This window comes from Lepidochelys olivacea (genome assembly GCF_965140295.1).
Source record: "Lepidochelys olivacea isolate rLepOli2 genome assembly, chromosome: 10".
Lineage (NCBI taxonomy): Eukaryota > Metazoa > Chordata > Testudines > Cheloniidae > Lepidochelys > Lepidochelys olivacea.
The window spans coordinates 83,030,090-83,174,268 of NC_140420.1; the positions used below are offsets into that span (position 1 = coordinate 83,030,090).

The 144,179-nt window shown below is 44.3% G+C and overlaps 1 protein-coding gene across 3 annotated transcripts; it reads right to left on the reverse strand.

Annotated features, from left to right (window-relative positions):
* Window positions 1-33,887: 33,887 nt before the first annotated feature.
* Window positions 33,888-105,773, reverse strand: UACA (uveal autoantigen with coiled-coil domains and ankyrin repeats). 3 transcript variants are annotated; one of them, XM_084640952.1, is made up of 19 exons: window positions 105,645-105,773; window positions 65,008-65,141; window positions 62,321-62,409; window positions 61,428-61,492; window positions 59,707-59,764; window positions 57,682-57,752; window positions 57,460-57,566; window positions 56,133-56,314; window positions 55,165-55,202; window positions 53,653-53,721; window positions 51,094-51,201; window positions 48,814-48,846; window positions 48,026-48,124; window positions 47,759-47,789; window positions 46,762-46,814; window positions 40,765-43,476; window positions 39,543-39,695; window positions 36,736-36,801; window positions 33,888-35,908 (listed from the first exon to the last, which is right to left on the reverse strand). In XM_084640952.1, the coding sequence occupies exons 1-19, from the start codon at window positions 105,702-105,704 to the stop codon at window positions 35,837-35,839; spliced, it is 4,200 nt and encodes a 1,399-aa protein (XP_084497078.1). In that variant the 5' UTR covers window positions 105,705-105,773; the 3' UTR covers window positions 33,888-35,836. The 3 variants fall into 3 exon arrangements, with proteins under 3 accessions (XP_084497078.1, XP_084497077.1, XP_084497079.1); XM_084640951.1 differs by having other exon boundaries at window positions 53,653-53,739; XM_084640953.1 differs by lacking the exon at window positions 48,814-48,846 and having other exon boundaries at window positions 53,653-53,739.
* Between the last annotated feature and the right edge of the window lie 38,406 nt (window positions 105,774-144,179).

Consider the following 144,179-nt stretch of genomic DNA (forward strand, 5'->3'; position numbering starts at 1 on the left):
GGTGGGGGGAAAAGCCAAACATAATTTCAAAGTGAAAAAGACAAATCTGGGCCCAACCATTCGCAAGGGTTCCCAAACAACTCTGCTGAAATGGGAGAGCATTTTTGCTACCTGAGCAACAGCTGTCATGATGGAGGGCATGGCTTCACGCTCTTAGTGGCCACTTTGGGTAAAGGAGAACTTCCTGCAGGAGTATAGAGGGAATTTGTGATTTGCTGTGGACCATGCTGCTTATATAGCATTATGAAGGTACCAGCTGCTGACAACAGCAGGGACAGTGCTGTCTCTTATCATGACAGAGCCAGTGTCACCATTAAAGGCCTCATGTGCTGAATGCAGAGGCCTCCCTACCCCATGCTAGACAGGGTTAGTTTAGTGCAAAATGGAAAACATTTCACTTTGGTGGTTCTCAACATTCAGAGCTTAAATACTGCACTGATACTCTCCAAAGGTTGCTTGATTGTTAACGCTCAATGAGATCTTCAGGTTTCTCCAAGTTTGAACACAAAATTATGACCCTATAAATTTGGCAAACCAGTTTTGAAAAATGCATCTATTACAAGAGAATGCCTCATGCAGCTAAATCCCATGGATTCAAGTGTGGGAGGACGGCTACCAATGAAGGTCAGTGTTTGCAGCATTGGGCCCTGAACTACCTCTGCACACGTGCATGGTGCATCTCCCTACGGGCCCAACACCTTAAGGTGCTGAGTACCTTTAGCTACCAGCAATATAAATGGGAGTTAAGGGCACTCAGCACCTTGCAGGATTGAACCCTAAGGCACTAATCCTGCAGTGAGACATGTGTAACCCACTGGTAAGGGTGTGGTATAGGGCCCTCTCCGTGCCCAAGCTGCATCTGTTATAGGCCTGATTAGCAAGCCTTGGCTTTAGCTCAAGATGTAGTAACATAAGGCTATAGCCTTAGAAGCCTCCAGTTCAGTCCCGGGTGTATTGGCCAAGATGGTGACCGTCACACGCAGACACACCCATGCAGCTGTCCACTGGCACAAGTCTTCTTGCATCTGAAGTCCAAAAGGTGCAGCTGTTACACTCTTAACAAAAGGAAGCCCTGCTGTGCACAGAGTTTCCAAATGCTCATACCCTTGGTGAGAGCGCATTAACTTGAAGGAAACACCATTACGAACTTGCATGTGCACTTAAAATGGCTCTTCGGATTTCAGATGGGAAACCCAGCTGTGTTTGCTGTCCAAAGAGAGCAGCCTGATTTCAGTTAGGAATTGGATTTTTTTGGTAATGCTTTTATTAAGAGTGTTTCAGATGCCACTGGCCCCAGAAGGCAAAACTTATCTGCCTCTGGGTTTTGCTTCTAACCCCATCCCTGTGTGTTATTTCATTTAAGTGGTATCTGCAGTAATCAGCCTCTCTCATTATCAAAGCCACAGACCATCTGGTTCCACTTTTGCAAGGAGAGGGAGTGAGTGGAAATCTGGTTTGACCTGGGTTTTCCTTCCCTGGGTTACAGCTTGCTCTGTGTTTAATGTTGTCACTGCAATATGATATTTGGTCAGTGGGTGGCCCATTTCTCTCATTCGAATCTAATTCACAGCCTCGTCTGGCAATAGTGTTGCTTCACATCAATTAACACGGACAGAAATTAAACTGCACCGTGGACTTGATGGGTCAGGAAGCGATTCCTGTTTGTTGACAGAAAGCCTCATTTGTGGGGGACAGGATGGAAGTGGCACCCCGTCTCCCCAGTTTTGCTTCTTATTTAAAGAGCCAGCAAGTTGTTTTTTTCCTTAGCGATTTCCAGGGGAGAGCTTTAGCTCTATTCTCAATTCAACTTTCAGTTTATGGTAAAATCTGCACCTTATCACAGGGGTGGATGAATATGTTCAAAGATGATAAACACAGCCTGAATCCATCAACATTTCCGCCACTGCCCCTCACTCCCCTGCAAACACCCACTTTGGGGGTTCCCCCAGAATTTCCCCGTCAGCTCCGTTCTCCCCCGACACTGCAATGCATGGACTCCCGCCAGCTCACCTGCACTAACGTTCCTGATTCCTGATCCAGAACGTGGGCATTTACTCCTCTGGGGTAATAGGCTCCCGGCGCTGCTCTGCAGTCTTTGGGGACCTCATCTGAGCATGGTAGTAACCTGCTTGTGGCACTTCTTTGAGGTATTTATCAGTCCCCTTTCCTTGTGCCTCAGACGCAAACTGAGCCAGCTGAGCTGTTGGGTGAAGAGAGCCCTGACAAGCCAGGAACAGTCACCTAATGCAATGACCTCCTCCAAGGGAAGCAGAGCAAGGCCTCTTTGCACCAGTGGCCTAGGTAGGAGAGGAAATTTGGGTGGGCCCCAACTTTCAGGGGGCCGGGCAATGACAGATGGTGCTAGCTCAGCTTCTCCCCCCTCTTCCTCGCCTTGGTGCCCCCAGACACAGAGCGTCACCTGCCGAGCTGGGCACGCGCATGGGGCGGCTCAGACTTGGCAAGGCAGAGCCGCCGGAGCGTGGCTGTCTGAAGGGCGGGTGCAGAGCTCCGTCCTGGATGTCAGGTGCCCAAGTGATGCTCCAGGCCACTGTGGCAGCACTAAACCCCTGCTCAGAGTTGGGGGGGCCTGGCTGCTAAGTGTGTGGTCCATGGCCCACCCGTGGCTACGCCCCTGCTTTGTACACTCTTCTCAACACAGACTCTTCTGGTCTCATTGCGCATTTCATAGAATCACAGAATATCAGGGCTGGAAGGGACCTCAGGAGGTCATCTAGTCCAACCCCCTGCTCCAAGCAGGACCAACACCAACTAAATCATCCCAGCCAGGGCTTTGTCAAGTCGGGTCTCTAAGGAAGGAGATTCCACCACCTCCCTAGGTAACCCATTCCAGTGCTTCACCACCCTCCTAGTGAAATAGTGTTTCCTAATATCCAACCTAGACCTCCCCCACTGCAACTTGAGACCATTGCTCCTTGTTCTGTCATCTGCCACCACTGAGAACAGCCGAGCTCCATCCAATTGGGAACCCCCCTTCAGGTAGTTGAAGGCTGCTATCAAATCCCCCCTCACTCTTCTCTTCTGCAGACTAAATAACCCCAGTTCCCCCAGCCTCTCCTCATAAGTCATGTGTCCCAGCCCCCTAGTCATTTTCATTGCCCTCCACTAGACTCTTTCCAGTTTGTCCACATCCCTTCTGTAGTGGAGGGTCCAAAACTGGATGCAATAATCCAGATGAGGCCTCACCAGTGCCAAATAGAGGGGAATAATCATTTCCCTTGATCTGCTGGCAACACTCCTACTAATGCAGCCCAATATGCTGTTAGCCTTCTTGACAACAAGGGCACACTGTTGACTCCTATCCAGCTTCTCGTCCACTGTAATCCCCAGGTCCTTTGCTGCAGAACTGCTGCTTAGCCAGTCAAGCCCCAGCCTGTAGCAGTGCTTAGGATTCTTCCATCCTAAGTGCAGGACTCTGCACTCGTCCTTGTTGAACCTCATCAGATTTCTTTTAGCCCAATCCTCTAATTTGTCTAGATCACTCTGGACCCTATCCCTACCCTCCAGTGTATCTACCTGTCCCCCCAGTTTAGTGTCATCTGCAAACTTGCTGAGGGTGAAAACCATCCCATCATCCAGATCATTTATGAAGATATTGAACAAAACCGGCCCCAGGACCGACCCCTGGGGCACTCCACTTGATACTGGCTGCCAACTAGACATTGAGCCATTGATCACTACCCATTGATCCCAACAATCTAGCCAGTTTTCTATCCACCTTCTAGTCCATTCATCAAATCCATACTTTTTTAACTTGCTGGCAAGAATACTGTGGGAGACCGTATCAAAAGCTTTGCTTAAGTCAAGATATATCACGTCCACTGCTTTCCCCATATCCACAGAGCCAGTTATCTCATCAAGGGATCAGAAGGAGACCCCATTGACCAGAAGGCATAGGATGCATTGTCCTCGGGATTGGGGTTCCACAACCACCACTCCCAAGAGGAGAAGATGGGTGGTGGTGGTCGGGGACTCCCTCCTAAGGGGGACGGAGTCATCCATTTGCTGTCCAGACCAGGAAACTCAAGAAGCATGCTGCTTGCCTGGAGCTAGAATTCAGGATGTGATGGAATGTCTGATGAGACTGATCAAGCCCTCGGACCGCTACCCCTTCCTACTTCTCCACTTAGGCACCAATGATACTGCCAAGAATGACCTTGACCACTGCAGACTACATGGCTCTGGGAAGAAGGATAAAGGAGTTTGAGGCACAAGTCGTGTTCTTGTCCATCCTCCCTGTTGAAGGAAAAGGCCCAGGTAGGGACCTTCGAATTGTGGAGGTGAATGCATGGTTACGCAGGTGGTGTCAGAGAGAGGGTTTTGGATTCTTTGACCATGGGATGTTGTTCCAGGAAGAAGGATTGCTAGGAAGAGTAGGGATCCATCCAACAAAGAGAGGGAAGAGCATCTTTGCAGGTAGGCTTGCTAACCTAGTGAGGAGGGCTTTAAACTAGGTTCGCCATGGGATGGTGACCTAAGCCTGGAGTTAAGTGGGGAAGTGGGATACTGGGAGGAAACACACGGAGGAGGGTGCAACAGGGGAGGCCTCCGGATTCATACTGAGAAAGCAGGGCAATTGGCTAGTTATCTTAGGTGCCTGTACATGAACGCAAAAAGCCTGGAAAACAAGCAGGAAGAAATGGAAGTCCTGGCACAATCAAGGAACTATGATGTGATTGGAATAACAGAGACTTGGTGGGGTAACTCACATGATTGGAGCACTGCCATGGATGGGTATAAGCTGTTCTGGAAAGACAGGCGGGGGAGAAAAGGAGGAGGAGTTGTGCTGTATGTAAGGGAGCGGTATGATTGCTCAGAGCTCCAGTATGAAACTGGAGAAAAGCCTGTTGAGAGTCTTTTGGTTAAGATTAGAGGCAAGAGCAACAAACCACTGAGCGATCCCTCCCCCGCAGGGGCAGTGCTATAGACCACCAGACCAGGAGGAGGAGACAGACAAGGCTTTCTTTGGACAAATAACAGAAGCTTCCAGATCACAGGCCCTGGTTCTCATGGGGGACTTCAATCACCCTGACATCTGCTGGGAGAGCTATACAGCAGTGCACAGACAATCCAGGAAGTTTTTGAAGAGTGTTGCAGACAACTTCCTTGTGTAAGCGCTGAAGGAACTGACTAGGGCCATGCTCTTCTTGACCTGCTGCTCATAAACAGGGAAGAATTGGTAGGGGACGTAGAAGCGGGTGGCAACCTGGGCAGCAGTGACCATGAAATGGTCGATTTCAGGATCTGACAAAAGGAAGAAAGGAGAGCAGCAGAATATGGACCCTGGACTTCAGAAAAGCAAACTTTGACTCCCACAGGTAACTGATGGGCAGGATCCCCTGGGAGGCGAATATGAGGGGGAAAGGAGTCCAGGAGAGCTGGCTATATTTTAAAGAAGCCTTATTGAGGGCGCAGGAACAAACCATCCTGATGTGCAGAAAGAATAACCAATATGGCAGGCGACCAGCTTAGCTTAACAGAGAAATCTTTGGAGAGCTTAAACACAAAAAGGAAGCTTACAAGAAGTGGAAACTTGGACAGCTGACTAGGGAGGAGTATAAAAATACTGCTCGAGCAGGGGTGTAATCAGGAAGGCCAAAGCCCAATTGGAATGGCAGCTAGCAAGGGATGTGAAGGATAACAAGAAGAGTTTCATGTTAACAAGAAGGTCAGGGAAAGCGTGGGACCCTTACTGAATGGGGGAGGCAACCTAGTGACAGATGATGTGGAACAAGCTGAAGTACTCAGTGCTTTTTTGCCTCTGTCTTCACAGACAAGGTCAGCTCCCAGACTGCTGCACTGGGCAGCACAATATGGGGAGAATGTGAGTAGACCTCAGTGGTAAAAGAACAGGTTAAGGACTATTGAGAAAAGCTGGACATGCTCAAGTCCATGGGTCCAGATCTAATGCATCCAAGGGTGCTGAGGGAGTTGGCTGAAGTGACTGCAGAGCCATTAGCCATTATCTTTGAAAACTTGTGGCAACTGGGGAAGGTCCTGCATGATTGGAAAAATTTCTAATGGTATGACCTGATAGTAATGTATTATCCACAGTAATGTATCCTGGTTACAGCAGGGTCTGCCAATGACCTCCCCAGAACATTGCATACTGTGGGGCTCTCTCCATAGAATCATAGAATACCAGGGTTGGAAGGGACCTCAGGAGGTCCCAATTTTTGCCTCAGATCCCTAAATGGCCCCCTCAAGGATTGAATTCATGAACCTGGGTTTAGCAGGCCAAATGCTCAAACCACTGAGCCATCCCCCCCGCCACAGGGGCAGTGTTATTGATTTTATCTGGAAGGTGCTCAGATACTGCTGTGATGGGTGGCTGTATAAAATCCTAAGGGCTTGTCTACATGTAGAATTCATGGGGAAGTTAATGAGGAATAGCTAGCATGCGATGGCAAAGTACAAGTAACTATTCTCTACTAACTCCCCGTGTGAGCAGCCCTACTCTGCAGCAAGGGTGCCTTTGTGTGGCTAGTCAGTGGTTTAAGCTAAAGCACACAAAGCACTCTTAGTGCCAGGTCAGAGTGTTCACACTGGGAGCTGTCACTGCTCATTGTAGCCTTTGAGGAGAGAGACAATCTGCCACTCAGCCAGAGTACGCAGGGCCGGGTCAGTGACTGCTAAGGTACGAACAGCGGGATAGCTTTAGGAGCAGAGGAGATGCAGCCACCAATTCAGATGGAGAGAATTGCTGTCAGTTTTTGGAATGATCCATTTTAAAACAAGGGCGCTAGATGACAGCACAGAAATAAGTTCCAACTTTCAACCAGCCCTGAGCAAAACCAACTTCCCGGAGGCACAACCCTGAGCCCCGTTCCAGACTCCCCAGCGGAGGAAAGGATTGCCCTCTAGCTCACAAAGAAGAAAATCAGGCGGATAAGTGCCAAGAACTCCAGCCACCTCGTTGGCCCAAGTGCTGTGTTGCTTTGCAGAATGTTATTGGATTGATCCGGAGGGCTGGGTTGAAGCTGGTAAACTGGCCCCCAGCTGAATGTGTGTATTTCTGACAAAAGGCAATGTTAAGAAGACCTAGTTTGCTCTAACAAGGCAAAAACTGAAATGCACTGTTCTAGCCCTGGACGCTGGGGATGATGTGAACTACCCTTAAAGTCTCAGCTCCTGCAAAAAGCTTAGCTTGTGGGAAATCATGCCTCACCAATCTATTAGAATTTTTTGAGGGAGTCAACAAATATGTGGACCAGGGTGATCAAGTGGATCTAGTGTACTTGGATTTTCAGAAAGCCTTTGACAAGGTTCCTTAACAAAGGCTCTTAAGCAAAATAAGCAGTCATGGGATAAGTGGGAAGGTCCTTTCCTAGATCAGTAACTAGTTAAAAGATGGGAAACAAAAGGTAGGAATAAATTATTGGTTTTCACAGTTGAGGGAAGTAAACAGAAGGATCTCCCAAGCATCTGTACTGAGACCAGTGCTGTTCTACATATTCATATTTGATCTGGAAAAAGGAGTAAACAGTGAGCTGGCAAAGTTTTCAGATGATACAAAGTTACTCAAGAGAATTAAGTCCAAAGTTGACAATGCCCTGGTCTACACTAGGACTTTAGGTCGAATTTAGCAGCATTAAATCGATGTAAACCTGCACCCGTCCACATGATGAAGCCTTTTATTTCAACTTAAAGGGCTCTTAAAATCGATTTCCTTACTCCACCCCTGACAAGTGGATTAGCGCTTAAAATCGGCTCGAATTTGGGGTACTGTGGACACAATTCGACGGTATTGGCCTCCGGGAGCTATCCCAGAGTGCTCCATTGTGACCGCTCTGGACAGCACTCTCAACTCAGATGCACGATTGTTTGCCGTTGCTCTGACGCAGGGAGGGGCAACTGAGGACACGGCATATAGGGTTGGCTTCAGGGAGCTAAAATCAACAAAGGGGGTGGCTTTACATCAAGGAGTATTTCAGGCAGGACTTCACGGAGGGTTCCAATAAGAAATGGTGCACCTAAGTTATTGTTCTTATTGGAACAAGGAGGTTAGCCTGGCCTCTGATTGATACATGGCTAGATTTACCTCGCTGCACCTTCTCTGTGAGTGACTGCAGTGTGACCTAGAGGAATGAGTCCCCTAGACAGGGGAGGAGGGGAAGCAAATGAGTACAAAACAAGTCTGGTCTATTTCTTGTTTTGATCCACTCCATCTATCTTTTACATCTTTGGCTGGCAGCAGACGGTGCAGAAGGACTGCATGCCATCCACATCTCACAGCTGCTCGGCAGAAGATGGTACAGTACGACTGCTAGCCATCCTTATCTCTTGCCTGCCCGGCAGAAGATGGTACAGTACGACTGCTAGCAATCCGTATCGCCTGCCTGCTCACCATAAGACGGTTCAATAGGACTGACTGCAGGACTAAAGAGAATGACCTGGTCAAGTCACTCCAAATTTAGTCCCTGCGCCCATGTCTGCCCAGGCGCTCCCAGCCGACGTGGCCAGGAGCACCTCGGACACGACGAGGACGGCTACCAGTCTTATTGCACCGTCTGCTGCCAGAAGGCAATGGGTTGCTGCTACTGCGTAGCAATGCCGTACCGCGTCTGCCAGCACCCAGGAGACATACGGTGACGGTTACCTGAGCAGGCTCCATGCTTGCCGTGATATGGCGTCTGCACAAGTAACTCAGGAAAAAAGGCGCAAAACGATTGTCTGCCCTTCCTTTCACGGAGGGAGGGAGGGAGGGAAGGGGGGCCTGACGATATATACCCAGAACCACCCGCGACAATGTTTTAGCCCCATCAGGCATTGGGATCTCAACCCAGAATTCCAATGGGCAGCGGAGACTGCGGGAACTGTGGGATAGGTACCCACAGTGCAACGCTCCGGAAGTCGACTCTAGCCTCGGTACTGTGGAAGCACTCCGCCGAGTTAATGCACTTAGAGCATTTTCTGTGGGGACACACACACTCGAATATATAAAACCGATTTCTAAAAAAACAACTTCTATAAATTCGACCTTATTCCGTAGTGTAGACATACCCTATGGAGAGTTACAAAGGGTCAAAGGTGCCAACCCCGTGGATGCTCCAGGACTGGAGCACCCATGGGGGGGAATGGTGGGTGCTGAGCACCCACCGGGAGCCCCCCTACCGGAATCTCCCCCTCCCCACAGCACCTCCTGCCTGCCGGCGGGCCCCACCAATCAGCGCCTCCCCCACCCTCCCAGCGCCTACCGCCAGCTGCAGACCAGCTCTTTCACGGCATCAGGAGGCACTCGGGGGAGGGCCGTAACTGGGCAGGGAAGGGGCGGGAAGAGGTGGGGAAGAGGTGGGGCTGGGGCAGAGCGGGAGTGGGAAGAAGCAAGTCGGGGTGGGGCCTTGGGGGAAGGGGTGGAGGGGGGGTGGGGTCTGGGCAGAGCCAGGGGAGCAGATTAGAAACTCAGCACCTATGAAAAGGCTTCTCATAAAACAGGGTGATTGGGCAAGAAAATGGCAGATGAAATTCAATGTTGATAAATGCAAAGTAATGCACATGGGAAAACATCATCCCAGCTATACATACAATATGATGGGGGTCTAAATTAGCTGTTACCACTCAAGAAAGAGATCTTGGAGTCAGTGTGGATAGTTCTCTGAAAACATCCACTCAATGTGCAGCAGCCGTCAAAAAAGCAAACAGAATGTTGGGAATCATTAAGAAAGGGATGGATAATAGGACAGAAAATATCCTATTGCCTCTCTATAAATCCATGGTATGCCCATGTGCAGTGCCCAGAACAATGGGGCCCACTAGACAGGACTGTAATATTCATGATTAGAGAGAAGGGGAGTTTGGACCCTGATCCGGATATTGGGTCAAGCCCCTCTCTAATCAAGGCTGAAGCCACCCAGAGTAAAGGAGAGAGGTGATCATCTGGCTTCCTTAGTCTCCCTTGTCTATTGCAGCACAGACAAAGCACATGCAGAGACTGATTGCCAGCTAAGACAAGCTCAGCACATCTCCTGCGGATCTGGCCAGGAGCTACAGGCTCCTGCCATATGGCTTCTCTGAGAGAGCTGTCACCTACGGACAGAACAGCTCGAGTAGGAGTCTCAGACTAAAGAGAGGCACTAGCTAATTGGTCCAGTCCTGACTGCTGTTGGGGAACGCGACTTCTGCTCCATTAAATGTGAACATGAAATCATCCAGTCATACGACACAAAGGATTCACCACCTCCAAGGAAACAGAAAGGCGCAAGACCATGGGAGGGTCACACCACGAAGGTGGTTGGCCAGCATCTCAGACAGTTTGCCCCTCTGTCACTGAAAGGCCACGGAGCGGGGCACTGTAATGGTCACTCACTTCTAGTAGTGCTAAAAAAACTGATGCTGCAGTTCATAATAAAGACGCTGGCTCAGCAGATTTGCCCTGGTCCCCGATGCATGCTAGCGTGTGCTTAACTGTTTAACCTAAGTGTGGCCAAACAAATTAATTCTTGAACGCAGCATCTTACTCTTCTGCACCTTCAGCCTTCCACTCATGCAGACCCAGCTTTGCAGACTCACCGCACACCCTTGCTTTGAGACTATGCCACCCCCAAAGCCATCCCTAAAAGCAGGCAAGCTCTGATGACTCCTGGTAAGAGCTCATCAGTATCTTTCTTGGGGGCCAAGACTTTCAGAAGCCGGTTGTCGGCAAACCCCGTTGCCGAGAACTAGAATTGCCAGAGTTTGACCAAGCACTTTGCCCTTTGGTGTTGCCGCTAGAGGGGAGCTTGATGGAATCTTTGCTAACGGGAGCCAAGAATGTCAAACTATTAGTGTACATCTGGGGAGAGGTGCAGAGCCTGGAGGACAGCTCCCAGTCAGCAAAGCCCACTCAAGGCGAGAACATCAGAATCTATTGAACAAGGTGGAAAACTACTGACTTGAGCACCAGGGCAAGACAACAGGCACCTGCGACTGAGAAGGGCGTGGAGGGCTCTTAACTCAAGGTGCCTTGGTCAGTGCTGTGAAATTTCCATGGCTTTGAAAACTGTGGGTCTTTGGTGGTGTGTTGCTCTCGAACGCAGACTCCTGAGTAAATCTCCCTTTGGCAGCACATCGTACAAAAGCTCATTCAAACCTCCAGGCTGCTGGACTGGTTTTAATCTAAGTTTTATTTCTGTAAGCTGCAAAGTTATGAAGAGAATGCGCCGAAAGCTCGTTGTGGGGATAGACGGCATGAGGCTGAGTCAGATTCTCTAATGTCTGCAGTGGAAACATTTTAGCTTCTTCAAGGGTGGGGACCAAATGTGAAAAGCTTTTGATCTTAAAAATACCAGCCCTGTCAGCAAGAGAAGAGGGAGAGCCTGCCTCCACTTTCCCCAGTACAGCTCTGCCTCCAGACACTATACAGATAGGATGTCAGGTCCATCTGGATTTACCACAGTGTGGTGATTAGCCACCTCTGTAAAATTGTTGCCTAAGAAGAAACTGGAGTCTCCACATAAGCCAAACTTCCGAAGATGATGTCCCCAGTCAGTAAGCAGCTGGTTATTCGACAGCAAATAAATCCTGTCTGTAGGCCATTGCAAAACCAGATAAAAGTCACTCACCAGCACCTTAGCCCATCATCTGATTTGATCACTGTATGCAGTGGAATTAACATTGTATGTACGACAAAGCCAAGACACACTGGAGAATTGTCAACCAATATGGTTGGACTAAGGCAGCCAAGTCTGCACTGGTTGCCTAACTCTGCAGGTCTGGATCAGCCCAATGAGTGGCTCTTCCAAAAGATTGTATGTGCCCTGCTCCTTCAAAGGAGGCTTTGCCCATGATTTCAGGAAAAGCAGGAAACAGCAGAGGATGGGTATTTGGAAAACTGGAGAACATTTTACCTCATCTGAAAGACAAGGAGATCTGGACCAGAGCTGGTCAGATCATTTGCAATGAAATGTCACCAAAATACACTGTTTTGTCAAAGCCCAAATGTGTGGAGATGTATCAGTTTTGACCAACTTTTCAGCAGGAAAGGGGTCAAACAAGCTAGAGATACAGTCTATAGCTGCTTAGGGGCACTGGCTTGGGCTCTGAGAGCCACAGGTTCAAGACCCTGCTCTACTGAGTCAGTAGTCTGGAATGGAAAACCCTGAATCAGGTAGAGTGGGGCCTTGAACTCGGGTCATCCACCTGTGACTCTTGCTGAATTGAAATGTTCAGGTTTTAATCTGAAAATGAGCATTTTGATGCAATTTTTTTTTTTTCGTGAAAACACTTGAAAGGTTTTGATTTTATGCCATTGTGGAATGAAAACTTTAAACCCTCAAAAGTTGCTGTGAAAGGGAACTGTCGCCCTGTGGTCAGCTCTGGTTTGGACATCACCCCTTGTCCTGGGCAGCTAATAAACTACGGGCTAGACCGCGCTGATCACACACTTCAGCGTTGCCTCCACGCAGCAGAGTGATCCCAGTGGCATCAGTACAGCCAAGCCGTACCCAGCCCAGCCCATAGTAGAAGGACAGTGTCACATCAGGCATTTTTGTTTGCATGTAGTTTTTTCTATAGATACCGTAACTGACCTCAGGTCTTTCTCAACTAAAAATATTTTGAACAGGAAAAAGAACGGTTAATACACTCAGAGATTCTTTTGCCATGACAAGGTTAAATTCATTTCTGCCTTGCAGCTAATGCTGAAGCCTGGTAATTGCACTGGATGTCTCTATCCAGCCTTGCTTTTTAGTGAAAACAATTAATTTGAAGAAAGTCTGTCTACTTGTTTTTTATTTTTGAAACTAAACTTTGAGGCAGCTGATGTCCTGAAATGTGTTAAGTGCTCCCAAACTGAGCAATTAATCAACTGACTTCAAGGATATTCAGAGCTAGGAGACATATGTTCTGGAACATGTAAAATATCAGAGAGCAGAGAGCTGGCAAGCGGCTTGGTGCATGACAAAGCTCTGGAATGGATGAAAAGAACGAAGGGAACAGCATGTGTCTCATGTTATCACATGCCCTCTTGTAAGGTGCTATTGGGTCCTCCTAGAGCATCACACTAAACCCCGCCCAAACTGTTGTGTATGGCTCATGCTTCCAACGCTGGGTTAGCAGCCCCGGCAAACAAAGCAGGTATTGACCTTACATGCAAGAGGACACAGCTTACACTGAGAGACAATATGGATTGGTGAGTGGGTAACGGACAAGGTCTCAGAGGCCTGCCTTCCAGCCCTGGATCTGCCACTGATCTGCTGTGTGACTTTCAGCAAGTCACTCACTGCTCTTTGCCCCCTTCCCCTGCCCTTCTTTGCTCTGACCTGGCTACAAACCAGTAAGCTCCTCAGAGCAGGGGCTGTGTATGTGCACAAGGGAGCCCTGGTCTTCACCTGGGCCTCGAGGAGACACTGCGAGAGAAGTAACCCCACCAATCCTACCGAAGAGCAGTGACTCTCTAAAGGGCTTTATTAAAATGAATGTTTCTTCCACATCTGATTGTTATTTCTACTCCCCGCCCCCTGTTAAATTATAACGTTCTCATCCAGGCAAAGCATTGAACATAGGCAGGGGTTTTTCGGGAATCATACCCTTTGAAATTTGGAAACTTTCATTACAGCTTTTTTTTTTTTTTTTGCTTCCAAGTACTGCCCGATGTTACTCTTTTATTTTTATGATTATGATTATTTCTTATTTCCAGCTAAGCACATTGTTCTCCCAGTTCACCATCTAGATTCGATCTGTGTTGTACAATTGTGTAAGAGGTGGCTTTTGCTCATGTCCATAGTGCCACCTGCAGGCTGTACTCACCCCCACTTTCAATGGCCCTGTTTTTCACTACAATATTTGCACTGAAAAAATTAAAGGTTTGAGCTCGCAGGGGGGACAGGACAGTTGGTTCTTTTGCTGTTTTAGTGAAGCCTGGTGGAATTATTATTATGTATGTTTTATTCCAAATAGAACCGCGATCATTATGGAAGAAAATCAACATACTGATTTCAAATAGACACATTAGATAGGCAAATCTACAAAACCCCAAATCACTAAGTTTGTTCGATCAGGTGAGGCAGAACAAATAACATTCTGAGCACATATTTTAAAGCCAGCAACCCAATCAAGCCGACGATAGTAGCAAACCATATACTGTACTTCCATGACCCCCATCTCCCTAGTACCTCAGCACCTTGCAAGCTTTAATATATTTCTCCTCCCAACATCCCTGTGAGGCAGGGTAATGCTACTGTCCCCATTGCACAGATAGGGAGCTGAAGCACAGAGATAGACTAAATGACTTGGCCAAGGTCATACAGGAAAGAACATGGTGGACCTGGGATTTTAACCTAGGTTTTCCCAGTACCCTAACCACTGGACTTACCTTCCTCTCCACCCTTCAAGGTGTATGAAGTTAAAGACAACATTAGGTCCGCTGAAGAGTGAATATGTTACAACCTAAGGGCCTGATCCTAAAAGAACTTACACACATGCTTAACTTTACCCACATGAGAATCATTTGCTTTCATTGCTTGACTGACGTCAGTGGAACTGCTCAAGTGGTTTCAATTAAGCACAAATGTAAAGACTTGCAAGATCAGGGCTTAGAGATCCCCATCCAAGTGATGAGGCATGAGCAATGCCAGTAGAGGAGAACTTGCCAATTTATGGAAGTCCTCAGAGACCATCACCAGGTCTCCTGTATAGTGCATTCACTGGGGTAATTCAGAGAACCTGTCTCAGAAGAACCCTGGCTAGGTATTGAAACACGGTACACATGTATTCTATGGCTGGATCACCCTGACAATCGCAATGAGCATTGGCCTGAACATTCACTGAACCAGCAGACTAAGCTGACCACAGCAGTCTGGGAAGAGCTGGTTGGGAATTTTCCATTGTAATGATTTCCAACGAAAGGGTAGTTTCCATAAAATTGGAATTTTCCACAGGGGGAAAACAATCTCAATTTTGCTGAAAATTTTCAATTTTCTCTGGAAATTATTTCATACCAGATTTTTTTCAAAACCAATTGGAATATTTCATTTTGTTGAACTGACCCAAAACACTTAGATTTGAATCAATGCAATAAAACATTAAACTGCATGTTCCTCTCAGCACTTTGGCTTATGGGCGTTGTACTTTGGGCCCGTTCTCTCCCGTTGGTCAAGCTCTCTGGAGGACTACATCTCCCATAATGCATTGGGGATTGCTCACTGACCAAGCTCTGCGCGGTGCATCATGGGTGTAGCATGACTGGGTGCATCCTAGGAGATGTCGTGTGGTCAGGGTTTCTGGCCCATAGGAGAAAGTGGGGGCATCAGGCTCCGGAACTGCAGCTTCCATGAGGCACCGCTATGGGACAATGCAGTTTGGTATTGAACTGAGTCTAAACAAAGGATTTCGAATGAGTTCAGTAAACGGAAATGAAACATTTTGACATTTCTGGAGTCTTGAAATTTTCAAAGTTTCAACTTTTTGTTCCAGGGAGTTTTGTCTGAGGAAGCCTGGTTCTGATTGTATCCGGGAGTGGAGAGCTGTATCTGGGAGTGGAGGGCCTAGGGGCAAGAGCTGATGGTCCCAGCTTGGCTCACGTCACAGCTGGCCCTTTGGACACTCTACAGCCCGAAGCACCCGCACAATAAAGGCCTCGCCCCCAAAATGTTAATGGTGTTTTGGGAATTATTGTCTCACCACTGGTACTTTCATCCTTACCTTTACGTGCCCGCTTTTCCTGGCATCCAGGTTCAGCAGTTTGAAGAGGGAGTCGGGAGCACCACAATCCCTAGGCCAGTTAAACTGTAGACGAGAGCCCTCACCACTGGCACAGCCCCTCACGGCTGGGCCTGGCATAGCAAGTGTCCATGGCTAGCACCCCTGCCAAGAGCTGCTATGGCCCTGCTGTGGTCTCTCTCTCGTCTCGTGACTTGGCCCTCCAGCCGGGACACATTTAGCCCCATCCCTTCTATGGTAACAGAAATTCCAACAGAAATAAATGTCCAGTCCCTCTGTCTGGTCTGCCTCCCTCTCTTCTCAGCGCTCAAGAGTCCTTATCTCAGGAGCGTCACACCACCTTCCTCTGGGGCTGTTACAGGAACCCAGGCCCACCGTATACACTAGGTTCCAGTCCAAGCAGTCAAGGGTCACTCCACTAGTCTCCTTGTTGCTACCTCCCTGGACTTCCTCCTACCAGCCTTTCCCTGGACTCTCTCCTCACCCTGCAAAAGCCTTCATGGTTCCTACAGGTCTCTCTGTTCCCTGCCACCAGGAGAGTAACTGCAAAGTTCCTCCCTGCAGCCCCTTCTGCGCTAACATTCCTCTGTTTATAGCACTGTCCAGCCCCTCCCAGCTAGGTTTCATCACTAATTAGGCTTGGCCCACCCTCCAGGTGCAACCAGGTGGGACAATTGGCCTCTCTGGCACACATTAATCCTATCAGCACCTGTGCACAGTAGGCACCCCATCACAAAGGCAGAGAGATTTTAAGATCGACAGAACTCAGGCATGGTATCCCCCCTTTCCCTGACACTAACTGGTTCCCCAGCCAGGCAGCCGTTCCACTTGTACCATAATCATAGAATCATAGAATATCAGGGTTGGACAGGACCTCAGGAGGTCATCTAGTCCAACCCCCTGCTCAAAAGCAGGACCCATCCCCAATTAAATCATCCCAGCCAGGGCTTTGTCAAGCCTGACAAAGTCACCACTGAAGTCATAGTCACCACTGAAGTCATCTTTTATCAACCGTTACCAGCCTGCAGTAGCTGCAATACTGGGCAGTTTCCCTGTCGTTGGAGTAGGAAGTTGCTGCAGTTTTCGTAAGACAAGCTCTAGTGAGGAGCAAGGGTTGGCATGGTGATGAGGATGTAGAAGAAAATGGTGGCCCCAGAATTATGGAAAAACTGGAGGCCCTGTTGAGGCAGGAGCACGAGGCGCTGTGAGACTGGTCAGACGCTTGGATAGCTGGGTTGCTGCGCACCTCCCATGCACAGAGACAGGAAGATGATTTTCAACTAAGATGGGAAGAGATCTCTTCTTGCCAACCCAGGATCCCATGGGGCTGAGCAAAAGCCAAATGAAGTCAGCGGGTCTGTTTCTAGGGTCTTCACTGGGCTTCAGTTCAAGCCCCTCTGGCCTGGTGGTTTCTGTGTGACCAGTGTGTGCTCGACAGCAGCGCCATCAGGATGAGGGGGAAAGGTAACACTGAAAACTATTCAAAAGCATGAAAATGATTTTAAAGTTTTTAGCACATTCTGTGCTAGAGACTGTATTCCCCGTGCCTCGGCTTTTCTGAGCACCAGTAAAATCTCCCCCCAGGAATAAGCTGCAGGCATCCAATGATGATCAGGGTCTTATGAACATTTGGAAATCAAGGGCGCTGAGTTTGGAATTCATTTGTGTGCCATCTCATGTTCAACCTGGGCCAGCAGTGGGCATGTTAGTTTTTTCTGTGTTTTAAATGATCATTATGTGCATGATGCTTTACAAGAGGTGGAAGGGACATAAAGTCAACAAACAGGACCAAACCCTACTTCATGGAGCCTGTCGTCCAATGGGTTTGGATTTTAGCATGCTCAAGACAATGGACGGAGCTCAGCGACTGATCCATTTCTGTTCCAGAAAGAAGTTTTTTCATCTCCAGAACATACTTCGCTCCCGGCTATTTGTCAATCAAGCAAAGCCAGCCCAGTTACTCAATTATTAAAGGCCATCCAGAAACTTGAAGTACCATCATTCAGTAGGTCCCCTCTCCTATAGCTCACAGAGCAGGAACACGGCCTCCAGCTGAATATTGTGGATTTGCATCGACGCTGTGCCTGAGGCTGGAGAGCAGAAACATTTAAGCCATGGACCAATGTCCACTTCATTTAGGAAATTCTTCGGAATTCATTTAAATTCTTCCTTCCAGTTATTGGCAGAAACCAAACGTTTTCTCAACATGAATAAAAAATAAATGCCAGACATTTGCTGCAAAATGAATCTGCAGTTAATTTAAAATAAGCCAAAAAAACCCATAGAAATGCACTCGCTTGGCATTTTTATTGGAAATTATTTCCACTAGACATGAGGACCAGAAAATGAACAACAAATCGGATAGAAGAAAACCTCTTAGCCATGCTGAGCTGTAATTTGGTTTCTCTCAAAGCTACATGAAAAAGCTGGCTGTCTGGAAGATTAGCAGCTAACCAATAACAAGGAGAGAAAAGCAAAATCTCCACACTGGAAACTCAGACATGTTTCCATGCACACATCGGCCCCTTTGCAGCTTTCTGCATCTCCCACTACAGCTTAATCACATCAGCCTGGTAATTACAAGGTGGCTCAATGCACCTTTTACCCATTGATCTGGAGCGAACAAGTAAACCATAAAGCCAGAGATGTTGTTATTTAGTTTTTGGCCCAGCTTCTGTTCAGCCATGCCATGTGTGCCACATTATAGGAGATCGTTTCCTGCTTTTGCCAGAACATAAACTTGATACAGAGGTCACAAAAAAGGTTCTAAAGACGTTCTCTAAAAACCAGCTCCACTGATGGTTTTCAGCTCACCCTTTTGTCTGATCTGGGGCCAAGCCTTGGTTCCAGGCATAACAGAAGACAGAGAAGATGAAAGCTCAAGATCTGTTTCTTTCCAGCTTGAACCAGGTGTAGAGCTGGCATGAATGGCCTCCAACATTAACTTACTCCAATGAAGACATGCTAAAGCAATAACACGAAAATGACTAACATGTGGCCCAAAACGTCTATTCATTTCACTGATTTTCTATAAATGAATTTTCCTGGGGTGCATTTTTTAAATGTTCTATTTTATAAGCATTAAAGGGTTTCAAAGACAGGGCGATCCCTTGGAGAATTTTGAAATGCTGACAAGCATGCCTCTTATAAACTAATAGCCTATTATTTACAATTGTGAGAGGCTCAAATAGCTGATTTAAAACCTTCAAATGACAAAAATTCCTCTGAGGCAAGATGCCAAAGTTGAGCAAACAATTTGTCCGGTATGTTAAGTGCAAGAGGAAGCCACGGAGCTTGTCTTGTGTTTCCAGTTGGAGCCAGGCAGGAGTGGCAGGCTACCGAACAACGTAACAAACTACAGGGGAGGAATGAACAAGGGAAAGCAAGGCAGGATTAATAATCTTTTTGGGGATTTGTTGGTCACCAGGACGCAGGTTGACGCGGAAATGATGAATGCTGCAGAGAGCACAGAGACCATCTGCTGCTTGTCAGACTCAACTTCAAATCATACAAATAATTTACATTTTAATTTCTGGTTCCCAGCATGTTCAGTGAACCCCACAAATGGCAGAGGGGGGCTGAGGTAACAGCCTCCTTCTCACTTCTCTGTTGGCCGAATGGCAGTTAAGAGTTACAGTCAGTGATAGTCACATCAGGAATGAAATTCTGTATTGGACTGTATTTTTTACAGAGGTTCTTACACCACCCTTATCACCGCAGTGTCCGAGCACCTGCTAGCAGCGGACAAAGCAACACGACTAACACCGTTCACGTGTTCGTTCTCTCTAGTCTCCCCCGCGGAAGGTGTGTTTTGGTTGGGAGTTTTGGGATAATATCTACACACGTTGCTCTGCGTTTATGTTAAAGGCGGCAGGTCAAAGAAATGCGTCTGGCACTTGCAATGGAAGCAGGGAAGGTCTCTGGTAGTCCTTCATTCCTCCGGGGGTTTCATTCCACAGCTTGGGGACAGTCCCCAAGGCAGCTCTGTCTCCTGTGCAGATGAGCTTTACCCTCACTTTAGAGAATCCCTCAGGTCAGAGGAGCAAAGGTGTTGACTTTAGGCTCTTTTAGGTACTCTGGGCCCAGAGCCCTGAGAGCCTGGAACTTGATTCGATTCACAATTCTATGGGATGTCAGAGTAGGTGTGATGTGTTCATGGTCACCTGTGTCACGAGGGGAGACTCTAAACACAAGGGGAGAGATTTGGACCCCCACGCTGGTGCCACATAGGAGTCACTAATGCACCACAAGTGTCTGGGGGAGATGTCCCCCAGTGCAGCCAGAAGGCAGGGGCTGGCAGGGAGAGGACTGGCCTGCTCTAAGATACACTAGGGACTATTTTGAGCTGGCCAGAATCTGGGAGGCACAAAGGTGGCCTCAAGGCCCTGGGCTGGGCTTTCTGCACTGCACCTCTGGAAAGTGAAAACCAGCATGGGCCCCACATACAATTCCTGGCACAAGCTGAATACAGACCCTGATTTTCAAAGGCACCGAGCACCCGGAACTCCAGCTGAAGTCAACGGGAGCTGTGGGTGCTCAACACCTCTGCCCAGGCCCACAGTCCTCCTCCTCAGAGCTCTGCCATTTGTTAGCTGGCTGTTCTCCGTGGACTGACTGGCACCAGCAGGCTGGGCACCACTCTTTAACCATCCACAACTCCAGGCAGTCTGTCAATAAATGACTGCCACCGTACAAGTGCATTTGCTGTTTGTCCACCTTGCGTCCACACCCACACATGTACCAGGTAGAGCAACAGGAGATAGGGCAATGAGTGTCACTGTGAAAGGTGGCCCACTCTGGGTAGGGTGACCAGGTGTCTGGTTTTCGACCAGAACGCCCGGTCAAAAAGGGACCCTGGCGGCTCCAGTCAGCACCGCCAACTAGGCTGTTAAAAGTCTAGTTGGCGGTGCTGCAGGGCTAAGGCAGGCTAGTCCCTACCTGACACCACGCTATGCCCCAGAAGCTGCCAGGAGGTCCGACTCCTAGGCGGGGGGATCATGGGGCTCTGTGCACTGCCCCTGCCTCAAGCATCGGTTCCATACTCCCATGGACCCCAGCGCAGTGTAAATGAGTCAGGGTTGGGGAGAGCGAGCCACCGAGGGAGGGGGAAATGTAATGAGCAGGGGGCGGGGCCTCAAGGAAGGGGCTGGGCCTTGTGGAAGGGGCAGGGCTGGGCCTTGTGGAAGGGGTGGGGCTGGAGTGTTCAGTTTTGTGTGGTTAAAAAGTTGGCAACCCTAATTCTGGGCCTGCTGTTTCCATGGTGATTCAAGCCCCACAGAGAACTGGTTTGATCCTCTTGGCTTTTCAAACTTGTTCTGAACATCTTATGCAAATAGCCTTTCTGAAGAGATTCCCACTCCAAGAAAGAAAGAAGCCCTGAGAAACACATCCGAAAGCCTCTTTGTAGAAAACATTCAGCCCAAAAGTGCACATGCAAGAAGTTCAAACAAGCTTTGGGCCCCTCGCTGAATTTTGGTGTGTTTATTTGAATGGAACCTGAACTCTGACCCTTTGGCAGTGCCCCCAGAACTTCTGTGGATCCAGCCCAGCTCACCCACAACTCCCTTGAGATTGGGGGAGTCGACTCTGTACGTCCAATTCTTGCCAACACATCCCAGTTACAGAAATGTGGTTTTGTAATTTAGTTAATTAGGAAAGTCCATCTAAGCTCTGAGACCAGGAAGCCCTGTACTTCACTCTTTTTTCCAGTTGCATTCACTGAGGGACAGAAAATGTTCCCTGAACTCACTGCTTGTATACATTGACACTCAGTTCAGATCCTTTGCTCTAACCCCAGTCGACTGAGGTCTCTGAATTGTTACACGTATTCTTCCAACCATAAGAAAGCACAGGGTTACAATTCCACCGACTTCAGTGGCATAACAACAGGAAGGAATTGGGCTCACTGGGAACTGTGCATGTATCGTTTCCTTGAACTAAAGCATAATATGCAATTTGTCTATATAAAGAACAGGGATATTTGCACAGAAATTAGCTTCTAATAGCAGAGGAGAAAATCTAGTGGGCCATAATAGAACTCATTTAAGCCACAGTGGCCAAGTCTGAATGTCATTACTTATTAAGATATGTCAATCACACACTGGAACAATGAGTTTAACAGAGGGCTGAGCAAGAACACGCAATCAATGAGTAATAGCATATCCCCAATCTTGCCAGACTCAGAGGACGAATGTGATTAACAGAGAAACACAGCCAAAGCCAGTCTTGCTTCATAGTCACTTACTATGAGCAATAATGCATCTTCCCCTTACTCTGTTTTATTTGGCAAATGCATTGTAAAGTAACGGAGAACTTAAAGCTCAGATCCTGCAATTGATAGCATGCAGGCAGACTGTGCACCCACTGACTCCCTGCGGGCACAGCAGTCCACCTACATGCTACTAATTGCAGGATCCGAACCGTAATATGTTTGATACAATAAAGGTCTGATCTGGAATGCTTACTGACTTGAGAAGTCCCTTAACCTCACTTGAATTAATTGGATCAGCCCTAGGGTGACTAGATAGCAAGGGTGAAAAATCGGGAAAGGGAGTGGGGGGGAATAAGCACCTATATTAGACAATTAGACAAAGCCCCGAATATCAGGACTGGCCCTATAAAATCGGGACATCTGGTCACCCAAATCAGCCCATAAGTGTCCCAAACACTAACAATGGAACAACAAAAGGCCAATTAACAATAATTAAAAACCTGAATAAAATCAGACAGCAAAGATGACTGGCACTCCAGGTTTTTTAGATCTTTACAGCACCGCTACTATGACCCAACTCTTGCTAATTTAGGCACATGCTGAATTTTGAGTACACTAGGGTCGTCGCACGTGTCTCGAGAGCTCAGCTAGGTCCGAGCACCACTGTTCTCAAAATCTGTGCAAGGAGCAGCACAGGGGTGCCTGCTCTTTAGGCTGAAACGTGCTTAAACCAGCACAAACTATAAATATTTTTAAAAAACTAACTACTGGTAATACTGGTATCGGTTCCACCCCACACTGAAATTTTTTGTGGAATTTGTTGAGAAAGACCCGCACACACACACAATTTCCCCCCCATTCTCGCCTCTTTCCCTCTGTGCCCCGCACTCTTTTCCAGTGGCAACACTGAATTTTAAAAACAAACACATTTTAATGGGAAATTTGGGGGCGGGGGGAGATTCCCACCAAGCGCCGGGCTGGATTTTGACTAGCTGTAGTAAATACACAGACCAGCTGACATGCTCTTCCTACAGAATCACATGCTCTTGCTAACATTCACCTCTGAGTCGTTCCTTGTGAACATCAGTCTGAATATTCAGTTCACCTTCCATCTTGCTGTGCGTGTGATTGTGCCATTAAGAGATGCTTACAGCCCTTCAAACTGGCATGCTAATTCCCAAAGCGGATAGAGCAAGACACTGAGTGCACAGCAAGCCTCCGCACTTTTGAACTTCTCTGGGCACCCTATAATTAATACCTAGGCGCTGCTATTTGTGCTTTCATAAGGAATATTAATAGATGATTTTCAAGTGTCCTTTGATGGCCCAATAGTTTTTTGGTATCTCTTGCAATTGTGGGCTCAGTGGCAGGGTACGACAGCAGCACAGGACGTAGGAACATGGCAGTTTGAACAGGAAACGGGTACGTTGGAGCATTGGTAAGTGGCGATCCTGCAGACGTAGCTGTACGGCTGTAGGGCCCAGAGCTGCAGTTGCATGGGGTGCAAGTCGGGGCAAAATGCTGTGCAGTTCTAGACACTGCAATTCCTCTGCACAGGTGTGGAGACCAATGGGGAACATGCCACTAAACAACTAGGCAGGTGCAGAACGTCCAGTCTAGCAAGGATTTCATAGCACGCCGCACCAGGTGCTCCGTAGGCCTTAGCGGTCCCAGCCCATTGTCCCACCCCTGTGCATCTCCCTTCCCCTGCTCCATTCCTCCCAGAAGTATTTTCACTGGTATTGTGGCCAGGCAGCAAGCTCCATGGCAAGTCCTGCTGGCTCGGGCCAGCTCTCCCATTCTGCACCCCAGCGAGGATCAATCTGCCAAAGCCTTTCAACGTGATTTCTGTACAAATGCAGGGACCAATCAGAGGCTCCTGGCATCTCTGCTTGGAAGGGGATGTCAGACAAGACCCACTCAGCCAGGCCGCTTCCAGCATGTGCTTTCATAGCCTGGCAAGTGAAGGGGGATACTGGCTCTTAATTCATTCACTAGTAGGCAGTTCTCCCTGGCCTTGTGCTACTGTCTGCAGGAGTTCAGGGGCTGGTGGGGAGAATTTCCTGGAAGGAGCTAGAACACATGCCAGCAAGTCTCAGCTAGTAGAGAAGAACCCCTCTTCCTGCTCATAGGTGGGACTTAGTGCTGCCCATGGTGGGAAGCACCTATGCAAAGCCAGCCCTTATTTAGCGCAGGCTCTGAGCTTATGTGTTTGTGCAAAATAAGAACAACAGAAAATAAATCCTGACTTTGCCACTGACTAACGGACTTGACAAGGCTCCCATTACAGTCAGCAGAACTTTAGTCTTGGCTGCCACATCGCATGTACCCATCATATTGACAAACCCTTCACTCTATGAAAGCAAAGTCCTGTACTTTAATTTTCTGTGATGGAGCAAGACTTCGGCCATTCTTCCCAGAGAAATCTAATGCCGTAAAGGTCAGGGAGTGCAGTTCTCATTTGAGCATTGCTGGGTACTAGCTCATATACATTTCCTTTGTAAATTTGCTTTCTTTCATTAGTTCTATAGAAATTCAGCCCCCTATTGTATTAAACTGCAAATCCATCTTTTGTCCTGACAATAGGTAATAAATACATTTATTTGTTCCAGAACTGTCTAAAATAACCAAGCAGGTTGGTGTCAACACATTCTTGTTTCCCTATTCTAATATTAGTAAATGTATCGAGGGTGGTTGTTTTCCTTCAGTTATCAGTTTGCTTGGTGGAAAGCACATTTACACCTGGTACTTTCAGGTAGAACAACAACAGCTGTATTTATAAAGAGAGGCTATGGAAAATATGTCCTTGTCCAGTATAGCTCTTACCACGACATTGGATGCCTACATAAAAATCCACATTCCAAACTCCCTCATACGAAGAATTCAGTTATAGCTAAAAGCTTCACTGACATTGCTTTAGAGGCATTTCAGAAGCTGAGGCCCTCATATTCCTTTTCACACGTGGATTCAAAATAGAGCAAAATCTATTAAGGGCCACTGCCAGGATTCAGATTTTTTAAGCAGTTATAAAATGCAACCTAGAGTCTGAACCAAACAAAAGTCACTGAGAGAGGAGAGACAAGGAAGGGGAGAGGGAGATATCTTTGATTAGATCAACTTGTGTTGGAGTGGAAGAGCCAAGCTTTCAAGCTACACAGAGCTGTTCTTCAGGTCTGGGGAAGAAAGTTCTTGCACTTTTATGTGAGCACACACATCACAAATGCGCCTCAGGAATGGAGACTCAGAACTGTAGTCTGTGCGAGGAAGCAGATATTGTACAAAATGAAACCTTTGTTTCAATTTCCTCACACTTTTCTAAGGTAAACAAACTGCCAGAATACGTTGACAGAACAGGGAAGGGGGCAGGTCTGAGAATGCACCTTTTACCTCCTTTTGAGCCGTTAACTTTCTTTTGAACAGATCAGACTCAAACCCTTGGCTTCTCTTTCACACCAGTTTACTCCTGGTCTCAGTGAAGCTGCTCCTGGGTTACTGAGATCAGAATCAGCCCATAGCTCACTGCCAAATCCATAATACACAGTTACTTACAAGCAGCCCATTGATGCTCTTCACTTTTGACAACAGCAAAATTGGGAGATAACCTAGATTATTTGGTGCAGAAGGGAAGCTGTTGGGTGAAATCCCAGTTGTCCATGGCAAAACTCCCATACACTGCAATAGGGCCAGGATGTCACCTACTGCCATCCCATTATACATTAGCAGCCACAGAGCAACAATCACTTCTATTATCTTGTCAGCTATGCCAAAATCCCTGAATCCGCCCTGGATACAAATCGCAGCCTTGCAGATTTTAATCTGTGTTTCTGGGGCATGTAAAATAGCACCATCTTCTCCCTGCCTAGGTGCCTCCCTACTCATCTCGCTGTGGATTATAGGTCTGCCTCCTCTTCCCCATTCTTCTCCCTGCTCTTCAGGAACAGACAGCTGCATGACTCGCCGCCGACCAGCCCATCTGGCGTGTGGTTACTCAGTTCATCAGGAAGACACAGGGCAGAATTCCCATCTCCGTCAGGGACAGGAGAGTCCTGGGCACTGTCAACTAAAAAGCCACAGATCAGGAAACATTTCTGAAGCCTCCTGGTCTCCAGAGTGTTACAACTTGCATCAGCTCAGTGCATTGCACTGTGTGGGTTGATTTGTTGTGTAATGTTGTGCTTTGGTGGTGTGTATTACATACTATTTAATACCAATCAGAGAGGGGTCTTAATCTCTGCATTATCTCAGCATCCACTGGCTGTTAACAGGAAGTGCAGTATTTTGGAGGCGATTTCATATATGAAAAGTCGAGAGCATTAGGACTATGGACAAGAAATCTTTGCAATCTTCATTTTTGATGGTTGAAAAATGGACTATTCTGTTAGATATCCAGACTTTTTATTTCTCCCACAATATTTGTGGTTGGGAATGTTCAAGGTTTCATGGCTTTACCAGATCTGCAGCAGATTTTCCATTTCCCCATAAGACGTGCACATCCAGCAGCACATTTATAAAATTAACAACTCAGTCGGCCAGATTCTCTACTGCTGAAAATAAGTACAACTCCATTGACTTCAATGGACGCTAGCTGAGAATATGCCCTGTACTGTCTGTGCGCGCTCATGCTCATTACATGAGTTTGTGGGTAAACTATGGAAATAAAAATATACCTCTTTCAAGCCAGTCAATTTGTTCTTGTGCTAAGAGCTGATATAATTCACATTGGCCTGCTCACAAGCAGCACTCGTGTCACTGCACAGGTTTCAAATCTGGAGAATAACATTCTCTCCAGGACTCAAGACATCCATTGGAAGCTTTGATATCATGCTTCACAACCCAGCTGGCCAATTGCCGTGCCGTATGTCACAGTGATAGCTCCCCAACAAGGTACAGCTTTCAACCTAGCACCGTTGAGTCATTCCCATGCTATCTAACACATACGACGCCAGCCACCGCATTTTCTCTTTAGAATTTGAACAGGTTTGAAGTGGTCTGGTTCCTACAATTCCCTGGGCCTCTGTGCAACCACAGGAAGACACTTTTGCTATTTTCGCTCTATTCCCGCTGCTCCTGCCACTCTCACGCTCATGGAGGGCTTTTACTCTTGTTTTCCCAGCCCTAGCACATTTCTCTGCTTCTTTCTGCTCCTTTTCCCCATTGGCGAAAGAGATTTGAGGTATTTTCCCCTCTTACCTTCCCTTGCTTCCATCACAGCTGTCCCCACATCTAGGTATTTTCTGCAGATTCCATTCGTTTCATAGTGCAACCTGCAAATCCCTCCATTGGCCACACATACAGCCAGAAATGGTCCCTTTTACTGCTTTCACTGCATGACTTCCTTGGTAAGAATTCTTGCTGTCAAGTATTAGGCATAAGGTCACTAACAGCTGCCTGACAACCAGACTCTTTGCCCGAGTCTGACTACCACGAGCAGTTGTTTGCAGTGTTGTTGTAGCTGTGGTAGTCTCAGGATACTACAGAAACAAGGTGGGTGAGGTAATATCTTTTATTGGACCAACTTCTGTTGGTGATGCACAAGCTTTCGAGCTACACACACAGAGCTCTTCTTCAGGTCTGGGAAAGGAACTGAGAGGGTCACAGCTAAATGCAAGGTGGAACAGATGGTTTAGCATACGTAGTTTACACATATTGCAAGGTGAAGTCCTGTGACAGAAGAGGTCAGGCCACTTCACCAAGAGAAGTCAAGGCAGTAAGATTACCTCACCCACCGTATCATGAACAGGTCATTGCAGGCTCAACTTAATATATGCTCAGAATATAGTTTGTGATCCTGTTCGAGATGATACAGTGTAGTATCCTTACATTCAATCTCAGGGCCATGCTCTATGACTGTATTGCAGGATCAGGCCTTAAGTGGGAACTTCCTTACACCTAAAAATAGTTTTCTTCTCTCCCATCATGTTTGACCCTCAATGCACTGGGAGCTATTTTTAAAAGATGCTTCCCTGCAGTGAAACATCCCCATTACATTATAATGCACCTTAGCTCCATTTTGTGCAGGTCACAGTTTTTTAAATGGTCTCCATTGTACTTTACAAGCATTTAAGAAAAAACACTACTTAATGAGGTGTAAAACTAGTTATTGTGAAATAAAACTCGCTCTTTATAGTGTGTGTGGGGGGGACGGGGAATTACATTTTCATGCCCTGTTTTCTTTTAAAATGTGTGCCTTTCCCATCATGAATGTCCTCCGTAAAATAAATATTCTTATATAAAAAATAAAATAAAATAAAATATTCTTACCTAAAAATAAATATTCTTCACAGCAGAGTGCTGGCTTGGAAGCCTGTGATTCCCATAATAAAGAAGCCCTGCGGTGTAATGGTCCTTAAATGCTCCGCATCTTTTACACTTAATGTAAAATCCATCAGCTCTAATAGCTGTGACTAAATTATATTATACTTTTTTTCTATTAAATGTTAATTTTCTGAGTTGGCAGAGCAATACAAGCATTAAATTATTCAGAAAGCAATAACCTCTAAGCTTTTCTGAATTCAGAGATATTCCCAAGCCAGCTATCCCCCAAAAACCTTTTGCCTACCCACTTAAAAAAAAGAGCCAGTATGGACAGCAACATTGTGCCAACAATCAATTATAAGCTGCATTACTTATTGGTCTTGCTTTCACTAGTTCATGGAACAGATCACAATGCACAGCACCCCTATGACGCATCCCTCAGACTTCTGGGTTTCTACAGGTATGGTAGCAACAAAAAGATCAGAGAAAGTGTGGGACCCTTAAAGAATGGGGGAGGCAACCTAGTGACAGGTGATGTGGAAAAAGCTGAAGTACTCAATGCTTTTTTTGCCTCTGTCTTCACAGACAAGGTCCACACCCAGAATGCTGCACCGGGTAGCACAGTATGGGGAGGAGGAGAGCAGCCTTCGGTGGTAAAAGAACAGGTTAAGGACTATTTAGAAAAGCTGGATATGCACAAGCCCATGGGGCCAGATCTAATGCATCCAAGGGTGCTGCGGGAGTTGGCTGATGTGATTGCAGAGCCATTGGCCATTATCTTTGAAAACTCGTGGCGATCGGGGGAGGTCCCGGACGATTGGAAAAAGGCAAATAAATATAGTGCCCATCTTTAAAAAAGGGAAGAAGGAGAATCCAGGGAACTACAGACAGGTCAGCCTCACCTCAGTCCCTGGAAAAATCATGGAGCAGGTCCTCAAAGAATCCATTTTGAAGCACTTGGAGGAAGAGGAAGGTGATCAGGAACTGTCAACATGGATTCACCAAGGGCAAGTCATGCCTGACCAACCTGATTGCCTTCTATGATGAGATAACTGGCTTTGTGGATATGGGGAAAGCAGTGGACATGATACAATCTCCCATAGTATTCTTGTCAGCAAGTTAAAGTATGGATTGGATGAATGGACTAGAAGGTGGAGAGAAAGCTGGCTAGATCGTCGGGCTCAACAGGTACTGATCAACGGCTCGATGTCTAGTTGGCAGCCGGTATCAAGTGGAGTGCCCCAGGGGTCAGTCCCAGGGCCAGTTTTGTTCAACATCTTCATTAATGATCTGGATGATGGGATGGATTGCACCTTCAGCAAGTTCGCTGATGACACTAAGCTGGGCGGAAGAGGTAGATACACTGGCGGGTACAGATAGGGTCCAGAGTGACCTATACAAATTGGAGGATTGGGCCAAAAGAAATCTGATGAGGTTCAACAAGGACAAGTGCAGAATCCTGCACTTAGGACGGAGAATCCCATGCACTGCTACAGGCTGGGGACCGACTGGCTAAGAAGCAGTTCTGCAGCAAAGGACCTGAAGATTACAGTGGATGAAAAGTTGGATATGAGTCAACAGTGTGCCCTTGTTGTCAAGAAGGCTAACAGCATATTAGGCTGCATAGTAGGAGCATTGCCCGCAGATCGAGGGAAGTGATTATTCCCCTCTATTCAGCATTGGTGAGGCCACCTCTGGAGCATTGCATCCAGTTTTGGGCCCTCCACTACAGAAAGGATGTAGACAAATTGGAGAGAGTCTAGTGGAGGGCAACGAAAATTATTAGGGGGCTGGGGCACATGACTTATGAGGAGAGGCTGGGGGAACTGGGGTTACTTAGTCTGCAGAAGAGAAGAGTGAGGGGGGATTTGATAGCAGCCTTCAACTACCTGAAGGAGGGTTCCCAATTGGATGGAGCTCGGCTGTTCTCAGTGGTGGCAGATGACAGAACAAGGAGCAATGGTCTCAAGTTGCAGTGGGGGAGGTCTAGATTGGATATTAGGAAACACTATTTCACTAGGAGGGTGGTGAAGCACTGGAATGGGTTACCGAGGGAGGTGGTGGAATCTCCATCCTTAGAGGCCTGGCTTGACAAAGCCCTGGCTGGGATGATTTAGTTGGTGTTGATCCTGCTTTGAGCAGGGGATTGGACTAGATGACCTCCTGAGGTCTCTTCCAACCCACATATTCTATGATTCTTGGATATATTTAATTTGTGTCTAACATTAGTGACCTTCCATTTTGCTTAAATTCATTTATCATCAATGCTAGTTCACGCAGAACATGAATGAAAACGTCCTTTAACACACAGGGGATGCTGCATGCTTGATTATGCTGAACACATGCATCATCACTGCACTGGGAACCTTGCAGATAAACAGAAACAAACCAGGATTTACTCTCTACCTTTCATGAGTTACTTAAACCAAAAATCAGACGCCACGCCAGTGAACTTTGCCTATATCAGTAGTCATGGGACTGGAGATTCCCCCTTTTTTTTTTCTTTTTTTTTGGTTTTGTTATTGTCAAATATTAAGATTTCAATTTTATGAAAAATTTAACTTCTTACAGCACAGCTGTGTAGCGTAATCACAAGAGAAAAGCTACTTTAAAACTCAAGGGAAGATACAACTCAAGAGTTTCTTTTGGATTACACAGCATTTGGAATTTTCACTTACTACACGTTTGAAACCAAATTCAGATTTACTTTTCTTTTAACTTCAAAAAGACATTCTCCCTAGTTTATATAAGACTTACTACCTCTTCCAGGACAGCGGACATGTCCGTCTACTGTCCAGCTAGTGCTGTCCTGCAAGTGGGAATCACAACATTACATACTTGGTGCTAAATGCTGCTGAGAATTTTAGCAGTGCTCATTCATTCCAAGATTCACAGCCAGTGCAAAGGGACTCCTCAGGAAGGGGTTCACACTCTGACATGCTGCTGGGGTATTATTTACACTCTACACAGGATGCATAATTGTGACCTCACATCAATACAAAAAAGTCAATGGAGCTGAATAGCTAGGAGATCAGAATCAGTCCTAGTTAGGAACACAGCTACAATAAAGTTCAAGGCAAAAGGAGGTATTGCCCAAATCCACCCTCGACCAAGATGCTGCAGTCTAGGGAGATCAGATACGCAGGTTAAAGGGAGAATAAATTTCTTTAGGAGGGAAGTGGAAGAGCTTGCCCTCTCGAATGACAGAACACTCTGATACACTATTGCAGCTGGAACCAGAATTCCAGATTTCCTAGATCCTGTGCTCTGACAGTGCCTCTTTCTTGGACCAGAAAACTTACTACCAAAATATTCAGAGAAAGCTATTCTTATAGTATGTGTGGTCCAACAAGGATCAGAGAGTACCAGAAGTCCAGCAAGAATGCTGTTGTGATATTCCCAACCCAATTGTTCAGACTTAAAAGGTTCAACTAAGCATCCAAACTTATTGGGTTGTTTACTTGTTTCAGATAGCACCAACTCACTCAGAATCAATGTTTATCACTAATAAAGATGTAACAGTACTATAAAAAGGCAGATTTTTATTTCCTAGCCCCAGTCATATGGTAAGGGTTATATATTCCTGTCCCATGATGGGAACAGTAGCTACAATTTCCTCTCAACCTGTCACAGTACATCTTCTAAAGCTGACTGTATCCAAGTTTTTCTATTCACATGTTTACAGGAAAGATGTGGACAAATTGTAGAAAGTCCAGAGAAGAGCAACAAAAATGATTAAAGATCTCGAAAACATGACCTATGAGGGAAGATTGAAAAAATTGGGTTTGTTTAGTCTGGAAAAGAGAAGACAGAGGGGACATGATAACAGTTTTCGAGTCCATAAAAGGCAGCTACAAAGAGGAGGGAGAAAAATTATTGTTCTTAACCTCTGAGGATAGGACAAGAAGCAATGGACTTAAATTGTTGCAAGGGCATTTTAGGTTGGACATTAGGAAAAACTTCCTGTCAGGGTGGTTAAACACTGGAATAAATTGCCTAGGGAGGTTGTGGAATCTCGATCTTCGGGGATTTTTAAGAGCAGGTTAAATAAACATCTGTCAGGGATGGTCTAGATAATACTTAGTCCTGCCTGGAGTGCAAGGGACTGGACTAGATGACCTCTCAAGGTCCCGTCCATTCTATGATTCCATGATTCTATGTATGCCTTTTTCCAGACTCCTTTCACTTCAACCTCGGTAGCTGCTGCAGCTCTGTCAAACCATGAAACATTACACAATCGTGTCCATACACGTGTTTCCTTGTCACTCCATCAGTCGAACCAATTACAATGGCAATTAAGTCAACCATCTTGAAAACTGGTTCACTAATATAAAAGGAGCAGTCCCGTACTCATTGATTTCCATAGGATTAATCACAAATGACAGTTCCGCTTCATAAATATAAGTAGCAGGCTTGTACACTCGGTACAAACATCAGATATTGCAAAAATTCTACGGCTCCAGCTATTATGTCTGAAAGTTCATTGAACATTTCTGTCCTCTACTTTGCTGAACAAACTGCTGCTTGTTGATCTCCATACAGTTTCGGGATTATATGGTACTCTTGATTTTTATGCTTCCATATTACTAATATTAGAGTATACACGGGCAGCATTTCCAAGTTTCCATTGCATTGTAAGTTTGAAGGGTGTGAGAGAATTAATATCTTTCACTGTCATCTTAATCTTGAGAGGAGATTTTCAAGCTAGTGTTTAAATAATGTTATCTTATTTAAAAATGAAGATAGACCTAAAGACTCCCACTGGAAACATCTATAGCAAGAGGGAAATCTGCTTGCTTCCGAAAAAAATGTAAGGGATAGCCATTCAAAAGCTTTCAAATAACTGGCTGCAATGTGAAGTAGGTAGCACGGTCAGAGATTAAATGATTTTAAAAATCCATCAGAGAATGCATAAAGCAGATTACTGGTAAATCAGTGAAAACAGCTTCCAAATAAGGTCTGAGGAGCAAGTGTTGTAGATTAGCTGATACTCATAGTACGGTTAACAGATATAACACCTGCTGCTTGGAGGATGCTTAGCCAGATAAAACCACAACATTTTTTGACCCAACTTCCAGTGTCTCTTTAGGAATGACTGAAATGCAAGAGGTGTTTCAGTTCAGGTTGGAAATGTATTAGAAGAATTGAAGAAATGTTTTCACAATACTTGCGTATACTCCCTGTTCTGAGTCACTTTTGTAAAATCTCCAAAGTTCTAAGAGAAAACGATCATTTATTGCATTTAGTCACAAGACTCACTTTGCACTTCTTCTGAAGAACTTTCTGCACTCCCTCCTGTACTTGTTTCCTTCATGGACCTGGCCTGAACAGATTATGGAAATGAATCTGAAGCTAATATTTGGGGCTAGATATTGGTACAGAGCCTTTCACCTCCAGGTCACCAGTTCCAAGCCAGCCATTTTGGCAGTGCTCAGAAGGGAACACGCAAAGTCTGTTCAGTTTCCCGCCAGAAGCGAGGTAGCAATCTAACGGGACACGTGTCCACTTTACAAGCTGCTCTCACAGCTGACACTTTCGTTAGCTGTATCGTCAGTAGTCCAGGATTGACTGGAGACAAACTGAACCGCTCAGTTTTGGAGGTGGAAAAGTTGGTAATCCCAGTATGTGCCTTGGCAACACACACACACACACAAAATCTTTTCCAGTCAAAATGAAGACTAATATTCTCTTTCCCATAGACTATTTTGCCAATAAGCCACAAGGTACTGTTACAGTAAGATAAAATACTTTATTGATATGTAATACAAGAGAAAAAAATACATAAAACTTCCCCCAGTAAGGAAAAATTCAATACTAAAATAGCCCAGTATTAGTATTATCAAAACAATCAAATTTCTTTCCAACCAGAGCTTCAAGTAATGTGATTAGAAAAGATTTTCTAAAAACTAAAGTATACTTGGTGAACTCACACATCTCATGGGACTCCTCTAGGAAACTGAAGGAAAACAAGAATGATCAGTTGTCACACTACAGCTAAATATATTAAACATGCATTTTCACAAGAGTTTGTTTTAGAAGTGCCTGCGTCAACATCCTCTTTTCCATATTTGGAGGTTGCCATTTCAGTGATACAGCAGGAAGCCCACACTCAAGGGCAGAGAGGCTAAACTCTGTTGGAAAACAGGAACCTTAAAAGCTGCCAGGTACAGTTTGGGGGTTTGTATTTTAAACCCAGTTAACATAACTGTAGTTAGATCAAGCACTTACAGAATTTACTGTACAACCCTGAAAGTCTACTTGCAGGAAAATATAGAGGCTGAATTCTGTTCTGTTCCATCCTGCCCTGCATCAGTGCCAGGATGACAGCCTCCTATTTGCTAATTATGGGCAAATGCTTACTGACAAGTGTAACACTTGGTACGGAGCGTAGTACGGAGCTAGCAGGACTACTCTGGCAGCAAGGAGCATTATATCCAATAAGTAATACTTACAGGGTCAGGCTCTACTCTGTTTATTCTGAGACACTAAGAAAAACCAGTGACTTTTGTGGCTAGACTCTTGTTTTACTGCCATTTTCCTCGAAATAGTCCCAATTTTTGTATTTCCTTCCATAAAACTTGGCTGTAGATATTTCATTCTTTGGCAATATTGCACTTCCACTTAAAAAAATATGAAGCTCTGTTTTGTTTAACATGTGAATTCCAAATTAGATTTCTCTATGAATCTTACTATTTGCATCTTTCCCCATAAATAATCAAAAATTGATTATAGTACATAATTTACAGTGTTAATAAACCAGAAAAACCTCTTAAGCTTTTGCTGGAAATTGGTTGACCATCTGACACTTGAACTAGATAATGTACAACTTTATCAAGTGTGTTACTCAAACAATCTAGGTCCATTTTATGCATAATGAAATTTGAAAAAGTACATAAGAATAAAAATTGGACTATTGCATTTGAGACTGAATTGCTGTTCTACATTCATGATCTACTCCAGTCCTGCTGTTTCTTAGCCTATTGAAATCAGTGTTACAAAGCTTTAATGAAAAAATATATCTTGTAAAAAAGCATAAATGTTAGTGTCTGATGGAAAAAACTGATTTGTACCTCTAGTAAAATGCGAAGGCACTAAATCTTAAATTACTTAAATAAAAGAATGTAACCTGGCCAGCCAAGCTACAATGTATACCTTGACGCTATCCATCTTGTTCTGTAGTTGATCTACTGTCAATCTGCTGATCAACTTAATATGATCACAAAAAGCACACTTTTTAACCATTAAAAAAAAAAATCCAACAGTTACAGTATTTCAGCCACAGTCACTTCAGTTTAAGTTCACTGTCATTCACCCTTTGGAAATTAACAATAGGATCAATTTGGAGGTGTTGTATTTGAGTTTATTTATTTATTCTAAAATGGTCAATCAGACACTAGAAGAATGTAACTACTATGTCATCATTTTGACTGCCAGCTTATACACCAATTGTAAAATAAATTCTACACACTTTATAATCCACATATTTGAAACATCTAATATTAACTAAAACAATTGCCCTATTGTTCTATTTTACAAGGGGTAAATGACTTCAGCCTCCTAGTGTTTTTCATACTTGGAATAATTTTTTTGGGGGGTGCATTCTTTTTACAGTTACCACGCCACGAAAAAGAGAAAGGCCATGAAGGTTAATACAGCTGTAACCACAGCACTCCTACAGGATGCAACAGCCATGCTACAGAACCAGCACTAAGCATATTAACAAACAAGCCCCTGTCTCATGCGAATGATCTGGAGTAAGGCAGCTTGAACATCTTCATCCATGTGGCCCTGGAAGTGAGGACAGGATTTTTTAAAAACCACACTGCATTATTCATGACTAAAATTAAAACAAATACCCTCCCAAAATGAATGCATGGTCAATCACCATCTCATTGGTAAAACTGAATTTAATTAACCTTATTAATGACTTTGTGTCAGCAGAGTTAATTTCCAACTTTGCAGCACAGTGGCAAATTTCCTGTTTGAAATCACTGTTTTGATTTAGAGATGTTGCTGTTCATATCTTCTGGACTGCCTTGCAGCTTCCTGCAATTATCTACAGCACTCAGCTATGATGGTGACTAGTATAAGAGTCATATTTAGGATCTGAAATTGCACAGCTTCTCAGCTGAACCATGTTATTGTAACTTGCTGCAGCCAGTAATTATAGGGAAAATTTACTCGTCTTTGCATAAATTCATATTCCCTATTCAAAAGAAACAGGAGAGTTGAAAGTTCCCAACACTCATGCAACTCCTCCAGTGCACTATTTGGGATATGGACATGTATTGATAGCACCGTATTATCCCCCTTAAAGTGGGTCACCACTGTATGTTGTCTAGATGTTCATAAAAAGTGACAAGCAGATGAAGGCAAACACTAAATTTAACATGCTGCGGTGCTCTTTTCCTTCTCAGTTTCCTTCTGGAGCAATACCAGGCACCGCAAAAAGCCTTTTACAATAATTTAATGTGCATACAGGAAGCACTGACATTAGATATTACTCATTCACACACATTTACTTTGAAAGAGAATTTTCTAAAAAAAAAAAAAAAAAAAAAAAAGACCTAACATCGAAAACGAGTAACTTAATTTTTATAGACCCGCTAACATACCTGCACAGCACTAAGAAGATGTGTCCGATAAATTGAAATTACTTCTTGGTGCTGTCTATCAGCATCCTGTATGTAGAAGGGTGGGGGAATGTGGAGAGAAGAATGTCAATATTTTCAAGATCAATTCTTCGTATAATTACAGCTTTGCTTGTTTGACTTTGCTTATTTAAGTGTCGCATGACCTTAGAATTTCAAGGTTAGTTGTTTATAAAACCCTAACCGAAAAATGGAGCCTTTCAGCTTTAGTGTCAGCTTGAAGTGTTTTGCCTTGAAATAGGGCTTTCTCCACACCAGCCCAGGTGTTACCACCACCAACCTACTTGGACAAGAATAGAATTTGACTTCTGTTCAGAAGCCCCTGACTCAAGTCCCAATTTAAACTCACTTTATCACACTATGGGGGATGCTGCACACACTACCACGAATGTGACCCAATTCGATATAGATTTACACATACACCTCTACCCCGATATAATGCGGTCCGATATAACGCCGTAAAGCAGCGCTCCGGGGAGCGGGACTGCTTTACCTCGTTACAGCCGAATTCGAGTTACCGCAAGCGGCTCCTCTGCGCCCTCCCCCCACTACTTGCTGCGGCCCCCCTGCCCCAGCTCACCTCCGCCTCCTCCCACGAGCACGCCGCTGCTCCGCTTCTCCCCCCTCCCTCCCAGGCTTGCCGCGCCAAACAGCTGATTGGCGTGGCAAGCCGGCAAGGAAGGGGGGGAGAAGCGGAGTGGTGGCGGCATGCTCGGGGGAGGAGGCGGAGCGGAGGTGAGCTGGGGTGGGGAGCAGTTCCTCTCCCTACCCCGATATAACGCGGTGTCACCTTTAAGACGGTAAGATTTTTTGGTTCCCGAGAACTGCGTTATATGGGGCTAGAGGGTGTATGTGTAACTTTGCTCTCATGAGTAGTTTCACTGAAGTCAACAGTGCTACTACACACACGAACAAAGATACGTTTAGGGACATTTATACTAAAGCCCTAGCACTTACTACCACAAACTCCAGTGAGGCTATGTACAGAACTACTCACAACAGTAAGCAGCACACTGGAATAAGCGTTTGCAGGCTTGGACACAACAGGTGGGAGGACACCTCCCAGCACAGGTAACTCTGTGACAAGCAGTAACTCCGCCAGAATTAGTGTGCGAAAAGTATCAGTACACACAGGGGCTTGTGCTAACCACTTGAATACAATCCAGCCCATTTCTCCCGCTTGCGTACTGAGGCTGCTAGGCCAACCCACCACCTTTGCCATTGCAGCCCCACTGCTGTTTCTAGCAGATTAGCTCAAACAGAGCTAGCACAGGTCAGTGGTACCCAAACTGGAAAGCACCCTCCTAGTGTCTGACAACCCTGAGATTGTTAATCCCCTGGGACAGAGACTACCTTCCTTTGTGTTATACGGCACGGAATTCACTGCTGGCATGTGCAGTACACAATCTTACTGCAGCACCTGCACACAGGACTTATTCACTGATTTTGGATTAATACTGCAGGACGAGAACACTTCATTTGGACAGGTTTTTCCAAAAGACACTGCTACTTCTCCTCATGGGCACAGGAAAGCTGGGGCAAGTAGAAACCTCCAAAACTGTTCTATCGCAAAGAAATCACGTAACCACCACCATACTGGGTCAGACCAAAGGTCCATCTAGCCCAGTCTTCTGACAGTGGCCAGTGCCAGGTGCCCCAGAGGCAATGAACAGAACAGGTCATCATCAAGTGATCCACCCCCTGTCACCCATTCCCAGCTTCTGGCAAACAGAGGCTAGGGACACCATTCCTGCCCATCCTGGCTAATAGCCACTGATGGACCTATCCTCCATTAATTTATCCAGTTCTTTTTTAAACCCTGTTATAGTCTTGGCCTTCACAACATCCTCTGGCAAGGAGTTCCACAGGTTGACTCTGTGTTGTGTGAAGAAATACTTCCTTTTATTTGTTTGAAACCTGCTGCCCGTTAATTTCATTTGGTGACCCCTAGTTCTTGTGTTATGAGAAGGAGTAAATAACACTTCCTTATTTACTTTCTCCACACCTCTATAATTTTATAGACCTCTATCATATCCCCCCTTAGATGTCTTTTTTTCCAAGCTGAGAAGTCCCAGTCTTATTAATCTCTCCTCATATGGCAGCTGTTCCATACGCCTAATCATTTTTATTGATTTTTCTGAACCTTTTCCAATTCCAGTATATCCAGTATATCCTTTTTGAGATGGGGCGACCACATCTGCATGCAGTATTCAAGATGTGGGAGTGCCATGGATTTATGTAAAGGCAATATGATATTTTCTGTCTTATTATCCATCCCTTTCTTAATGATTCCCAACATTCTGTTTGCTTTTTTGCCACACATTGAGTGGATGTTTTCAGAGAACTATCCACAATGACTCTAAGATCTCTTTCTTGAGTGGTAACAGCTAATTTAGACCCCATCATTTTATATGCATAGTCAGGATTATGTTTTCCAATTTGCATTTATCAACATTGAATTTCAGCTGCCATTCTGTTGCCCAGTCACCCGGTTTTGAGAGATCCTTCTGTAGCTCTTCGCAGTCTGCCTGGGACTTAACTATATTGAGAAGTTTTGTATCATCTGCAAATTTTGCCACCTCACTGTTTACCCCTTTTTCCAGATCACGTTAAACAATGCCATTCTTTTCCTCAGAGGATCCTACCTTCCTGCCCATCCCATTTCCCCACTCCTAAACAACATATATTAAAACTTATTCCACCACTTCTGACAAAAATAGTAACATGCCTTATGACTGAGCTCTGGAGCAAAGTTCTACGTAAGTACTTACAGCCAGCTGCTGCTGCAGGGTTTTCACCTGGTGCTGGAGCATTTCAACTTGTTGGTTCTGTCTCTTTGAGGGAACCCCACAGGTGTATGTAAGCTGAGACAGGCCATTAAGAGCCTGCTTTAGTCGTTCTACATCATTAAGCAGCTCTGTTATCTGTAAGAGAAATACAAAGATTATAATGTTTCATTTTCTGAACATATTTATAAGAGAATATTAGTTTGCAAGATCAACTAAAGGTTAACAAGTATATGAGGACATCATTATATTGACCTCATCAATCTTGGTTTACTAGAAAAGTCTGTAAGAGAAAAAGAGAGATGCTTTGAAAATATATCAAATATTTTGCTCTCAGCTTCTTAGGATTCAGAAATCTGTAAGACATAGCCCATAGGTCAACCAGCCACTTATCTTCAGTGTGCAAATTAGCTAAGGCCCAGATTTCAAAGCAGGGCATCAGCCTTATCTTTTTTTGCAGGCGCAATGCCCACAAGTGAGACTGCCCTTAGGAAATTTGGCCATAAAGGTATCCAATTCTTCAGAGAAAGAGTACACACAGTACACATTTAACTACAGAATTAGCAGCTACTACTAGATGCGAAAACCTAGTTCTTTGGATGGTATAAAGTGCATATAACATTAATTCTGAAAGATACTGTAGGATAAAGTTATAATGCAGTGCTCCTTAATCCTAGTATAACAATAATGCGTCTTGTTTTAAAACTAAAATATCTTCATTAAATAGCATTAAGAAAACTGCAAGTCTTTTTCATCACATATTCATAATGCCTTAAATCTTCTCTTACATTGACTTCCCAATATCATTTGGTGTTAAACTGGCAAGCAACAGTGTCAAAATGACAAGGCAACACACAAAGGAAGCGGAGTATTACTTTTTTCAGATTATTTTAAAAAACAAAGTCTGCTAGTGGATGTAGTATTAATATTTTGAATTTGAATAATATGCATTTAAAACTTGAAAATTCTAGTAAAACAGAAATTTGAATAGTTCTGTGTTAGGGAGCAAAATTTTGGGGGAATTAAATAGCACTTTGCATAACAGCACACAAAACTGGTCCTCAGCTTTGAGAATTTGGACCAAATTCAGATGCCTACACTTAGGTGTGTAAGTGAGTGTGTTTAGGTTACTACATTTGCAAATTTGGCCCTTTGGATCTAAAGAGAGGCAGTTAGTACTGTTAAATATTGAACACTTTCTGCCTACCTTGTTATCTTTTGCTTCCACTTGCTTTGCAGATTCCTGTATTCTTTTTTGCAAGTCAGTAATTGTTGTCAAAGATTTATCACATCTCTCTTTCTGGTCCTTAATTTCTTGTTCAATGCTGAAGCTTCTTGACTGCAACAATTCCTTTTCATCTTTTGCAGAAAGCTCTTCCTTTTTGGCTTGCAAAGCCTTTTCACACATTTCCTCATATTTTCTATTCAAGCTGGCTAAGTTTCCAGCGATGCTAGTAACCTGGGTCTCTAAGGCACTTTTCATGGATTTATACTCTGACATATCAACTACTTCTTTGCTCTCCAGTTCAGTTAAAGCTCGTTTAGTATTTTGAATCTCAGACTGGAGTTTAGAGATTTCCTCACTTTTTGCTTGGTTTTCTTCCACTTCCTTTTTCAAGCTAGTTTTGACTGCTACAATTTCTTTTTCAAATGCTTCTTTCATCTGCGTGTGTTCTGCCAAAGATATTGAGGAGTTATGTAGACCTGCTAATTCCTGCTGCAGTTCTCTTACCTTTTCTAGTTCTCGGTCATAACATGCCTTTTTACTATTGAGGTCTTCTTTTAGTTCCTCTATTGTGCGGCCAAGCGTTCTCTTCAAGGCTTCAAACTGTTCCACTGGAACATAGTGACCCTGCATGCGAGTTTGCATAGCAAGGGCCTCAGAAATCTGTTTAGCACTCTCTTCTTGTAGCTTGTCTTTTTCATGTTTTATCTCTGTGTATTTTTGCAGTAATTCTCTCAATTGCTTATTCAGTTCTTCCATTTTGCTGGTGAACATTTTTTCCATTTCATGGGATTTCTCAGCAAGAATGTAATTTTGTTGCAAGTCGTTTTCCATAGACAAAAACCCGTCCTTTAACTTCTCATTTTCCTGTTTGTGTTTCTGCATCTCCTCCTCACATTCTCTGCATCTCTGTGTCTGGTCTAGCAACTGTTGTTTTAGTTCTTTCACCATGGCTTCAAAGTTTCTCTCTCTCTCTTCAAAGCAGGCAACAGAGGCATATTTTGACTTAATGCATTCTTGAATTGTGTCAAGTTCCTTCTTCTGAGCTTCAATTTCTGCATGTAACTGTAAGATTTCCTCTTGGCCTCTCTTGTATTTAGCCAGTGACTCAGTGTTGTTGTCCTGTAACTCTTGCATGCTTTTATTTAAGGTAGACACCTTACTCTCATGATCTTTTAAACTTACATACTCTGTTTGTATGTGGTTCTGTAGGAGTCTCAGTTTCTTTTTCAAAGTTCCATTCTCTTCGTTTACTCTCATAAATTCTCGCTTTAGATCTTCAGTTTTTTCCTTCAGAATTGACAACTCTCTATTAGTCTTTTCTAATGTGCTGTTCAAGACTGTTTTAATCTCCTCATGTGTTTTGGCAGGTATGTATTGATCATTCAGAGAGTCCTTCAGAGTTGTGTTTTCAGACACTAGTTTGGAGACTTTTGCCTGTTCAGCATCATATTTTAGATGAAGCTCAGCAAGCTGCCTTTTAAGTTCCACAACGTTGGATTTTAAGGCTGCCACTTCTTTTTCGTGCTTTTCTGGAGACATGTACACAGCCTGGAAGTGACTTACAGTCTCACTTAAACTGGTCTTTTCCATCAGCAGCTTCTCAGCTTCTGCTTTGTTTTCATTGTACTTTTGCGTTACTTCAGCAAGTTTTTTGGTCAGATCCACAATAGTCAGATCATTTGTTTTTTTCATTTCTTCATTCAGTTTTAAAGGCACATATTGGCTTTTAATCTCAGTTGTTAAAGTGTGTATTTGCTGCTTAAGCAGCTTGTTGTCCATGTGCACCCTTTCCACTTCCTTCTGCAATGTCTGATTCTTTGACAATTCAGAAATCGTTTTTTCCAGTTCTTCAGTTTTTTTCTCAAATCTGCCCCTCATTTGTTCATGTTCCTCTGGCCTCACATACTGAGAAAATTTAGCTTTCTGACTCTCAAATTCCCTCTTTAAGAGCCGAAGCTCTGCCTGCAGTTTTTCATACTCTCTTTCCATCTCTGCTAATTTCTTTGCTTTCTCATTCACTTCAGTTGATAATAAACTCTTCATATTTTCAAATTTCTCAACAGGTACAGAGAGGACTAACTTTGCTGCCATTTCTTTTAGCTGTCCTTGTACCTCCACGACATTTCTCCCACTCTTCTCTCGCTCCATCTCTAACTTACCAAGTTCCTTCTGCAACCTTTTGTTTTCCTCCAACAGCCTCCCCTCATCTCTCCTAAATTCCGCAACTAACAATTCATTTTGCTTGATTTGGTTCCTTAGCTTGCCTACTTCTGCAGAAGCTCCTTCATATTTTGCTTTCATGTCTTTCAACTGATCCTTTAGATCTTCTGTTAACTTATTGCTTCCTATAGCTGCTTCGTTAGTCAGGTGATCTTTCAGCGCAAGAAAGTGGGTTTGCATTTGCTTTACTTTGCCTTCTGAGTCAAACATTCTCTTCTGCACATCTTTTAAAGCATCCTCCAATTGCTTTATCTGTCCATCAGATTCCTCCTTGGTTCTTTCACACTCTGATGTCAAAGCTTTGCATTCAGCTACCTTATGAGACAGCTCTTTCTGAAGTTTTCTTATTTCTTCTTTTGCTGTGCCATAAGAGATTCTCATGTTGTCTAGCTCTCTCTTTAGAATTTCATTCTCGGAACTGGAGGATTGGCTAGATAGTGACAGTTCCAGTGGTCTCAGCACAGACTTGGTCTGCAGATTAGTTGGCAGAGAAATAAATACATGCTTAAAAAGAGAAATTTGTTCAATTTACTCTTCATATTTTTTCATACATTACTTCTTTAATTATGCTCATCTAAAACATATACGCTTTACCTCCATTGTATATTTCAGATTTACAAGCAGTTTATAATTTGTGAGCAGGAACAATTAATGCAGGTAATTTAGACCAGGAATCCAAAATATATTTTGGCTTATATAAGCAAAACTATCAGTATTACAGAGAAACTATGCAACTTTACTTGTAGCCATCATTCAAACATCTAGAAGTTGAATGATCTGAAGATGTTAAGAGTATAAAATAAATGTAAGTGTACTGAATGCATGCACATTTTTCATCATTTAGGAACTGAGCCCACTCTCAGAGTCAGTGAAAAAATCCCCACTGGGCTACACTATAAATTGAACTGGGCCCTAAAGGTGTAGTTTGTTTTCACTGGAATTCAACGGACAAATTATGCTAAACTTCAGGGGAATTTAAAGGAGAAAAGCTGTGGAGAAGGGTAACTGATTGTACTTTAATGTTATGAAATGGTCTGCTCCAGTGCTGTCAAAAACTAGGAAAAAAAAAATTCCCCGATTACAAATACTGTAGTGCAATCTCTATCATGAAAGCTGAACTTACAAATGTAGAATTATGTACAAAAAAACCCCCTGCATTCAAAAATAAAACCATGTAAAACTTTAGAGCCTACATATCCACTCAGTCCTACTTCTTGTTCAGCCAATTGCTCAGACAAACAAGTTTGTTTGCATTTGCAGGAGATAATGCTGCCCGTTTCTTCTATACAATGTCACCTGAAAGTGAGAACAGGCATTTGCATGGCACTGTTGTAGCCAGCATTGCAAGATATTTACATGCCAGATGCGCTGAAGATTCATATGTCCCTTCATACTTCAACCACCATTCCAGAGGACATGCGTCCATGCTGATGACGGGTTCTGCTTGATAACAATCCAAAACAGTACAGACCGACGCATGTTCATTTTCATCATCTGAGTCAGCTGCCACCTGCAGAGGGTTGATTTTCTTTTTTGGTGGTTTGGGTTCTGTAGTGTCCGCATTGGAGTGTTGCTCTTTTAAGACTTCTGAAAGCATGCTCCACACCTCGTCCCTCTCAGATTTTAGAAGGCACTTCAGATTCTTAAATCTTGGGTCCAGTGCTGTAGCTATCTTTAGAAATTTAACATTGGTATCTTCTTTGCATTTTGTCAGATTTGCAGCGGAAGTGTTCTTAAAATGAACAACATGTGTTGGGTCATCATCTGACACTGCTATAACATGAAATATATGGCAGAATGCGGGTAAAACAGAACAGGAGATATACAATTCTCCCCCAAGGAGTTCAGTCACAAATTTAATTAACACATTTTTTTTTTTTTAACAAGTGTCATCAGCATGGAAGCATGTCCTCTGGAACGATGGCCAGAGCATGAAGATGCATATGAATCTTTAGCGCATTTGGCATATAAATATCTTGTGGTGCCAGGTACAAGACTGCCATGTGAACGCCTGTTCTCACTTTCAGGTGACATTGTAATTAAGAAGTGGGCGGCATTATCTCCCGAAAACGCAAACAAACTTGTTTCTCTTAGTGATTGGCTGAACAAGACATCTCGTAGGACTGAGTGGTCTTGTAGGCTCTAACGCAGGGGTTGGGAACCTTTCAGAAGTGGTGTGCCGAGTCTTCATTTATTCACTTTAATTTAAGGTTTCGCGTGTCAGTAATACATTTTAAAGTTTTTAGAAGGTCTCTTTCTATAACTCTATAATATATAACTAAAGTATTGTTGTATGTAAAGTAAATAAGGTTTTTAAAATGTTTAAGAAGCTTCATTTAAAATTAAATTAAAATGCAGAGCCCCCCGGACCGGTGGCCAGGACCCAGGCAGTGAGAGTGCCACTGGAAATCAGCTCAGATGCCGCCTTTGGCGCATGTGCCCTAGGTTGCCTACCCCTGCTCTAACGTTTTACATTGTTTTGTTACTGAGTGCAGTTATGTAAGAAAAAAACCCTACATTTGTAAGTTGCACTTTCATGATAAAGAGATTGCACTACCATACATGCATGAGGTGAACTGAAAAATACTATTTCTTTTGTGTATCATTTTTACAGTGCAAATATTTGTAATAAAAAATATAAAATGAGCAGTATACACTTCGTATTTTGTGTTGTAATTGAAATTGATATATTTGAAAATGTAGAAAAACATCCAAAAATATTTAATATATTTCAATTGGTATTCTATTGTTTAACAGTGCAATTAATTGTGATTAATTTTTTAATCGTGATTAATTTTTTTTTTTTTTTTTTTTTAGTTAACTGCGATTAATCAACAGCCCTACTTCCTAACTGTCATGGTGGTTAAGCACTGGAATAAATTGCCTAGGGAGGTTGTGGAATCTCCATCATTGGAGATTTTTAAGAGCAGGTTAGACAAACACCTGTCAGGAATGGCTTAGGTAATACTTAGTCCTGCCATGAGTGCAGGGACTGGACTAGTTAAGCTCTCAAGATCCCCTCCAGTTCTATGACTGTTCGCTTGAGCCCAAATTACCAAACGATCCAGATTTGTCATCTTCGTTATTTACTACTCCCCCAATTTTTGTCTCCTCTGAAAACTTTCAGTTACGATTTTTTTCTTCCAGGTCACTGATAAATATGTTGAATAGTGTAGGGCCAAGAACTAAGCCCTGCGGGACCCCACTAGAAACACACCCACTCGATGATTCCTCATTTACAATTACATTGAGACCTATCAGTTAGCCAGGTTTTTATCATTTCAATGTGTGCCATGTTAATTTTATATCATTCTAGTTTTTAAATCAAAATTTCATGGGGTACCAAGTCAAACACTTTATAGAAGTCTAATTATACTACAAATCAGCACTATTACGTTAATCAACCACATTCGTAATCTCAAAGAAAAAAAAAAGATATCCAGTTAGACAGGATCTATTTTCCGTAACCACATATTACCACCCTCCTTCAATTCTTTATTCATTGAGTCCCATATCAACAACAGGGTCAAAGGCTATATTGGAACTGAGCCACAAATTAAACAGCTATGCCACACATTTCCTCTAGAGGGCACTAGAAGTTACAAAAACAGCTTAGTGAGATTAATATAGTGTTTATTATAGAATACATTTCTGTCTTACAACTGTACCTACTTCAAGCACTGTTTACATGCCCAGGAATACATATAGAAAGAGATACATCACAAATATCCACACACAATGTTAATATAGTCTTACCTGTGATTCTGTAGCAAATACTTGACCCTGTTTAACCAGCATATCTTCTTTCCCTAGATTACCATAGAATAAGGGATAAAATAAAAACCTCTTCTTTCAAATAGCCATAGGACACCTTACTTCAATGAGTAGCCCCCTCTGACTTGCATACAGGTTCATGACAGACCAAATAATGATTTATTTTGTTTTACTACATAGATATTAATGCTGTGCTCATTCAGATTAGTTGGTAATCAAACTTGAAAATTAAAAGTATACCCAAATCAAAAGAGGGGTGGTTTGTGAGCTCAAAAGCTTAAGAATACACACTACAAAGCACTTGTAAATATGGATAGATAAGCTTGCACCAAAGCCTTTCAATCATTCGTATAGAAACTCACATTTAAGAAATATTCTACCAGCCATTCATACATAATATTAACTTATAAAACTAACACTGGACTTTTAAAAAAAATCTCTTTAAATTGGGCCAACAAATCTCTTTTTAAAGATAATTAACATCATTGATAAGAGCTCAGATTCTACAGCAACAAACACCAATATAGATTCTGAACAAAAAACTTGACTAAATCAAGAACCTAAGTGATCTTATATGTTGTTCTCAATCTTTGTATATTTACAACATAACTATTCAAGTTGTCTTTTATCAACTATTCTATTTTTTATTTAAATTGGTTTAGCAAAATTCACCCCCTATTATTACAGAATATGCATGCCCGTCCCTGTCAACTAGTCAGAGGATTAATGTTAGCTCACCCTTTGCTGGGGGGTTAAATGAGATCTGGATACCTATTCAGGACAGGAACATCTACCCTCAAAGAATAAATCTGAGTGTACAGAAGTGAGACCTATAGGTTAAACCCAGTTACTATTAAGATTAGCATGAGACTAGAAAGAAAAACAGAAATAAAGGGCAACGGTTTCACTTGAATTTTTTGAGATTGCATAATGCATTTAAAGAGAGAGAAATTCTAAAAATAAAATTAAACACTGTTACCAAAATCACTTCCAGAGCCCAGATAGTCACGCTGAAATGAAAAAACAGATTGCAGCAATTGAGATAAAAATAAAATATTCATTTTGTTCTAATTTTACATACAGAATGAGATGCTAATACAGGTACCTAATTTTCAGTTACAGTTTCAGTGGCATAAGATGTCTTTCAGGACAATTATATTTTTGTTTTTAATGATATAACTGGTATTATTGCCACAATATTTATGAAAAAATACATATTTATTGTTTGAGTTGAACTACAACATACCTCATAGTGTTTAAGTTTAGATTTCAGAGCTTCAATACTTCTTAAACTTTCTTCCTGCTGTTTTTCCTTGGCTGTTAAGAGTCTTCTCAGCTCATCTTTCTGAAGAACAAGAGATGGTTCTGTTTGAGATCAGCTATTCAGCACTATATCCAGACCCGTAAGCATTTAGAACACTTATTAAAATCCCGAGTTAAAGTTTCAGGGGCTCTCCCATTAGAGGTTAGCGGTCAGAATCCCTTGCTTTCCAATGCCATAGATTTCTGACACGAACATCTGTACATTTAATAATCAAGTGAACATGTAAACGATGGCAAAGACAAAACATGGATAACATGGCTGCATGCACCAGAAGTCTGCTGTGTTAATGAGAGTCACTACTTTAGTATTGAAAGAGCTATAAAATGAGCAATCTAATTCAAAGATGCATTGGTGTGCTTTACACAACATCCTTGTGACAAGATCTATGGTGGTGATGCCAGGAATCTATGTAACTCGTACAAAGCAACACTAAATTTAAATAATTTTGGCTCTCATTAATCAAAAGCTATTGCCTTCACTGTACACAAGTGGAAAATATGGGAAAGAATTCATGCGGTCAAAAATACAGCTGTGCGACTTTTGTATGGAAAGGTGAACGTGTAGCATTTTAGTTTTGAAGTGGCAATGGTTAAAGCTGCTGTGTAAATGACGTAATAAAAGTCATAAGATGAACAAAGGGAATTATTTTACTCAAGCTAAAAGTTAATACTCAAATTTAAGGTGGAGAGGTGAAAAATGAGTTTTCCTACCTCACTTTCAAGATCATCTGCAACCATTTGCTCCTAGAAGGCAACCAAAAATCCCACGCCCCCCACCCCCACAAAATCATTTCAGTTATATGTTAACAGGGTTTTGTGTGTATTTGATAAAACAATCACTATATTTTAGTCCAGAATGATACCTGCTGCCAACATGTCTTTCCCTTTCATTTTCCACGTTCCTCTAATTTTTGGCAGGGAAGCACCTGCAATCTGCCATATTCCAAATAAAAAAAAGCAGGAATTACATAATGTTGAAGTCTTAAAATGCATGCTAATATGGCAGATTGTGCTTCCAAATTATTGAGGTATGCATCCTTTCTTGAGTTATTTAACACATTTTTTAGAACATAAGAACGGCTATACTGGGTCAGACCAAAGGTCCATCAAGCCCAGTATCCTGTCCTCTTGACAGTGGCCAATGGCAGGTGCCCAAAAGGGAATGAACAGACAGGTAATCATCAAGTGATCCATGCCCTGTCACCCAATCCCAGCTTCTGGCAAACAGAGGCTAAGGACAGCATTCCTGCCCATCCTGGCTAATAATCATTGATGGACCTATCCTCCATGAATCTATCTAGCTCCCTTCTGAACTCCACAACACCCTCTGGCAAGGAGTTCCAGAGGCTGACAGTGCATTATGTGAAAAAATACTTTCTTGTGTTTGTTTTAAACCTGCTACCTATTAATTTCATTTGTTCTTGTATTAGGAGAAGGAGTAAATAACACTTCCTTATTCACTTTCTCCACATCTCATGATTTTATAGACCTCTATCATGTCCCACCTTAGTCGCCTCTTTTCCATGCTGAAAAGTCCCAGTCTTATTAATCTCTCCTCATATGGAAGCCGTTCCATACCCCTAATCATTTTTGTTGCCCTTTTCTGAACCTTTTCCAATTCCAATTTGATGATTTTGGATGAAAATGAATGCTAGACATGTTTCTCTTGGTGCTGCTGCTCAAAGTAGTTAAAGGTTCACTTTGTTGTAATCATGACCATCAGGTATGAACATACCAATGGATGCTTATAACACACTGGAACTGAGTTATGCATACACATGTACACGCTTGATTTTTTGATTACTGCTGTTTAACTGATTACTGCTATTTAAGTTTAAAAAGTACTTGTGAAGGAAGTGCAGGGGCAAAACATGGCTTCCAGTAAACAAGGGGTTAACTCCAGCTTTATTTTCCTCTTCCATTCTACAAGCTCTCAGAGGGCTGTAAAGGCAGAGGGGGGATACACAATGCCTCTGGATGAGAGCTGTGAGAGCCCCAGGTTGGGAATCTTGGTTTCAATTTCTGCTGATTGAAGCTTTGCTCCGGCTGAACTTTCCTGTTAATTACTACAGTTTCATGTCTGCTGAGTCACCCCCAGGAGCTCTCAGTACTAAAGCATCAAAGCAATGCCCTAGAAGCAATCCACTTATAGTTAATGGATAATCACATTTGGGTTTTTCCCAGCTGTTTTTAAATACAGAATAACAGATACTATTAAAGGCAGAATATCTGCTTTTAGCCATGCATCTGAGATTAGAATTTGTTCTTAAATCTGTAACATGAACCACCACATGCTCTACAGTCTCGATTGTGATGTAAGGCTGTCGCTCATATTTGAGTATCAATAGAACTACTTCTAAAGCAACGTTTCATCACATTCTAGAAATGACCACAGTATCAAAAGGTCATCTGCCTATGGATATACCGTATTGCAGCAAAAAGCCACGTAACAGTGAGTCAACAAAAACAGCTCACAGGGAAGCAATAAAAATGTTACAGAGCTTGGTTATCTGTATTTTCCCACCACCCACCCATACAGGAGTCAAAGCCACCCATTAAACTGAGAAAGTAAAATGATTAATGAAGAATCCTTCAGGAAGTGAGAGTGACAGCTTTCCCACATGCATTCCTTTCAAAACAAGCATTGGTTATTCATCAAAGAACATCATATTAAAGTTCAAAGCAGGATTTTTTTTTAAATTTTTTTTTAAGTTAAATTAAGTAATTCCGTTTCCCACAGATGACTCTTATAAGAGCAGAGAGGCTGTTGATTTCCTGGTGGAACATTTGATTTGAGAAAACGAGCAACTCAGCAATAAATCCCTGGCTCCTTTTTTAATGTTCAGTTCATTGTGAATTGTTGAAATTTCCATTTCAAGACTTTAGACAAAGCCATTCTGATGTACTATCCCAATTTCAAAAGAATGGCTTTGTTATTCAAGTTAGACAATTGTTAGTTTTTAAACAGGATTATACAAAAACTATTTTTACCTCGTTCAGTTGTAGCTCTAATACACTGACTCTGTTTAGAAGTATTCTCTGTTCCTGTTGAATCTCTTTCAATCGGTCTTTCAAATCTTCATTTTCTGCTTCCAGTTCCTGAAACAAAGAAAATGTAGGCGTTTTAACTAGTAATGATAATGGTCCTTCAGAACACCAATGCTTGTTTAACAAAATTCACAACATATCTGCAGCCTCTCTTTAAATCATTATACCTAGTAAACTTATCTAAAGCGCCTTCAGATTCTCCACCACTAAATTCTTGTCCTTGGATGGATGTAATACACACACAGTTTTTAATATAATCTTTCCCTGTCCATACTCCAGTGCTGACAGCATTTCAAGAGCTACTTTTATCTCCTGGCTCTCAACATATAAAAAACAAATTGTGTTGAAAAAAAAAAAAAAGTAGCCTGAAACCCAGCCACTGTGTTTAAAGATGTAATCTAAAAGACACTTCATCGGCATGAGGCATCATGATAGCCTTTTAACATGCTGCATGCCTGAAGTGCATCGGATGTAACCTTAATCACATCTATTAAGCCAGAACAAATGCATTCACTGTCTTTTTTAAATAAAGTGCAATATTTCCAATTAGCATAGTACCCTTTATCAGAATGAGATACATACATGCTTCTTAAACTAAAATACATTATTGGCCATTTTAATTTTTTCCCACTATTAAAAGACTATTTTATAAATATATATAAAAAAAACCCCAATGACCTATTTAAACAGACAAAAGCTAAAAGTTCAGAGTTAAGCTACCATTACAGTAACTTCTCATAATGCACATAGTAAGGTACTTTAATAGTACAGTTGCTACAATAAGATATGCAGGATTCTCAGTTTCAGGACCTATGATGTCAAGTCATTCTGTTGTATACTAAAATATTTCATAATGGCAGCCTCAGTTTTAAATTGGCTAGTTTCCCCAGTTTAAAAAATTAGCCCCTCAATGTTATTTCACTTTTTAAAAATACTTTACTGGCATACTAATAAGCTGAGGAAGGAAATGCCATAGATTATTCTAGCAATTATAGCAAGCAAATTCATTTTCTAGTAAGACACCTACTAATATATTTTATTTTATATTTTCCTTAATTCAGTGAAATGCTTAAAAGGTTGAAATAAAAGTTAGCTTCTTATTACACCATCATTTATCAACATTTGAGTGCTCTTTACAGAATCTACCTATTTTAACTAATAAAAGCCTCTGCAGAACATATTCTAAAATAGACACTACATACAACAGGGGTGGCCAACCTGAGCCTGAGAAGGAGCCAGAATTTACCAATGTACATTGCCAAAGAGCCACAGTAATATGTCAGCAGCATAGGCGCCGACTTCTGCTGGCACCGGTGCGTGCTTGACCACCCTCTGTCCCCGGCCCTGCCTCTTTCCCACCTCCTCCCCTGAACGTGCCGCTTTCCCGCTCCTCCCCGCTCCCTCCCGGAGCTTGTTATGCTGAGAAACAGCTGTTTTACGGCGCAAAACGCTGAGGAGAAGCGGAGATGTGGCGCGCTCAGGGGAGGGGAGCTTGGCTGCCGGTGGGTTCAGAGCACCCACCAATTTTTCCCCATGGGTGCAGCACCCGTGGAGTTTGTACCTATGGTCAGCAGCCCCACCATCAGCCCCCTTCCCCGCCCCCCTCCCCCCCGCTTCCAGCGCCTCCCACCCACCAGGAGCCCTGCTGATCAGCTGTTCCATGGTGTGCAGGAGGCTCTGGGGGGAGGAGCGAGGGCACAGCAGGCTCAGGGGAGGCGGTGGGAAGGGGTGGAGTGGGGGCAGGGCCTGTGGCAGAGCCAGGGGTTGAGCAGGGAGCCCCCCCCGGCACATTGGAAAGTTGGCGCCTGTAGCTCCGGCCCCAGAGTCGGTGCCTGCACAAGGAGCCGCATAGTAACTTCTGAAGAGCCGCACGTGGCTCCGGAGCCCCAGGTTGGCCACCCCTGACATACAACATAGGGCACAAAAGGGAGAACTAGCTTAAAAATGTCCTGCTCATAGTTATCAGGTGGAATTAGTAAGAGTGTGTCTCATAAATCATGAGGAAACATTAGGAAAATTTTGTAAGGCCTATTTCTTGCTTTTCCATTTACATTTTCTCTACAGTGTACAAGACTCAATCATAAACCAGTAATTCCCTCACTGTCGCCTCAATCCTGAAAGGTAGTAGACACCTTCATCTCTCACTCTAGAGGAGGTACTCAGCACCTGAGAGAATCAGCATCTACACAAAGAGAAATGTTTAATAGCTCAACCTTAGGCTGTTTGAATTGATTAGCATGCATTTTAAGTGGAAGACTTTTTTATTGCGTTTTAGTCAGATGAAACACTGCAGAGATTTTATCCCTTTTTAAAAGATGGCTAACAAATCGCACACTTGCAACATTGCATGTCAGTAACGTTGAGAGCTGAAATATTGCATTCCTCTTATGGGAATAGACGATGTGCTTTATAACCAAACCCCAATCTTTAATCAGACTTGTTGATTATCAAATAAAATATACAAAGCACAAACCCCTTCCTGCTCTTTTTATTCTGATTTACCTGCATGCTTAGCGGTTCCCTCTGATACTGCTTGAAGTTCACTTCTTGTGCATACAGCGGATTCCGTTTCTGTGACACATTAGTAACCTGTTATTGCAGCATTAAAACATAAAATCATAAATTTAAGCAAACTAAAGTCACACTCTTTCTGGATACAGCATGTAAGCCCAGTGTTTTCCAACTGAGATCAGCATGATACTTCATTATATATCCCACGGGGGTAGTGTTGCTACTAGTTCACGCTTACTCTGCTCTGTTATATTTCACAGAGGATAAAAATCAGATAAATTGTTGTAGTCTTATTTCTAATCCCCAAACTAATACGGATATCATTTAAATATCAAGGCCCAGGTTGTCATCTACAACCAACAAGCACTGAATGCAGATGAAGAGGGGTGTCACTTCCGCACCAGTGCCTATGTTTAATGACAGCTGCTTTGAGCCTACTCTAAACCATGCTAGCAGTCGAAGATCACCCTGCCACGCCACATGCCCTTCACCGCAGGCACACTTATGTTCCTTAGTGGCCTAGACAAAAATGAGCCGCTCTTGTGGTTTTACTCCGCTGAGGCATTCCCCTGTGCTAGGGCGTCTTCCATGAGCTCTCTAACGGATTTAAGAGGTCTGAGAATCAGAGCTAAGTTTCAAAATAACCACATACAAATTAAGAGAATCAGAACTTGCTCCCAAAGATAAGCAGTATAATGATTTTCCGTTCTATGGACCAGGCAATTTTAGCAAATAAAAGTCAGGCCCCTGGCCAACATGAAGTGCTACTGAGGAAATATTTTTAAAATGTGAGGATACCCGTGAGCGTGCCCGGCCCTGTTTCACATACTAGTCATCTCTGCTTCTGGACCGACGGGCAGCAAGCGGAGGAAATATACAATAGCAGTTTTTAAAAAAAGCTTTAGAAAAGAGTAATTTAACTAATGAATCACTTTCACTTGCCTTGCCCACTGGATGGGATTTAAATCAGTGTTACTGTTTACGGCACATTAATAAAAGTTAGAAACCCCAAGAGCACCTGGGAGTCACATTCTGTATAAGCATTTCAGCATTCGCCACAGAGGATCATTTAGATGGAACAAAAACTTAGAGAAAATATTACTGAGGATGGATTTAGAATAGAACTTCGATTCACACAGTGTCTTTCACACAAGCAAAGTCATGAGGTTTGTGACAGTGCAGTAATGGTGTATAAACAGCCACCACTGTGCTCACCAGTAGCTCATATGCAGCTCTGGACAACAGAAAAAGTTTATTGACAAAGAATGTTGGCCAGAACAACAGGGACATCCCTATTCATTCTGAGAAGTACTGTATCATAATACAGTGTTCTTTCTAGGCAGTCATCAGACATGGGCAAAGAGGACAGGGGGCCAACATCTTGCCAGAGTGGAATCTTTACAAGAATACAACATGCAGTGTCAGTAATGCATATGAACGTATGAGCTTCCTCAGTGACAGACATTTAGTGAGACATTTAGCATAGAACAAATAAAGCCTGACCTTTTGTTCAGGCTGTCCTTTCTTCATAAGCTCCCTTGCTAAAAAGCAACAAAAGTTAGGTTTTTAATTTTTTATATATACTTAATTTAAGTTAGACATTGATGTAACAGTGATATTAGAGGAAATATCTAATTACCAATTGGCATTTCTGATTTGTTAACAAAGAATAATCACAAATCCAAATAGTTTTACTATTAGTAAGACAATGTTTCTCATTATCATTGATAATGCTATACCAATTTCAGGAGCTGTCTAAACAAGTAGTCCTATTTAAAATGCATCATTTCCATTTTTGATTATTTTCCAAACGTATAACATTTTTACATCATATACAATATTAGGTTTTGTAACAGCATAACATTACAATGGAGCAGGGGTAGGCAACCTATTGCCCGCGTGCCGAAGGCAGCCCACGAGCTGATTTTCAGGGTCCTGGCCACCGGTCCGGAGGGCTCTGCATTGTAATTTAATTTTAAACAAAACTTCTTAAACATTTTTAAAACTGTATTTACTTTAGTTTAGTTATATATTATAGACTTATAGAAAGAGACCTTCTAAAAATGTTTAAACTTATGACTGGCAGGCAAAACCTTAAATTAGAATGAATAAATGAAGACTCGGCACACCACTTCTGAAAGGCTGCCGACCCCTGCAATGGAGTATCCCAGGATTAGATAAAATTTAAATGTTCCCATTCTGAATAGAAGTGACAATCTGTCCTCCAACGTTAGCGTGCCGTATACTGTGACAATATCACATCCTTATATTGAATAAACTTATTTCCAAAAAGACATTGTCCACAAAATTATTATTCAGATAGTATTAATATAAGCATTGTAATGTTTTAAAAAAATTTCTTCCCAGTCAAGAGCCAACACTCCCTGTAAGAGGAATAATAAGCATGAAAACAAAGAACCCAGAAGGAAAGAAAGAGAAATTTCTCCCAAATATAGGAATGCTTCTCATACCTTTGCTGGAATCCTCAATGGCAGTCTTTATTAGGGCCAAAATGTCAATATTGTCACCAATTCTGGCATAGTAAGAACAGTCATGACCAAGGGCATCAACCAAACTAACATCTGCACCATTTTTGAGCAGAACTTCAACCGCATCCTTGCAGCCATATTCACAGCCTAACATTAGAGCAGTCCTGGGGGCAGGGAGAAAGACCACACACACAGACACACATCAGACACGTAAGGAGACAATATTTGCAATGGACAGCTTACTTGAAGTAGTAATCACTACTTTTTTGTAAACTCAATTACAGAAGCCTGTGCTTAGAGAAAGAACCTTTCCTCAATGCATCTTCATGTAATTGGATTTTTCTATTTAACCAATATGTAAAGTATTATTTTAATAAAACTACTGAGCTAACATGCTTTCTTCACAGAGAAAATGACAGTAAACCCAAGTCTTATTTTCCTCAAAAGTCTCCTGATTTTCAAAACACAGGTTTATTATCCCATCCTTCATTTCAAGTTTTACTAAGAAGTTCAGCACACAAATTACAAATACTATAGAAAAAAAAAAGGTATCAGAAGAGTCACAAAATACCTCAGACCAAATTCTGAAGGTGCCTGGAAACATGTAATCCCACCCAAACAAGTGCGTATGCACCTTTCAAAGTATTGTTGCAAGCTCCCATATTCTAACCACGACAAGCCCCAGGCCCACGCCCTCAGCATAGTGTATTTATAATCCAAGAAGAAATATCTGGGGAAGAAGTGGCTGTGCATGAAGCTCAGTACAGATATGTAAACACACAAGGTAAAAATTACAAGAGGGCCTAAGTCACTTAGGAGCCTTAATGGGATTTGGGCGCTTTTAAAAATGTGACTTGGAGAGGAGCAGCAGACAGGCAACACAGTGCACCATGAAGGGCTATGTTGTGAAGATAAATTTTTTCACAAGTGCCTGAGTTCAGAGAAGAGGTAATCCCTTTCACTTGGGTCTTTCAGCTGTCAACTCTACTTCTCTCCAATTTACTATAAGCACCAGACTACATTCTCTACACAAGTCACCAGTCTTTCAGCTGCATAAGCCAGAAATACATACACTGAAAAACATGGAAATGATTGACTTTGTTTGTGGAAACAGGCATTTTGTGAATGCTCTCTCATTTATTTATATTACTTGAATTGGCTAATCAACATTTGAAGTCTTAATTTAGTATATGTTTCAGCTGTACAGTTTGACAAGTTTATTTTACAACTTGAAAGTCTGAAAGCTGAGAGACTTCTGTTGTTTAAGAATACAGATACATTGCCAACATATCCCAGTGGCATGTGTTACCTGTTTTGTTTGTCTCTGGCATTCACATCAGCTCCCCTGTCGATCAGAAGCTGACAGACTGTTGGACGACACATCTGAGTGGCCAGCACTAGGGGTGTCCTCCCATCCTGGAAAACAGGAAAAATTGGGAAAGGGCACATTCTCAAAGAGGAAAAAACAACAACACATAGCATTCCATTAGATTCTGAAGAGAAGGAAGGATAGCAATAACTAGTGACTTACTCCATCTTTGGCATTCACTGCGGCACCATGATCACACAGTAGCTGAATGCTAGAGGAACAGTCTGACATAGCTTTTGGGAACAAAGAAAAGAAAGAGTGGTTTAAGTGTCTGAGGAGAGCCTTCCATGGAGTCCCAAGTACGCCTAGGATTCCACTTTTAAGCCTTCATCTCCCAAGCTCCACTGTGCAGCCACCATTCCTCTAGCTCAGCAGTACCAGAAAGGACTCAAATTTGTTGCAGCCCTTTAATTAGCCACAGGAATTGCCGAGCAGCGAGAGGCATTCCCCCTATATACGCTCCTTACCGTGAGCTAAGCACTCCTTGAATGCTGCTCACAACCTACGGAGCAAGATACTGGGAATCAAACCCAAACAAGATGCTTGTATTTTATTCTGTGCAGGACAACACAGATACCTATAGAATATGAATTCAATAATTGACTATTTTTATCATAGTGCTGTGCTTTTGAATGGACTCTAAGGAAAGTGATAGCTATATTCTTCAGCACACACCACAGAATCAGACTATCAGGGTTGGAAGGGACCTCAGGAGGTCATCTACTCCAACCCCCTGCTCAAAGCAGGGCCAATCCCCAATTTTTGCCCCAGATCCCTAAATCCCTCAAGGATTGAACTCACAACCCTGGGTTTAGCAGGCCAATGCTCAAACCACTGAGCTACCCCTCCCGCCCCTCCACATCTAAAAGTTTACAGTGCAAGGAAAGTTCACCAGCAGGAACAAACATTCCTGTACTAAAATTCTAAACAACTGGCCTTAGCCTTATGCTGGAGGAGGCAACTTAACTGGAAAGTAGTGTCATTTGGGGCAGTATCTGTGCAAGGTCCCTCCAGAATACCGTAACCCAGCTTCCACCCTCTAATACACTGTTTCTCAGGAAAGTCAAATTCAGCACACAGACAGAGTGTCTTATGCTTTAGGATTCAGTGAACTCTGGTGCTATGCTCTTGAAAGCATGTGCAATTTGCAATGAACACACAATCACAGTCCAAAATGTTAAGGAGGGGCATAGAGTTTTAGAAGGATTTAGACTGATCGAGACTAAACTATATTTAAGCTACGTCTACACTACGCAGCTTTTAGCGACACACGGCTCTGCCCCTACAGCCGTGCTGCTAAAAGGCATCCAGCGTAGCTGCTGTTTGTCAGCAGAAGAGAGCTCTCCCGCGGACAAAAGACTTCCACCCACAATGAGTGGTGGTAGCACTGTCGGCAGGAGAGCGGTCCTGTCAACAAATCACTGTCCGCACCTGCGCTTTTCCTTGACAAAACTTACCTTGGGGGGGTTAACCCCTCTAAACGACAAAAGTTTTGTCGTTCACTTGCCATTGTAGACAAAGCCTTAGTCTATTAACATTGTACACCAGAGTTCAGAGCATCATCTTGTGCCATATTGTTAACATTTCAGTGAAAAACTCATTTGTTATATGCAGTTCTCCAACGTCTTTTGTTCTTGTAAACTGATTGATGACCTGTCAAAGGCACATTTTCCTCTGTGAGGACAAAGTCTATGACAATTCAAAGTTTTAAGAAGCAGCCATTTGGGTAAGAGTGGAAAACTTCATCTAAAAATAGGTCTTAAGCAGTAATCCAGTTCCTCGCACTGATCTAAAAATGAATAAAATTTTATCAAGCCCCCCCTCCTTCTGCCTCCACAGACACAGATACACTTTTAGCTTAGAAGCAGGAGATATTTCAACCAAAGAGTTTTTCTCAAAATTTTAGGCACCTGAAAACAGAATTCGGGTTTGAGTGCTTCTCAACACTACAGATATTAGCTGAGTGATAGAAGAAGAAAAATTATTCATATACATATTTTCTACCACAGGTTTAATAAGGTCAACTGAAGGGGAAAAAATAACCTATGCCAATTTCTTCTACAGTAGATACATTATGATAAATTATATTTCTTACTGAAAAGGATACTCTAAAGGAGAATCTCTTAAAACGAACAGAAATAAATAACTTCATGCAGCAGTTCCTAGAATGGCAAAAACACTGCTTACCAGCATCATGAAGAGCAGTTCTACCATGAAGATCCAGATTTTCAGTTGGACAATTGTACTGTTAAAAGAATAATTCTTATTTACTAGATATGTATCAAGATTTAATTCCAATATTTATAATGCACAAGTCACTCAGACTTACAAGTAAAAGAACTAGAAATCACTGAACTAGAAACATTTAAACTAGGGCTGTTGATTAATTGCCGTTAACTCACGCGATTAATTAAAAAAAATTAATTGTGATTATTCGCAGTTTTAATCGCACTGTTAAATAGTAGAATACAGTGTTCCCTCTAATTTTTTATGTCCATGTGCGGAATGAATTTTGTTAAGTGCACCAATATGGAGGCGACGTGTGACACATCACCTTCATACTGGTGCACATAAAATTCATGTGGTGGGGGTGGGGCAGAAGGGTTCAGAGTGGGGGGCTCAGGGTTGGGGCGCAGTGGGGAGTAAGGGCTTTGGGGTAGAGCTGCAGATGAGGGGTTTGGGATGTGAGGGGGGGCTCAGGGCTGGGGCAGAGGGTTAAGGTGTCGGGGGAGTGAGGGCTCTGGCTGGGTGTGCAGGCTCGAGGGTGGAGCTGGGGATGAGAGGTTCAGGGAGGGGGCTCAGGGCTGGGGCAGAGGGTTGGGTGCGGGGGGGAGGAGTGCTCCAGCTAGGGGTGAAGGCACCTGAAATGAGGGGCTCGGGAGGGGGCCCAGGGCTGAGGGTACAGAGGGTGCGAGCAAAGGGTTGGGGTATGGGGGGTGTGGGCTCTGGAGTGGGGTTGGAATGAGGGGTTCAGGGTGCAGGCTGCCCCGGGGCTGCAGATGGTGGATTGGGGGGGGGGGGGGGGAGAAGAGAGAAACACTGCCCCCCAGCCCTCTCTCAACGCAGCAGCTTGCGGCCGGGGTTCCTCTCTCCGGCAGCTCCGACGGACCTGGGCCGGGCCGGGGGAGGGGCTCCTCTCCCCCGGCAGCAGCAAGTCTGAGGCCGGTCGGCTCTGGGACCGGCGGGGAGGAGCGCCTCTCCCCACTGCAGCCCTGAGCTTTTGCGCGGGGCTTAATAGGCAGCTGCACGGCCATGCGGCTTACAGGGAACTCAGGTAAAATACCTACTGAAATTTATTAAATATTTTTGGGTGTTTTTCTACATTTTTAAATATATTGATTTCAATTACAACACAGAATACAAAGTGTACAGTGCTCACTTTGTATTATTTTTATTATAAATATTTGCACTGTAAAAAATATAAACAAAACAAATAGTATTATTCAATTCACCTCATATAAGTACTGAAGTGCAATTTCTTTATCGTGGAAGTGCAACTTACAAAAGTAGATTTTTTTTTGATACCTAACTGAACTCAAAAACAAAACAATGTAAAACTTTGCTACAAGTCCACTCAGTCCTACTTCTTATTCAGCCAATCGCTAAAAGAAACAAGTTTGTTTACATTTACAGGAGATAATGCTTATTTACAATGTCACCTGAAAGTGAGAACAGACATTCACATGGTACTTCTGTAGCTAGCATTGCAAGGTATTTACGTGCCAGATGCACTAAAGATTCACATCACCAAAAGGGGAATTTAGGGGCAGGTGCAGTACCACAAATTAGTTTAAAAAAAAAAATTAAAAGTAACTATAAAATTAACAGCATCTCTTGAAGAACACGTACTTCCCTTTTACGTCTAAACGTAAAATGTGGCACAAAGATTGATTTACTGTCTTCAATACCTGTAATAGCTTTTGCAAACAAAGAGCATGTCCATATTTTGCAGCAAGATGCAACGCATTTCTCCCTACGGATTAAATATACACAAAAGCATTAAATTGGGAACTACAGTAGGGCTATCAATATCAACATGCAGTAACATATACCATGAAGACATTTAATATGTTTCCCTTGTATCCAGATACTTCACTATTCATAATACAATATTGTAATTCATAAGGAACAAGAAATTTGACACACAGATAAAATAACTAAACAAATTTGTATTTCTTCTTTTCACCACCTTCCCAATTTTCACATGCCTCCTTACTCACTACTAAATTCAGAATCTCGATAGAACTTTGAGGTTATGAAAATCCCATGAAACTTCCAGGCTGGTTTCTGGACCAAAGGCAATTCAGAAAAGCATCTGCATGGTTTTACATACTACTCAGAATCAAACCTTTTGAAATTCTCCCAGCACTTTTTCCGAACTCCATAAACCATGCTGTTCCCATACATATTGTAAATGTATTTATTAAGATTTACTTAGCTGGAATAGCAAATGTAGACACAAGTCCATATTCAGAGGAGCCAGAGTACTTAAAATCATTTAAATCCTTTTGAGTTAAACTTTTCTATTGCCTGGAAATTTGTTCAATTCAGAGAACCTAAACTATATCCAACACAGAATCAGACAGTTTGAAGCATGTACTCTATGCCATGTTTCTAGCCATGAGGAAGCAAAGAATTTCAAGTAGTTATTCAACATGTGCTCAAGTCTGCATCTATTTTAGCCTGTTCCATACTACAGGACAAGTTACAAGCATTTAATGTAGATTTTGTTTTGGGACGGAAATCAGATCTGTGCCAAGTGTTTTTGAAAATTTCACCCTTAAACTTTAAGGAAACATACCTGCAGCATCGCTGGCTACGATATCAACCCCATGTACAAGAATGGTATTCAAACAATCCAGATTTCCTTTTGATGCTACAACATGAAATCTAAGGGGGGGAAAAAAGATACTATGCATTTCTTGGCTTAAACAGACTAGTTCTGCATGGAAGAACAAAAAGAAAAAAGGGTAACATTTGCCAGCAGAGGCAGAGCACACAAGGAGAAAAAAAAAACAAAAGAACCCACAGTTGTACAGTGAAGTGTTAGGTAGATTAAAACCATATTTCACTCATGTAGTTCTAGCTTGGAAAGTAAAGCGTTGTAGCATGTTCTGACCCAACTAAAAGTGTGGGGGGGAAGGGGGCGCAAGAAGGCGGGGAGAAGAGGAAGCATAATTTCTTTCAATAAAACCAGTACACTAATTTTGTGTCTGTGGCAGAGAATAAGTAAAATATCGATCAGCTTTCCCTTTCCTAATTATGATTCAAATTTACTAGGATCAAGCATTAGCATAGTCAAAGCAATGACACTTCTATCACTTCAGTTTGAAATTGTAGCCACATGGATTTCTGTTAACTTTTGTGAACATACCTTGAGGAAGGATGGTCAAGCTGACTGTTTAAGAACCAGCTCAAACTTCTCCTATCAATCCAAATTTTAAAGATGGAGGATAACTTCTGGTAAAGAGTAATTCCTCATCCTCCTCTCTCCTTTACCTTTCCTCCCCACAAAATCTAACACTTCCCTCTATATGTACTGTCAGGTTCCCTTGCTTTTCAACTGGCTGCATCTCTCTCTGATCAACCTCAGCTCCAGTTTTATTTGTGTATTTGCTAATGCACTCTGGGATTTGAGAAGTATAGAAAAGATACAGGGTGGCATTGGGGCCCCAAAAGTAGTGCTGCTGGATCCCACTATTTTTAATGCTAAGGGGGCTGCAGAAAGATGGAGTACTCCACAGGCTTGGAAAGTCCCTCCGAAGTCTATTTAGTATGCTTCAATCCAGAGGAGTTATTGGGTTTGGTCCACCTATTACAAAGATGGCTGTACCTCAGTTTTTCCATTTGTAACCAGAATCCCTCCTATTTCAGACAGGAGGTGGATACACAACACAATTCCAGCAGACTCTTCCATAAAATACTTATGCCTAGTACTTACTCACCTGTAGAATTAGTTATAAAAAGCTAGGACTGGCTCCTATGCACTGGTGCATAAATATGCTAAGAAATCACCAAACCTCAAGTAGGAGTAAACCATACTATCATGCACACTCATATTTCCATTGAACCAGAGTAACTACTGGAATATAAGCAATAGTGGAAAAACACAAGGAGGACAAAGAATGTATAAGAATTAAAGAATGGATGCTTGTAAGGCACAATATCCAAAGCCACTTGTACTTCTGCTTTCTTGGTGTACCTGGCAATTTTGATGCAAGATGATTCAAGAATCTGAAATGGTTAGCAGAATCAGGCAGATAGCCAAGATTACACTGTGATATTAAGTTTGATGGCTATAGGAATGTTCCACCCAAACGTACATTCCTTTTACCAACTATTACCTACCACAAATTATACAGTACTAATGCTGTTGGACAACCTAGAAACACAGTCTCCACACCGGTAATTTGAGACAAAATGATTGCCAGTAATATCTGGAGAATGCTTTTCAAATCTTATTTTTAGTTTCATTTTGAAGATCCTAAAAATACTAAACTGTATTTTCCTATAACATCCATTATGAAAAGACTTAAATTAGCAAACCCAAAAGGGGTTTAGGAAACATTTTAGAGGACACACAGAGGGCAGGATTTGTTTAGATTTAGGGGGAAGGTGTTTGTTTTAAAGAAATGTAAGATAAATTACTCCATATACTATTACATACAAACAAGAAAACCCAGTTACATATATAGATTCAGTTTGTGCAATGGGAAGGAAATAAAAATGACAGCCAGCCACTTCTGGACTGGCTAGATCTCTCACTGTTGGCTTCATGGGCAAGCCTCTATCATGCTGCGGACTCCTGAATTAATGGAATCGATCCCTGGATCACAGATTTCTATTGAGTAGGTTTTCCCTATCTTTCCCCATCCTCCTGCTTTCAGGTCTCTTTTCAAGCCTCCCTATGGCTATACTGTAGAGTACTCCACTCTTACCTAGTCAATCCCCTACAATCCCTCAACCACTCAGTGCCCAATATAACTTCCTTCAGATTACCACCATCTCAATTTTGCTACCCTAGGCTCTACTGATTTGCACCTTTTTGCCTTTCCAGTTCACAAAATAGGACTTCACACATCTCTACGAGGGACGGATGTCAATGAGCACTCATCCCCTATTTCCCCTCATCCCATAAAATCAGTATTGCTAAATGAACCTGACTAACAGGAAGTTTGACAGCCCTCAGAGCAATGGTTTGTGGCTAGATGAAGTGTGAATTTCTATCTAGGATGGTACAATGGGGAGCTTATTTTAGTAAAGTATGGAATTTGTGTACACTCTTCTTTTGCTTAAAATCATCTACCTCCAATAGATATGTAATTCTAGAACTCTAATTCTGTAATCTGCTGTCTGTTTGTTTCAGATGGGAAGGAGTCCAATACACACCATCAGTAAAAATGTGACATAATGAAGAAAGATTTACCGTCTAAACAGATTTCACTACTCTTGCCATCATCCTCCACTACATTCTTGGAAATTACTTACACAGATCTCCCTTCCAAATCCAGTTTAGTAGGATTGACTCCCTTTTTGGCAAGGATAGATGAAATTTTTTCCACATCTCCCCTTTCAGCTGCTTTCATCAACCGATCATCGTATTTGCTCCAATCTGTATTCAGCTGCATAAAGACATAAGTAAAAAAACCACCACCACAAGTGAGTTTACTGCATAATGTGAACCCATTAAGATTACCATCATAAAAAAAAATTAAATGTCATAATTTGCTCCTATTACTAGGCAAGAAATCTTCATTAAATTAGTTTCATTTGTCAATATCTACTATAGACACAGAGCAGCATGTATACTTAAAAATCCTACCAAAGATACCACGCTCCAGCACACAGTTCTCCCACTGGGGAAAGCATAAGAGAAAAACCACATGTGACAGATGTGTAGTCTCACTGCTTAATTCACTACAGGAAGATGCCCACACACTACAGTGTTGTGGACATTATAAGAAATACATAGAATAGAATATCACATACTTAAGGGGAAAAGTCCCCTTAGAATTCTGTAGATTTCTCTAAAGACCCACATGCTATGAAGTCCAGAAACAAAACTAAAAATAAGTTTACATTAAAAGCATAAAATCCAATATGAAAGTATGAAAACAACCATAGGGCATAAGGTTAAAGAAACTTAACTCTGCCTCTACCCGCTGCCAATTTTCCAGCCTGCATTCTACTTAAGTGCAAGATTAAGACATTTTACGGAAGGATATTTGATAAGGACAAAGTTTGCAGCCTGCAGCTATCAACATCCTAAATTCACTTTAGGGTTTGACTCCACATCTTTGATTTTGCATACACATCTAGGATAGGAAAGCATAACCCAGTACCACTCCACACAGTGAGGATGCAAATTTAGTAGCATTTGGACCAGCTCTTAATAGGTTAGTAGCCCCAGAAAAGTTAGCTAAGATTCCATGCCAAGTCTCAAATCAGGAGACCAGTTTTACATTTGAAAAATACATAGGTGGGGGTAGTCACATAACAAGGATTTTGCAATGGGCTGGAAGGGCCATATGAAAGTTTACATATATATTGTCATCTTTATGAAGGAATGACTTCCATGATAACAAAAGCTTAACACAAGAGCCACACCACACAGCAGAGCAGATAATTGCATAGTTGATGAGTCTGTGTTCCGGGCCACCTATGAACAAAGACCTCCGAGTGCATCTTTATTTATTATTATCCAACATTTATGCTGCAGCAGAGTCCTAGAAGCCTAAGCCAGGTTGGGGCCCCACTCAACTAACATGTGGTATATACCAGTCCCCTGTCCAAAAGAGCTTACAAATTAAGAGACAAGACATAACAGGTTTCAGAGTAGCAGCCGTGTTAGTCTGTATTCACAAAAAGAAAAGAAAAGGAGTACTTGTGGCACCTTAGAGACTAAAAAAAAAGCTCACGAAAGCTTATGCTCAAATAAATTTGTTAGTCTCTAAGGTGCCACAAGTCCTCCTGTTCTTTTTAAGACATAACGAGTGGACGAAATGTAAGTGGGCAGCAGGAAGGAGTAACAAAAATAGGCTGTTTTAGCACAGAATATGAGCAGTAGTAAAATTACAGTTTGCCAGCTATCTAGACATTTCCAAATACAGTTTTCTGTATAGCAGCCAAGAGGTTTAATGGGGAACATTGAGGATAGAGTGGTGACTTTATAGATTTTGATTGGGAGATTCCCCTCCCCCCATACAAGGAAGGAGTGTTGTGGATGAAAATGCAATGGGGTCTATCTAAACTAAATTTAATTTATGATCCTTATGTGTAGGATATCAAGTGAATAGAAGAGAGCAATGTGATTGGCAAAATACTCCAACTTCTGCCAATTTGGCATTCAGCAGTATGCAAAATAAGTGTAGCCAATTTGACACCAAATTCCTCTTTAGCTTAAGATGGTGCAAATTCCATTAAAGCATATGGGTGTTCTACCCACTTATTCCATGGCTAAAACTCACCACAGGATTGCGAGGAAGTAGCTGCTTTTATCTTACACACTCCTTCAAGTTGCTTTTCCTGCTACACTCCTCTCCTGCACCTTGGAGAAGTAACTTATACTTGAAATATACACAACTGAATGCCCAACTGATGCAAATTACACTATTTTGTCCCTTATACCCACTTAAACTCAAATTTATGGGCAACTTACACCTCCCACACACGTTTAGTTCAGCACCAAGATTCTCATCCGAGTTCCATTCCTTGTTGAATTTGGCCCATTAAAAAAAACCACACACAAAAAAGTAATGGCTGAACTATAGTAGAACCAGCTACCTAACTTTCCAATTTCAAAATGAAAAGCTGATGCTGGAAACAAGCAAGAGAAGATCAGGATCCCTGTGCAGCTCTCTCCTATTAACAGTGTAGACATTTTAGCTATCCTCAAGCAGTTTGAGAATGAGGAAGTTCACAGAGTTGTTTCAAATTGCCTGCAGAGTACTTGGCTATGCAGTTTTTGTAAAGAAAGCATAAATCATTTTTAATAACTAAGTAATTCACCCACCAATACTAGTCAGACAACACTCATCAAAACCAAAAAACAAAACAAAACAAAAAAACAACCCAACCCACAAATTTAGAGTTTCAGCACACTTGGTCTAAAAGATCTGACAAGCCAAAACATATTAGGAATCTATCCCAATAAGTGAAAACCACTTCCATTTCTGACCTATTTGCCTCCAAATCACTTTATCCAAATTGTCCTTTACTTTCCAGAAAAATTCCACTTGGGAGCTCAAATTCTGCATGCAACATTTCAGATTGATCGGTGAAGTTGCTGACAGGAGGAGGACGTGGAAGGGGAAAAAAAACCCAGGATTATACTGGGATATTAGCTGCAAGTTTGGCTACCTAGAGACTACCTTCTCTATGTAATTCACCAAAAACAAAGCTATTTCCAGCTGCTGCAGGTCACTGAATAAAAGCATTAAAGTTCTTGATTTAGTGAGAACCAGTTCTTCTACCAAACCAGCAATCAGCAGACCTATCCAAATTTCCCAAGAAGAGAGGAAGAATCATTTTTGTGTTTTCTCCAATAAAAACACTGCAAACTGATATTGATAATGTAACATTTAAATTTATGCACTGTAAGAAATATATTTTGTTCCAGTCTTAAATTGCCAAAAACATCAATCTATGATTTCTGGATCTTTAAGCAGCAGAGCCTCTCCTGCACCCAACAGCCCTCCCCTGTTCCCCACACGCCAACAACCTGGGAGGACTCCAAAATCCTCCACCCATGCTTCTGTGCTACACACACAGTCTTCAGAGACCCCAACTTCCCTTCACAAACACACACGCAGCCTTGTGAGACCCCAACTCCCCCCCAAACACAGGTGCATACAGTCTTTACATGTATATATAGGAAAACAAGAAAAAGGCACATAAAACAAGAATACATATTCATGTAAAAGTGTTTTTTAAAAAATCAAGTCTTGGGCAGAAAAAAAAAAACAGAATTCTAAAAACTTTGCCTCATTAGGGAACATTGGTCTTTCTAAATGTGTTTAGTAAAGAAGCGAATAGATAATCCATACAAAAAGACAGCTGTCTCTAGTAACCTCTCTAACACTAATGTGCTGTAGCAAGGTCTCACGTTGCTATTTGAAGAAGTGACTCTTACTCTGCAGAATGCCTTATACAATGGAGCGGCAAACATGACTGGAACCTTTATTCAGTATTGTAATAAAATAGGTAATGGATAATCTCTCTTTTACTAAACATCCTACCAACAACAGTTACTATTAGTACAGTAAGTACCAAATAAGTAGAAGTAAACAACTGTCAAAGTAAAGTGTGTTTTGTAATGCATTCACACCCTTCCTTTTGTTGTTCATTGACTTGTCAATTAAAATCTATTTTGGAATTTCTCTGCCAGTCCACCTAAATTAGCTAAATTTTACTATATTAAAACACCTTTGCTTTTTTGGTGTTTAGCTAAAGCCAGTCATTGCTTCCATACTAAACTAGCATGTGCACTAGTCCTGGAGAGAATAAGTTGTTTTGCTCTGAAAACTGGCAATTTTTCTTGTCACTCTAAAGTATATAAACTTACACATGCAAAGAAATTTAAAGACTATGTATGAAGCATCCTCTTGCTGCCTCTAAATACTCTAATACAGTGGTTTTCAACCTGTGGTCTGCAGACCCCCAGGGGTGTGCAAACTATGTCTAAGATTTCCAGAGGGGTCCAAACCTCCATCTGAAATTTTTTTTTAGGAGTCCACAAATGAAAAAAAGGCTGAAAACCACTGCTCTACTATATTCAGTGTGTTAGGTTCAAAGCAAATTCAATAAAATGTTTTGCATGCAAACAGATGCTTTAAATTGTCAAAGATCTTCAGGCTTAACCTTCAAGCTCTTACATCTATAAGTGTGAACAAATTCAAACTCTTCAATAAAGCTCCTTTTAAAATGATAAAAATATTCCAAATAAAACCACTACTATGTTATGTTGTTATACCCATAATTAAGATCTTCACAAATTTAGAATTAGTATAAAAACAAAGTTTAGTATCAAGTCCTAAGAAAACAATGGACAGTATAAAGGTTAGCGATTTCTACAAAGATTATTTTCAATTTATGTCAATTTACTTTGGTCCACTAAACCAAGTAACTGTCAATCAAGAAGTGGTTCACAGCATTGTTTTTTATTTTAACCTTTTTGTTGTAGAAACTGCCAACAAGAAATAACAACATTTATGAACACTATTATAGTGGCTACAGACATAAGGGATGCTAAATAAAAGGTAAGGAACAGCTTGAATATTTACAAAATTTAAACTCGTGCAGACAGGGTTACTAAAAAACAAAAAAACACCTCTCTTCCATTAATAGGAAATACAAGATACCTACTGTGTTTCTAGGAGCACAGGAAAACCAACAACTCATCATAGAACTTGCAACTCCTTGTTGTCAGCAGCAAATAATTTACCTCGATTTCAGTTACAAACTGCTGCAGTTTACAAGGCAAGCACCCAACCAGAATTCAAAACAGGCTGCTCTAAGCAATATACTGGTTTTTCTTGGCTACATTCATTTTGTTCCATCCTTCACTTAGCTTGGATCCCCAACTATATTTTCTCCATCTTCAGGGTCTTCTTCAGACTTCATAACTCTTACAAAAATAAGGTTTTTTCCCTTAAAGACGGCCCAGGGACAGCCTAAGACCGGTACAGGAATTCCTTCTTTCGTACCGACTGCTTAGGCTGTCCCTTTCTGGCACTTCACATGAAAACCCTACATACAGCTTTTGTTTCTGCAGACTCTGTGCTGCAGCACAGACTGCCTCACAGTAATATTCCCCAGACCTGAAATATCCTGTAAACAATCTGCAGACAGTCTCACATCAGGCTGGTTCTATTTTTTGATTGTCCAGGACTTGATAGCTGAGTGATAGAAAGTAATAGCTAATAATACGTTTTATGCATGCTCATCCTGTGAGTAATACATTTCATGCTTATGGGTAGCAAAGGAGACAAGCATGTGTGAAACTACCAACATGGTGCCACATTTTGCAGATGTGCAAAGTTTCACCTTAAAGGAACAAACATGTTAGTCAAATTAACTTTTGACTGACACTATATGAGGGTCACAGTTATCACTGGTAAACAGGATGTTATAAATAATGGCAGGAACAGATTTAGCTATTCCACCAAACAACACTGAAAGCTGGAATCAGCTTTACGATCATCTGACTTTAGGCAAAGTAATGACTACATAGCACACAGAGTGGGTGATTCTATTTTGACAAAAATGTGTCCGATTTTAATTTAGAAAAAGCACATGCCTTTGCTTAAAAAAAAAAATTCTCCTTTTACGAGTATGAATCCCATTCTGAATACAACCAGGTTTCAGCTTACTGCTGCTGCCAGTCTGTCTCCCCAACATGTCAAATGAGAAGAGCCACAGAGGCTGTCAAACCATTAAATAGACAGTGTAATGATTAACAGTATTGAAGATGCAGGGTCCTCTTTCACACATTTTAAATTTAACAGTGGAAATCTCCTAAACACCATATTTAGTGGACTAGGTCAACATCGTGACTATTGGCTGTTTTGTCTGTAGGAGATATAAACGTGGTGCACAGTAATAAAAAAAGAAAATATGCAGGACACCACAAGACTGTTAAACATACACAGTCAGTGAGACTGCAAGTAAAATTTTCTGTGGAGACCTTTTTGGAAAACAGACATTTCAGAGTACACGATCCTACCTCCTCCTGTCCACATTTGGGGTTGTGCGCACACAATTGCTGTCACACAAAAAAGGAAATAATTTTTCATAATACTGAAAGAAGTCACACATCTTATCTGCCGCCTTCAGAGCAGACCCTATGCCAAATCAAACACTTTTTTTTTTTTCTTTGAAAGCGCGTGTTCCAAGGAGTTATTTGCCGTCAAAGTTTCCACATGACAGGAACATTCCAACAAAACAAAGGTTAAGTGAATTTTATACAGTCTGTGTCATACCAGCAGTTATCTTATCACCATGAAACAAGTCAACCTCCTACAGCTATAAAAGGTATTTTGGAAAACATATAAGCCTACCCTGCACATGCTAAATGGAGATAAAGTTAGCACTCTGATTTTGAAAAGGATATGTTTAAAAGCACAACTGAAATCAAAACAGGTCACACTGAGTCAGATTAGTGGGTTTGCAACAACATAACTCACCAGCATGCCAAAGAACTTAAGAAAATGTGTTTGAATTTTCACCTTTGAGATAGATGAACATGGACATATTATAAGGAGGAAATTCTTAGAGAAAGGAGCAGGAAAAAGCACTCTAGCCCATTCTAAATATGAACAGTCAGTCCACGATGGGAGCAGCATATGCCACCAGAACTAGAGAGACAGTATTGTAACATACGTAAGACCATAAGCTGTATTCTCAGAAGGAAGTAGCAACAGGAACTTAAATGTTTGCTCAGTTCACAAGACAGGCTGGACAAGAAAGTCCCAAGAGGCCAATTAAAAAGGCTCATCAATACTGCACAAGATCCAGGAAAAAATTTGCACCCTCACTTTGATGAATCAAAGTTTAAAGGAACACTTCCAACAGCAGCCTGAAAACCAAGAGCTGGTGCCAAAGATTAATTTCTGAGGTAGGTATAATGGTGATGAGGGCAATATAGATGCTCGGCTAGATACAGTTCTTGGCTCCATTTATCATCCTAGTGCATGATTTCAGCTAAGACTGTGCCCAGCACACAGCCAGGCTGCTTCTCTTTTCAATTTCACCCAACCAAGAGTTTTGCTTTTCTCACATTTCTGTCGGCTGACAGACCAATATTTATCCAACTTCTGGACTTCACTTCTCCTGTGGCTGCCAAAAACTTCTTAGATGGCAAGTTCCTCCATGAAGCACCCTGCCTATCATTGCCTTCGGGGATCTCATGCCACAAAATACTGTTCCTATTTTGTGCCCACTTAAGGCCAAATAAATGAAGATGTGGCTACCCGGAAAGGGTATCAGCCACAAGGCAGCTTTGAATAAACCCTACCCAGCAGCTGATTGGAATGACAGTAAAGGCCTTCCTGGGTTAGCTAGACTCTAGACAGCTTGAAGGATGGGAAATAATGAAACACTATAGGGAAAAAAGCCTCCTCTCTCAAAGATGCCCAAAAGCACCACAAGGTGCCATTTTAAGAAAAAACAGAAAATGACTTTTTTTTATTATTATTATTATTATTTAAGATTTGCACTGCTAGGGAGAAAACATCTGCACCAAAGTATTTTAAAAAGAGCACAGTTCTTACACAGTGTATGTGTTAAATGCAAAACCATAAACAGCAGCGAAGATCTGTATACATCTTTTACTAATGGCATCAACTGGGGTGCAAGGAAAATTTTTAAAAAGCTTGTGGTAAAGTGGAATTTACTCAAGACAAAACAGTCTGCCAATAAAAAGAACAATTAAAATATGGAAAGAATGGAAAGGCAGCCATGATGATGATGCTTCTGCCACATTCTCCCCCAGTACGAACAAGTTTAAATCTATAGCACTGCATTATTTTTTTTTTTAAACAGAATTAGTCTTCAAATTGAAAACAGAGCAGAAATCTAAAGCTGCTAAATTAACTGCCAACAGACCAAGGGTTTCTTTGCAGGGTAATATTGCCAGTGCTCCCTTAAAACAGAGCAGCTGTTTTACTAAGTGGGTGTAAAGGCCAAGAACTTTAGTCAAGGAGAAGGGATTGATTTGAAAATCTCTCAGAAGTAGATTTACTGGCATCTGCCTATAAAATATCTTTAAAGTTCTCTCTCCCTGAAATCAGGAAGACTGCCTTAAAAAGACATGTACAATGTCTTTTCTAGATTCTTGCCCAAAAGTGCCCTAAATAAATTAGACATGCACTAATGATCAATATATTAAAACACAGAACTCGTAGGAGCATCAGTGGCTATTAGAGATGCCTTCACATGAGGATCAATTCAACAAATGCCTTGCAAAAGCAGAACAAAAATTGAAAGTGTTGACTTAGAGTTTTCCATGTCGTATTGTCAACCAACTGGCAAAAAGGTACCATGACACTGGTGGAGAACTTATAGTGAAGTTGCCTGCGATGCTGTTGCTCAGCTCTCTACACACTTCAGCAAATATAGCTATGGTGAAAGGTTATAGTTAAACATTGTTTCCAGTATCTACCCAAGAAACAAGATCAGGTCTACTGATTAACAATGGAGGAAATATTGGCAACGAAGAGGCCATTAGTTAAAGTGTTGCTGAATGTAACCCAATATCCTGTCACAATATCTGTGTATTGGTAAGGATTTGTTACTCTGCCAACAACTGTGGCTACTGGGGAAATGTTCATATTCCATTCCTGGCACACTGCAGTCTCAAATGTTTGAACTGATCAGCTCTAATGTTTATTTATTGAGAGCTGACTAAAGACACAAAACACAAGCAACTACTTTGCAAGACAGCCAGTACCATTAACATTAGTGGTGCACACAAGCATATGATTTCATTTGGCTTTCTTTCATTAAAATGTTGCTAATTTGCATATTGCTTTACCCCTTATCCCAGGTGCAAAATTCTGGATGCACTGCTGGTTGTCAGGGGGAGGAGATTCCAAGAGAGGGTTAAGGAGCTCTGAAGCTTGTCTTACGATGGAGACAGACTTGTTGAAAGTCGCTGGGTAAGGATAAAAGGGGTAAAAAACAAGGGTGATGTCATGGTAGGGGGTCTACTACAGACCACCTAGCCAGGAAGAAGAGATGGATGAGGCTTTTTTTTAAACAGCTAACAAAATCGTCCAAAGCCCAGGGCTTGGTGGTGATGGGGGACAAGCTACCCAGACATATGTTGGGAAAACAACGCAGCAGGGCACAGGTTATCCAAGAAGTTCTTGGAATGTATTGAAGACAATTTTTTAGTTGAGAAGGTGGAGACAGCTAGCAGTGGAGAGGCTGTTCTAGATTTGATTTTGACAAATAGGGAGGAACTGGTTGAAAATTTGAAAGTGGAAGGCAGCTTGGGTGAAAGTGATCATGAAATCATAAGACTTCATGATTCTAAGGAATGGTAGGAGGGAGAACAGCACAATAGAGACAATGGATTTCAAGAAGACAGACATTAGCAAACTCATGGAGTTGGTAGGTACGATCCCATGGGAAGCAAATCTAAGGGGAAAAACAAGAGAAGACAGTCGGCAGTTTTTCGAAGAGACATTATTAAAGGCACAAGAGCAAACTATCCCACTGAGTAGGAAAGACGGGAAGTCTGGCCAGAGACCACCCTGGCTTAACCAAGAGATCTTCAATGATTTAAAAATAAAAAAAAATAAAGAGTCCTACAAAAAGTGAAAACTAGGTCAAATTACAAAGGATGAATATAAAGAAATAACACAAGTATGTAGGTAAAAAATTAGAAAGGCCAAGGTACAAAACAAGATCAAACTAGCTAGGGACATAAAGGGTAACAAAAAAACATTCTACAAATACATTAGAAGCAAGAGGAAGACTCAGGACAGGATAGGCCCATTACTCAATGGGGGGTGGGGGGGAATAATAACAGAAAACATGGAAATGGCAGAGGTGCTTAATGACTTCTTTGTTTCGGTTTTCACCAAGAAGGTTGGTGGTGATAAGACGTCTAACATAGTGAATGCCAGTGAAAATGAAGTAGGATCAGAAGAGGCTAAAATACGGAAAGAACAAGTTAAAAATTACTTAGACAAATTAGATGTCTTCAAGTCACCAGGGCCTGGTGAAATGCATCCTAGAATATTCAAGGAGCTGACTGAGGAAATATCTGAGCCATTAGCAATTATCTTTGAGAAGTCATGGAAGACGGGCGAGATTCCAGAAGACTGGAAAAGGGCAAATATAGTGCCCATCTATTAAAAAGGAAATAAGGACAATCCAGGGAATTACAGAGCAGTCAGGTTAACTTCTGTACCGGGAGAGATAATGGAGCAAATAATTAAGGAATCAATTTGCAAACATCTAGAAGATAATACAGTGATAAATAACAGTCAGCATGGATTTGTCAAGAACAAATCGTGTCAAACCAACCTGATCGCTTTCTTTGACAGGGTAACAGGTTGGTGGATGGGGGGAAGCGGTAGACGTGGTATATCTTGATTTTAGTAAAGCTTTTGATATTGTCCCATGTGACTTTCTCGTAAGTAAACTAGGGAATGTAACCTAAATGGAGCTACTGTAAGGTGGGTGCAAAACTGGCTGGAAAACCATTCCCAGAGATCAGAGTAGCAGCTGTGTTAGTCTGTATCTGCAAAAAGAAAAGGAGGACTTGTGGCACCTTAGAGACTAACAAATTTATTTGAGCATAAGCTTTTGTGAGTTGCAGCTCACTTCATCAGAGTAGTTATCAGTGGTTCATAGTCATGCTGGAAGGACATATCGAGTGGGGTCCCGCAGGGATCAGTTCTGGGTCCTGTTCTGTTCAATATCTTCATCAATGATTTAGATAATGGCATAAAGAGTTCATTTATAAAGTTTGTGGATGATACCAAGCTGGGAGCGGTTGCAAGTGCTTTGGAGGATAGGATTAAAATTTAAAATGATCTGGACAAACTGGAGAAATGGCCTGAAGTAAATAGGATGAAATTCAATAAGGACAAATGCAAAGTACTTCACTTAGGAAACAATCAGTTGCACACATACAAAATGACTCCCTAGGAAGAAGTACTGTGGAAAGGGATCTAGGAGTCATAGTGGACCACAAGCTAAATTAGAGTTAACAGTTGTGACAAAGTTCCTCCTCTGCCTTGGTGAGTCCTGCGCTTATTGGCGGATTTTCTCACCTCAGAGGTTCACGGCAACCCTCTGTTTGGCCACTTTTGTGCCTCAAATCTGCTGTTCACTCAGTTAGCCTCATCGCTGGCCAACATGGGGAAAGGAAGAAGAACAATCCCCGCAGTCTCTGCTGATCCACCTAGTGGATTGGGGAACAGGCCAGATATCTTCCCCTCTGGTGGAACCCACAGTCCAGTTCAACTCCTCCGGTATAAAGGAGGGAGTTGGGGGGATGGAGGAACCCAGGCCCGTCCTCCTCTACTCCGGGTTCCAGCCCAGGGCCCTGTGGATTGCAGCTGTCTACAGTGGCTCCTGTAACAGCTGTGTGACAGCTACAACTCCCTGGGCTACTTCCCCACGGCCTCCTCCCAACACCTTCTTTATTCTCACCACAGGACCTTCCTCCTGATGTCTGATAATGCTTGTACTTCTCAGTCTTCCAGTAGTACGCCTTCTCACTCTCAGCTTCTAGTGCCTCTTGCTCCCCGCTCCTCGCATGCACCACAAACTGAACTGAGCTCCTTTTTAAACCCAGGTGCCCTGATTAGCCTGCCTTAATTGATTCTAACAGCTTCTTGATTGGCTGCAGGTGTTCTAATCAGCCTGTCTGCCTTAATTGTTTCCAGAAAGTTCCTGATTGTTCTGGAACCTTCCCTGTTACCTTACCCAGGTAAGAGGGACCTACTTAATCTGGGGCTAATATAGCTGCCTTCTATCACTCTCCTGTAGCCATCTGGCCCAACCCTGTCACACAGTGTAACACTGTTGCAAAAAAAGCGAACATCATTCTGGGATGTATTAGCAGGAGTGTTGTAAGCAAGACATGAGAAGTAATTCTTCGGCTCTACTCCGCACTGATTAGGCCTCAGCTGGAGTATTGTGTCCAGTTCTGGGCACCAGAGTTCAGGAAGGATGTGTACAAATTGGAGAGAGTCCAGAAAAGAGCAACAAAAATGATTAAAGTCTAGAAAACATGACCTATGAGGGAAGATGGTAAAAATTGGGTTTGTTTAGTCTGGAAAAGAGAAGATTAGAGGGGACATGATAACAGTTTTCAAGTATGTAAAAGGTTGTTACAAGGAGGTGGGAGAAAAATTGTTCTCCTTCACTTCTGAGGATAGAACAAGAAGCAATGGGCTTAAATTGCAGCAAGGGAGGTTTCGGTTGGACACTAGGAAAAACTTCCTAGCTGTCAGGATGGTTAAGTTCTGGAATAAATTGACTAGGGAGGCTGTGGGATCTCCATCATTGGGGATTTTTAAGAGCAGGTTAGACAAACACCTGTCAGGAATCGTCTAGATAATCAGTCCTGCCACGAGTGCAGGGGACTGGACTAGATGACCTCTTGAGGTCCGTTCCAGTCCTATGATTCTATGTCCCACTAGGGTTGCCAACTTTCTACTTGCATAAAACCTAACATCCTTGGCCCGCCCCCCCGTACTTCACTCCATCCCGTTGCTCACTCTCACCACCCTCACTCCCTTGCTCATTTTCACCAGGCTGGCTCAGGGGTTGGGTGTGGGAGGGGGTAAGGGTGAGGGTGAGGGCTCCACCAGGGGGGTGCGGGTTCTGGGGTGGGGCCAAAAATGAGGAGTTCAGGGTGCGGGAGGGGGCTCCAGGCTGATGCAGTGAGTTGGGATGAGGAAGGGGGTATGGGCTCTGGGCTGGGGGGGTGCAGGCTCTGGTGTGGGGCCAGGGATGAAGGGTTTGGGGTGCAAGAGAGAGCTCTGAGCTGGGACCAAGGGGTTCAGAGGGCGGGAGGGGGATCGGGGTGAGGCAGGGGATTGGGGCATGGGGGGCGTGAAGGGCCGGCTGGGGGTGCGGGCTCTGGGATAGCGCTGGGGATGAAGGGTTTGGAGTGCAGGAGCGTGCTCCGGGCTGGGGCAGGAGGTTGGGGCACGGGAGTGGGTCAGGGGTGCAAGCTCCAGGCAGCGCTTACCTGAAGCAGCTCCCAGAAGCTGCAACATGTCCCCCCTGTAGCTCCTAGGTAGAGGAGCAGCCAGGCGGATCTCTGCACTGCCTATCCGCAGGATAGCTCCCACAGCTCCCACTGTCTGTGGTTCCCGGCCAATGGGAGCTATGAAGCCGGTGCTTGGGGTGGGGGCAGGCCAAGGGGCTCCACATGCTAGGAACCGGAGTGGGGGAAATGCCACTGCTTCCGGGAGCTGTGCAGAGCCATGGCAGGCAGGGAGCCTGCCTTAGCCCTGCTGCACCACTGACTGGACTTTTAATGGCCCGGTCAGTGGTGCTGACCAGAGCTGCCAGGGTCCCTTTTCAACCAGGCTTCCAGCCAAAAAATCAGACACCTGGCAACCCTATGTCCCACAAGAAGAGAAATAAGGACACGGTTGCATGGGAGCAACTGCACTGGACTTGCTAGTCAGCACTGGAAGGAAATATTGCAATCCGCCTCATTTCCTGTTCGTTTCTAAAATGTTGTTGGAACAGCCTTGCCACAGGGACATACTAATTAATTTTATCTTAGCCTATTCAGTGCCCTTCAAGGGAAGAGAGGCCTAAATAAACGGAGGGGAAAGAAGGCCAAAGAAATTTTTGGAAGCAAGAGTGAGAGCGAAGAACTCACACTGTTCACTCTGTTCCAAAACAAAGCAGAGTATGGGATGCTAACTACCTGAGCTGATGTTCAACAGCTTTACAGTGACATGCTTCACTTGTGGCTGTTCAAATTACATACTCAGAAACCCATCTTGCAGGAGAGAGACGATATGAAAGGGCGGTTTGATGGCAGCAGTCCATTCAGAGTAAGAGGCATCAGCGTGACAGCTCCAGAAAGCAGAGGAGGACTGGGGCGGGGGGGAGAGGAGGAATGGAGGTGTACTTTCATTCTAGGTCTATAAGATTTCTACTGCAGGTATAGTGCCCTATGTTGCCTGTACTGATACACCTCTATGGAGCAGCATGCAAGGATGGAATGCTAATATGATGAGATAATGGTTAAAAGGATGGTAGATTTAGTAAGTTCTTCTGTTTATTGTCCCTTCTCCCAGGTAATATTATAAACTAAAGCGTTCCAATTTAAAAGACCTGCAAAGGAATAAAGTCACAAGGGAAACATCTTTGGCCAGCTAGCACCTTTGTACAAAAATCTAACCTGAAGAAAAACAACATCCATAGTGCACTTTAAAAACTCTTTGTGGGAAGCTGCCAATGATGTCCCCCAATTTCGCTCCCCACATCCCCACCCCCCACTTCAAGAACCTCCCCTCCCCCCAAGCCTTATAGAAATAAAGGAGATTGTTAGGAACCAGCTGTTAGGATTTTAAAAAATTAAAATAAAAAAAAATCAAGGCTTCTCACCCCAGTATGTCTGACCCTTTAATGCAGCTCATGTACTTTATCCAAGTAGCTAAAATGTCTCCGCTGATGTCCAAATATTTTTAAACAATGCAGTATTATACAAGGATCCAACATTTACCCTATAAAAAGATCTAAATAAATCAGTATGAGTGTATACCAGAGGCCTTAACTGACTTTGACCGAAAAGATTAATTGATTTGACTTTCCACATTTGGATTTGGTTAAATACAAAAACAAAAGTTATCTAAAACTCTGGCGTAACAATAAGGTTCTTAACGGAATAACAGCTGCCAAATCCCTGTTAGCTTTACACCTGGAAAAAAGCCTTGTTTTGAAAGGAAAAAAATCTTATATTGGACTAACTCTGTTCCCATCCAACTCAGTGAGTAAAACTCCCATTGGGAACACGTAGACAAGTAGAGAGTGCTTTTGAAAAATCCCACTCATCTACACAGTGGGTAGCCTCCTCTCTCATTCCAGGCATGGAAAGGTCATTGATGTCAACACAAGTTTTAACTAGAAGGACTTTCCTGTACACACACTTTGTTTACAGCATAAGGAGGAAATGTAGATCTGGAATACATATGCCCAGGAATTCAAATAGTCTTTTGGGGGTTTGTTTGTGTGTTTAAAATCCACATTCAACAGGTATAAAACAGAAAAAGAAAAAAAATGTTTAGTTTACCTGATATTCACTCTGCATAGAGCTTTTGCTACTAGCAGTATGTTTAAAAGAAGTCTACTGCTGAACCACTCTCAAACCCTTAATGTACAAAAAGCATTACCTAAAGTTGAAAGAGCATTCTGACCATTCTATTTTTATGAAACCAAGTACATGATCTTGCAGCTACCTATTAGAAAAATGGTAGATGGATTAGCTACTACAAAGCCCTAGGACATATCTATAAAGATTAAAAACAGAGTGGGTGTATGATCGTCATTCTATTTTCCCCCTTTCTGCCCACAATTTCAAACCTGCAATTGCAGAGTTTAAACAGATCCCCACCCCCGGCAGGGCAGCAAAATATATGTATTTAAACTCAAAGGAGAAACACTGACATGGGAAATTGCAAGATAATGTTTTCATCCTATTTAATTTGTAAACAGGCCCTTCTGGTTTAGTTTATGGCTGGAAGTGAACAGGCTGGTTTGTGAAAAACAGACAATTCAGCTTTGCGTTTCATGATTAAGGCATGCATCTACATTGTAGCAATTACTACTTCCAATTCAAAATTAGCTGTTTTTAGCTGTTCTAGCACTTAAACTTTGCATTCTGATCCCATTTAATCACATAAACACATGGAGTTCAATAGTGCCAAACAAAAGTTAGTCACAGAGAAAAAAGTTTTTATTTCCACAGAGTTCAACATTGTTTTTTGCTTTAATCGGTGATCTCAGAGAGCACAGCTTTGCCAGTTATCCTTTATAAGTCAATGTATCGAGGAGTAGTTGGAGCAGATAAAGATTTTACTTGCTCAAAAATTAAGTCTAAACAAACTATTAGCTTGTGATGCAAATTTTGGATTAAATTAAAAATATACACATCCGATATTAAAATTTTAAACATTTTGAGTACATATAGGAGGGGATGTTTTGAAAGCAAAGCCAGTGCCAGATAAATCTACCTGGGTGTAACAATTTCCAACACTTTATGCTTATAGAATACCTTTCATCTATAATTAACTGTTTGTAAAGGCCTTGATGAAAGGTGCTCTAAAAGCCCATAAAGTATTTTAGATCATTACATCCAGGTAATTAGAGTACTTTGTAGGAAGAGGACTCCTAGAGAAGACATCATTTGATGGGATTACCACAAGGAACAAGATGACCACAGGTAATAGGTATTTAATAAATATGTAGATTATATTTAAAGTTCTGGGTCTAATTAACCAATGTTTGTGATGACCTTAGACCCAGAACTTAAAAGCTCGCTGCACAACTGCAGAAACCTGGCAACTTTTAAGGAATCCCCATGATTTCCCTTGTCCCACATGGGGAAAAATGCTGACTTGGGAGAACTAACAGCAGCTCATTCTGAACAGAAATAGCCCCGCTTTCTCTGCTCTTTGGCTGCTTGTTGGCCAGAGTGGGATAGATCCTCGCCCGTAACTGCTGTGATAGCCTCTGCTCAGGGCAGAAGAGGTGCCCTGCTCTGCCCCCAGTCAGCTAAACAATTACCTTTCAGAAGTGAGAGGAGGGCTTTGGACCACTTCTCCCGGACTCCAGTTGGTGCTGCAGTTTCAGAGTTCTTAAACAGTACCTGTATACAGCAAGCAGCAGCCCACGGCAGTGAGTCTCAGAGTCCGCAGACTAGGGTTCACACTACAGTGCTAAAAATAGATGTGGAGACGCACCAGCTCTGAAAGGGGTGGGGGCGCGCTTCAGAGCCTAAACTCCAGCCCAAATGCCTGTACTGCTATTTTTAGCACACTAACTCAAGCAGACCTAGCACTGCCTGTCACACTCCTAGCTGTAGTACAGACATACCCATAGGCTCTTAAACCAATCTTCTCCCCCAGAAGTCTCCCAATATAGCGGGTCCCAAACTAAGTGCCCTCTACAGAGCAGTGCTTTTATTTGTTTTTGTTCTGCTACATTTCTCCCTCCATCAGCTCCTTCTCTTTTAGCCTCTAAGAGAGCAACAAGTTCTCAGTCAATCATGGACTCAGATTTTCAAACACTGGATCGGGGCGGGGGAGAGGAAGAATAAAAAATTCTCACTTGAGGCTGGAAATGTCCTTGTAGTAGCCAGTTGCATCCTAAACCCCTCAGCTACCTAAGGCCCATGGGATGCCACTGTCCACTTTCCTTCTTTCCACCCTCAACTTCCACAGAGTTGTCACCTGTGGCCCCCTACCCCTTTGACTCACAAAAGTGACCCTTGTTCCTTCAGTTTTATCCTACTGAACAAATTTCATTGCCAAGTTTAGGAAGATTTCAACCTTTCTTTCACTTGCCCCACTTCACAATATTTCCCTTCTCAGAAGCATTTCCTACCCTCTGACCTCAGCACACAGCCATAAGACATCTTCAGAACGCTAACAAGCGGCACAGATCTTCTCCACAGGACGAGACACCAGAAAAAAATTCAGCAGGGAACAGTCTACACCAAAATGCCAAAGGTAACATTTGAAAGGTGAACAATGAGTTTAATATATTAGCTTTTATCACCTTGTAACAGTGAAATATTGGTATTCTGTTCTGCAGAACCAGAAGTAAGATAGCTGGAGAAGCGATATAGAGCAGACACCTAATAATTTGTATACTGCTATAATCTTTTCCTCTTGACAATGGCTAACCCTCAAACACTGATACTTCCAGTGCTGCTGGAAATTGCAAATAATATATTTTATTTTTCAAATGAAGGATGTATATTTATCTAATAGTAAGAGATCACACATCACACTGCCTCACTCAGAATCGTTGGTAGTCTTCACTTTAACTGCTCTTCAAGCCCATGTAAAAACAGTTCAATCTCACAATGTCGAAATTCATCGGGAAGCATTAAAAGCAAATCAGACCCCATTAATCCAAATAAAAAAGGCACACAGCAGCCAGTCTCCACTGAGTTCATGGAGTACTCTCCTAAATTACCCTGAAGAAGAACAGAAGAAGGGATGGATCAGCAAGGAAAACTAAAGTTAGGTTTTAAAGAACCTAAAGCTCAGACTAAAGACTGAGCTTGATAAGTTTATGCAGGGTATGGTATGATGTCACCTGCAGTGGCATATGGCCCTTCCACAAATGATATTAGCAAATGTCTCCAGTGGCTGGAGATGGGACACGAGATGGGGAGGGCTCTAGTTACTACAAAGAATTCTTTCACAGGCTTTTGGCCAGTGGGTCTCACCCACATGCTCAGGGTCTAACTCAGTGCCATACTTGGGGACGGGAAGGCCTTTTCCCCCCAGGTCAGACTGGCAGAGACACTGGGGGGGTTTCCATCTTCCTCTACAGGATGAGGCATGGGTCACTTGCTGGTTTGAACTGGAGTAAATGGTAGATTCTCTGGAACTTGAAGTTTTTAAATCAAGAGTTGAGAACTTCAGTAACTCAATCAGAGGTTACGGGTCAGGTCCTGTGGCCTACAATGCGGAGGAGGTCATACTAGATGAGCATGATGGCCTCAAAGTCTGAGTCTACAAGCACACTTGACATTGGGTAGGTGCAGAAGAAAGCTCATTGCTCACACCACTATTTAGATATTATTATGGATTCATCTTCATTCGCCTATATTTAACTAGTTTTTTAATATGTATGCTGCACCTTGTTTTGTAGCATTCCTGCTTTTCCATTGTTCTTTTTTAGTGCCTTAGAAATTTAGGGTGAAATTCAAGCCTTTGCAGACGGCCAGCACAAGGTTTATGTTCCATCTAAGTCCTCTAGTTTATGGGCCCTCTGCGTAGGGGCGAATATGATGTAGTACTACATGATATGAGTACTACGAGTTATGGTAGCACAACTCTGATCCACCCTCAGAGGTTGAGGATCGGAGTGTTTCCACTGAAGTTTGAACAGACAACCCTGAGAAAGCGCTTGATGGCCGTATAAAGCTTTTAAAATCACCCTCTTAGAAACCACCTCATCACAGATGTCTCCTCAACACCAGAATCAAACATGTACACTCCTGGTATGGAATGACTAATGTCATTCCATGAAACAAACTGACATTGTAATTAGTCCGGCAGCAATTGGTGTCTTAAATTAGGTAACTGAATACACAATTAAATTCCATCTTAAATGGGAACCCAATAGGAACTGTCTGAAAAAACTATAAAAACCAACTGGTGCCTGAAGTTTTCTCTATCATTTTAAAGAACAAGAGTTCATTTACAGCATCAAACAGGAACTTACATGAGAGGAAAGTGATCAGGAACAGTCAGCATGGATTCACCAAGGGAAGGTCATGCCTGACTAATCTAATCGCCTTCTATGATGAGATTACTGCTTCTGTGGATGAAGGGAAAGCAGTGGATGTATTGTTTCTTGACTTTAGCAAAGCTTTTGACACGGTCTCCCACAGTATTCTTGTCAGCAAGTTAAAGAAGTACGGGCTGGATGAATGCACTATATGGTGGGTAGAAAGTTGGCTAGATTGTCGGGCTCAACGGGTAGTGATCAATGGCTTCATGTCTAGTTGGCAGCCGGTGTCAAGTGGAGTGCCCCAAAGGTCGGTCCTGGGGCCGGTTTTGTTCAATATCTTCATAAATGATCTGGAGGATGGTGTGGATTGCACTCTCAGCAAATTTGTGGATGATACTAAACTGGGAGGAGTGGTAGATACGCTGGAGGGCAGGGATAGGATACAGAGGGACCTAGACAAATTGGAGGATTGAGCCAAAAGAAATCTGATGAGGTTCAATAAGGATAAGTGCAGGGTCCTGCACTTAGGATGGAAGAACCCAATGCACAGCTACAGACTAGGGACCGAATGGCTAGGCAGCAGTTCTGCGGAAAAGGACCTGGGGTGACAGTGAACGAGAAGCTGGATATGAGTCAGCAGTGTGCCCTTGTTGCCAAGAAGGCCAATGGCATTTTGGGATGTATAAGTAGGGGCATAGCGAGCAGATCGAGGGACGTGATCGTCCCCCTCTATTCGACATTGGTGAGGCCTCATCTGGAGTACTGTGTCCAGTTTTGGGCCCCACACTACAAGAAGGATGTGGATAAATTGGAGAGAATCCAGCGAAGGGCAACAAAAATGATTAGGGGTCTGGAATACATGATTTATGAGGAGAGGCTGAGGGAACTGGGATTGTTTAGTCTGCAGAAGAGAAGAATGAGGGGGGATTTGATAGCTGCTTTCAACTACCTGAGAGGTGGTTCCAGAGAGGATGGTTCTAGACTATTCTCAGTGGTAGAAGAGGACAGGACAAGGAGTAATGGTCTCAAGTTGCAGTGGGAGAGGTTTAGGTTGGATATTAGGAAAAACTTTTTCACTAGGAGGGTGGTGAAACACTGGAATGTGCTACCTAGGGAGGTGGTGGAATCTCCTTCCTTAGAAGTTTTTAAGGTCAGGCTTGACACAGCCCTGGCTGGGATGATTTAATTGGGGATGGGCCCTGCTTTTGAGCAGGGGGTTGGACTAGATGACCTCCTGAGGTCCCTTCCAACCCTGATATTCTATGATTCTAAAGAAATGGAAAATTATCTAAAGATAAACTAGTGCAGGCATGGTGATGAGAAACTGACACAAACCAAATTAAAGGGCAAGTAAGGAAGTCCAGCATGATGATGCTTTTTGCATTATGCAACAGTTTAAGCAGGTGGTAATTGGATTTTTAAGGCACTTGTTTGCCAGTAGTTGAGAAAATGAAAACTATTCAGTAAATCTCCTCTAATCATTTACAGCGGAGAGCTGCCACTCATTTAATCTTACCCTGCATATTATAGCTTCAGAGGGAACAAAGTTCTCACTCTCATTTCCCTGCAGCTTTGAAACATGTCCCTTCCTCTTCCCACTCGGTGCTGCTCAAGAGTTCATTTACAGCATCTAATTGGATGGGGGGAGTGCATACATAAAAAACAGTGTAAATAGTAGCATTTTAAAAAGAGATAGAAAGTCTGACCCCACCAACTTTGTGCTAGCAATGTCCCTTAGAATTAATGGGACCTTCAAAAAACAAACTTCTCCACTTGCTATATCAACTAAGTAGTGAATAAATGAGGGCCTGCCAGTAGAGGTCCTTGAAGGCATTCAGAGTACATATGGTACCAAGAATGATGATTACTCTTGCAGTTCTGGAAAGAGAGACACAGGATGTTCTTAAGTTACCAGAGGTAGCAGAAAGCTGCTGAGCACAGAGCTGCTGAGAATGTGGGGAATGACAATCACATGGTGAGATCAGCAATAGTTAGTTATTTATAGACTATCCTTGTAGAAGGCTTACATCAGTGATCTCCATCCTTTTTATGCACAAGATCACTTATTGATTTTAAGATCAACCTGGCATCTACCCCATCCCCGAGGCCCCGCCCACTCCATTCCCCACTCCCTCCATCGCTCGCCCTCCCACACCCTCACTCACTTTCACCGGGCTGAGGCAGGGGGTTAGGGTGCAGGAGGGAGTGCGGGCTCTGGGCTGGGGCCAAAGAGTTCAGAGTATGGGAGGGGCTCCGGGCTGAGCCTGGGGCAGGGGGTTGGGGTGCAGGAGTGAGGGATGCAAGCTCTGGGAGGGAGTTTGGTGCAGGAAGCGTGCAAGAGGGGGTGCGAGGTCTAGGCTCCGGCCAGGAGGCGCTTACCACAGGCAGCTCCTGGTCGGCGGTGCAGCGGGGCTCAGGCAGGCCAATGGGAGCTGTGGGGTCAGCAGTTGCACAGGCAGAGCATGGAGACCTGCTGTCCCCCTCCTTCCCAGAGGCCGCAGAGACATGCCAGCAGCCAGCCAGCCACTTCTGAGAGTGGTGTGGGGCCACGGCAGGCAAGAAGCCTGCTGGAGCCCTGCTGCACCACCAGCCGCAGAGATTGTGATCGACTGGCAGAGGCTCCAGGATCAACCAGATGATCGCGATTGATGGGTTGGTGACCACTGGCTTAGAGTTTTTCAGGTTCGATTATTACAGCAGCAATTACCAGGTCCAATAGACAGTTTTTTAAAAAAATTTATGCTGTGGAACTCAAGTTTGCCATTATCTGCACAATGCGTCCAAACCCAGAGGGCTTGAGTTTGTACCTCCTGGGTGCTGTTCCTCTTTCACTATCTTTGACAGATAGCAGAATGTCCTCAAACAAGATGCTTTGGAGTCTATTAGTTTTGTCCCGCCCAGGTCTACTTCCCTAACTCAGCAGAGGCAGTTAACAGCAGAGCATCTTCCTGCTCACTTATTTTAGTTATTATCTTGAGATGATCTCCCACCACTGAATGCCTTCAGAGACGACAATGACAGTAGCAGAAAATATCCCTTTTCCCCCAAAGTCTTCTCCTACATGCAGAATCGGGGCAGACTCTTCACAAAAGAACAGACAGTTAGGAGCCAAATAAGGCTTCAGTACCAGCAGAGACCAAGCAGAAGGGAAACATGCCACCAAGAGAGAGTACCAGTGTAAGAAGTAAGCCAACATATTTTCAGAAACTCCTCAAATGGCTCGGCAGCAGTTCTGCAGAAAAGGACCTAGGGACCGAATTGCTCGGCAGCAGTTCTGCGAGAAGGACCTGGGGTTACAGTGGACGAGAAGCTGGATATGAGTCAACAGTGTGTCCTTGTTGCCAAGAAGGCCAATGGCATTTTGGGATGTATATGCAGAGGCATTGCCAGCAGATTGAGGGACATGATCGTTCCCCTCTATTCGACATTGGTGAGGCCTCATCTGGAGTACTGTGTCCAGTTTTGGGCCCCACACTACAAGAAGGATGTGGAAAAATTGGAAAGAGTCCAGTGGAGGGCAACAAAAATGATTAGGGGACTGGAACACATGATTTATGAGGAGAGGCTGAGGGAACTGGGATTGTTTAGTCTGCGGAAGAGAAGAATGAGGGGGGATTTGAATGCTGCTTTCAACTACCTGAAAGGGGGTTCCAAAGAGGATGGATCTAGACTGTTCTCAGTGGTAGCTGATGACAGAATGAGGAGTAATGGTCTCAAGTTGCAGTGGGGGAGGTTTAGATTGGATATTAGGAAAAACTTTTTCACTAGGAGGGTGGCGAAACGCTGGAATGCGTTACCTAGGGAGGTGGTGGAATCTCCCTCCTTAGATATTTTTAAGGTCAGGCTTGACAAAGCCCTGGCTGGGAAGATTTAGTTGGGGATTGGTCCTGCTTTGAGCAGGGGGTTGGACTAGATGACCTCCTGAGGTCCCTTCCAACCCTGATATTCTATGAAATGCAGCTGTTATGCCAGACCCTACCCTGACCACCCCCCTCCCCCCATATCTTAAACTGTTTATACACAAGGAGAAAAAGGCAAAAACCTTTATGCTACCCTGCAAGGGTCACCATTCCTTAAGGCTGTGATTATCTGGGGAATGTATATCTTACTAATTGTTTGATACTGGGGCCTTTCTATGGATAGCTGTATCAGACTGAAAACTCCATTTTGAGTGTGGGGTTTGTATGCCTTTTCTGCTGAATTTTGCCTCCATGTTGAGCTGAAACCCACAGGTGGTGACAGGAGAAATTCTTGTACCTGGCACAAAGATAACAGTGGAGGGACATTAAATTTGAAGGCCTCTTCATATGGAATACTCATGGACAAAGATGGCTACCACCCAGAGCAAGCCAGTTTTTCAAGTCCGAACTCCAAGGGGGTGGTAATCAGGCAGCAGATTTCCTGGTGGACGACTAATGGGAGGTGACCCAAAAAAGGGGACAGGAAGTTATAAAAAGAAGGGTCTCTTACGGATCATTTTAGAGAGCGCATGGAAGGTCACTGACTGCAGGGTTCAGAGATGGATTCCATGATTCGGAAAGGAAGCCATGTGCAGGAGAGGAAGGATTCTGGATACACTCTAAGAGACTCTGACCTAAGCCCAAACAGTACTCAGGAGTGGTGAGGAAACTGAAGCACAGAAATGTGTACAGGTGTTTTATCGTTTATCTAGATCTGTATATTTTTTGTGCTGTCTAAAGTAAAGAGGGATTGATTTAGGAACCCTCTGCAAAGCCTGTGTGTGTTTCCACTATCACATATCCCTAGAGAGGTCAACTGCAAGGCAGAGTACCCCCAAGGCTGGAGCTCTGGTAAAGGGTGTGGTTAAGTAACAGATGTCTACGGGAACCAGCACCGGTCCTGGGGACCTAGAGCAGCTGGACCATGAGGTCTCCTCACGAAGAACTAACAGAGAGCCTGTGCCCAGGAAGCTTCCCTTACACACCAATGAAAGAGAGTGCAGACTCAGTACTTTGAGCGAGAGTCTCAGGAAACATAAAAACACATGGGTCTAGTGTGGTGGGGCCCACACACACCAGCCTGGTGAGTGTCAAGCAGGGGGAGCGTAGCCAAGGCTGTGACAAAGTACAAGGCTGATCAGACTGTGGGGTGCACCACGTGGGTGGGTCTCTTCTCTCCATTTCCCACTCCCTTCCGGCAAGATTCTTCTGGTATTAGCCTACGTTCCAGGAGACACATCATGTGCAAGGCCTTTGCTCTCTCTCAGTACTGCTAGAATCACTCAAAATTACCAAGTTCAGTTTCCAAGATGGAGCAAGCACATGAATCCTCATTCACAAGGATGCAAGTCAAATCTGCAAGAAAAGCTCTTTCACACTGCCACCTGCCTCCATGATACAGCAAAGGGGATCCCAAGAGTCCCAGCTAAAATTGTGGGTTTTGGACACTATAGCAGGGAAAGCCTGGTAACTGTGTCCATGGATAGAAAAGCTGTCTGCCAGTTTTGATAGCTCTTCCTTGCACACAAGGGATATGTTATGGGATCTGTAACAGGTTGCTAGGTTCCATAATTGTTGCTAGGTTCCATAAACATTGTTTTTCCTTTAAATCATTCCAGAAGGAAAACTGCCCCTCTCTAAATAAAACTATTGTTGAAGGAAATGTGTTACAAACTTCAGAGATTGTGGCTCCCCAAGCCCATTTCCATTTGTTGTTGGGGTATAACAGCACACTGTTTTTCCCGCTGAGCAGTGCTGCTTATCTACTGGGACACTGCCAGACATGCCAACTCTCACAAATTAATCGCAAGAGATGCGATTTCTAAGTAAAATTAAGCCTGATTCATGATCTCGCAAGTTTCATGATCTTCAAAAAAAGAGCAGCACTATAAACAATGTCTAATGATATTCAGCAGCAAGAAGGATCTAAATTCTGAAACAAGACCCTGTTTTCTGTAGCTCTTCAATTCATCAGACTGAGGATTCTGCAGCATTTTCAGGTACATTTTTTAAAATGGACATTTTACTGAGTGAAATAAGAAAACACCACAATAGGCAGTTGCTATAGTAGTACCCAGTTGTTTTGATATTAAATTCAATGTTGTTTCTGTACCATGATCTCTTCAGTTTTCCCCCCACAGATCATTGTTAACACACTACGAGTACATTGTAGAAATTGGAGTGGCAGGTGGGTGTGCCAGGACAGGCACGGTAATTAGACGTTTAGGAGCAGAGACAGGGACACATGGGACTTTTGGCCTTTGGGAAGAATTGTGGGAGAAGCACATTAATCCATATTACAGAACAGAATAAGAACCTATACAGAACAGGATGTGTCTACTATAACCGTCAGTGGTGAAATAATTAGCAGTGTTGACATTTGACGTTTCAGAATTGAGATGAGCAGGAGTAGCTCACACCCCTTACTGCTAACGCCATCTGCAGACTCAAGACAGCAAAACCACTCAAGACATCAGATGCTATAGCAAATTCTGCCACAATGGGTGAATTTTGCAGCAGGTTCCAGAACACACAGGGTCTGGATCCCATATAAAGCACGTGCTCAGTGTTTCAGTTATTTTTTTATTTAAAGCCTTTTCTAATATCAACTTCAAACTAAAATCTCATCACATTCCACCCTTTTTACAACTTGTTGCTAATATCCATGAGAAATGAATGGTATTTGTTTACATCCTCTTACTTCCTCCTATTTGCTGGCCCAGACTTGCATGCTTCTGGGGCTTGGTAGCAGTTCCTCGGCTTCTCTGCCAGCTCATTCTGGCATACGTTTAAGTCAGCATACAGAACCCTTTATTTAAGGAAGATGGGCAACACCAGTGCAATGGACTTTTCAACTGATTGCACTCAACTTTCTCATTAGAAATTATATGGAAGCCAGGTAAGCATAAATATCCAAATGCACTGTAGGTTTTGACGTTAGTACATTCGTTAGTACTTTATACCATGAGTAAATAGCTACATTTTCCATTTAAGCAAGGACTAGGTGGCATTTTGTCCCATCCTACACTAGCTGTAGCGTATCATTTTCCTATACTCTTACCTGTCCCTTTCTCTTGATTTTATTTAATTTATTTAAAGACTACAGATTGTCATTTTCATGAGGACTTCAGCACTGGGCAGTGGTGCTCAGGTTGCTGAAGCCCTTCGGCTTAGGTCCCCCAACCCATGGCAATGGGGTTTGGGCTTTGGCCGTCCCCCACCCAGGGCAGCAGGGTTCAGGCGGGCTCAGGTTTCGGAACCCCCTCCTGGGTCTTGTAGTAATTTTTCTTGTCAGAAGAGGGTCACAGTACAATGAAGTTTGAGAACCCCTGCAATATTGTATTTGAGAGGGGAAAGGGATGGACCACAAGAGAGGCTGAGATTGTGGCAGACCTGCTTTTTCAGTGTCAGCAATCAGTTTATAATATGAACAGGGCAATAAACAGCATGCTTTGCAAAGGTCAGAGTACGTTTGCCTTTGCATAAAATTGACATTGGAAAGACTCACCTGTGAATTTACACAGAGAAATTATAATGAAAAGTTTGGTTTAAAAAACTCTCTTGTATGGGCTGAAGAGATTAAAGAGGAATAGGTTAGACTGAGATTGTCATGAGAACTGACACTGGAAACAAGTTTCAAACACTCCTATTTTGCCAGCTGTTCTTTCTGTCATAGTACAGAACAGTGTCAGCTAGTTCCCTTCCCTACCCCCACACTGGTAAAGAAACTCTCAGGCCTTCTGGTTTTTCACAACATCAAACTATTTTAATGAGGAATTGACATTTACAGTGGAGTTTTAGACTGGAATGTTTTAAATGCAGATCTCCACCCTGTAATTAATATTGGATAATGAGTTAAGACATCTGCTAATGGTTGGATAAATAAGACATGTAAAATGTTCACTATTTTTGTTTTTTCTTTCAGCTAAGAATTTATGCATAACGACACTCCCTGCTTGAGAGAACACTAAAGCTTCAAGACAGACCAGTAAGGAAATGTTTACATTGGAATAAAAACCCTGCCGTTGGCCTGGATCAGTGTACTCAGGCTCATGGGCTGAAAACCTGCTGTGTAGACATCTGGGCTTGGGCCCAAGCTCTGGGACCCTGCGAGGGGTCCTATGTTATTTGGGATTAATTGAAGGAGGGTAATAGAATTGTTAATTGAGTCCTGCATCAGCCACTCAATTATCCTGACCGGAATCAATGTGAGACTGACAGGCCTATAACCTGAGTCATCCCATTAACTTTTTTAAATATTGATATTAACATTAGTTTTCTTCTCATCTTCTGGAACTTCCCCAGTGTTTCAAGATTATTGAAAAGTGTCTTGAATTCAAATTATCTGGACCCACTGATTTAAAAATGTCTAACTTTAGTAGCTTCTGTTTAACATCTTCCTCAGATACAAGTGGAATGGAAATAGTGTTCTGACCATCTGATACAACTATATCATGTTTTTCCCCCAAATACCAAACAGAAATATTTACTGAACACTTTCTTTTCTGCATTATTATTGATAATTGTACCATTTCCATCTAGTAGTGGACCAACACCATTGTTAGGATTCTTTTTGTTCCTAATATACTTAAACTCCTTATTGTCTTTAACTCTGCTGGCCATAGCTTTCTTTCTCGTGTCCCTTTGTTTCCTTTATCAATTTTCTACAATTCCTAGCTTCTGATTTGTATTCATTACTATCATCTCCTATTTCCTCCATTTGTTACAGCTGCCTTCATTTCCACTCCAAACCAGGTCAGTTTTTCCACCAATATGGCCTTCTTCTTCAATTGTGGGATTGTGGCTTTTAGGGCATCCAGCAAAGTGTTCTTAAACAACTTCCACTTACTCACATTTTCTGTATTAAATTCTTCCTTTCAGCTGATTTGGTTCATGATTGTTTGCAGCTTTGTGAAACTGACCATTTTAATGCAAAAAACTCTCTCTCTCTCTCTCAGAGGTCTGGATTTTATTCTGTTTGCACATTATAAAAGTGATCAACTCATGATCACTTGTACATACGCTACCATTAATTATTAGTTCTGTGATCAGTTCCTTAAACTGTCTAGATTTTAGTGCATGACTGAGCCTTCTAATAATCTATCTAGGGCTATCAAATGATTAAATAAATGGTGTTCTATTCTTGTTTAACAGTGCGATTAATCGCACTATTGATTTTTTTAAACAGTTTTGGACATTTTCAAATATATTGATTTCAGTAACACCACAGAATACAAAGTGTACCGTGCTCACTTTATATTTATTTTTATTACAAATATTTGCACTGTAAAAACAAAGTAGCGTTTTTCAATTCACCTAATACAAGTACTGTAGTGCAATCTCGATCATGAAAGATGAACTTACAAACCTAGAATTATATACAAAAAAACTGCACTCAAAAACAAAACAATGTAAAACTTTAGAGCCTACAAGTCCACTCAGCCAATTGCTAAGACAAACAAGTTTGTTTACATTTACAGGAGATAATGCCGGCTGCTACTTATTTACAATGTCACCTGAAAGTGAGAACAGACATTCGCATGGTACTTCTGTAGCTAGCATTGAAAGGTATTTACATGCCAGATGGGACATACGAATGTTTAGCATATCTGGCATGTAAATACCTTGCAATGCCAGCTACAAAAGTGCCATGTGAACGCCTGACACCTTTGTGAGGGGTGGATAAGAGATTGTTTAGGCAGGGATAAGAGGAAGCTCTGTAGTTGCCTCATGTGAGCACAGACTTCCTAAGAATATCCACATGGAGACAACTGGTCCAAGAAGAGACAGAAGCATATGAATGGAAATTCCCCTTGAAAGGTTGATTGTTTTGGTAAGATTTCTCCCCTTCTCCTGTCTTTCCTGCAATAAACAATTTAGTAGATTACAATGACCAACCCCACTCAGATTGGGAATACACAGAACTCTCACATAACCATGGCTCTGCAGCATCCTTCTTGCTCAGTGGTAGAGCGTACAACTGACTCTGGATGAGGCTTGGATAAGGTGGTCACCCAGGAAAGGTGAGAGACAGACCACTTCCTTTTGACAGCTACTAGTAACACTACCAGCCCTGTTGCTAAACCAGAGGGCAAGGACCTGTACTGGTAATGTGCTCCAAGAGCAAAGCTTAGGAAGCAACTGTGAGACTGTCAAACTGGGATACGAAGACAGGCATCCTTCACATCTATAGAAGTCATGCAGGCCCTTCCATTGACGTCAGCTAGTGTGGATTTGAAGGTGTCCATCTTGATTTTTGTTAAATGGACCTGTTTGATACTTTTGGAAAGTGCTTTGTAGCCTTCTGGGCTTGTTTTAGATTAACTAGGAATAATACGGAGTAAGGCCTTTTCTCCCAGGAAGAGGAGGGATAGGTTCAATAGCTCCCATTCACAGGAGATCCAGGACGGCTATCTGCATGCACTGACTCCTCCACCAGCAGAAGCCCTTAGGCGTACAATTTCTCTTTTTTTAAAATAGTTTGAGAGAGACCGTATTTGCAATACTGCCCACCCATGTTGGCATTGCTTGTAAGAGCACGCAAGGGCACTCAGGGTGCCAGATGACAATATTCTTTTGTCTTGTCTGATGCCCTAGGTAGTTGGCATGATGCCCTCAATAGTTTTCATGCCTGAAGGTTCGGGCTGAGGTGATGCTTGCCTGGACTTGGTTGCCTGTGAAGAGCCTGTATAGTGAGAAGGCCACTTTCTGGCAAAAATTTTTCCTAAGTAGAAATGACGAGTCCTTCATAACCAGGAAAAAAAGGCTCATTCATCTTCAGCAGTGACACCAAGATCAATTTTGACTGGTGCATGCCGAGGAATGTTCTGGCCTTGCAGAATGGAGGCGGGGTAAAAGAAAGAAATTGTGGACCAAGAAGCCCCTCACTACCTGCCAGTTCTTCTGCATCTGAACTGCTGTCAACTTATCACTCCATAGCCAGCTGCTGGGGGAAGGAGGTGGAGGCAGTACCGAGGCAGGGCAATCTGCACCAGAAGCTGGGAGCAATAACCAGGATATTAGGGCCTGATGACAACTGGAAATGACAGCCCAATAGTTAAGCCATGGCGACCTGCAGTGGCAGCTGATAATATTGCCTGATGTTTTCCCAGTCTTTAGGTGTGGCAGGAAATCCCTATCCTGCTATTACACACTCCCAGGGTGTATTAGGAGGGATATATAGCCATAGCTTGACTAAGGAATCTGTAGATCTCAAATGTAGCTCACAATACTCAGAGTTTTCCTGAAAATCTGTTCTCTGTGCACATGGTTTTTTGTTTCTTTAATAATTTTATTATTTTAGTTTTTAGCTCTGATTTGGAGAGTTGGCCTTCCTCTCCTAAGCACAGAGAATTCCTACTGTGGGGCTGTGTGTATGCATGCCTACAGGAAACAGCACATATCTATAGCATGGTCTTTTCAACACTGAATTGCCAATGCTGCACTCTGTGAGGGTGAGCAGTTACTGAAGAATGCCTGCCCTGTTGCACTTCATAAAGGTAAACAGGGGAATTAGATGCTGAGAATTATCTGCACTCTGCAGATTTACAGAGTTTTGAGGGAAACAGATTTCACTTTGTGACTCTTAGGGTACACCCACCCTGCAATAAACAGCCCACAGCTGTGACTCTTAGAGCCTGGGTCAATTGACATGGGGTCACAAGGCTCGAACTGGGGGGGCAAAAAATTGCAGTGTACACATTCCAGCTCAGGCTGGAGCCTGGGCTCCGAGACCTACCCCTCTCATGGGACTTCAGAGCCCGGGCTCCAGCCCCAGCCTGAACATCCACACTGCACTTTTTAACCCTGCAGCCTAAGCTCGCTGACCCAGGCTGGCCACAGCCATGCTGCAGGTCTTTTATTGCTGTGTAGACATACCCTTAGAGCACCTCCTCGAGGAAACCATTGATTCAGACTCTTCAGAAGATGGAAGAGCACCAGAACCTATGTAAAAGTAGGGGGGCTGCCAGCACTGGAACCGAGGCCCTACCCTTTCTCTTCCTCCCAAGGCCCAGCCCACTGTTCCGCCTCTTCCCTGAGGCCTTGCCCCCTGACCAGTCCAGAAGCTGGGCCTGGTAAGAGTCTCTCTGGCAACCCTGCACCCCATCCCAGGACAAGTGGAGGGTCTGGGGCTCCCCACAGATTCATGGTTCTCTGGAGGTGGGGAAGGGACCCTGTGATTACTTTTTTGAGCAGCTTTCGTGCCTTGAGAAAAAGGGGGTTTGTGTGGGACTGGGCCCATACGGGAGCTTCCCAGCATCCCACGCTTTGTTCAGGTGAGATTCCTGGACATGGCCTGGAGGTAGGCTGACCCTAGGCCAGGGCCACAAGGCTCTAGCTCGTCATACAAAGGGAGTCTTTGGCCATTTTGCCGCACTGGGAGGCGCTACTGGGCTGACATTGCTGGCAGAGAATAGCTATGAGCCACTGAAGAGCTGGAGGGGATGCATGGTGCAGAACGGACGGAGGGGTTGGGTCTGAGCGCAGGTTACCAGGCTCTCCTTGCTCTGTCCCTGGATCCCTCTCATTAGCTTCCTGGCACCACCAGTGCAGGGGAGGTGTCGGGCAGCTGCTCCGTGGGGCTATGAATGCAGACTCCAGGGGTTGGGTGGAAAGCTTCCCTGGCCCTTTGACACTTTGTTCAACCTAAGCTCCCCCACATGGAGAGGGGAGGGAGCAGCTGCTTGCTGGTCCCAGGGCTGCTGTGTTCATCTGTGCCAGGTTCAGGGGCTTTTGCTGCCGCCGTGTCCTGGGGGCTCTCCTGCTTGGGAAGGGAGGCTGCTAGAAACCCTACTCTGTCTGAGCACTGGAGGCACACAGAACGCCATGGAGGTAATTAATCAGCAGGGGAGATGCAGGAGACATCTGATTTTCCCCTTCTCTGCCACGCTGCATTCCACATGGTTGAACAGAGGTGACAGAGTACCAGCCACTCAGGGGGAAGGGAATCCTCTGGCAGGAGAGGCAGACCTTCACAGCCAGGAGATTTTAAACCTTCTCCCTCCCCCGTCTTTAAAGTTTGCTCTGCAGTAGGGAGGAGCTGGACTCTGCCGGCTTAAAGCTAGAGAGGTAGATGAAATCTGGGGGCCTCAGAGGTGGAACAATACACCTCCCCTACTGCCAATTGACAGGTTTAGTCGGTCTCCCAGTCTGCATAGAACAGATAACAGCATTTTCTAATACACCTGTCAATAGAGGATACTTTAGTTATGTATTTAGAAAAATATATATATACTAATGAGTCTCAGCTACAGGATATAGATTGAGCCATTTAGGCTCTGTGAAGAGAGACGTTACCAGGACTTTCTACATAGCCTGGGAGCAAACTAATATTGGTTGAATTTTTACATAAAAATGTGAAGTGCTTATGAAGGATCAGGCTGTGGCCTGGTCTGCGTGACCACACCAGGGAGTAAGAGCTGGTGTGCTGGGAGAAGTACACGGCACTAGGTACAAGACTGGCAAAAGGCACATCCCCATGAAGCAGAGAGAAACCAGGAGTCAGAGTGTGACTCACTCAAGCTGCCTTCCAGTCTGCTCAGGGGCAATGCACAAACGCATCGTCCCTCGCTCGGGGCTCATGGCAATGCGATGACTGAGGGCTAGTATACACTAGGAGCACTACATGGCACAGTTGCTCTGATGCAGCTGCGCCGCTGTAGCGTGTCTGGTGAAGTCGCTCTATGCCAATGGAAGACAGCTCTCCTGTTGGCATAAATTACTCCACCTCCATGAGAGGCGGAAGCGACGTCAGCAGGAGAGCATCTCCCGCTGACATAGCACTGGTGTGGGCAGCACTTAGGTCGCTGTAACCTGCGTCGTTCAGGGGGTGGCTTTTTCACATCCCTGACCAGTGTAAGTTATATCGACATAAGCGGTACTGTAGACCTGCCCTCAGGCCTGGTCTACACTAAAAAGTTAGGGTGACCTAGTACGTCATTCAGGGGTGTGAAAAATCCACACCTGAGTGACATAGTTAAGCCAACCTAACCCACGGCATAGAAAGCACTAGGTTGATTGAAAAATTCTTACATTGGCCTAGCTACTTGCCTCTTGGGGAGGCAGATTACCTAAACCAACAGGAGAACCCCTCCCGTCAGCACAGGTAGTGTCTACATTCAACTGCTACAGCACTGCCATTGCAGTGTTTCCAGTGTAGACAAACCTCCAGTCTGAAATTAAAAATTCTCAGACAGGTGTAAGTTGGTATAATTCCACATATTGAAAAAGAAGCATTTGAAAATATTACATAGAATTTAATAATCTGATTTTATTACTTCCCGTCACCAAAGGCAGCAGTCTAGTGGTTAGAGTACATGCTCAAGGAGGAACTATTGCGTCGTAGGGCTGGCTCTGCTACGGACTCCCTCTGTGACCCCATTCACCCACCAAGAAAAGAAGATCTGGGGACAATACTTCCCTGCCTCACAACTTTTGCAAGGACTCGTTTGTTTATAAAGCACCTTATGAATGCTAACTCTTATGTAATTTAGAGAAGAGTTCAAACAAACTGGAAGCACTTTGCCAGTCCTAGTCAAAAAGCTCAGATAAACAATACTATGTGCTTACTGAGTAACCGTGCTGAAGAGTTAACAATGATATTTTACAATGAGTTTTTGCTTGTCTGTTGATTTAATTTGTTTCTCTTTTAGAGCTCCTGAAATCAATAAGTATTCTATTAAAATAAACACTCCTTCCACTAAGCTTTTTAATTATAATCCACCTCTAAAGATGTATTAGAATCTACAATATTACCGACAACATGCATATCTTGTCTAAGTGTATTGCATGTTTCTGATTTAAACTAAACATTTGAGGGCAGGAGTCATCTTCCTCCATTTGTGCCATCTCAAGTACCAGGACAGCACTCACAATAAATCTGTTTAGTTGAATGAGAAGAAAGAACAAAGAAATAGTTTATTTTTTGACTGTGTAGAAGGTCAGTTTATCAGCCACAACATATTACAACAGTGTTTGTTCTGGTCTGTCTTGACAGAAGACAACATGGTGGACCCACATTAGCCCAGCGTTTCTTGCATGCGGCCACCCGGGGTGTTTCTTATGGCCACAGCCTCCTGGACTGTGACTGAGGGGGTAAAGTAGCGGCCCCTCACTTCCCTTCCCTGTTGCTCCTGGATGCACCGCCTTGGTGTTGGTTGCTGGAGCCACCAGCAGGGATTAGGCCCTTACCCTCTCTGGAGAGAACACTGGAGGAGCAGGCAACCCGTGATTTCCCCACCTTCCTAGGGGCTGGGGGCTCAGGCTTTGGGCTTCAGCCATGGGGTGGCAGGGCAGCAGGCACTGGCCATGGGGCTTCAGGCTCCATCCGCAGGCACTGGCTGCACGGCAGCAGGTCCCAGGCTCCGGCCACATGGCTTCAGGATCCATCCCCAGGCCCCGTCCCCTGGCCATGGGGCTTCAGGCTCTGGGACTTCAGGGTCCAGCCCCCTGCTGCTTTCCTGGCCCCCCACCCACCCATCCCCATAGTCCCTGGCCCCTGCTGCCTCCCCCAAATCCCCATCCAGGGCTTAATTTGTCCCCAGGCTTGCCAGGGCTGAGTAAGTCTGCTGTGAAAAGTGATACTTGTATGTTTGTTAATATCACTTTTCACAACAGACTTACTAGCTAGCAATAAATAAATTACAATGATGTGGATGTGTGTTTGCGCATATTTATTTGTTTTTCCTAAAGCTAATTAAGTATTTTAGGAAAAAGTGTGAGAGCGGCCACCAGCAAGAGTTGGTAGCCACACTCTGAGGCCACCAAAAAATTTGTCCTGAGAGCCCCTGCATTAGCCTGCGTCTACCCTGAACTTTTCCTCAGATTTCTTACCGCTGCCAGCAACAATGGGAGCATGAGTGTTGAATGGTCATGAGCGTTTTAATCACCATGTTGTCAAGACATGCTTTTAACAAGCAGGATTAGACAACACAAAGGTTAAAATGCTGATGGCCAGCCCCTTACCTACATTCTAGCTCTCACCGAAGCCAGCAACAGCAGAAATCTGAATTTAAAAAGGCCACATCTAACAAGGTTTTGACCAAACTAAAAACATGATTCTCAAGCATGGTTCTACCATTTATTTTTGCAGTCCACAATGGCAGAAATAAACCATGCCATAATACATTATTGCTATACCCATTATGGTATATTTTTATAGTGTAGACAGGGCCTCAGATAGATGCATATCATTGCTAACTGACTAGCTAATCCAGAGGGTTACAACATACTTCAGTTCTGATACCAATACAAGAGTGATCAGATCCGAATGTGTAATTGCACTCAGTCATTTTACTATCAGCCATGGATAAAGAGGAGTTCCACTCCTTATATAAAGAAATGTGGAGGAAAAGTCATTTATATAATAGACTACAGCAACATCCTCATAACATATAACTTTAGGAACATTTATCTGTTACTAACTACAGAGGTTGCTCAGAGACTACAGTTTAATAATGTATTATTTGGATTAATGCAGAAAGCTATTTTAGTAGAAATAGGTTTGTAAAAGAGCCCATCTTAATTTCAGACAATAGCCACCATACCAAAATCTTTGACAGAGTCTTGAGAATTGCTCCCTCCATGCCTCGTTCAGGATTCTGCTTATTCTGGATTTTAAATATGAAGGTGAGGAGAAAGCAATTTTTAAAACATCAGCCTAAAACCATATGTATTAGCAGCTTCACCCCTCCATTTCATTTTGGAGTAAACATGACACAATTTGTTCTCAGAAATTATCAGAACCAATTATCAATAACAAAAATTGTTGGCACTTACTCTTACTATATTAATGTGCTGCTAAGAATTAAGATCTGTGATAGCATCTGGACAACTGGATTAAAGGTTGACGGGGGTTTACCATATCAGATAGGACATCACACCATATCAGATAGGACACACAATACTTATTCCAGTATTTTGCGTCTAGCAATGACAAATGCCTAATGATTCTGAGGAAGACAAAAAAACCTCAGTGCACCAAGACAATAGTGGAGAGTTACATAGCAAGGTAGGATTTTTTTTTTCCTGACTCCTCTAGACAAGAATACTTAAAAAACACAAAAAAACTACACATCTCATTTTGGATAGCGACCACTGTCAGTGGTCATATAATTATCCATCCACCTCTTTTTCAACATTCTATGCAGAATATAAATCTTGACCATCCACAGTAATGAATTCTCAGACTGTGCAATGAACGAAGTAACATTTCTTTCTATGAGTTCTGAATGTAGTTTAATTTTGATTATTTCTTCCTCTCCCCCAACTATTTTCTCCAGTCTTATATTACAGAGTGAGTTAAAGTAATTCGTTTTTAATATGCCCCTAATTTGGAATCTTTCAGAGTCCCCTCAAATTCTTCTCCTTTAAATAATGTAGGTTATTGAAATTTCATATGTGCAGATTTCAGTAGTTTCTAACCATCTTTGATGTCCTACTCTACAGACATTCTCAGTCTCCACTAAATCTTTCAAGTGTGGCAGACAACTGGAACCAGATGTGGACATAACACCACTCGATATAATTTAAGTAGTTTCTCTTAAACACGTCCAAGCATCCTATATGTTCTTAACTTCTATTGCATGATGTCAGTGACCTTTCCAGAGGATCTCCTACAGCTTTTCACCCCTGAAACTCCAGAGCCCATCAGTACGCATGTGAAGGTTATGCTATTTTTGTCAATAAGCATTACCTTACATTTGTACAAGTTAAGTTGCATTTGCCATCCACACTGCCCTATCGGGCAATGTGTTTAAAGCTTCTGTTTTTAAATTAATTTTTAAGAAGTTGTCCACTCATTTCTAGCATATCAATACAAATTATTTAGAATAGACCGGCATGTTGAAGTATTTCCAAAAATACAATGCTAAAGGGATATTTAAGTCAGCCTTGTTGAGATATTTTCAACAAATATTAGTTTTCCACCTAAAATATAGTGGCTAGGTCTCAATAACACACACTATTTTCAATTTAGCCACAAAATAAAGTAAGTTTTACAAGACTGAACTAAAAATTTTAATGAAATTTTAATATATTATAAATATATGAATTGTGGAAACAAAAAGACTGCAACATAACATAATAGCAAAAGATAGCCTTAATGTACTTTGAAGTCATATAAACAATATTGACCAGAACTGATTCAGATTGCACAACTACTAGAATGACAACTTAACTCTAAAGAGAAAGTTTTAGTTGCTAGTGGCTATAGTACTTCTAAACTACATGATTTAATGAAAAAATCATTTGCTTGACACACCACTTCTGAAACTGCATAGTAAAGTATTCCGATCCTGGCTAAGTCAACAGATGCTAAAACGATAAAAAAAATAATTCACAGAGCCTATGCAAGAGATTGCTTTATTTAAAGTGAGAAATAACACAAAACTAGACTGGAGGACTGTGACGTCAAAGCTTGCTCCATGCTTTCCATTATGAAAGACATTAAATTACTACATTATCGCAATGACATTCCTCCTTGTTTCCTACCCACTACCCAGTCCTCCCACTTTACTCCTCCCTTTTCCCTCCCACACTAAGCTTTATGATCATGCTCCTCCTTATCCCTACAAACTCTCCTCCCCTCTAACCAACCTCCTCCAGCATTCCACCCTCATTAATAATCCCCTCCCCTTTTTTCTCCTGAAGTGTTGTGCAGTCATATTTCTCACTGGGACTGGGCACATGTGGTTATATTTGTAGAGCACTCTAAAATTATAAAATCTGTGTACGATGCTGTAATAACTATTAGCATATAATACGAGTACAAGAAGTCTAAATAATACCAGAAAAAACTTTCAGTCCCCAAGAGTATAACTTTGGCAAAAAGAAACTTGATGGAATGAATAATACACAACCTCTGTGTCACCTCTAATTCAGAGATGATTCAGCAGCCATTGGTGTTTCTTGATGCACAAGTAATCTTTTGCATTTCATTTGTTCCAAAATGAGGATGAGTATCTTCATTGAACACCTAGTGTAACTTGCAAGAATGCAGTACCTCAACAGTAACTGGACCACCCAAAGACATTTACAGCATCAGTACATGTTGGAATCTCAAGAATGTAGAATATTTAGGGTTGAATGCTGCTGTGACCACCTCTAAGCATGAGCAACTGACATCTATAAGGTGACATACATCTTGAGAACTTTAAAAAAAAATCAATTTACCATCGGTGAATAAGGCACTTTCCTTGACAAGAGGTGGCAGATGGTGCGCAAAGCCCTCAATTTATGTAGAATTTAGCTTTTTATTTTAAGAAGTTTCTAGATCCTACTGCTACAAACTTAACCTCCCAATTGTGAAACACAGCAGCATTGTTCACCTGAGTATGATCTGAGTCCATTCATGTGACTGAATGGACTGCTTAAAGCTTTCCCAAGCAGCAACAGCATCAAGAAGTTAACAAAACTGGATAACATCCCTTATTCAGAACTTTATACAGACTGCAAAGGAATTGACACTAATTCTGTCAATTTCACTCTGCGACTGCTTGAGAAAGTTATGAAAAGCACCAGATCCATGCATAGAGGCTACTCAGGAAGAACTACCGACCAAAAATATAGAAGCTGTGTGAGAGATCTTACCTGGAGAAAAAGGCTTAGGAAACAAGGGGTTGAAAGGAAGTACCTTTCTGCCTTCCAGGGGCTAGATGAGGGTGGGGGAGCTTGGAATTTATTGGACACCTACTAGCCAAAATCTAATGCAAAAAAAAAAAAAAAGAGAGAGAGAAAGAGAAAGAGAGCACGCTCCCAAGATGGATCCTGGGACAGCATCTCAGCAGGATTCCCACTATCTTCCCTCCCACAGCAGTTAGGAACAGGGCCTGGAATTCTCCAAGGCATTTCTCTTTACTTGTATTAACAGCCACCCACACAAAGTTTTTCCATAGTAAACTTACAAGCTAGAGTTTGGTATGTACCTGGTAAATATTTCAAGGCCTAATTATCTCAAAATTACACACCAACAATTTAATAACTAGTACCCACTACACACCTCGATTTTGTGGCATACCGACACCCATCCAAAACTCACGCTGTACACCATATCATCAGCATCTCCTTCCATCTACATTTGACCATGAATATGAACTTCTTTGTTTCTGCATGCCAAATCACCCTAGCAATAGCCATTCAAATCACTCAGTTCCTTCTCAGAAAGTTAGTTTCTGTTCAGTCGTGATCCTCAATGTTTCATAATCTCAGCAAAAGCAATTTACTGTCATATATCAAAATAATCTCAACTTTACAAAAATATCTTGTTGCGGTAAATGAATCACATTTATTTGAGGGTAATTGACCAAAATCCTGTATCTTCCTATTTTCCCTCAAAATTGTCAATTACTGAATATCAGTGTGGTGATTTACTAAAGCATTTCTTAACATTTAAGTATCACCATGTTAGACTTGCTCTGAAAAAGCAAAGAATACGACTGTAACAGATGACTTCTAATGACTACCATAAGACAGTGCAAGTCTATACATTATACGTCAAGCTTAAAGACACTTCTGAACGTATGTATTTTGTAACGGCGTTAAACGTGGTACTGTGAGACAGAGAAGAATTAGCATTATACCAAGCAAGCTTCCAGAGCACAGTTGTACAAACGTGAGGGCTGTATTTCGGAGTATTTCCACACCTCTTTCCAATAAGCCACATTCCCAAGTGTACAGTATACACACATTTCCTGGGAGATAAAAACCCACTGACAGGGCACGTAAGCTTTAAGAGAAGCGACGGAATACAGCAGGCTGGCTCTGGAGAGCTGGGGGTGGACAGAGAATTCCATCACACACCCCCCCCCCCCACGGCACGGCACACCCCTCCCCCGCCACTGCCCCACACCCCGCCACTGCCCCACGACCCCCCCACTCATCCCCCGCCACTGCCCCGCGACTCCCCCCACTCATCCCCCACACCCCCTCGTACCCCCCCACTCGTGCCCCACACCGCCTCGTGCCGCTGCCCCCACACCCCCTCGTGCCCCCCACTCGTGCCCCACACCGCCTCGTGCCGCCGCCCCCACACCCCCTCGTGCCCCCCACTCGTGCCCCACACCGCCTCGTGCCGCCCCCCCCACTCGTGCCCCACACCCCCTCGTGGCCCCCCCCACACTCCGCGCCCAACTCCCCGCCCCCCGCAGCCCCCAGCCCCGGTCAGGTCACGGCCCCCCCCGCGCGCGCGCGCGCGCTGAGGCGGGAACTCACCGCGCCCCCGCCCACCGACGCTTCGTGCTGCTTCTTCAGCCGGGACTTGAGGCTCTTCATGGCGCGGCCGCGGCTCGCTCTGCCGCCGAGCGGGACAGAGCCAGGCTCGGCGGCTCCAGCGGGGCCGCCCCTCCGCCCGCCGCACCCAATCGCCGGCCGCCGGCGCGGGCGCGCTCGCCAATGGGAACGGAGCGCGGGGGCGGGACTTCCCTTTGGGGAAAGGGGGGGGCGAGCCTCACCTGGGCGGGGGCGGGGCCCGCGCACCTGGCTGCTCAGCGCCGCGCCCCGCCCCCGTGGCCGCCGCAGGGCCCGAGCGCGGCCGCCAGGGGGAGCCCGCGGCAGCGCCCCAGCCCTCACTGGGCAGGCGGGGGGGGGGGCTGCTCCCTGCACTGCCAGGGGGCTGTATAGATGCATAGGGGCCCAGCAGCCCCTCTGCACAGGGCCTGCCTGGGGCGCCCCAGCAGCCCCCACCCCAGAAAGCCCCCTTGCCGGGGGTACATCCTAGACCCCCCCCCACCCCAGAATCACCCTTTGTGGCTGGGAGGCTAGCTCCGCCAGCATCACCCGCGGCCTGGGGCTTAGGGGTACACTCAGAACCCCGGCTTGCTGCCCAGGGCTTTGCATGGTCCAGGCTGCAGTATTGCAGGGGACAGAACAAGGGGGGTTGGCCCTGATTCAAGGCTGATTGTTTTAAACGTGGCTTTGTGCTCGTGCAAGGCCCACAGGAGACAGGGGGAGCCTTTCCCCTGACTTTCCAGCGAAGCCAATCAGAGCAAAACTGAGCCATAATTTGCCTAAAATAAACCAAAAAACAGCACCACCCCCCAAGAATCCTAACCATGGTGAAAGAGAACACTAGATTTCCCCCCCACCCCTTTACATTTACTTCCAGAAACAAAATCAGGGAGGGCGTTTTTTGGCACAGCTTCGTTCAGCATGAACTATTTCACATCGCTCTCAGCCCATCACACACAGTAGGACTATGCTGTGAAGTTTTGGGTTAGAACTGCAGGGCACCATTCATTTCCACCTATAACGACTGTGATTGATGTTCAGTTTTGTAAAACCTTAGTCATACCCAATAGAAATGTGGGGTCTAGCTCAGCCTGACAGTACCCTGTTAGGTAGATTTAGACAGCACAGCGTGGGACAGCGCTCCCTGCTCCCAAAATCTCCCGAACAGTTCCTTAAGCCATTTGAATACACCTTTTATTCTACAACTCAGATATCTTCACAGACAATCAATCAATCAGTTTGTGCCAAACAAGCCTTTGCTTGGCTGGAAGAGTAGCTGATTGTCTTTGGAGATACCTATACACAAATGAATTAATGTTTTACTCAACTGGGTTAAAGAACACAGCAAATTTTGGAACAGTGACGCCCACACATTGGACATATATTGATTGTATGTTGTTTTAGGTTAAAGGAACAAAATCTTCAGGAGACACACGTGACAGAGGTAGCAGCATCCTATTCAATGAAATAAAGCTTTGCCACTTTTTTGGCCACATTATTGAAAGGCAATTCTTATGTCCAGGTCTGGCCCTGTTTTACAGGAATCCACTCTAGACTTTGTACAGAGTTTACACTCCTCTTGGAACATGAGCACTTCCGGTCAAATGGCAGATTTTCAGTCTTTGCCTCTCTTCTTGGGCACTCAAAGTTTCTCCTCACCCCCATCTACCAGCCTAATAAAAAGCGGATTCTCAAGAAAGTCCCTGTCCCTTTCTTTTAGAAACCATCATTCTGTCTTTTATGGACACCTCTAGTCCCGCACTCCATGAGATTGTCACAAACACAAAGACCCTGCTTTTCTTCATTGCCACACTGAGCCAGCCAGCCAGAGGCACTTGTGCAATAAAAGAGCCATAGCTTTCCTTTGTACTCTTGTCTGCACAGACATTTCCCATGGCTGCTACCACCAGTCTTGGGAGTCCCAGTGTTGCAAGCTATTGGCTGCTGCCAGTGTTTTAAGCACCTCATCTAACCCTGCTCACAACAAGTCTACATTTGATGTAATGATAAAAATGCCAGCAGCAAACGACAGCCCTTCTGTACTAGAGCTCCCAATGTTGCTTACATCAGTGGAGATGTAAAGATATCAACAGTAATGGAAAGCTTCCTTAGCTTAGACAGGGCTACGGAGCCTAAATAGCTCATTCCCACAGCACACCTGAGCATCAACAGCTCAGAGAAGGTGTTCAGATGTTATGGTGATGAAAGGCCACATAAGTACCTGCATAAACAGACAGTGAAAAAGAGCCCCTCATGGCCACTCTTGAATGTAGTTTTCCACAATGCGCTGCCTAGTCTCAAACTAGCAAAATTTCTGCCCCATGCTAAAATGAGTCAGAATAAAATCAAGCAGCTTTTGAGTTGTTCAGTATAAAACACTTCCAAGAGGCTGCTCTGAGAAACAGGTGGGTTCTAAGTCCCAAACTTTTTACAGACACGAAAGTTGCGATATTACAACAGAAAAACTTCAAAACCAGACTCCAGCAAGAGACTGTTGAATTGGAACTCATTTGCAAATTGGATACAATTAACTTAGGCTTGAATAGAGACTGGGAGTGGCTAAGTCATTATGCAAGGTAACCTATTTCCCCTTGTTTTTTCCTACCCCCCCACCCAGACGTTCCTGTTAAACCCTGGATTTGTGCTGGAAATGGCCCACCTTGATTATCATACACATTGTAAGGAGAGTGATCACTTTAGATAAGCTATTACCAGCAGGAGAGTGGGGTGGGGGGAGAGAAAACCTTTTGTAGTGGTAAAAACCCATTTTTTTCATGGTTTGTGTGTATAAAAAGATCTTGTGTACTTTCCACAGTATGCATCCGATGAAGTGAGCTGTAGCTCACGAAAGCTTATGCTCAAATAAATGGACAGGTTTCAGAGTAACAGCCATGTTAGTCTGTATTCGCAAAAAGAAAAGGAGTACTTGTGGCACCTTAGAGACTAACCAATTTATTGGAGCATAAGCTTTCATCGGATGAAGTGAGCTGTAGCTCATGAAAGCTTATGCTCCAATAAATTGGTTAGTCTCTAAGGTGCCACAAGTACTCCTTTTCTTTTTGCGAATACAGACTAACACGGCTGTTACTCTGAAACCTGTTCTTATCTACAATGTCACCTGAAAGTGAGAACAGGCATTCGCATGGCACTTTTGTAGCAGGCATTGCAAGGTATTTACATGCCAGAAATGCTAAACATGCGTATGCCCCTTCATGCTTCCTATTCACTTATCACAAGCTGAATTCTTGCTTTCACTCTACCAGCAGATCCATCTCCAACATCTGACTTCCCGCTGCTGTGAGAAGTGCTTTCATACACTCTCCCCACCTACCCCTTACAAGCTCCTAGTCAGAACGCAGAAAGCCACCACCCTGTCCTCCACCCAGTCCCTCCTCAGAGCTCACTTCTGCTGGAATGCAGACAGTAGAGTATAACCTGCTGAGAGCTGGGCAAATGGAGAGCTGTGATCACTACCAACGGGCGGAGGCCAATTGAAGATTGCACATTTTATTATATTTGTTATCCAGTCCCCCTCACTCCTCCCTCCTCGTTTTTTTCCTCCACCTGTGACCTCTGGTCTTTCACACTACGTTCTTTGGGACATTTCCTATATGGTTGTACAGCAACTAACACAATGAGGTCTTTAGGTGCTACTGCGATATAAATAATAAACAACAATCATGTAATTTGTCTACACTGGCAAACCGACCCACTGCTGATAACAGTTGCCAGCCATGGGAATTGCTGAGCTGGTACTGAATACCACGTCACAGTTTTGGGGTAACTGCACTTCTAACCCCTTTGTGCCCCCCCCCAGGTCTCAGGACTCTTTGTCAGGGCAAAAACTCACATCCCGCTCCATCCACAGCAGGAATTTAGTCTGCAATTCCTTTTTCAATTCACTGTGACTAACCCAGCAGATCTAACTTTAGCCCAGCGCCTGCAGATCTGCTCTCTCCCAGGAGCTAGGAGAGGAGACCAGTGACTAGCCAGCCTTCACAAAGCACCGGACATTTATTGAAGACAAAAGCATTACAGAGAAAAACACAATTAATTGTCAGCACACATGCTAGCTTAGCGGTTGTCACCGTCTGCCACATGGAGACCCTATGAGGTTTCAAAAGACCTTCAAACCCTTCCAGCAGGGTTTTGCCCTCTTGATTAAAGTCTCCTCTCAGTTCATGGACCAAGGGAGGGCCACCTTTGAGACAGTTCAGACTGACTGTATACCATTCCTTTGTCTGCTGTCTCTTGAACCCAGCCAAAACTCATCTATACAATTCCACCAGGGGGTGGTACTTCTGTAGAGTGGTTTACTTGCCAGGGATTTCTTGCTTTAATTAACCCCTCACTGATTTCGTTTCTGCAGGAAGCTCTGTAATGGTAACTCTTCTCCACTGAGCCAGCAATGCCTAACTCAACACAGAGACAAGGTGGATGAGGTGACATCTTTTGGGTCTGCTGGTGAGAGAGACAAGCTTTCAACCTACGCAGAGTTCGTCGGGTTTGGAAGAAGAGCATTACTAACAAACTAGCATTATATCACTACAGCTAAACAAGAGAACACTGCTGTGCAGTGGTGGAGAATGCATGGGCCCACAAGGCCCATGCCCAGAGGCCCCAGCCAATGGGGAGCTCCCGCCGACAAAACCACGTTCACACTGCCACTTGCATCGGCAAAACTTTTGTCTTTCACCGCAGGAGGGTGGGGGCTTTTTAAAGTACGCATGAAAGACAAAAGTTTTGTCGACAACTTCGCAGTGTAGACAAGCCCTAAGTGCCTTTGTGGTTTTCACATGGTTTACAAGGCAGATAAGCAGAGTGGCTTGGCTTTATTGCCTGTATCCCATTGCTTAGCTTCATCACGAGCACGGTCAGGAGGAAGTAAAGTTTAAAACTCGAAAAGAAAAAAAAAGTGAAACACCCAGTTTGTTGCATGGCTGGGTGGCTTTGCTCATCTGGAGGAACTTGCCTCCATGTCTGGCAGATGAGCCACATCTGGCGAGAGGATATGAGTATACCTTCTCCAAAGGAGATGAACTCCGCACTTTGAACCCCCGTGCAGGGGGTGTCCTGCCTATTGCAGGGACTTGTTCACCCAGGAAAGCTCTGCTCTACACAGAAGCAGCTTTCACTTGAGCCCAGCTTTACTCCCCAGATTTAGCCATTTTCAATACTACCGTGCCGGCAATGTTTTTAGACACCCATTCAGGGGCCATTTTGACGCATGCCTCAGCCAACCACGGGTTTCTGCTCTTGTGGGAGGCACACAAGGAAATAATGACCAATCAAACCAGGGAGTTGGGTGCCACTACTCTCGCCCACTGAGCCAGGAGGCTGGGAGAGGGGAAGGGTATTAATGTGCCTATCTGCTATGGTGACTGACCTGGGGGGGGGAGGAGAACAAAAGGAGGGGACTTCCATTCAGAGGCTACCTCTCCCCATTTCACTGTCCATGTAAACCCACCTTCCAGTCACTGGGCATGCAGAAAGCAGCATAAAGAAACACAAAGAAGGTGATGGAAATGGTACATAAGAACGGCTGTACTGAGTCAGACCAAAGGTCCATCTAGCCCAGTATCCTGTCGTCTGACAGTGGCCAATGGCAGGTGCCCCAGAGGGAATGAACAGAACAGGGAATCAAAGTGATCCATCCCCTCTCACCCATTCCTAGCTTCTGGCAAACAGAGGCTAGGGACACCATTCCTGCCCATCCTGGCTAATAGCCATTGATGGACCTATCCTCTATGAACTTATCTAGTTCTTTTTTGAACCCTGTTATAGCCTTGGCCTTCACAACATCCTCTGTCAAGGAGTTCCACAGGTTGACTGAGTGTTGTGTGAAGAAATACTTCCTTTTTGTTTGTTCTAAACCTGCTGGTCCCTAATGTGTGTGCTCCCCACACCTTTCACAGCTGAGTATTACCTACCCTTTCATTTTGCACCTAGCCCACATTCTCAGATGGGTGGAAACATGTTTAGATGAACATTACCACATGGATTGTGCTCACAGGCCCTTCTCCAGGACCAGCTTTGCTCAATGTTGACCTGTGAAAAGGCAAGCTATGAGCCAACTTCCACAGAACTTAATGTGGCAAAAGCAGGGCTATGATTTCTTATTATCATCATTACATACATATCACTGTAGTGTCTAGAAGACACAACCAAGAATGGGGCCGTAGTGTGGCAGGCATGCAGCAGAGCAGGGGACAGGCCCTGCCTCAAAGAGCCTCCAGAGCCTAACAGACAACAGGTGGAAGGGGAAAGTGGCACAGAGATGTCAATTGACTTGTCCAAGGTCACATGGTAGGTCAGGGCTCAGAATAGAACCCAGCTCAACTAGTTCCTGGTCTAGTGCATCATGGTGTGACACTGTTCATGCAAAATAAGAGGAAAACTACCTACGGGTAAACCCCGTTCTTCAGAGAACAGCATGCCCCCCACCCCACAGGGCTGCTGGTTTGCAAAAAGTGCTGACCATCAGCAATCTGTTAAAAGAAATTTACAGTCTGTCTTTGTACAAAATTGCAGCTGATTATCTGCATACAGCCTGCAGCCTTCTTCCCAGAAAAATGTGTCTGAATTCACATTCAACTCCTGGATCATAACCAAGATAAGAATGCATTGTGGGAGATGGCAGAGCCAGAACTAGAAATGGGTGTGAATGCACCGCCCTCACAAATTGACGTATCTATTAGAAAATCATCACAACTAATCAGTTTCTGGCTCCCAGCGCAGACAAAGGCAGAGTCCTCTGCTACCAGCAATAACCCAGCCCAGCTTCTATCAGACACTGCGAGCCCTGTAACATGGGACCTTTGTCTGACTGGCTGCCACACAGGAAGCTGTGACACAGTTGTTCTCAGCCAAGAAAAACATTTATGCAAACAGAGTCAAGCTGAGAGGTGTTTTACTAGGGCCCATTACTCACAGTCATCACCAAAAAAGTAGGAGGAAGGAGACAGAGGCAGGAGAAAGAGGGCAACCAGCTGAGACCAATTCTCTTTAAGGATTTAGTTCAAGTACATTGAGATCCTGAACCCACTCCGCGTAGCTGTTTGTCTAGACATCTATTCCAAGCTCAACACCAGGATACCAGCGAGACACCGTAATGTCAGCATTCCCTTAAAGGTGATGGACCAAATTTGCACCTGGGGTATTTCCATTGGCTGTGGCTGGAGATAGACAGCATACGGGCCAACAACCAATTCCTTCCATTCGGCTGTGTCTGCACTGGCCTCTTATCCCTAAAAAACTTCCCACCACTGCAGCACAAGCTCTTGTGTGGACATGGCTCCAGACAAGTCTGGGGTCTGACCCACCACGTCCTCTAACCCTGCTCAAAGCAGATCTACCGGACGAGGTGGTTAAAATGCCAGCAGCCCCCAGTACTCCTGCTGGTGGAGTGTAGCAATGGTAGGAAACATTAGGAAAAAGATCAAGTGTAGACCAGGCCTCTATCAGCAGTGAGCCAGTTTTCTAGCACAGACAAGGCTGTAGCGTAGATACAGCCGCAGACCAGGGATAGAAGTCGAACGATAACGAGGGTAAAAGAATGTAACAATCAAAGGAGCAAACTGTAAACAGAAGGAATTCTGCATGAGGAACACACTGATAAAGGGAGATGGGGACTGGAACTCTGCTATAAGCCTTATAGAACATGCCAGCCAGATAGGGACCTCACACCACATTACTGATTTATTTGCCATACAGAATAGAGCAGAACCTAAGTATTGCGCCCATCACCTTGGTATCGGAGTGTAACCCTTCTGCCCATCAGAGTTGGCAGCAACAAGGGCCAGGTTCAATATCTAGGGGATCCATTCCAATAACACAATGCAAACGGGCTCGAGCCCCCACCCAGTGACTGGGACAAATATATACCACCCCCGCTGGGCGCCTCCAGGAGGCAATACTTCCCCTCTCGCAAGCACAGAGTCTGAGTGTAGCAAAAAGCCTTTTAATAACAGAGAGAAACAATGTGGCATTATGTTGGGGAAACACCACCAACAGGATTCCTAACACAACCCATGAGCAAAAACCCACCCCAAGCAAATTGGGGCATGCCCCTTTCCCTTTGGTTCTTGAGTCCAGCAACCCCAAATCACCCAAAGTCCCAAAAGTCCAATGACCCAAAAGTCTCTGTCCCTGGTCAGGGCAGCTCCAAAGTTCGAAAGTTTATCTGTGGAGCTTTACCTCCCAACCTGGGTGGAGATGGGGGGGGTGGGAGAGAGGTAAGGGGCACCTTACATGATCTGAAGCTGACCACTCCACAGGCCTCCGCTCCTCCAGCTGCCCCATGAACTGCTTCGCTCGGCTCCGCTCTGCTCTGCTGCTCCACCAGCCGGTCCACAAACTGCTCCACAATATCTCTTCAGGCTCCCCCACTGCTTAACACAACACTCAGTGATTTCAGCTCTTAGTCAGTTCAGCTCTTTGGTGAATTCAGCTTGTAGTAGGGGAGCCTCAGTGCTGGTGCACCCTTAGCCCAAAGTGAGCTCAGCAGCCTGTGACTAGACTTCTAATGGAATCAAAATTAGCGCTGATATTCCACAGTGGAGCGAGGAGGAAGTGCAATTAGCACGTAAGGCCCTCACCCAGGGGCCCATGCTATCAAGTATTAATACTTGTCCCCAGCCTCTCTCCATTCACAGAGTTTTGGAACCCATGACCCTTGCCTAGCGAGTACTACTTCGTTGATGGTGAGTCCCTCCATCATAACAAAAGGCCCAGTACAGTTCCAAGCACAGTTCCCATAATCAGGGTAATAACAATTTATTCTTCCTGCCCCAATAACAGAGACACTGGGGATCCCACAGCAGCCAAAGTGACCATTTGGGGCAGCTATGGCCTCATTCTAGGTGGGGTGGGTGTGCCTATGCAAATGAGATCAGCCCCTGAAGTTCTTTTCCACAACTTGCCACACCTCACCACCAGATGTCAGGGTGGAGCTCATCCTGACACTGCTTACATGGGCATTAACAGAACTGCAGGCAAATGACCAAAGAGGCAGACGCTCTGCACATGGGAATCACCAGGAGCTAGCTGCCCCTCAGGCTCACTGGAGAACACCTCAACTAACTATCCATGAGCTGCAAGCAATTTCTGTAGTGTTCCACGCTGCATTCAGTGCAATGTCAGCTCCCAAACAGCCCAGACAGCAGTCACATTCACATTCTCCATGGGCATAATTGTGAGGTCAGAGGGGAAGGGGAAGCCCTCCATATGAAAAGTAATCAGTTCACTTTCTAGAGTTGGATTGTTAACATCACAGTTGCCTGTTTAAGCCCTAGTGGATACACTGTGAAATCCGAGTCCTTTAACCTTCAGTAACATCCTTGCTCACTGCCTCATCTTAGAAACCATCATCTCAGCTCAGAAGAGATTGTTAGGTTCATTGGGAAGTTCAGAAGGAGGAGAGTGAGTGGGATCTTCTATTAGCGACTCATCTTCGGGTATGTTTGCAGTGAACACCCCAGTAACAATCAAGATCCAGAGCAGCAGGGTTTCCTCAAGCTGCGTAAATCCCATGTGGCATTTTCAGTCAAAAGAAACAGCTACATTATCTCCATAGTGGCCCACGCGGCCTTTGCATTTACCCTAATGCAGATCACCACAGAGCTGGTCAGCTTCGAATGCTGCCCTCGGCTGAGATGAGGCCAGAGCCTGCGACACCAATCTCAGCAGGAGGTTTTTTACTTCAAAAGGAGCAGAAGCAGGGCCATGAAGGAGCTGAAGGCTTTGGGAGCCCTTCCCCACAAGCCATCAGGCAGGAGAACTCCAGAGAGCATAGAAGTGCACTGGGAGATGATAGGTTAATGCAGCAGCCAATGCACCAGGTCTCCAGAGGGTCACCCTAGCCTGCAAGTTTGGGCAGGCTCTGTCCAATGCTGCTATCAGCAAAGCATGGTCAGAAATGTGGCTCCTGCATAGAAGAGAAGTGAAGTGAATCCCTCCAGGGCAGGATCCTGGGCTTTTCTGTAGAATCCTGCCCAGTACAGATGAATCTCTGTAGCAAAGGATGCAGCAGGCAGGATCTCTGCTCCCTCTCACTGGTTCAGCCAGCGTGGGATTTGGCCACAGTGTTCTCCGTTACCTGGCGCGCTCTCTCGTTTATTTTGAGATGGGAGCCCTGGCTTGTTCTAAACAAAGGTGTCTTGGCTGCAGAAGTGGAGGCCCAGGGTCCAATTCTAACCTGGAAAGAAGATGGACTTTGCATCTTTTTACTATGTTTCCCATAAATACTCAGTGACGGGCACAGAGACAGACGCTGCAAGGAGAGAGCCGCAAGCTGGCCAAGAGAACCGACATGTTCTGTTCTACAGCCCGCATGACAGGAGCCCAGGTTTTGTGCTGTGGCTCTTCGAAAGCTAGTGAACAACGGGAGATTTCTCAAAGTCTTGTAATAACCAGGGGAAAAACCTGGGCCAAAATCTTTGAATGAGCTTCATCGTGAAAATAATCTCAGCCTTCCCAGCCCATTCCAGTGGCTTCACATTGGTGCACATCATGGAGCTGGTGCCAGAAACTGGTTCAGCAGTCAGGACCTGTCCAAGAACTGCTGTTCAGTGCAGCCTCCCCGCAGCATGCACCTGCGTTTGTACACTTCCCTGCCAATGGCCAGGCATTTATTTCTGCTTAACCTTTAGCACATTCAAACGGGGCCACTTATCTCCTTCTGAGAGCCAAGCAAATAATTCATGTTGTATAAAGTATTTGATAAATGCAGCCTCTCTCTGCTCCCAGGCCTTCGCCTTCAAATCCATTCTTAAATGCATTTCTGGGAAGCCCTTCGAGAATTGCTTCTGTAAGATTCCCCGCAGCACTGTCCTACCAAACAAATGGCCAACAAGCCACGCAGAAGTGGTACCAATAATCTATAATTGCAAGTCACTGTTCTCTTCTTTCTTGGCTTTGTGCTCACTAAAAATCCCATAGCACTTTCCATTAACTCAGGGCTGGTCTACACTTTAAACACTGCAGCGGTACTGCGGTGAAGACACTACGAATGCTGATAGGAGGGGTTCCCCCATCGATGTAGCTAATTCATCTCCCTGAGAGGCAGTGACAAGGTCAACAGGAAAATTCTCATATTCACCTAGCACTGTCTATACCAGAGATTGGGTCAATTTAACTGCGTCGCTCAGGGGTCTTGATTTTTCACACCCCTGAGTGACGTGGTTATACTGGCCTAATTTCCTACTGTAAACCAGAGTGGTGAGTGGAAGTCCTGGGGCAAAATCCTGGCCCCACTGGTGTCAAAGGGAGGGGCCATGATTTCATTCTATAGCTTTGCTCATCAACATAACAGAGCTCAGAAAGGCTAGCCTCTCTCTGCTTTTCTAATGTGAATAACAGTGATAAAGTCTGTGTTATTGCAGAGAATTTAAAGATTTGTCCTTGTAACCACAATGACTTGGAAACTGGAGATAATTATGTCTTTTTCACTTCTCATCTTATAATAAACTACAAGCTATGTAGTTAACAATCCTGGTTTTCTAAAAAAACAAAAAATGGCTTGGTACACTACATAGTTGGGTTGACGTAAGCTGCCTACATCAGCCTAATTATGTCACTGTCTATACTAGAATGCTGCTTCTGCCAAAGTAAGTGGCCTACTACACCGACATAACTCCACCTCCATGAGAGGGGAAGAGCTCATGTCGGCGTAGTTAGGGCAAGGCAGTGTCCATGTAGACACTGTGCTACTTACTTCAGCTGTTGGTTTCATTCTTGTCAGTTTCAGGGCTGCCACAGCTCAGAGCAGAAGGGAGGGCTCAGGGCTGGAGCCCTGAAACTGACAAAAATGTCAATTTCACTCCTGGTAGGCTCCATGCTGTGAAATTGAGACCATGCCAGGCTCATAGCTGGAGCTGTCACCCCAGAATGGATGGGGGGTTCCAGCTGTGAGCCCCGTGCGACTGTCAGTGCCCCACAATGCCCCACTGCTGTCGGTACAAGAGCTCCCGGTCAGAATGCGGTCCACCAGCAGGAGGAGAGTAGTGTGGATACCAACAGCTGATTGAATTACTGCAGTGGCTGTAGGTCGACCTAAATTAAGTCTACCTAATTTTATAGTATATATAAGCCTTGAGACGCCAAGTAGTTCTGGTCCAACTCTGGCCTAAAGCAAACTTTCTGTTGAAAATTTTTGTTCTTACAATATAGAGTCCTCTTCTCAACACATTAATTTTTATTTATAATTATTGGCTACATTTGGATGCCCCCTGACTGAAACAAGATGGAGCGGGGCTAAGGCTTTTACCTTATCTTCCAAGTTTAATGATAGTTTATCTGATTGTTTATACAGGGTCAGGCTAGGGGAAGGTACTGGTGCACTCTCACCATTGCACTCCACTCAAGCTCCACCCACAAGTAACACCAGCCTGGGATGCCCATCACATTAGACTGTGTGCATCTGCATAACATGATCCTCCCCCTTTCTCGCCTGCTCAGAGCAGAAGTTGACAGTGATGTTTATGCTAGCATCAATAGGCTCCAGAATCAATAACTCTCACAGTCACCGTCCTGGGCTCTTTGTAAAGAGCATTGCACTGACTTACAGCTAGTTCACATTTTGATAGTTTTCATCACACCCATTCGGTAGATTTAAAAGAGAAGCTTAGAATCTGGGGTGCAGGATAATGGGCACCAAGGAAGAGAATCGATTTGCCAACCCTCCACAAACTGGCCCAGTTTGAGCCTCGTCTTTATAAATGTTTAACGTTCTGGATAACGCAAATCTGAGATATAGTCCAAATTAACTATGGATACCAATGGCTTCCTCTTACTATAAACCTTTGCCTGGAGACCATGACTTTGATTTCATACATCTGAGGCAAGGGGAATGAGTTTTTTAGCTCTTGGCCCAAGTTTACTAAATAGTAAAGCAAGCATGAGTAGGTGCTGAACTACGTGAGGATGGAGCACTGGTAACCGCCAATCCATAAATACCATTGCTAATTTTATACCTACTCTAATTCTTCCATGCTAGGAATTCAGGTCAGATATATGACCACCTAAAATTATAGCAGGTTACAGACATGATATTTATCATGTTAAAAGTAGAAATGTGTCAATGGATGCGATGTCCCCGTCCCTTTTCCAGGGCCTATTTCTACGGGGGGTGAGTGGTAACATACCAGACACAGCTTACAGGGCCTCCACTATTTTGTTCCCCACCATTCAGTATTTTGTTACCTTACTGATGCAGTAAAATCCAAATACGGCATCACCCAGGGCTTTGTAAGCTGAGCTGGTGTGCTCTGTGACACACTGCCTCAGAAATTTGACGACTGCTTCTTAAAGAGCTTCGGGCCAGTTTAGGGATCAAAATACCCACACTACCTAGAGGGCAAGTGTCAGCTGGATGGAACCCCAGTGTGGGCTGCTGCTCAAGTTTAGACAGTAGGTGGCAGCTGAAAGAGCCTGGAGGAAGGAGTCCAGAATCTAGAGGAAAGAATCTGAAAAAGTCTGGTCAGCTAAAATCTGAATCATGCTTATTTGATTTTTTTTTCCCCAAACGTATAAAAGAAAGGGACTATTGGTGCAGGCTGGAGGCAGGCATATTGTGCCCCCAGCTCAGCTCTGCCAATTGTCTCTTACCCTGAAGTGTTTGCTACTACTGCCCATTCACTCTTCAGCTTCTCCACCGAGGCAAACTGTGCCAAGTGCATTGAGCTGTGGGTGCTGGGGTCTGCCAAACTTAAAGGAGAGCCAGGCTACTGCAAAACACAGGTCTGCAGAGGAAAAGGGATATGACCTTGTAGACAGAGCATGGAACTGGGACTTGGGACCCCTGGCTCCAACACTGACCTACAGGGTGACCTTGGGCAAGTCGTTGCCCCATCCTGTGCCTCAGTTTCCGTAAAATGGAGAGAATACTGTCCTCCTTGTAAAGTGCTTTGAAAGCAATGAATGAACAGAGCCAGCTATTACTGTTTTGAAAACCTGTCTATTTAGAAAGTGTTAACAGGTTTACAGATCCTAGCCATGTAAATATCAGCAACGAGACAATGATCATTACGCCAGTGAGTTTTCCTTATAGAGGAACATTCCACAGTACTATAATCACTGGATCGCTCTAGTTCTCAGGGTGTTGCCAGGTTGCGGAGTGAGCATCTTTACACTGCAAGGGATTATTACACTGCCACTTGGCATATTTCTTCCTGTGCCCACATGTAGGCCCCTCACCTTCACGACATTGCCAGCTGAAGCATTCAGAAATCACAAGTCAGCTCCCCCCTGCCCCCCATGAGATGGGTTTCAAACTTAATAAATGTCAGCTGCTTATTATCCATCTCCTGGAGTTTTGAGCTTTTCTTTATGCTGCTTCCAGGACATGTTTTTAAGGCTTTTCTCTGGAGGGCTAGAATTTAGTTTTAACAAAAAATGAGAGCGGAGATTAGATGTATCCCCTGCCTCCAGGCGCTTTCCGGAAAACAGCCCCAATACCATGAAACTTGTAGTAAGATGGCGAGTGAGAACTCATGCACTTTCTGACAGCCACCGCTCCTAGGCCCTTCAGTTTCACAGTGTGGTGAACTCGCCCTGGTCAGCCCTTGGCTTGACCTAGGGCTGTTTGGGAAAACTCCGGGTTTTTATCTTGGAATAACTCGTGCGTGCGAGTGACCTTGAGGTAAAAAACACACCTTATTTAGCAGGGAAGACCAGGCCTGAGAGGAAGCAACAGGCCCCTAGCCACCTGTGGTGGAGTTGGGTGGAAGAGGGAGGAGTTCGAACTGCCCTGGCCTTTCCTCCCAAGCTTCTCCCCAAGGGTGAAGCTGTGTGTGGGACAGGCTCCTGAGTGACGGCCCAGATGTCTCACCGTGCTTGGGGCGGGGGTTGAGAGTGACCAGCCCTGAGCCAGGGTGGTGGCAAAGTAGGACACAGACAGGGTTGGGACTGAGGCATGTTTCAGGTGAGGCCCTGAAAGGTGAGACAGCCTATGGAATGGCTTGATTGACTTGGGTATCTAGGGCGAACACAGGAGGACTCCACCCTTCACTCCTGCTCTGAATGGGGCCTGGGCTTATTCTACAGCCTGGCGTATACGGAGGAGATTCAGGAGCTCCCGCACTGAGCCGTTCCCGCCACCCTGACATCTCATCCTGCTCCGAGGAATGGCAGCACCAGAGCAGCGGGAAAGGCAGGAAACTCAGAAAATCCTCCATGTGGGTCCCAGTTCTCCTTGGATGGCTTGAGAGCTGGGAAAGTATGTCGCATAGCAACAGTCATGCAAAGGGTCGCAGAGTGTTACAAATGCTTGATTTTGTTTAAGAAACAAAACATCGTGAGTTTGAATCCCCTCCAACTCATCAGCTCTGTCTGGCATTGTCTATACAGTCTCCCTTTCCTTTTTGTAACGTTGTCCTTAGTTTCCTCACAATGGTGGTGGCCCCCATTGATACCACAGTACAAATAAGAGTAATAAAAAACGTTCTGCACTTTTAGAACAGCCAACATTGAAGGGTTGCAACGTGCGCAGTGAACATTAGGGACCAGAGACTTTCAGCATAGATGGGAAACCAGGTAAAGCTTATCATCCTCTTCCATTTTACAGATTGGAACACGGAGGCAAAGAGAGGCAGAGTGACTAGCCCAAGGTCACCCAAGAAGGTCTGCAGTACAGCTGCAAAGATAAGCCAGGTCTCCTGAATCCCAGTCAAGTGCTTTAATGAGACCATCCTTCCCTTGTGATTTAATGACATTAAAGGGGGAAAACAAGGAGGAAATCCAAACAAATCCACTCTCTGTCCAGAGAAGAAGTAAACATACGTCTCCTCTGCACTGCAAGCAGGCGGGCGGGCGAGGGGGCAGAAATTGGGGGAGCTTTTCTGGATTTAAGGAGAGAGTTTCAAAAGCACAAATGCCAGCCAGTTGTCTTATTGTCACTTGTGCCTTTGGAAATCTCCCTCTTCATTTCTATTTTTGATGAATTCCTACAAACTCTGCAGGGAAGGGACCATGCTTTCATGTATGTACAAGGCCTGCCATAATAGGGGCCCAATCCTGTCTCAGGCTTCATGGTACAAATATTTAATGATAAATATAACAAATAATAAGGACATATGCACCCGAATATATTTTGTTTTAATAACTTCTGCACCATCAGGAAAGGAAAAAAGATCATCAGTGACCAATTGCCGTTTATTCATAATTTAGGGAAGTCTAGATTCAAACAGGCTCATAAAATAATATTTGGTAAACTACTCTTAATATTAATTTTAAAAGCTTCATTGAGAATTACAGAACATCAAATTCTTTGCAAAGCCACTCACACACACACACTTATTAATCCTCAAGTGATATTTTTAAAATTACTTTTCTTTTCTGTAAATGTAGATTATTACAGACCGGTTTTTCCCTAGCTGTTTCTTGGGGTGGGAGGGTGGAAGAAACTATTGATTAGTGACAGTCAGTTCAAACTGAATCCTTCCGCACCCCCCCACACGAGAGCTGGACGGGATGGTACACACTGCCATACTTGTATAAGCGAAGGCTACCGTGTACCATTGGAATGGGCTGGAGCAGCTTTCCGAGCATGTTAAATGGCTAATGGGGACCCGCTGCCCTAGCCACTCCTCCCCTTCCATTGCTCCTGGTTACTAGCCCCACCAGCCTCTGCATTGCCACAGCCCACCAGGGGCTCACCTAAGCGGGAGCCTGAAGAGCTCTGTGGAGCTGAAAAGTGTCTCTCTCGTTCATCTACAGAAGTGGGTCCAATAAAAGCTATCACCTGGCCCACCTTGCCTCTGTCCCAGCATCCCCAGCTACCACAGCACTGTCAACAAAAAGTTAAAATTAACAAGAGCCGCTTTGCTCCTGGAGCACTGCACAACTCTGAAATGCCGGGATTGGGCGAGATGTCCATCCATCTCCCATTATGAGCCAGACAGCATGCAAATCCTTAACATGGCTGCAGCTTGCAGGGGAAGAGCGGTCTCTCGCGGCCTGTCACTAAGGCAACGTCTCCCTTTGGAAGTCAATGTCCACAATATTCATTTCACAATTCACCGAGGCCCAAATCCTCCTACACACACCAAGGCACATGTAGCCACGCTTGGTACCAGCCAAGGGGAATTGGGAACCCTCCCCCCAGGCCTCGGGATGCCAGTGAAGTCACTCCATGGCTGATATGCCTGTCTGATGGCCCACGCCGTTCCTGCTTCTGTGGGCACAATGTTCTGTGGATCTGCAGAGGGGCAGATCTCCCCTCTCCGTCTAGTACGCTCATGAGCTGACTCTGCTGCACAGGGAGCTAGGCTCTTCAAAGCAGCCTCTGCAGATGCTATGCAAATCCTAGCCATCCCCTCTTGCCCAGCAGAACTGCATGGGGTCTATGGTATACCAGGCTTTGAGTAGCCACACAGGAGGCCAGAATTTGGCCCTAGAGCTTGCAGGCCCAGTCCCCAGCAACTTACTGGTGAAAGCACAAAAGAGTTACAGAAAGGAAAGGCTCTAGGCCTTTAAGGGCCAAATTCTGACCCTGACCTCATGCCACAAAGCTCTCATCCGTCAGAGGTCGTCTCTGCCACTGTGGAGAGACCAGGCCCAGGACTCTGCACCTTGCTCCAGGGAGCAGCTTTCCCTTGTGCGCTCCTTGCAATGCTTTGCCATAGACCAGTAAACAGGAGCAGGCTGCAACAAGAACCCGGCAGGACAGCACTTTCCATATTTTTCCTGCCATCTGGTGGCTACTAACCCAGCTACATGCTGGTCTGCATGTAAGACGTTAGTGAAGGAGGCACCAAGCTCAGCAGCGATGGCTCTCTGCTTTCTTAGGTCACCCAATTTAATCAGTTGAGGAACCGCGCAGCACGTGAGATGTTTGGGGGAGGGAGCCGAGCTGGCACAGGTGCAGGTATGAACACAGGTAGGCAGGTCACTTGGGCTCAGGTTTTCAATTAGCTGCCAGGTAGGCACCTAAATAAGACCCAGATTTTCAAAAGTGCTTAGCACCCAGCAGCTCCCTCCTGGGAAGATTTTCAGAAGCTCGGTACCCAACACACTGAGTTGTTTTTAAAATCTGGACCTTTATTTTGGTGCTTAAGTGGGAAACGAGTTGTCCCTTACTCTAGCCTTGATTAATGACATTGGACTTGGAGCCACATTGTATGAATCAGGAACCAGCAATGAACTGGAGGGGACTTGGGCAAGTCCCTTGTTCACAGGGCTTGCAGGGCTACAAAGAAGAATCTCTGCCGGTATTTTTTAATAAAAAAGGGGACGTTTCTAGACTTTTCCTTGTGATTTAACCTTGTAAATATAAATGGGTGCAAATGAATTGCTAGGGTTGTACCAAATAAGACGGTGGGCTCCATTTCTGCAGCCAGAAGCTGCAGGAAACCTAAAGATTCCTTCAAAACACCCCCACGATGTAAATGATGATAGGTGTTGTTTTGTAGGTAAAGCCAGTAATGCTGGTTACAATGCTGGGGTCTGTTTCCATGGAGTACTCAGTGATAAAGACAAGATGAAAGTGGATCTGAAGCCTCATTCATAGAATCATAGAATTCATAGAATCATTACCCTGATTAAGCAAGAAAGCATGGACAATAAAACCCTCTGGTTTCTAAGGAAATGTGGAATAGAATTTCCAGCCCTTCTTCCCACACCAAATAACCAGGTTGAACTGAGCTGCATGAGCGGATGACAGATACTGTGCTGTCAGACAAAACGTCCCTGTTGGGAGAGGGATCTCACAAATCTAGTATCCATCTCTGTCACTTCTTAATCCGTTCCCTGGGTCCCACAGGAAGGCCCTCTACTGCTTGCTCCTTCTCTCTGCACAAAGGGAGGTGGGATGGGTGAAGTTAACTATTGAGCCGTTCTAAGCCATTTGCCTCTAGTTATTTCTAGCTGCCGGGCATTCCCAGAAGTTAGGGTGCAGTTGTTGGCTACCATGCTCTTTGTGATGGAGGTCAGTTCAGAGGGCATCTCAATGAGCAGGCTTGTGCTACGTATCTGGATAGGATCAGTCCCCACTCCTCCTTGGGTGACAGGAAACCACCCATGGCCCCTGGGACCATGAGCAGTTAACAACACCCCACGTTGCCATCCGACTAGCAAAGCCCTAGAAACACCCCATGAGATGGCTAAGCAAAAATACTAGTGAAATGTACATCGATCTTCTGCGCATGAGGGGCATATGAAATTATTCCGTAACTGCAGGGCCAGCAGTGGGATCTCACACATCAAACACCACGAGCCAAGCCAGAGGAATCGGTAAGGATTGTGAAAAATGGAAACAGTCATACAACAAAGACCAGACAAGGACAAGAATGAAGCCTGCTGAAGGCTGGAGCTGAGATAGGAGCCAGAGAGAAAGGACAGGGGTCAAGGAGCAGTTTGCACATTACGCTCAACATGGCCCTTAGTGTTCAAGAAATTAGTTTGTGGAGCATGGAGAGAGGCACCAGAGTTTGAGCAGCCAGCGTTGTGTGTCACACTGCACTTCACTCTGCACAGATCTGGCAGGAGCCTAACGCACCTCGCTGTCTGGCATAACATTTTGTGTGCAATTCTTCCTGTCCACTGATTAGCCACGTCCAACATCCTGTGGACACGGCTGGGGAAGAGGAGACGAGAGGAAGGATGGCTCAGTGGTTCAAGGTTCCCTGCTCTGCCACCAGCTTCCTGTGTGACCACGGTCACATCACTTTGCCTCTCTGTAAGAAGGGGCAAATAGCTGTGAGGAGCCAGCATGGTATTGCAGACACTCCACCTGCTCTCAGCCGGGCAGGGAGCCTGGGGGGCAGGGACATAAGCCAGGGGCTGCTCTCAGCCACCCCGGACCAGGCAGCGTCCGCGCAACTCCCACAACTACCCAGACCCCATGCTGGCCTGCCGGGGAGGCCATGTGGGGGTAAGAGGAGGGAAAGGGGGTGGGGTCCACCCCAGCAAAAAGTGGACAGGCCTGGCCACCCCAGTTCTGGCGGCACTGCAACATGGTTTATATTCCATTTCCTGCACTGTCCAGCACATGGGAAATCTCCAAGCTACAGTCCTGCCCATCCAGCCAAACCAAACCTGCAGCTCCAAACTGGTCTCTGTGGAAACGGGCAGCTTCGAGCTTCCACTGCTGGACATTCAGAGCTTTGGGGCAGCCATGGGAATACTCACAACGGCCACTGTGCACCTGCAGCCACAGTCTCTCCTCAACAGAAGCATCCTGTGACTTTTCTGTCACATCGCACCAGACATTCACAGCCCGCTGCTGACTCAAGGAGACAGACACACAGCTCTGAATTCCCCAGAAGTGTGGAGTTGCCATCAGATAGCCAGGTCAGCTGCCTTGGAGAGTTTATACAGGAAGACGGAAAAGTTTTCCCCAAACAGCAGAGAACAGGTTTACTAGGGGCCTAGCCTGGTGAGTGACAGGTTCGATAAATTTGTAAAAAGGCATGGAAAATAATGGAAATACAAACCTGGTATCAGGCTGCACCTTGGGTCTGGGCTGGCTTCCTGAGACCACCTGTCAGGTGTTGGGCTTCTTGCCTTTACCTGCCTCACAGTAAAATCTGGAGGTTCTTCTCCTCAGACAGGCTCTGGGCACGCTGCCCCAGGTGTACCAACTGCCTATCCCCCAGCAGACCCCACTGGGTTTCAAGCACCTGCGTGTCCACCCTTTGAGAAGCTGTATCCAGTGATATAGTGACCAATGGCTTCCTTAAAGCAAAACATTGCTATTCAGCAGTTAGAAGGAAGCATTTTGAAGTTCAAAACAGACACTCTTCATCTCAGCTAACCTTACTCTCCATGACAAGCTCAATTAGACTGGCTTCTCTCTTCAGATACAGAAACAACCATTTTACATTCTCCTAACCAGTCCAGAGCCGCCTTTGTGTCTGAAGGACTCTTTCTCCTTCACCAAGTCTAACCAGCCTTATTCAAACTGGTTTGCATGCTCCCCATGTCAGCAGGCTGGTGATATTAAGGCTACTTAGCCCTGTCCTGCTGCATTCTCTCTTCAGGACCCTTAAATGTATGCTCAAAAAGAAAAGGAGTACTAGTGGCATCTTAGAGACTAACCAATTTGAGCATAAGCTTTCATGAGCTACAGCTGTTAGGCAACCACCAGAAAGGGTCTCTCTTCTCTCTACCCTTGGAAGCTAGCTCCTATCCAGACAAACCCCTAGAGTGAAATATCCACCCCAGCTTTGCCTCTTTATGGGACAGACACACCACAGCAGTGGCAGATCCAGACACCACATTAGCAGTCCCCAGAAAGCACCCTCGCATTTGTTGGAACGCAAGGAATATTACAGGTTTCAGAGTAACAGCCGTGTTAGTCTGTATTCGCAAAAAGAAAAGGAGGACTTGTGGCACCTTAGAGACTAACCAATTTATTAGAGCATAAGCTTTCGTGAGCTACAGCTCACTTCCTCAGATGCATACCGTGGAAACTGCAGCAGGCTTTATATATACACAGAGAATATGAAACAATACCTATTCCCACCCCACTGTCCTGCTGGTAATAGCTTATCTAAAGTGATTTCCAGCACAAATCCAGGTTTTCTCACCCTCCACCCCCCCACACAAATTCACTCTCCTGCTGGTGATAGCCCATCCAAAGTGACAACTCTTTACACAATATGCATGACAATCAAGCTGGGCTATTTCCTGCACAAATCCAGGTTCTCACATCCCCCCCACCAGAGTGAGTTTGTGTGTGTATGGGGGTGGGGGGATGTGAGAACCTGGATTTGTGCAGGAAATAGCCCAGCTTGATTGTCATGCACATTGTGTAAAGAGTTGTCACTTTGGATGGGCTATCACCAGCAGGAGAGTGAATTTGTGTGGGGGGGTGGAGGGTGAGAAAACCTGGATTTGTGCTGGAAATCACTTTAGATAAGCTATTACCAGCAGGACAGTGGGGTGGGAATAGGTATTGTTTCATATTCTCTGTGTATATATAAAGCCTGCTGCAGTTTCCACGGTATGCATCTGAGGAAGTGAGCTGTAGCTCACGAAAGCTTATGCTCTAATAAATTGGTTAGTCTCTAAGGTGCCACAAGTACTCCTTTTCTTTTTAAGGAATATTACACTGAGTGTTTGTTGGAATGAGGAATATTACACCTTATCCAGCAGCTACTAGCCGGAAATACTGGGCAGAAATCTGTCGGGAATGAATGCTGCTGTTGGGACTGAAACAACTTTAGAACAAGCTGACATGTCCGCCAAGAAGCCGACACTATTTTGAGCATTTAATGGTATGTTTTTCAAAGCCTCTCCTTTAAAAGGAAGTTTTTAAACCCTCTAATTTTACATTTAAATAACTGTGGGTTTAACATAGTTGCTTGTCCTTTTACCTACCAAGATTTTAAAAACAACATCATTCAGAGGCAAACGACGCATTAAGCAATATTTTGCCCACCAGTAATGGAATATAAAATTCACTGAGCCCAAGGCAGTAGTTGCTATGGGAATCTGCAAAGATACACAGCTTCATCGAGGTAGCCCCATTGTGAGCAACCTGTTTTGTTGTGGAAAGGCTGGCTGTTTTTATTCCAGAGAAAGTGAGTTCACAACATCCCTTTCCATTGCACCATGGGACCAACTCGCTTTTCATGGAACATTCTGGACAAAGGACCATGTCTGGGCCTATGGCCTCCATCCTGCAATTAGATCCACATGGATAGATCCCACCCCCCGCCCCATACCTAGGCAGTGCTCCATTAATTCCAGTGGGGCTGCACAAGGCATGGCTACGCTGCAGCTAAGAGCTGTGACTCCCAGCACAGGTAGAGAGATTGATACTAGCTCCGCTGGGCCTTGCACACTAACAATAGCAGTGTGGAGGGAGTTTGGTGTGGCATGGGAGGGCGTTACCCTCCCCACAAACTGCAAGCCTCAGGCAGGGAGCCTGTGTGTGCAGCCCAATGAGTTCTGCAGAGGAGACAGGAAACACTGCTACCAGTTTGTGCCCCTGAGGCAGGGAGTCAGAAACAGAGGGATTAGTCTTTAAGGTGCCACGGGACTCCTCATTGTTTTTTTAGAGGGATTAACAGGTGATTAAGATCAGAAAGGGCTGTTAGGATGTTTCCTAAAGTTAAATGATCTGTTCCAAGCGTGGTGAAGTGCAAAAAAGCAAGCAGCCTAAATGATAAAAAGGAATAGTAGATTTTTCTACAATTGTTTTGATTGTTGTATTCAAGAAGTAGTAACAAAAGTTACTAATATCTTCTTTTGAGGAGATAACGGATTTTTTTAGACACAGAAATGCAGCAGATCTAATCTACCTGGATGTCAGTAAGGCATTTGATACAGTTTCACATGAGAAATTATTAGTTAAACTGGAGAAGATAGGGATTAATATGAGAACTGAAAGGTGGATAAGGAACTGATTAAAGGGGAGACTGCAACAGGTCCTACAGAAAGGTGAATTGTCAGGCTAGAGGGAGGTTACTAGTGGAGTTCCTCAGGGATCAATCTTGGGACCAATCTTATTTAACATTTTTATTACTGACCTTGGCACAAAAAATGGGCATGTGCTAATAAAATTTGCAGATGACAAAAAGTTGGGAGGTTTTGCCAATACAGAGGAGGACTAGAATATCATACAAGAAACTCTGGATGACCTTGTAAACTGGATTAATAGAAATGGGATGATATTTAATAGTGCAAAGTCATGCATTTAGGGACTAACAACAAGAATTTTTGCTATAAACTGGGGATTTATCAAGAGAAGGGACTGAATCCTGAGACTGCCCGACCACCATCACCCTGGGTGGGGGGGGCAAAGCCAAAGACCGAGCCCCACCGACCCTGGCGGGGAGGCCAAAGCAAAGCCCAAGGGCTTCAGCTCCAGGCAGGGGGCTTGTAACCTGAGCCAAGCTGCCCAGGGATGAAGCCCTCAGGCTTCGGCTTCAGCCCCAGGTGGTGGGGCTCAAGCTTTGGCTTCAGCTCCGGCCCAGGCCCCAGCAAGTTTAAGCCAGCCATGGTAACCCCATTAAAATGGGGTCATGACCCACTTTGGGGTCCTGACCCACAGTTTGAGAACTGCTGGATTAGATGATCACAATGGTCCCTTCTGACTTTAGTAAGAGTATCTGAGTAAGAATATGGATTACAAATTTTAAACCTAACCAGTGTCCCTTAAGTGACTTGCCACAAGAGGTCAGAACATATTAGTATTAGGGCTGAGTGGGTCTAATATTTATTTAATTTTCTTTCTTGATACAGGAATTAGACTCAGTGCCTCGTCAGATCATTTCTAAGTTATCTGGAAAAAAACTAGAGAGAGTTTTCAGTTGCCTATGTAGCCCCTGGAATCCATTACAGTTGCCCCACAACCTCTGAAAAATCTGAAATGGTGCCCCTGCGGGCAGGCACAGAATTTGCCCCCCATGCATGCCCCCCCCCCCCAAATATAGAAGTTAAACTATGCGGATGGTGCTGGCACAGGCTAGCCGCCTGAGTCCAAGCCTGCCCGGCCTGAGCTTGGGCAGCTAGCCTGAGCTGCAACATCCACACTTCTATTTTTAGTGTGCTACTGTGACCCCTAAGAGCCTCTTTATGCCAGCTGGGAAAGGGCGCACCCAACACCCGGTCATCAGACTATTTGGGCAAACCATGGCCTCTGAGGTATCATACAACCAGGGGCACCAGCTCAGATTTTGGGGGGGTGGGTGGGGGGGGAGGGCTTTAACCGTGATTCCAGAGGCTACTTGGACACCTGAAAACTCTTGTTTTTTTGCAGACAACTTCAATACAGTGCTCCTGTCAGATAATTTCTAATTCCTATACAAAGAGAAAATTAAATAAATATTAGACCCACTCAGCTCTAATACTAACATATTCGGCCGTCTTGTGTCACTTCACTTAAGGGACACTGGTTAGGTTTAAAAATGTAATGTATATTCTTACTTTGTTACTAACTCTTGAATATAACAATTGAAACAATTGTAGAAAACTCTAGATGACTTTCTAGCACTTCATCAAGCCTGGAATAGCTCATTTAATTTTTGGAAACATCCTTCTAGGGCAAGGCCCGGTGAGTTTATAGTGCACCTGCCTGGGGATCTAGGGGTGTTACCCCGGTACAAATAATAGACTAGAAAAGGACTTTAAACAGGAGTCAAGTCACTTTCACAGTATTGCCAACCCCAAATGCTCAAATATCATGAATTAGGCTCCCCAAAAATCATGAGTGGCTTTAAAATAACATTATATAAAAAATAATAGATTTGGTGTTTTTATTTACAGTCTGCTTTTTCAGCCTTTAGGGTGCACTGGGGACACTTCTCCACAGCCACAAGGGCTAGAAACTTCATTTCTCTTTAAGAAGGAAGGCTGAAATCGTCACGGATCACTTGACTCCATGAGCTGCGGCTTTAAGGAAAACAATCATCAGAAAGACAAGGAGGACTTGTGGCACCTTAGAGACTAACAAATTTGAGCATAAGCTTTCGTGAGCTACAGCTCACTTCATCGGATGCTGTAGCTCACGAAAGCTTATGCTCAAATAAATTGGTTAGTCTCTAAGGTGCCACAAGTCCTCCTGTTCTTTTTGCGGATACAGATTAACACGACTGCTCCTCCGAAACCAATAATTATCATGGGACTCGACAAAATCATGAGAGCTGGCAACACGGCTTTCACTTCTATTTAAAAGCTAGCTACTTTCCAGAAGGCTCTTAAACACCACCACAGTGACTGAGTTGCAATTTTCACAGGCAAATATTTTAAACCAAACACCAACAAAATTCCATGTTTTAAAGTTGAGAAAAAAAATTGAGATTTCTGAGGTCTCTCAGGGCCACTGCAGGCAGGAAAGGAAAACAAACAGGCCCAGGAGCTCCAGGCAGCTCTTTCTCTTGAAAGAAAGTTGGAGGGTCAAAGTTTCTAGTCCTTAATCCAGTACAACTTCTATTGCCATGAGTGCCTCCACTCAGATATTAACATCACAGTGAACATGTGATGCCATGTGTGGTCAATAACGATACACTTCATACTTAAACATCTGAGCCATCTTATCCAGAGTTACACAGCTTAGATGCAATGGCTCAGGGACTACATTTTCTGGCACATTCTGAATAGTGCTGAGCACACAGATGGTGCCCAGTGAATAATACAAATCATGACAATAATCGTTGACTTAACAGACTCTGTGGATGCAATTTCTGTTCTTTGTTCTGGAATTGGCCTGAATACAGATGAAACCCTAAGAATTTGAAGTATAATCATATCTGATACTCATATGACACTCTCTCATTCCTTCCTTTTCTCAAACTTAGAACAAAAAAATGACAAAACAAAATAGTTTTCAGTTAAAATCTAAAATTGCACAGCATGTATGGGTGGTGTACAATAGTTATGTATTTGTGCTGGAAATACATTTTTAAAATATGTTGTGGAAGCAGATGATGATCAAGTTTGCCCTAGCCAAAGGAATGTGGATTTACCAGTCTGCCCTGACCAAGCCAACAGGTAGATGAGAAAACACCATGGCTTGATTAAAAGTCAAGGACAATGAAAGGATATTTGCCTCTAAGGTAAACAAAATGATCAAGCCGATTGAGAAAGCAAACTGACCAGAAGATGAAGTGGCTTCGTATCTGCACCCCAAAGAACAAGCAGCAGGGGAGAAAAACTTTGTCTGGCTTTACGTATCAAGAATATATGTCAAAGATTTTCTGGACCATAAAAGGAAAGAGGGAACTCCTTTGTCATCCATCACTTCAGGAACAGAGAGACCAACACCCTCTGGTTCTGTGAATGGAGGTTCCTCCTGCCTGCAGGGCTGGAGATGCCGATAGCTTGATGCAAGTGAGAAAGCTGTTTAGGCAAAGACTGTAGCTTGCTAAAGTTCAAGTGAGTTTTTTGTTTTGTTTGTAACCAGAACAGTCTCTTTCTCTTGCTCAGTATCACTTAATCTATGTTCTTTGTTAATAAATGTATGCTTAGTTTTACTGTGAACCATCTCAGTATATTAAAGTAAGTGGGGTCTTCAGGTAAACAGGTTGGGGGTGTGCACAGTCTCTTTGGAAGCAGCAGACTTGGTAATTTCTGTGGCTGTTCAGTGATAGCAGCTGGATACTGCAGAGAGACGTCTCTGGGGAACTTGGGAACCGGGGTGCGCTCAACGTCACCTGCAAGGCAAGGTTACGGCTGGCAGACCCTCAAGGAGTTTGCTGGTGAGGCGGACAGAGTGGTGTGGCTGGGGGCTGACACAGTTTAAACGTCAGCAAAGCTCTCTCGCTCTTGCTCAGGCAGAGAGGTAACACAGCAGCTGACAGTTCTAGGCTGTCCGAGGAGAGCGTCCTCATCACTAGCTCAAGGGTGTTACCCCAAGTTGGTCTCCCCATGCTGGGAATCACCTCCCAGCTGCAGTGCAAACCTCAAGAAGAGCGCTGTGTAAGCTGGAAAGCTTGTCTCTCTCCCCAGCAGAAGCTGGTCCAGTAACAGACATCACCTCACCCACCATGTGTCTCTACTGTCCTGGGACCAACACAGCTACCAGGACACTGCAGACCTCAAGGAGCAGTGCCATGCCCTTGAGTTGCTGCCCCCTGCCTGGGGCAGCATGTTCCTTCAGGGGCTCTCTGCATCTCGCATCTCTCTCCTAAAGCCCCTTGGACACTGAATACCCTGACCTGAGCAGGGACACACTGCCAAAAAGGCCTTGAAAAGTTATTGTAATTTCCTCAGAACAGCGTTCGCCATGTTCGCGATCAAAGAGGGGGCGGCAGTGCGAAATAAAAGCATTTTTTAAGATTTTTGTCGCTCTCTTGCTCATCAGACAGACCCGCACACAATTACAGAAGGAACGGGCGCAGCGCTGACGTGCCGATAGGCAGCAAGAACAAGTCAGCTTCTCCACGTACCCTTCCTCAGTCCCCCTCTATTGCCCCTCCAAGCTGCAGTAGAGGCCAGAAGACCCGGGTTCGGGACTGACCCGGCGGCCGGACACCCTGGGGAACCGGACGTGGCCAATCAGGCAGCAGCAGAGACAAACAATAAAAAACTAAAAGCAGATGCTGGACTGTGCCTGGATTGCATCATAAAGGTGGGCACCTCTGGGCGGCCCGTCCCCACCCCCTACACGCTAGGGCGTGGCCTGGGGCAGCCACTTACAGGCAGGAGGTGAGGAAATGGGGTTTTCCCCCCTCTCCCTTGCCCCTGGCTGGGAGGGGGACAAGCTTGCAAGCCCAGAGCCCCGGCTGCTACTGAAACCTGGCCTGGAGTGTCAGCTGCTGGAGCCAGAGCCCGATTTCCCGCCTGCATGCTGTGCCCTGCTCCGTTTTAAAGGACCACCGCCTGCACTGCAGGCCCACGGACACCACAGGGCCCCGGGGTCTCACTCAGCATCGTTCCAGCCAGGGAGCTGGAACCAGCTGCCTGTCCCTCACCCCCACCCCCGCCAGGCAGCCAGGGCACAGCGGAGAGCCCCAGGCTGAGGAGCGGCCCAGGACGGCTTGTTCAGAGTTACGAACCACCTCCGTTCCCAAGTGTCTGACTCTGAGGGTCTGCTGTCCTGGGAAAGTGGGTTGGGTTGACTCAGCTCTCTCTCTCTTGCACACACACACACACACACACACAGGGCTGCTGGGCATCTAGGCTGCTCTCCCATCCATCTCTTTACTTCTCATTGCTCATGCCCCATATCCAGAGCTATGCTCAGACGTTGGGTGTCTGAAGAAACACAGGAAAGCAAAACTACAATCACCACCAAAGTAATAAATGTCATTTTTTTAAAAACTAACCATGTTTTGGCTTGGTTTCTTATTCTGTTTGAACAGCGTAAATCTAACCCTATAACTGACATGCCAACTCACTTTGGCTGGAGTCTCTGATTGTTTACAACTAATGCTCTTCACAGATTGCTTTGAACCTAGATAATGGGCTGGCTGCATGCAGAGAGATGGACTTGTAGCACAGGAAAGAGAAAAATCTCAATTCCCAGTAGTGCAAGAGTTTTTACTGGCTCACGTACAAGCAGTGAGAAAGTATGTACTGCTTTACACACAGATATTTAATAGAAAGTCAGGGAAGTTATAAAGCTTTGTCAGCTCCAGGGGCTTTGATTAAAAACTAGGAAACATTTTGTTCCCACAGCTGTTCACAACCTCACTGAATAGCAGAGACTAGATCTATGGGGAGCAGGGGGATGGTGTCTCTCCATCAATAATACAATGGTCCTCAGAAACAGATATTCTGTTTTTTCCAGTTTCTTTGAGCTGGTCAGTATAAAATTATGCCAAGAAAATGAGAGAACACAATGAAAAGTGAAATCTGATCACTTTCACTCAGCTGGGGGAACTTGTGTCAGAAGAAACACTCTCCATAATAGACCCCATACATACACTGCTTTTATCTCACATAACAGTGCAAACTTCTGCTGGTTTATTTAGCCGGCAGCTTACTACAGTTTCTTCAGCCATCCACAGAGAGACCAATTTATAAGCAGCTCAGAACAGTTTAGGCAACAATCCTGAAGAGCATGTACAGTTAATGTGATGGAGGTTTGTGCAGCTGGTCACTGGCTTGGGCCCTGCTGGAGTTAGGGCTCAAAGTTGCATTTCTGGAGAGAAACCCATGGGACTATTGCACACACATGGAGGAGAACTGAGATTTGGTTTGGAGCCTGCTCTGTGGAAATATACCAGTTGCTTACAAACATCGGCACTCGGAGAATAGGAGTGGCCTTGCTCTGACTGAGCTAACATGCTTCTTGGGTCAGGCACTCTAGCTACATCTCTCATATACAATTCACTAACCAATTCGTTGCATGTTAGTCATTAACATAAATGAATAGGCAGAACTAGGTTTTGAATAATTCTCATATGGCACCAGAGCACATCCAAAGCCCACTGAAGTCAATTAAAATACTCCCATAGATTTCGATGGACTTTGGGAAACTCCTAGTAGGGGTTTCCATGGTATGGCTAGAATTTCTTTATTCTCAGGGTTATGCTCCTTATCTCTCCACATGCAGGAAATAGCCTCACCTCCAGCCCCAGGTGACTGAGTTCAAAAACTGTGGGCTCAAAAAATTGTGTCCCTCCAATTCATCCCTTCCATAGCAACTTTTAACTCAATGTGCATCTTTAATCAAAGGTGCTGGGCTGTTTGTTTCTGTAGACTTCAGATGTACCCTAAAGTGGCTTTGTTGTGCTTGTTGACAGTTATCAGCAGGGAGCCAAGAAATCCGTTTGACAGAAAAAAAGCAGAAGTTGCATTTTGACAGAGAATCTTTAGTTTTTACATTTTGTGCAAAAATAAAAACAAATTTTATGGAAAGCACCAGTGTCATTTACTCAATGTGTGCAACCTGCCCCTCTTGTGGCTGGGTTTTCAATGCACTGTAAATTTACATAGCTAAATAAACTGCTTCCAATGAACAGAGGTAACTCAGTGGTGCATAGGGGTTCGTGTTTTAATGCATCTCAAATTTCACCTCAGTCTCCAGACACAAGTAATTAAAGTTATGAAAAGATGCCGAAAACTTTAAAAATCCCCCCTAAAGTCCGTGTCACTGAGTTTGACAAGGACAAATTTCACCTCGATGGTAATGTGCTGTTCTGTATGCAGCAAGGCTGTAGATGACGTTCGAAGGCAAACAACTGCAGAACACAGGGAAAGTGCTAAACAAACGAACTAGAGAGAAACTAAAACAAGAGGCGGATACAGCAGAGCCATTGACAACAGCAGAGAAACAATGGACCATGACTGGATCATTCTATTAACTATATTTTAGTATAATGGATGGTACTGGTAGGCTTTGACCTTGCTTAAAAATTGTAAATATATGGATAAAAACATTGTGATCAACTGATACCTATATATGTTGTGGCTAGGGAAACTAAAATTCAGTGTTTCATTTTAATCATGAATTTTTGTGTTTTTTTTTTTTTTTAAATCAGAGAATTTGGTGGGGGTTTCACGGGAAACTAGGATCCCTGGTTATCAGCCAACAGAGTCAATTATTCTACAGCGTAGCTGGACAAAGATGTGCACTAATTATTTATTATTAATAAAAGAAAAGCAACAACAATTCATTTTGGCAGGCAATGGCCTAAAGCGTCTGGGTCCCTTAACACCCAGCTAAGCTGCAAAGGCAACATGCCAGATAAGCCACAAAGGGAAGCAAAGAAGCAAACACATGCCCAGCACCATATACAAATCATCAGACAATCCAGGCACCCGGAGCACCAGTAGAGAAGAAACAAAAGAACTTCAGTCTCACCCATAAGGATGCCATGGTACACAAAGGGGGAGAGAGGCCAGAGCTGCCGACCTATCCTTTCATCGGAATCCCCTGGGAACCTCAGCAGCTCCAATCAGCCATTAGAGGGTGAGCGATGGGTGACAAACGAGGCGGTTGTTCCATGGCACTCCTACTGGGGGTGCCGAATGATGGCAATTCAGTGACCGGCCCACTGGCTCCAGGAAAGCAGAGCTCTGTGGAATAGGACAAGCTGAGAGGGCAGAGGAATCATTTGATTTCATACAAGATCTTATTTGTTATGCCGCGTGGGAACGAAAACGGCATGACACAATGGGGAGTAAAAATAAAGCATGGCTGCACCCACCCCACCGAAGGCAGGAAATCGCCAGCAGATTACAGCCAAGGAAGGAAAAAGGTGAAACAATGTTTGGGGCAGGATATTACAGCTGCCTGCGCTGAGAGAGAGAGAGAAAAAACGTGTTAACCCTGTGCGAGGATGCGGCCGCACCTCTGGGTCAGGGTGGTTGCAGGGTCCGTCACTGGAACAGTTTGGGTCACCCTGGAAACGGAGGTTTTTAAACCAACTAACCAAAGCTCTTCAGCAACCTTCAGCCCATCAGCTGCCTTACGCCGTGCTCAGACATTCGCCCCAGTGGGAGAGGCCGGGCCTAGTCAGCTTTGGCATCTTTCAACACTTGAAGGCCCCTCTTGGCCAGCACAGGGGTTGAAGGCCAATTCTGGGTGTACTGAAAACTGAATTAACATTGTAAGCTACCACTTTAAAATGTTGGGGGAGAGGTGTTCTGGTCCTGCTTGCAGGCTAGGGCCTCTGCAGAGAAGTGTGGTCTGGGCCTAGCAGAGTCAATTGACAGCCAACCAGCCTAGAGTAAGGTGGGAGGAGTTGTACCTGTCTGTTTTAACAAGCAGCCGGCTTTCTCTCTGTTTTGGGGGGGTTGCGTGTTATCCTTTTACATAGGGAATAGGATAAATGGACACAAATCAGATATTAGGAACGGCAATATACAAAAACCTGCAGGAAAACACTTCAGCCTTGCTGGACACACAAGAGCAGATTTCAAGGTGGCCATCCTGCAGCCAAAACACGTCAGGGCCAGACTTCAAGGAGAAACTGCTGAGCTTCAGTTCATTTGCAAATTTGTCCCCATCCTCTCAGGATTAAACAGACTGTGACTGGCTCGCCAACGACAAAAGCCGTTTCTCCTCCCTTGGTGTTCACACCTCAGCTGCTAGAAGAGGGCCTCATCCTCCCTGATCAAACTAACCTCCTTATCCCTAGCCTGATTCTTGCTTGCATATTGATACCTGCCTCTGGGAATTTCCACTCCACGCATCCGACGAAGTGCGTGTTCTCCCACGAAAGCTCATGCTCCAATCCGTCTGTTGTCTCTAAGGTACCACAGGACTCTCTGCCGCATTTACATTAAAGCAACTTTTAAAAACTGTCCCGCTTAGCCAATAGATCAGAATTTGGTACACCGTCCTTATTAAAGGCCAACATCAGCTGAGTGTCGTGGACTTGACTAAACTCTTCTTTTTAATCAATAGCCTTGAGTAGCAATGAATTTTTTCCCCCAGCTTCAGTCTCATTGACTCAGCTTAGCTACCATATTGAACTCAGCCTTTCAGAAATGGCAATATAGGACCAAAATGTGGCCTGCCTCTGCCTGAGTCGCGGGCTACTAGTTCGGGGCCATCTGAAACAAATGATGAAGGACACTATTTCTATGTCAGCTCTGCAGGGCACTGCTAGAATAATAAAGGTCCGATACACATTAATAGTGCTGACCCGCCTAGGATGTATTTATGCAGACGAGTTTCTGCGTCATGAATGAGTCCAGCTGGGCACAAGCGAAAACATGTTTCAGAATCATACGTTGTCTACCTCACAATAGGGGCTGCTGCTGTTCCTCTGACAGACAGATCAGCCACGGGCTGCTGCAAAGCAGAAACTGCCTTTCCCCTGTAATGCTTCCCTCTGGGAAGGTCTGAGTTCAACCAAAGAAAGGAGTCCCTCCACCCCCACCCTTACAGCCAATGTGTAATGCTTATGGCTCCTGCCAGATTGGCAGCATTAGAAATCAAAGTCCTTCTCACCGCTCTGCTACTGACCTCTCAGGTCTTAGCTGGAGAGGAGTCGATCAGCCAGTCAAAGGGTAAAATAGTCCCCAGAACATCATTCACAGCAGGAGAAGGAGTTTGTGTAAATTTGGCCCCGATTCCAGAGGTCTTTATCCCCCATGCCATCCTCAAGACTGTGGCACTCAGGGAGCCAACTCTCCAGCTGTACAATACAAATCTGCTACAGGTTTCAGAGCAGCAGCCGTGTTAGTCTGTATTCGCAAGAAGAAAAGGAGGACTTGTGGCACCTTGGAGACTAACCAATTTATTTGAGCATAAGCTCCAATGAAGGGATCCAATGAAGGCATCCAATGAAGGGAGCTGTAGCTCACGAAAGCTTATGCTCAAATAAATTTTTTAAATCTGCTACACTCTCTGTGGAACCGGCCCAGTATTTTCAGCAGATTTATAAGCAATAGGCCAGCTCCAATCATTTCTCCTGACAAACACAGTCCAATGGCACGACTGACCCAGAAGGGCTCAAATCAAGTTTCTAAATGGCCTAAATAACTAATATTCACAACACTCCGCTGCTCTGGGCAGACAGACAGACTCCCGCCCAGCAGCCTGGCATGCAAGGCAAGTCCCGTTATCCACACCGCGCAGAGGGGTCCCCCAGGCCACACAGCGAGTCAGTGCCGGAGCTGGGATTAGCATTCTCTTCCACTTACTGCAGCCACAACACAAGGATAGGCATTGTTCTAGCTTCGTGGGGCGACACCAGGGCTCAGCAGTCACCAGTGCCTGGCTTAGGGCTCCAGTCAGGTGTCAAAAACCTGCCGAAAGCCCCACCATGGGCCCCATGCCTGACAGAAGGAGGAGCTCATGCTAGGGCTGTGCCGCATGAGCAAGAGAGAGGCACCGCTGCTCCCTGTGCTCTGGCCAGCTTGGGCGTTTCTGACCGGGGAGGGCACATTGTGTTGGAGTAACCCAGAAGCGAGGGGTGGAGAACAGAAGAGGGATCGAAGACAGCCAGGATAACAACAGGCTTCTGCTGAGACAGATATCACAGCCGCTTGCTCTAGCTGTCGGGGAAGGGGATCTGACTTGTGGAAGGACAGCGGACAGCCAAGCACAGTACAGCGGGTCAGAGCATGGGACCAGGAGTCAGGATTGGATGCTAGGTTCTGCCACTAACTTGTGTGTGCTTAGGCAAGTCAGTTAAAATGGGGATGATACAACACTACGTGCCTACCTTGTAGCACCAGGCTTGGCAGGCTCAGCCAGATCCTCAGAGAAAGATGCTCTAAAAGTGCAACGTATTTGTTATAACTGGTGGGCCTCGCTCAGTGAGGGCTGGACCAGTGCTAAGGGCAGGTTCCCCCCAGGGTTACGTGGGGCAGTTTGTGTAATGACGACCCGAGTCTGGAGAAACGCTCCTCCATTTTTAAAGCCCAAACACATAAAAGAACAAAACCCACAAAACAAAGGGGGTCGGGGGGGGCTAAAACACCACTTGTGGTTGGCAAATCTACCAATCCAGGAGGCTTCACAGGAACCAGATCCTAGACTGGAGGCTACCAAACAAGTCACTGCTTGTAGGCACAGAGGACTGGATGGGGGTGGAGCTTCAGGGGAAGAGGAGTGAATGGGGGTGGAGCCTTGGAGGAAGAGGCGGGGCAGGGGAGGTTCTGGCACTCCTGCAGAAGTGTCCAGTTTTTAAATATCATCAGTCCTACCTGTGCCTGATCTAAAGCCTGCCTCTTTGCTCACTTTCACTGTTCAGTCTTGTTAATTACTGAACCCTGGTTTGAGATGTAACGAGTCTGGACGCCACCGGAAGAGCACCAATACATTATAGAAATAAACAGCTCAGTGGAAAGGGGCTTTATTCTTGGTTTGACTGTGTTATTACTTGCGTTAAAGTCGTGTCGTAGGCCTCAGCCGTCAAGCACACTTCAGGAGCCTTATACAGACTGTCAGGAGACTACGGCAGATGACTCCCCCCATGTTACTGAGAATATCCCAGTCAAGGAGCCAGAGGCAGGAAATTCCCCCAGGTGAGTTCCCCTGCAGGAGATGTTCAGGGAGGGAGGGGGGGGTATTGCTCGCGCTGTGCAGAGCAATGGGCCAGCTCCCTAACACCCTATGTGACTGCCACTCAGTGGCTGTAGGAAAAACCCCTCCCCCAGTTCACAGCACTGAGTCACGCCCAGCACAGAACACATTGTCCGATTTGCAGCAGCGACCAGCGGGACTTTCAGATGCACAACATAAAAAATGGCAGCTGCCAGCCTGGCTCACCCTGCATGTCCCTGCCTCATTCACCACACGCCTTCCAACCTAACAAGGCAGGACCCTGCAGATGACAGTCTCCTCTGGACAGCCTCGACTCATCCCTACAGCTGGCCCCTCCTGTGCACCGCCTGCCAGGTGGGTCAGCACCCTGGGCACTGTAGCCTCGGTTAGTTTCCCAAGTGTTGATTGATTGAGCAATTGGCTAATCAGGAGGAGAAGCTGGGGAGGTGAGGAACTAATTAGCCCTCCATTAACCCTGATAAAAGTCAGGAAGGAAGGAAGGGTTACAGGGAGGGGCAGGAGTGAGCGCTTGTCCTCGACCCTGGCAGAGAACAGAAAGACAGGTATTACAAACTGGGATGTCACATGGTTCATGTGTTGGTGGAAGGGGCTGGAACAGACAGAGAACATGGAAGGAAGTGGTCTGAGCAGCTCCTGGGGCACGGGAGGGCGGGGACAGATGAGAGGGAGGGGACATCACCCTGTCACAGAGTTCTGGGGGAAAACAGCGTGTGATCATGTAACTTATGATGGTATCATAAGACATCACAATTGTATCATTGTGCATACACACAAGGCGGGGGAGTGAAGAGTCAGTGGGGGGCTTCTCTCTGGGAAAGACGAGGCAGCGTATTCCACTTCTCTCTACAGCTCCCTGACACGTCTGACAGGGTTAGTGGTATAATTATGCAAAGCTTCATACAATCAAATTCTTTCTTTCTTAGCGTTACTCTCCATAGGTGGCCATGGTCCTCATTACCGAGGAAACAAACCTGGCTACCTGCTGGAATAGCTTGTGTAAGTGCTTTGAGTCACTAGCTCATGAGCAATAGCACATGCCTGAGTAAGTCAATGGTAACTGGTCAGATCCTGGAGCCAGATCCTGGGGCCAGATGCAGCTGTTTTGCACCACTCCAGGAGCACAAAGCAACCTTAAGGCTGGTCCGAGTGGCCATCTGGGGATTGCTATGGCACAGGGGAAAGCGTTAAGAGACGGGAGAGGCTGGAGCACCAGTGATGCCCAGCTGTTGCAATGACCCCATGGATCAATACTCTGGGGAGAAAAAAATGCTTCTGATTTCAATTCCCCAAGCGGGAGGCGATGCGGGGGTGCCCACTCTGCTCTCAGTTTGCACATTTCACTGCTTGGAAACATGTGTTCTCACACTGTGAGCAAGGCTCATCCACATTTTAACTGGCTTGAAAATCAATTTCCGCATCTGGGATCACACAAGCGGAGGGCAGCAAACACCCTGACACAATAGCTGAGAATGGCTCTGCTGTCCTCGGGTCACTGTCCTTTCCTTCCAGGGGAAGCCACAAAGCATTACTTTACACACCTCCGGTCCTGTGGGCAGATGTTGACCTGGGGCAGCGCTGTGTGGGAGAGGACCCAGTAAGTGACACTAAGGGCACAGGTTTCAGAGTAGCAGCCGTGTTAGTCTGTACCCACAAAAAGAACAGGAGTACTTGTTATGTGACCCCGAGCATGCTCAAATAAATTGGTTAGTCTCTAAGGTGCCACAGGTCCTCCTGTTCTTTTTAAGGGCACAGAAACTACCATTTTATAGAGTTGTTTGTGCAGTTTCCACTTGAATGGTGACGTCTCCTTGTTTTGCTGAGTGCCTAGGCATTGACACACCCCAGGCGTGAAGAAAGGCAAGGTTGCCCCTTGGAGGGGGGTGTCTCCTGGGCTTGTCAGTTGCTGGCAAGAGGAGAGACAGCAAAACCAACTTCGAAGCAGTATTTCCAACTGGTGCCAGGGAGCACATCAGCAGCCCGACCCCCTGGAATCTAGCCCCAGCTCTTTTCAGGACTCAGTTCTCCTAGCAGAGGTGCCATAATGTGCGTGTGGTATGAGCGCACAGACACTGAAAGTGTGCTGGAAATAATCCCATGGGGGTATTTTGCTCTGTCCTCCTGTTTCTGAACTCATGGGGTTGGCCTTCCTGCCCTTCCCCAATCAGTGATCACCACAGCAGACCCCTTGCTAGCCTCTCCTGCACTCACACAGCTCTCCCTGATGGGCAGTTCATGCTGGTACGCGCTCCAGTTCTGCACTCTGGTGGACAGAGAGGAGCTAAACACTCAAAGCCCAATGCATAGATGTCTCTTGACCTCAGGGGAGCCAAGGGTGCCTAGCATCTAAAAACCATTAAACACACTCCATAGCCATATTCAATCTCCTACACCTAGCAATCTGTATCCTAGGGCTCTTAAAAAAACATAGTAAGAGAACCAAAAAAGTGCCACCGTGGCTAAACAACAAAGTAAAAGAAGCAGTGAGAGACAAAAAGGCCGCCTTTCAAAAGTTAAATCCTAGTGAGGAAAATAGGAGGGAGAATAAACTCTGGCAAATGAAATGTAAAAATAGAATTAGGAAGGCCAAAAAAAAGAATTTGAAGAACAGCTAGCCAAAGACTCAAAAAGTAATAGCAAAAAAATTTTTAAGTACATCAGAAGCAGGAAACCTGCTAAACAATTAGTGGGGCCACTGGATAATTAAGATGCTAAAAGAGCACTCAAAGACGATAAGGCCATTGTAGAGAAACTAAATGAATTTTTTGCATTGGTCTTCACGGCTGAGGATATGAGGGAGGTTCCCAAACCTAAGCCATTCTTCTTAGGTGAAGAATCTGAGGAACTTTCCCAGACTGAGGTGTCGATAGAGGTGGTTTTGGAACAAATTGATAAATTAAATAGTAATAAGTCACCAGGACCAGATGGGATTCACCCAAGAGTTCTGAAGTAACTCAAATGTGGATAGTTCTCTGAAACCATCCACTCCATGTGCAGCAACAGGAAAAAAGCGAACAGAATGTTGGGAATCATTAAGAAAGGGATAGGTAAGAGAAAATATCATATTTGCCTCTATATAAATCCATGATACGCCCACATCTTGAATACTGTGTGCAGATGTGGTCGCCCCATCTCAAAAAAGATATATTGGAATTGGAAAAGGTTCAGAA

Bases quoted from the DNA above. Each gene is read 5' to 3' on its own strand.
- UACA (XM_084640951.1), bottom strand. From the start codon at position 105,704: ATGAAGAGCCTCAAGTCCCGGCTGAAGAAGCAGCACGAAGCGTCGGTG. The intron at 47,790-48,025 runs GTATGTTGTAGT...TTTTCATTTCAG, and splicing joins CTAAACTTAAACACTATGAG to CGTGACTATCTGGGCTCTGG. The intron at 43,477-46,761 runs GTAAGACTATAT...ACTAATCTGCAG, and splicing joins TATTTGCTACAGAATCACAG to ACCAAGTCTGTGCTGAGACC.